This window comes from Chlorocebus sabaeus, chromosome 8, assembly GCF_047675955.1.
Source record: "Chlorocebus sabaeus isolate Y175 chromosome 8, mChlSab1.0.hap1, whole genome shotgun sequence".
NCBI lineage: Eukaryota > Metazoa > Chordata > Mammalia > Primates > Cercopithecidae > Chlorocebus > Chlorocebus sabaeus.
The window spans coordinates 42074496-42215990 of NC_132911.1; the positions used below are offsets into that span (position 1 = coordinate 42074496).

A 141495-nucleotide genomic window follows, 5' to 3' on the forward strand; every position below is an offset into this window, starting at 1 on the left:
AACAAAAACAAAAAACGCAAAGGCAGTTAAGAGTTTAGCAAAAGTAGAAGGTCAGAGGCAGAGGTGACTAAAAAACATCCAACTGCCTCAACCACCAGTGCACACTGCCACCTCTGACACCAAGGTCCCGGGGAGAGGGGAGAGATGAAAGGATAGGGGCCTTGCATTGCAAGGGGAGTGGGGAAGATGTGGAGCTTGGAGCTCATTTCATTTTTTTTTAATTATTATTTTTTGAGACAGAGTTTCACTCTTGTTGCCCAGGCTGGAGTGCAATGGCCTGATCTTGGCTCACCACAACCTCTGCCTCCTGAGTTCAAGTGAGTCTCCTTCCTCAGCCTTCTGAGTAGCTGGGATTACAGGCATGTGCCACTATGCCCGGCAAATTTTCTATTTTTAGTAGAGCCAGGGTTTCTTCATGTTGGTCAGGCTGGTCTCAAACTCCCGACCTCATGTGATCTGCCTGCCTTGGCCTCCCAAAGTGCTGGGATTACAGGCATGAGCTACCATGCCCGGCCCTTTTTTTTCTTTTTTGAGATGGACTCTCGCTCTGTCGCCCAGGCTGGAATGCAGTGGCACAATCAGTATACTACAACCTCTGCCTCCCGGGTTCAAGTAATTCTCCTGCCTCAGCCTCCCAAGTAGCTGGGATTACAGGTGCCCACCACCACGCCTGGCTAATTTTTTTGTATTTTTTAAAGTAGAGACGGGGTTTCACCATGTTGCCTAGGCTGGTCTTGAACTCCTGACCTCAGGTGATCTGCCAGTCTCGGCCTCCCAAAATGCCGGGATTATAGGCATGAGCCACTGCGCCCAGCCAGAGCCCATTTCACTTGAATCACAGAACAAGAATATCAACCAACTTCTGGGTTACCGCATTAAAAAAGTAACGCATTAATAACTAATATTCAAAGGGAGCTTCACAAGCATCAGGCTCTGCACTTTTATGTATATTATCTCCATGAGGAGTAGGTTTTATTCCCCCCTACTTCATGGAAGAGAAAACTGAGGCTCCGTGAGGGTCAATAAACTGCCTGAGTTCACAAAGCCGAGAAAAGACAGAGCCAGGATTGGAACTCACATCTCTCAAGCTCCAAAGACAATGCATAGCCCAAGGCTAAAGAGTGCTGTTTCACTCTTAGTATTGGCCAGTCTTTGTATTGGCCATTTCTCTCATTCATTTGGTAAAATTTTTATTGAGTTCCTATGATGTACCAGGTGCTGGGAATGGAGCAGTGAACAATATCTTTGATCCCATGGGTCAAAAGTAGGCGCTCAGAACCAAGGTAAGCCGAAAAGCATACCTGTTGGTTTCTTAGACATCTACATCCAGCCCATATCCTTTGTCTCGGTCACCACGGCCTGAGGTGGCAGCTGCCCTTTCATGACTTCTTCCTCTTTGGTTTGAATTTACTGGAATAAACACATGTGTGTGTAAAAGCAAAGGGAGCTCAAAAAGTGATTTCCTCCTCCAAGCTCTCTTTTCTCCAGAGAGGGTGACTCAGAGCCCCAAATCGTTGCCTTTTCTTGTTTCTGCCTAAGTTTGAGGCACAACAGCCTGGCTGGCCCTGCTCCTCTCAGTTTCTTGATTGGCCCAAGTCCAGTCACAGAGACAGCAGCTGGCCAATTTCCTTCCCTTCCTCTTCTGCAGCCAGCTCCTCATGGAGCCCAAAGGGTCTGCAGTAAGGTTCATTCTCATCCTTGTCTCCACCAGCCCACCCTCATCTCCCACCAAGGTCCCCAGAACAAGGTCCCCAGAACAAACAGGATGTGACTTCTTCATATCCTCCGACTAAACTAGTTTCTCCAACTTTTCTGGCAGAGGAGTTTTTGTTTGTTGAAGAAGCAAGTCCTGACCTGTAGAGTCCTTTCTCTGTAGGGCTGGGATAAAACAAAATCAGATGGGTCAAGAAAGAGTTGCTGAAATCGCTGAACCAGAGCTGACTGTGGGGGCTGGGGTGCTGGGGAAATCCTCCCCAACCTCTGTGGTCTGCCTTACGGCCTCTTATCTTTCAAGCTGTCTTCTTCTATGATTCAGCTCCAGGTTGTGCAGAAAACAATGATTTCTTCACTCGGAGGAGCTCAGTGTTGCTGCGCGTCATTGCCATCAGGTGAGAGAGCAGAGTCTGATCAGTGGATGACATAAAAGACTGAGTAAGAAGACAGTTAACTTTGACTTACTCTGGGAACAAGATTTCATTTTAAATTTAACAGTGCTCAGAAACCTTATCCTTATCACTAGTACTGTCAGAAGCATTTGAACCAGAGCAACTCCATCTTGAATAGGAGCTGGGTAAAATGAGGCTGAGACCTACTGGGCTGCATTCTCAGATGGTTCAGGCATTCTAAGTCACAGGATGAGATAGGAGGTCAGCACAAGATATAGGTCATAAAGACCTGCAGATAAAACAGGTTTCAGTAAAGAAGCAGGCTCTAACCCACCAAAACCAAGATGGCCACGAGAGTGACCTCTGGTTGTCCTCACTGTTATACTCCCACCAGCGCTATGACAATTTACAAATGCCATGGTAATGTCAGGAAGTTACCCTATATGGTCTAAAAAAGGGAGGCATGAATAATCCACCCCTTGTTTAGCCTATCATCAAGAAATAAACATAAAAATGGGCAACCAGCAGCCCTCGGGGGCTGCTCTGTCTGCGGAGTAGCCGTTTTGTTATTCCTTTACTTTCTTAATAAACTTGCTTTCACTTTACTGACTCACCCTGAATTCTTTCTTGCACCAGATCCAAGAACCCTCTCTTGGGGTCTGGATCAGGACCCCTTTCCTATAAGGTACTGTACTGTGGTACTAATTACTGCAGACCAAATTCGTGTGTGATTTTATATTACCTGGCCTTTGTCTGTCCTTACTTGATGGCTCTCTGTGGGTCTTAAAAACCCAGTAAGATTCTAAGTGCTTCTGATGAGATCTCATTCCATTGCTTGGATCCCCTGGGTCAGTAATGCCCTGGGCTGAGCTAGGTACTCTGGCTGGTCAGTATTTCTTGATTTCCCTATAGCACAGCTAAATAGCACAGTCAGCCTCAAAGCAGGAAGAAAAAGGGACCTTTTTCTGCTGAATCTGAAAATGTCTTTTGTAAACAGTCTGCTCATGTCTCCAGAGGAGGACAGAAAGCAGATGCAGGCAGAGATATCCAAACATGTCTTATCTGGATAGAAAATTGAGCTTAAGATAATAAATATCTTGGAATATGATAAAACCCAGAGGCCCCTTCCTGGGCCATGATTAACTGAAGAAAAAAAAGTCTAGTAATACGTGACCTTATCAGAGAGATTTATGTTCCGTTGAAAGCCAAGTTATTTTGAGCTGAGCAAAATGAGGATTCAAATTACAGGAGCGCAGAGTAAACTTTTGGCATATTAGCGGATGTCTCGGTAAGTTTCTCAGGGACAGTGTTTTTCAGAGATGACAGGATTAAAGAGAACTTTTTTATGACATGGTACTGGAAATAGACTCTCCACAGTGCCCAGCACATACAGATGCTGAATAATTTTTTTTTCTTTTTTTTTTGAGACGGAGTTTCCCTCATTGCCCAGGCTAGAGTGCAATGGCACGATCTCAGCTCACAGTAACCTCTGCTTTCTGGGTTCAAACGATTCTCCTACCTCAGCCTCCCAAGTAGCTTGGATTATAGGCACGCACCAGTATGCGATTATAGGCACGCACCAGCTAATTTTTTTTTTTTTTGTATTTTTAGTAGAGATGGGGTTTCACCATGTCAGCCAGGAAGGTCTTGATCTCCTGACCTCATGATCCACCCACCTCGGCCTCCCAAAGTGCTGGCATTACAGGTGTAAGCCACTGTGCCCGGCCTAATTTTTGTATTTTCAGTATAGACGGGGTTTCACTATGTTGGCCAGGCTAGTCTTGAACTCATGACCTCAGGTGATCTGCCTGCCTCGGCCTCCCAAAATGCTGGGATCACAGGGTTGAGTCACCGCACCCGGCCTAATTTTTTTTTTTTTTTTCCAAGATGGAGTCTAGCTCTGTTGCCCATGCTATAGTGCACTGGTGCGATCTCCACTTGCTGCAACCTCCAACTCCTGGGTTTGAGCAATTCTTCTGCCTCAGTCTCCCAAGTAGCTGGATTACAGGCACTCGCCACCACACCCAGCTAATTTTTGTATTTTTCATAGAGACAGGGTTTCACCATGTTGGCCAGGCTGGTCTCAAATTCCTGACTTCAATTGATCTGCCTACCTCAGCCTCCCAAAGTGCTGGGATTACAGGCATGAGCCACCTCACCTGGCCAATAAATATTTTATTTAAAAAATTTACTTATTAAGCAAACACTTATATTGCATTTAGACAATGCAGGCACTATTCTACTTGTGTTACAACTATTTACTCATGTTCCTGTTGCTTCCAGCCTTGAGGCTGAGCTTGCCATTTAGCTGGGAGTAATCAAGAAATGCCAGGTCAGGAGCGGTGGCTCACACCTGTAATCCCTTCACTTTCGGAGGCCAAGGTGGGAGGATTGCTTTGAGGCCAGGAGTTTGAGCCAACTCTGAGCAACATAGTGAGACCTCGTCTCAACAAAATAAAATTTAAAAATTAGCTGGTCATGGTGGCGTGTGCCTGTAATCCCAGATAGTGGGGAGGCTGAGGTGGGAGGACCCCTTGAACCCAGGAGGTCAAGGCTGCAGTGAGCATCCTGCCACTACACTCCAAAGTGGGCGATAGAGAGAGGCCCTGTCAAGAAAGAAAAAATAAAAGGAAAGGAAAGGAAGAAAGAAAGGAAAGAAAAGAAAGAAATCAAGCAGCCGGGAAGGGAAGGGGAGGGGAGGGGAAGGGAAGAGAGGGGAGGGGAAGGGAAGAGAGGGGAGGGGAGGGGAAGGGAGGAAAGGAAAGGAAAAAAGAAAGGAAGGAGAAAGAAAGAGAAAGAGAAAGAAAGGGAGAAAGGAAGGAAGGAAGGAGAAAGAAAGAGAAAGAAAGAGAGAAAGGAAGGAAGGAAAGGGAAGGGAAGGAAAGAAAAGAAAGAAACTAAGTAGCCAGGAAGGGAAGAGAAGGGAAGGGGAGGGGAGGGGAAAGGGGAGGAGGAAGGCAGGCAGGCAGGCATGCATGCAGGAAGGAAGGAAGCAAGGAAAAGAGAGAATGAGAAAGAGAAAGAAAAAGAGAAAGGAGAGGAGAGAAGAGGGGAGGGGAGGAAAGGGAAAGGAAAGGAAGGAAGGAAGAAAGGAGAAAGAAAGAGAGAGAGAGGGAGGGGGGAGAAAGAAGGGAAAGGAAGGGAAGGGTAGGGAAGGGAAGGAGAAAGGGAAGGGGAAGGGGAAGGGAGAAAGAAACTAAGTAGCCTGGAAGGGAGGGGAGGGGATGGGAGGGAGGGGAGGGGGAAGGAAGGAAAGAAGGAAGGAAGGAAGGAAGGAAGGAAGGAAGGAAGGAAGGAAGGAAGGAAGGAAAAGGAAAGGAGAGAGAGAAAGAAAAAGAAAGAAGAGGAGAGGAGAGGGGAGGGGAGGGGAGGGGAGGGGGAGGGAAAAGAAACAGAGCAGCCAGCCTGCCTAGCACAGCCCTGGACACCACTGACCCCTATGTTTGGGTTGAGATCTGTCCCTGAGTTAACTTCAACCCCAGGGCTGTCAGGCACTGCTGCTATCAATACCTCATTTGTCCCTCACAACAACTCTGGGGTGGCCTCCTTTCTATGACTTTCTATGAGCCCACCTGTCCCCCTGCTATTACAGTGAAGCAGATGAAACTGCTGATCTTTGCCACTGATGTTTTGGCTTTCCAAAAAATGTTTTCAATTTCCAAAAAATGACAATTAAATGCAATTCAACCTAATACTGCCTAAATTTTAAAAGAGGAAATAGATGCTCAGAGTGTTTAACAAACCAGCCCCAGTGCCTCAGAGGTAGTCAACAGCAGTATCTGAATTCAAAATCCAGTTTGCCTCCCTCTGAACTTAACATGCTACTTTTAACCACCCATTAAGAACCCGAGAACCAGTTGCTAGGGTTTGAGTATCAGTTCATCTACGTAGCAGCCCTGTGCCTCGGAAATAATAATAATGCAGACCAGGTACGGTGGCTCACACCTGTAATTCCAACACTTTGGGAGGTCCAGGCGGCTGGATCCCTTGAGCCCAAGAGTTCGAGACTAGCCTGGGCAACTCAGTGAGTGAGACCCCTGCCACCAGGTATGGCAGCCATGCACCTGTAGTCAGGAGAATCATTTGAGCCCAAGAGTTGGAGGCTGCAGTGAACCGTGATCACACCACTGCACTCCAGCCTGGGTGACAGAGCGAAATAATAATAATAATAATAATAATAATAATAATAATAATGCAGTATTGTCCAATTTACAGGATTGCCCTGAGGATTGAGTAAGGAAATCTAAGTTCAGAGATTTAGAACAGAGCCCTGCACTGTGTAAGCACTCTATAGATGTGAGCTATTATTATCATCTTCAGGTTCCTTTGGTAGTTTTTTCCTGCTTGAATAAAATATAGCAACACACACACACACCTCCTTTGTCCACTAATGTAATCCCACAAAACGGAGGAACTCAGCAGTGAGGACATTCTGACTCCAAGCAGAAGGAGATGAACGATGAACCTTAGGCTGTGCGCCTCGCGGTTTCCTCCTGTCACCGGGGGTGGGGCTGCAGTTTGGCTTCACACTTCCAGATCTTTTCTTGTTTTTAAGGGGGCGGGGGCTGTCACCTCTCAGGAGTCAGCTGTGATTGATCCTTCTCCACACCCAGCCAAGCACCCCCCACAGACAGGGGAGCGCCCGCAGTAGGGCGGGCGGCAAGGGCAGTTCTAGCCAACAGTCCCTAAATCATCCCAGCAGGGGCGCGGGAAATTCCACAGAGGTGAAAGCCTAGGCGGCCGGGTGAGGAAATCCCCATGCCCGGGCCCAGAAACCGCTCCAGGTGGAAGTCACTCGTCTAAAGAGAACAGGGCGTAACGGGGGTCATTTCAGGGCTGTTCTTTTAAATCGGTGAGCACAGTCTGTCTACTTTCCCTCAGTTTATTCTACAGGCCACACGCCACCCCTGCCCCCGGGAAGTCGCCCGGTTGCGGGTCCCGGGACAGGCCCACCTGGCCCGCGGCGCTCGCAGCATCCGGACCTGGTCAGCCTCGCGACCCTCGCGGCCACTTTAAGAGCGGCCGCAGCCCACGTGCTCAGTGATGTCAGAGCAGGAAGTGTTTGAGGAAGTCGCGCCGCGCTGCCCGCGTTAAGATTCCCGCATTTTAATGTTTTCAGAGGGGTATCAGAGCCCAGGGTTCGGCCGCCCCAGCCCCGCCTCCCCCGCCCCGGGGAGCCCTCCCCCTGCCCCGCGTCCCTGCCGACAGGTGAGTCCCCCTCGCGGGTGCGGCCCGGGTGCCACCTGCAGGCCCCGTCGCTCCGCTGCCTGCAAGGCCCAGAAGACCCCTCTGTGCCGCTGGAAAGTCGCAGCTTGCGGACTGGGGAGCGTTTCACTCGTGCGGATTGGAGTTCGGGAAGCCGGGAGAAACAGCCCTGGCTGGGATGGCTTCTTGGGGGTGGGTGGCTTTGAGGGAAACCTGCGATTTATGGGAACGTTGTAAAGAAACACGTGACCGAGGGGACGCTCAGAAGTAGGTTCTGTCCCTGCCACCTCGGGCAGAAGGCGGGCAGGCCCGGGCGCCCCTGGTGGAGTCAGCTGGGGATCTCCTCGCTGGGGCAAGGGCGTGGACATCGCCTCCCTCCGTGACTTTGTTCCCTGCCTGATGCCACAGCAACGGGATGGGGGAGGGTGAGAGGGACAAAAGTTTGCCACAAAGTTTGGACAAACCAAACACATTGGTTTCTTTACAAAGTAAAAAACCAGTTGTATTTTTCTTCTCTCCCATTCAAGAGCAGTGATATCTCTTGCCTTCTCCATCTCTTTGAGCTCCATTTTTTTTTCTTAATCCTAACCTTTTTTCCCCATCCCAAATTGCTTACAGAGTTAGCACGACATCAGTATGAGCTGGTCACCTTCCCTGACAACTCAGACATGTGGGGCCTGGGAAATGAAAGAGCGCCTTGGGACAGGGGGATTTGGAAATGTCATCCGATGGCACAATCAGGTAGGCCCTCTGTGCAGCTTGGGGAGGGGCGGGAAGCCAGGCTCCCTCCTCACTGCCTCCACTTTCTCTGATCCTACTGGGCCAAGGGCTCACCTTTGGCTTTGGTCATCTTGGGACAGTGAATAGGGGACTGGGAAGAGGGCTTCAGGACTTCTGAGCTGACTCCAGGTTAGTGGTCTCCAAGCTTTATTGACTATGTCACCTAAATAAACAGTTAAAAAAAAAAGTTAAGCTCTTAGTCTGTATTATATATATATATATATATATGGTTACAGTAAAATATCATGTACTAATATATACTGATATATGTTATAAAACATACAGAAATAGGAAAATTTAAAGGATGAGGATAATTAAATAGTTTAAAATATTTTAATTCCTTGATGCCAGGAGTTCAAGAACAGCCTGGGCAACATAGCAAGACCTCGTCTCTACAAAAAAGTTTTAAAAATTAGGCAGCCAGCTGGGCGTGGTGGCTTATACCTGTAATCTCAGCACTTTGGGAGGCAGAGGCAGGCGGACCACGTGGTCAGGAGATGGCGACCATCTTGGCTAACACCGTGAAACCCCATCTCTACTAAAAATACAAAGAATTAGCCAGGCTTGGTGGGATGTGCCTGTAGTCCCAGCTACTTGGGAGGCTGAGGCAGGAGAATCGCTTGAACCCAGGAGGCAGAGGTTGCAGTGAGTGGAGATTGCACTGCTGCACTCCAGCCTGGGCAACAGATTGAGACTCCATCTCAAAAAAAAAAAAAAAAAAAATTAGGCAGCCATGGTGCGTACCTGTAGTCCCACTACATTGGAGGCTGATGTGGGAGGATTTCTTGCCCAGGAGTTTGAGGCTGTAGTGAGCTATGATTGTGCCACTGTACTCTAGCCTGGGTGACAGAGGGAGACCTTGTTTCAAAACCATTTTTTAGAAATTATTTAAAATGTCGGGTACATTGGCTCACGCCTATAATCCCAGCACTTTGGGAGGCCTAGGAGGGAGGATCACTTGAGGTCAGGAGTTTGAGACCAGCCTGGCCAACATGGTGAAACCTCATCTCTACTAAAAATACAAAATTAGCTGCTGTGGTGGTACGTGCCTGTAACTTCAGCTACTCAGGAGGCTGAGGCAGGAGAATCGCTTGAACCCAGGAGGCGGAGGTTTCAGTGAGCCGAGACAGTGTCACTGCATTCCAGCCTGGGCTACAAAATGAGACCCTTTCTCAAAAAAAAAAAAGTATTTATAATATTTGCTAATTATGATGTCTTCCCAGTATTGCATGGTACAAAATAAGCAGATCCACATGAAAGTGAGAATTATTTTAATTTTGTAGAGATGGGGTCTTGCTATGTTGCCCAGGCTTGTCTCGAACTCGCGTCCTCAGGCAGTCTTCCTGCCTTTGCCTCCCAAAATGTTGGGATTACAGCCTGAGCCATGGGACATGGCCTCAGCTGAGGTTTTTTTTTTTTTATTTTTTTGTAGTGATGTTGGTCTCTCAATGTCCAGGCTAGTCTAGAACTCCTGGCCTCAAGTGATCTTCCTGCCTTGGCCTCTCAAAGTGCTGGGATTACAGCCATGAATCATTGAACCTGGCCTGTTTTTATTTTTAATTGACACATAATAATTGTACATATTTATGGGGGACGATGTGATATTTTGATACATAATGTATAATGATCAAATCAGGGTAATTGGCATATTCATCACTTGAAACACTTATCCTTTTTGTAGGAAACAGTCAACATTCTTTCTTCTGGCTATTTTGAAATATACAATAATTTTTTTTTTTTTTTCCCGGAGATGGAGTCTAGCACTGTTGCCCAGGCTGGAGTGCAGTGGTGTGATCTTGGCTCACTGCAACCTCCGCCTCTCAAGTTCAAGTGATTCTCCTGCCTCAGCCTCCTGAGTACCTGGAATTACAGGTGTGCACCACTACGCCCGGCTAATTATTGTATTTTTAGTAGAAATGGGGTTTCACCATGTTGGCCGGGCTGGTCTCGAACTCCTGATCTCAGGTGTTCCGCCCACCTCAGCTGCCCAAAGTGCTTGGAATACAAGCGTGAGCCACTGCGTCTGGCCTGAAATGTATAATAAAGTTTTATTCACTGTAGTCACCCTGTTGTTCTATAGAATACTATAACTTATTCTACCTAACTATAATTTTGTACCCATTAACCAGTCTCTCCCTATTCCCCCCCACACCCTCACCCTTTCCTGCCTCTGGTGACCACTGTTCTACTTTCTACTTCTGTGAGACCAGTTTTTTGTTGTTGTTGTTGTGTTTTTGAGATGGAGTTTTGCTCTTGTCATCCAGGCTGGAGTACAATGGCGCGATCTTGGCTCACTGCAACCTCTGCCTCCCAGGTTCAAGCGATTCTCCTGCCTCAGACTCCCGAGTAGCTGAGATTACAGGTGCCTGCCACCACACCTGGCTAATTTTTGTATTTTTAGTAGAGATGGGGTTTCACCATGTTGGCCAGGCTGGTCTTGAACTCCTGAACTTAGGTGATCCCCCCCGCCTCAGCCTCCCAAAGTATTGGGATTACAGGTATGAACCACCGTGGCTGGCTGAGATCAGTTTTTTTTTTTTTGGGGGATGGAGTCTCGCTCTGTTGCCCAAGCTGAAGTGCAGTGACACAATCTCGGCTCACTGCAAACAGCGTATCCTGGGTTCAAGTGATTCTCCAGTCTCAGCCTCCCAAGTAGCTGTGATTACAGCCGTGCACCACCACACCTGGCTAATTTTTGTGTTTTTAGTAGAGATAGGGTTTCACCATGTTGGCCAGGCTGGTCTCGAACTCCTGACTTCAGGCGATCTGCCTGCCTTGGCCTCCCAAAGTGCTGGGATTACAGGCATGAGCCACCATGCCTGGCCTTTTTTTTTTTTTTAAATTTTTAATTTCTTTGGAGATAGGGTCTCAATCTGTCATCCAGGCTGAGAGCAGTGGTGCCATCATGGGTCACTGCAGCCTTGACCTCCTGGGCTCAAATGATCCTTCTGCCTCAACCTTCTGAGTAGCTGGGACTGCAGGTATGTGTCACCATGCCTGGCTAATTTTTTGGTTTTTTTGTAGATAGGAGGTCTCTGTTGCCCAGGCTGGTCTCGAATTCCTGGACACAAGTGATCCTCCCACCTCAGCCTCTCAAAGTGCTGGTAATCCCAGGTGTCAGTCTACTGATTTTAACCAACTGAGATCTGTTTTTTATTAGCTCCCACGGATGAGTGAGAACATGTGGTATTTACCTCTCTGGGCCTGGCTTAATTCCCTTAATGTAATGCCCTCCAGGCTCATCCATGTTGCCACAGATGGCAGGACTTCATTCTTTTTTATGGCTGAATAAGAGAGTCCATTGTGTCTGTGTACCACATTTTCTTTATTCATTTGTTCATTGATGGACATTTAGGTTGATTTCATATTTTGGCCATTGTGAATAGTGCTGCAGTAAACATGAGGGTGCCAATATCTCTTTGATAAACTGATTTCCTTTCCTTTGTATAGATACCCACTAGTGGGATTGCTGGATCATATGGTAATTCTATTTATAGTTTTTCTTTTTTTTTTTTGAGACGGAGGCTGGTCTCAGGCTCTGTCACCCAGGCTGGAGTGCAGTGACATGATCTCGGCTCACTGCAACCTCTGCCTCCTGGGTTCAAGCAGTTCTGCTTCAGCCTCCAAGTAGCTGGGATTACAGGTGTGTGCCACCACACCCGGCTAATTTTTATTTTTTTAGTAGAGACAGGGTTTTGCCATTTTGGCCAGGCTGGTCTCGAACTCCTGACCTCAGGTGATCTGCCTGCCTCAGCCTCTCAACCTGTTGAAACTAAGGCGTGAGCCACTGCGCTAGCCTTATTTGTAGTTTTTCAAGGAACCGCCATACTATTTTCCATAATGGCTGTGCTAATTTACATTCCCACCGATAGTGTATAGAGTTTCCCTTTCTCCACATCCTTGCCTTCGTTTGTTCTTTTTTGTCTTTCTGATAATAGCCATTTTAACTGTGGTGAGATGACATCTCATTGTGGTTTTGATTTGCATTTGTCTGATGATTAGTGATATTGAACATTTTATCATATACTTGTTGACCATCTGTAAGTCTTTGAGAAATTCCTCTTCAAATCATTTGCCCATTTTAAAAATTGGATGATTTATTATTTTGCTGTTGAGTTGTTTGAGTTCCTTGCATATTCTTGATATTAATCCCTTGTTGGATGGATAGTTTGCAAACAATTTCTCCTATTTCATAGGTTGTCTCCACAGGTTCCATAGGTTTACTCTGTTTTTTCTTTTGCTGTGCAGAAGCTTTTTAGTTTGATGTAATCTCATTTGTCTACTTTTGCCTCTGTTAACTGTGCTTATCCATAAAATCTTTTCCCAGACCCTGAAGCACTTCCCATGTTTTCTTTTTTTTTTTTTTTTTTTTTTTTTTGAGACAGTCTCACGCTCAGCTGAGACAGGTGTGATCTCGGGTCACTGCAGCCTCCATCTCCTGGGTTCAAGCGATTCTCCTGCCTCAGCCTCCTGAGTAGCTGGGATTACAGGCAGCGCCATCATGCCTGGCTAATTTTTTTTTTTTTTTTTTTTGAGACGGAGTCTTGCTCTATCACCCGGGCTGGAGTGTAGTAGCGTGATCTTGGCTCACTCCAAGCTCCGTCTCCCGGGATCATGCCATTCTCCTGCCTCAGCCTCCCGAGTAGCTGGGACTATAGGCACCTGCCACCATGCCCGGCTAATTTTTTATGTATTTTTGGTAGAGATGGGGTTTCACCGTGTTAGGCAGGATGGTCTCGATCTCGTGACCTTGTGATCTGCCCCCCTTAGCCTCCCAAAGTGCTAGGATTACAGGCATAAGCCACCGCACCCGGCTACACCCAGCTAATTTTTCTTTTTTGTGTGTGTGACGGAGTCACAAACTGTTGCCCAGGCTGGAGTGCGTTGGCGCGATCTCGGCTCACTGCGACCTCCACCTCCCGGGTTCAAGCGATTTTCCTGCTTCAGCTTCCCAAGTAGTTGGGATTACAGGCACCTGCCACCACACCTAGCTAGTTTTTATATTTTTAGTAGACACGGGGTTTCACCATGCTGTCCAGGCTGGTCTTGAACTCCCAACCTCAGGCAATCCACCCTCCTCGGCCTCCCAAAGTGCTGGAATTACAGGCATGAGCCACTGTGCCCAGCCTAGTTTTTGTATTTTTAGTAGAGACAGGGTTTCACCATGTTGGCCATGCTGTTCTCAAACTCTTGACCTCAAGTGATCTGTCCATGTTGGCCTCCCAAAGTGTTGGGATTACAGGCATGAGCCACTAACAGGCGCCTGGCCTGTTATGTACTTTTAAAAAGCCAAAAGCCAGCTTCCTCCTCCTGCCGGCTGAACCCCATGCAGTTTGTCTGCACCTGCCTCTCTGTCATTCCTCCCCTTGGCTGCCCCTGGTTTGGGTGCTGAGCCCTCTCGTTGGACAGGCCTCCCTCTCCTCCACGTTCCTCCAGGATGAACTCTAGGCTACCTCCTCCACAAACCTGTTTGGGATGACTTTGTTCCGTGGGAACTGGTTCTCCCGGTGAGTTTCTCCAGGCCGGCTCCCGTGCCGCCCTTCCTGTCTGACGAGAGTAAGTGTCGTCAGGACCGTGCATTCCTGGTCAGCCAGGGTTGGGTCTGGCCTTGGAGTTCCTTCAGTTCTCCTGTAGCAAGTGCGTGACGTATATGTGCTAGGTGCCCCAAATCATCCACTCTGCCAGTCCACAAATATTTATCTAATGTCTATTATGTGTACAGTGGTGATTAAAGCAGACCTTTGGAGAAGGGAAAGAGCCATTAGTCAACTAATTATAAATGTAAGCTCCTAAGTATTATAAAGTGAGAGTTGGGAGAAGGACCCAGTGCACTGAGACCTTCCGTTGGGGTGGGATCAGTCAGTGTCAGAGAAGGTTCCCCAAGGAAGTGGCACTTGAACTGAGGTCCTATTAGAAGTCAGCTTGGCAGAGAAGGTGGGAGGAGAGTTCCAGGCCAAGGGAGAGGCTCCTGAGGGCCCCTGTGGAGGGCAGGTGTGGCAAGTGGGCAGGACCGAAGGCCAGTGTGGCCCGAGGGGAGGATGGGGTACAAGTGCCTGGGTGGCTGAGGGTGGACTGTGTGAGTCAGACCCTGTGGTGTTTTTTGGGCAGTTTCAGCTGAAGAGGTTTTGTTTTTATGGAGGAGCTGTGGAACGATGTTAGAGGGAGGTGCTGTGCCCATGGGAACAGATTGGGAGGGCCCAAGCAGTGGACGGCGTGCTAGGAAAAAATCAGCTCTGGGAAGAAATGCCCTGATCCATAGTGTGCAGCAGTTCTTATGGGGTAGCTACTCCCACCAGGGCTGACTTCAAGCCACCAGCAGTTTAACAGCCTGCTCCGGCCAGATTCCTGAATAGTTAACAACTAGCTCTCGGTGGCTGCTACTACAGTGTCACTGGCACCATCCCAGGGATGCAGGCAGACCAGGTCTGAATGTTTTGGAGTCGTCCAGGTGAGAGATGGAGAGGGGTGGGCAGACTTAAACGATATTTAGACCTGGTGCAGTGGCTTACGCCTGTAATCCCAGCACTTTGGGAGCAGAGGCAGGCAGATCACCTGAGGTTGGGAGTTCGAGACCAGCCTGACCAACATAGAGAAACCCTGTCTCTACTAAAAATACAAAATTAGCCAGGCGTGGTGGCGGATGCCTGTAATACCAGCTACTCAGGAGGCCGAGGCAGGAGAATTGCTTGAACCCAGGAGGCGGAGGTTGCAGTGAGCCGAGATCGTGCTACTGCACTCCAGCCTGGGCAACAAGAGTGAAACTCTGTCTAAGGAAAAAAAAAAAGAGAGAGAGAAGTATATTTAAGGGGTGGAATCAACAGGGCTTAGTGGTGGAGTAGAGGTAGAAGGGAGCAGGAGGAGCGGAGTGCCTGCAGGTCCTCAGTGGATGCCTACCCGTGAGCAGCCCAGGCCAGGAAGCTCTCTACCTTCCTTCCCCATGGGTTCTCCCTAAGTTTGGGAAATCTCTAGGGCTGCTTTGGGTGCTAAGGAGAGGTCTTTGGTCATTGTCCAAGTTCAGAAGATGAGCGTTTGTGTTCTCTGTTGGGGACCCCTCTGTTCACAGCCTCTTAAAAGAAGCAGCTGGGCTATGGTAGTGTTGGTTCCTTAACTCTCATGGTTTTACTCCACATAACAAGTGTGCACTTTCCTGACACTCCATGCACTGTATCTTGTCTGCAGAAGAGGGAAGGTTTTAGTTATCATGATAGAAATTACATGAAAAAGCCCCTAAGCATGGGTGTCCTCAGAGAAGTGGCCTGATAATCAGAAGTATCATTTACTGAGAACCTACTATGCGCCAGCATCAAACTACGTATTTATGTGCTTTCTCTCCAGCCCTCACATCTCTAAAAGGAAGTACTGTTGTCTTTGTTCCCATTTTGTAGTTGAGGAGACTGAAGCACAGTCTCTGTGACTCACCCACAGAGGCGGAGCTCGCAAGCAAAGAGGCTAGGATTGGAACCTGCGTCTGTTCGGAACCCAACCTCATGTTTTTCCATCGTGCCTGTGGCCTCTCCGTGGTGGGGACTCGGGGTGGGGCCTCAGTGTTCCTTAGGCTCTCCTTGTTCCCTACAGTCTGAACCTCTTTGAAGCAGGAAGGGGAAAACACTTCTTTATTGGTTTTTTGTTGTTTGTTTTTTGAGACAGGGTCTCCCTCTGTCACCCAGACTGGAGTGCAGTGGCTCGATCAGGGCTCACTGCAGCCTTGAACTCCTAGGCTCAAGGAGTCCTCCCACTTCAGCCTCCTAAGTAGCTGGGACTACAGGCATGAGACCCCATGCCTGGCTAATTTTTTTTTTTTTTGTAGAGATGAGGTCTTTCTATGTTGCCCAGGCTGGTCTCAAACTCCTGGGCTCAAGCAGTCCTCCTGCCTTGGCCTCCCAAAGTGCTGGGATTTCAGGCGTGAGCCACTGCGCTTGGTTGAAAAACGCTTCTTTGGAGAACAAAACACTTATAAGTCTTCTTTGTTAGACAAAGAACCCCACATTGAGTGTTTCCCAGGGAGGGAGGGCAGTTAACAAGTGAGCCCCACCAACCTGCTTCCCCTGTTCTTGTGGTTCTCCTGCCATGCGTGGGCCTCACCATTCCACACTGTGTTGGAACTCGCTAAGACCTCCAGCTCAGGGTCAGCACAAACCGCTTCCCAGTACGGTTTAGACAGGCTGACATTTTCAGTGAGACCTCTGTTAAATACAAAGGAGGAGGAGGAGGAGGTAACCAAGTGCCCCCACGTGGCAACATGGTTTGGGAGTAGGGGTGGGAACACAAGACTCAGTCACACAGACCTGGGTTCAGATCCTGGCTCTGTCAGCATCTTGGCTGTGGGTCCCCACTTTTCACATGGATGATGGGGATTCTCCAATATTGATCCCCTCATTGCTGGGTCCCCAATATGGCTGGGCAGGAGGTAGGTCAGCTGCCTTCTGGAAGCGACCCAGAGTACCTTGCGACATCGTCATGTTCTGTGTGCACTTGGCTGTGAGGAGGGCCAGGAAGTGCTGCCTGGAGCCCTGTGGAATGCTTGTTGGGGTGGAGGAGGCAGTGTGTGCCCTGGATGTTAGAAGGCAGAGTGTTAACAATCCCTTCTATGAAGCAGCACGGGCCTGAACTCGCCCCTTCAGGGGACAAGACAAAGCTCACCCCAGCTTATCTCTGTGCTTGGAAGCCTTAAAGCCTCTGCTCCATTCAGTCACTTCTCTAGGGATTTATAGAGCCTGGACCCAAGCGCTGTCGGGGATACCAGGAAAAAAGGGGCCCTGCCCTTCGTGTGCTTACTCTCTGATCACAGTGATCCAGGGAGCATTCAGGAACGCATTAAGTGAGTCTAAATCCAAGCACCGAACTGCATGGATAACAATGGCTGCTGTTTCTCCAGGGCATCATATGGCAGCCGAGCTGGGTTCCCTGTCCGCATGATCTCTCCTGAATGCTGGGGAAGGGAGGCTTCTTGGGGTGAATGGAGCTTTAGCAGGATCTGGAAAGGAGGTAGACTTTCGAGGGCCTCGCAGGAAAACAGAGGCCGACTCAAGTGGGCAGAGCAGCATCTCCACGGGGCCAGAAAAGAAAGTGAGGCTGTGGTTGTTTATTCCCGGCTCCCTGTGTTCGGATGCTGTGTTTCATTTTAGCTGACATCCCTGGAGTGAATGGACCCATCCCCATCTTATGGATAAGGACCCAGGGCTTATTCCATGGGCTCCTAACGCACCTTTACCATGTGGTGGGGGAGGGAGTTACACCTGGACCTACTTGTCTCCAGAGCCCGAGCGCCTAGCTCCCGTGGGTGAGGCGGGAGGCCTCTGTGCCCAGTGGGGGTCTGCACTATAGGGAGTAGGGTGAAGAAGTTATGGCCCTCATAGCATAGAGCAGGCGATGCCGGGGCCCAGGGTGTGTTCAGTCGACTACCTGCTGAGTCGGGTGAAACTGCAGCTGGATCCCGGACCTTTTGGCTTCCAGCTCTGGGTCCTCCTGCCCAGTGTCTCTGCCCCCAGCCTTGTGCCTCCTTTCTGAAGCACTCATCTCAGGAGGTGGGGTCTGAGAAGGAGGAGGAGGTTGTTACTAATTGTCCCCATGTCCACAGTGGCCTGGTTGGACGCTTGCCATGATAACGGCACACTGGGCTTTCTGTGCTAAGGGTCTAAACGTAGCTCTTTGCCTCTGTGAGTTTACCCTGAGTCATTGAAAGAGGTGAACTTCAGGAAGCTGGGCCAGTCCCTTTTGTTTCTCCTGTGACTGGTCTTCAGCTCGCATCTGCCAGGCACCTTTTAGTCTGAGGATGTGCTTCCCCTCTGCCTTTTTTACACCTTATGACACACATGCTTATACACAAGTTTTATGTTTTCATGCATCAAAGGCAAGGAATTGCAAACTCTGAGGACCTTCATAATCACTACATTCAATCTGGACATACAGGGGAACCTTTCTCCCTTTTCTCAAAATACAGACCAGTTTTCTGTTGTTGTTTTGTGTGTGTTTATTTTTCAAGACAGGGTGTCACTCCAGTAGCCCAGGCTGGAATGCAGCAGCACGATCACAGCTCAATGCAGGTCTCACTGTATTGTCCAGACTTGACTTCCCAGGCTCAGGAGATTCTCCCACCTCGGCCTCCCAAGTAGCTGGAACTACAGGCATCTATGACTATGCCTGGCTAGTTTTTTAAAATATTTTTAGTAGAGACAGAGTCTTGCCATGTTGCCCAGGCTGGTCTCAAACCCCTGGGCTCTAGTGATCTACCTGCCTTGGTCTCCCAAAGTGCTGGGATTATAGGCATGAGCCACCACACCCGGCCACAAAGCAGTTTTGAATTTTGTCCTTCACGAGGAGTTCACGTACCGGAAATTGGGTACTGACATGGCTCAGGCCTAGTCTGGGTTTCCACAGAACTAAGCTAAGACTCAGTAGATTCTAGGAAAAATAAAGTAAGCCATCCTTCTTACTTTATATCTGTTCGAATTCCACTGCTAGTGAAGAACAAACTCCCCGGGGTTTCGGAACCGGTGTTCGTAGCCTGCTTCTGTGCTGTTTTAATTGAATTTCGCTTTCTAGAGCAGGCATATTTTTAATAACAAAGTAATTCTGTTTGCATTTCTGTTTCAAATGAAACATTACTCATGGAAAAACTGGGAATATTTCAGAATACTTCCTAGAGGCAGATGAAGGCCACTGTGTTAGGAAAAGTGTAAGTGTGTCTATATCTACAGCAGACCTTCCTAGGCCCAGGAAGTTAGGATTTCACCTCAACTCTAGGGCGAAGCTGAGCTGTCTGTGAGTAGAAAGTTAGTTTTGGTCTCTATGCCCAGATATTTAAAGACTTGTTCAGTGTTCACATTGCTGAGTTCAGTCTTTTTAGTTTGCATTTGGATATTTAAGACCAATTTCAAGTCTTCAGTATCAAAATCTCTTCCTGATTCTGGGTTGGGCCAAGTGACAGCTGTGTATCAGGTCCAGTGTTTGTGTTGGGCAAAAGACTGCAATTATCCAATTTGTAGCTAGACAGATTACCTAAAATCACTTAATAAACTGAGTAATCTACTTTTTAAATCTGATTATCTGTCCTGTTTCATCTGTGGTAGGTAGAATAATTCCCCCCAACCCCACCAAGAAATCTGCATCCTAATCTCTGAATCTATGACTGGGTGGGGCAGCATGGCAAAAGGAAATTAAGGTTACAGATGAAATTAGGTTTCCTAATCAGCTGACCTGAGATGGGGAGATTGACCTGGCTTCCCTGGGGGTCCCAGTATAATCCCAAGGGTTCTTAAACGTGGGAGAGGGAGGTAGCAGAGGCAGTGTCAGCTGATGCATGTGAGGAAAATGGCAGGCCATGGCTGACGCCAGGATGGGCTAAGGGGCCACGAGCCGAAGAAAGTGGCGCTTCTAGAAGATGCAGAGGGAAAAGCAGGGAAACAGACTCTCCCCTAGAGCCTCTAGATGGAGCACAGCCTCACCAACATCCTAGCTCTGGCAGACGCACGTCAGGCTTCAGCAGATAGAACTGCAAGGAAATAAGGTGTATTATTTTAAGCCACCAAGTTTGTGGTAATTTGTTACGGCAGCAATAGAAAACAAGTGCACTCTTCTGTGTATTGAAGTTAAGTTGCTGCAGATTTTTTGGTATCTTGGTTTAGTCTCAGTCATTCTGAGGTAGCAAACCATGAGTTACAGTCTCTTTGGCTAAACCATTGCTTGGAATACTGTCCATGGAAATGTTGCAGGGTGGATGGAGGTGGATAGATGCTCTTGGCAACGGCATCTCACGCTGCAGCGGGGCCATCAGTCTCTGTTTGTGGAACCCTGTTTTCCCCACGTCTAAGCTCCTCTGCAAACTCCGCCTAACTGGAGGCAAGTGTCTGTAGCAGTGTCTTAGTGATGCTGTCACAGAGTAACTGAGAATGCGTAATTTATAACAATTTTATTTCTTATAGTCCTAGAGGCTAGGAAGTCCAAGATCAAGGCAGGGTGAAGGTGAAAGGGCAAGATACAAAAAGGGCCAAACTTGTCCTTTTATAACCATCAGTCCCACCTGGGGTACAGAGCCATCAAGTTTGTATCTTCATAAACTGAGAAAACAGAAATTGGCCTAACAGGGCCTCTAGGACGTCCTTCAAGTGAGCCACAGTAGAGTCTGGTACAGTTCTGAAATCTTCTCCTACTGTTGGGTACCCTGTGCTACACTGAAGGCGCGGCTCTTGCCCAGGTGTGTGTGTGGGTTGGGAGTTTTGTGCTGTAGGTACACAGGAGGTGCAGGATGTTGGTGCAGGTCAGCTTGTTTAGCGGTGGCAGGATCGGCTCTGAGGCTGGGGCTCTGGGAGCTGCTGCCTGGGGCAGCTGCTGCCCCGCAGTTGTCCTGGAGACCCCCCATGGCCAAAAGAGGTGACAGTGGTGCAGTGGTGACTCCCTTGTGGCAGCTGGAGTGCCTGAGGCCAGAGCCGCTCTCCCTGCTGCTTGTGCCACGGCCTCAGGGCCTGCCTGTCTCCGGTGTCCCCACTCATGCACCAGGGAGAAAAGGGGAGGCCGCCAGGAGCCAGTGGCTCAGTTCATGATTCGCCAGGTGCAGGAGCCACTGTTGAGGATGCTGCTGGTTACCTGGGTAGAAGTTAAAGCCCATGAAGATGGACAAGTCTATAATTTGACAAAGAGAAGAGAAAACAGCCCATTACTCTGCAGAAAGTAACTCTTTGGCATGTGCACTGAAGGAATTAGCTGTTACAGGAGTATAGTGGAGGGTGAGACCCTTTTGAGTTGGGCAGACTGTGGTGCCCATGCACCTGTGCTGGCAAGTGTAGAGGAGCAGGGCCAAGCGCCAGGGTGGGTGGTGCCATCTGGCTGCAGTGTCGTGGGAGAGCGGCTGGAAATGCAGGTGGGAGCCAATCTCTGCAGGATTTTAAACAGGAGTACTCGGATGACCTGGGTTCCCTGCTCTGTGGGGTTACCAATACCTGCTAGAGGCTTGTTTTCAAGCCTTGAAATATGGGTGTCAGTATTCCCATTTTACAGAAGAAACTGAGTCAGACCAAGTGGTTTACCCAAGGTCACATAGCTAGTAAATGGCACAGTTAGAATTTGAACTAGCCAGTATTTCGTCTACTATATTATGCTACATTATGCTTGCGTTCTGAAAGGACAAAACTCACATGAAACAATGAAGACACTCAACGTGGTGTTCACTATTAGGTTGAACCACATGCAGGTGCTATTTTTGTAGGTCAATGTGGTCAATTAGCAGTGTCCCATGGGTCAGCCTAATACAGCAGCAGCCAGGGTTCGGACAGAGAAACCTCTCTGGGCAGGAATGGTCAGCAGAGGTTTCATGGCGGGACTGGGAATGGAGCAGGGCCTTGAAGCCTCTGTAGTCTCTGGATAGATAGAAATGAGGTGGGAGAGGCTGGGTGTGGTGGCTCACATCTGTAATCTCAGCACATTGAGAGGGCAAGGCAGGCAGATCACTTGAGGTCAGGAGTTCAAGACCAGCCTCACCAACATGATGAAACCCGTGTCTAGGCCGGGCGCGGTGGCTCACGCCTGTAATCCCAGCACTTTGGGAGGCCGAGGCGGGTGGATCACGAGGTTGGGAGATCGAGACCATCCTGGCTAACACGGTGAAACCCCATCTCTACTAAAAATACAAAAAAAATTAGCCGGGCGAGGTGGCAGGCACCTGTAGTCCCAGCTACTCCGAGGCTGAGGCAGGAGAATGGCGTGAACCCGGGAGGCGGAGCTTGCAGTGAGCCGAGATCGCGCCACTGCATTCCAGCCTGGGCAACAAAGCGAGATTCCGTCTCAAAAAAAAAAAAAAAGAAAGAAAGAAAGAAACCTGTGTCTACTAAAAATACAAAAATTTGCCAGGCATGGTTGCGCATGCCTGTAATCCCAGCTACTCAGGAGGCTGAGGCACAAGAATTATTTGAACACAGGAGGTGGAGGTTGCAGTGAGCTGAGACTGTGCCAGTGCACTTCAGCCTGGGCGATAGAGCACGGCTCTATCTTGAAAAAAAGAAAAAGAAATGAGGCTGGAGCGGTTGGGTGAGAGGTGGGGTGGTAAGGAGACAGCCCGAAGGGCAGGTGCTATGTGGCTGTCGATCGGTGTGTACATGTGACCTTGGAGCACCAGGAGGTGATTGCAGGTGACACCTGAGGACTGGAGATCCCTCCCATGCAGCAGACAGGGTGGGATTTGGCCTGCATCTTGCTCTGCTGGTCCCCACTGTGCTGTTTCTGTAGGAAACAGGTGAGCAGATTGCCATCAAGCAGTGCCGGCAGGAGCTCAGCCCCAGGAATCGAGAGCGGTGGTGCCTGGAGATCCAGATCATGAGAAGGTGAGGGCCTCGCGCACCCCAAGGGAAAGCTGGAGCAGCAGCCCCTGGTGTGTCTAGAAAGGAGAGTCTTGCTGGGCGCGGTGGCTCACGCCTGTAATCCCAGCACTTTGGGAGGCTGAGGCAGGTGGATCACGAGGTAAGGAGATTGAGACCATCCTGGCTAACACAATGAAACCCCATCTCTACTAAAAATACCAAAAATTAGCCAGACTTGGTAGCGGGCGCCTGTAATCTCAGCTACTTGGGAGGCTGAGGCAGGAGAATGACGTGAACCCGGGAGGCGGAGCTTGCAGTGAGCCAGGATCACACGCCACTGCACTCCAGCATGGGCGACAGAGTGAGACTCCGTCTAATTTAAAAAAAAAAAAAAAAAAAGAGGAGAGTCTTAAATCTCTGCCCCTCCATCAGGGCGCCAGCCCGACAGTCTCCACGGTGACTCTGCTGCTTCTAAAGACGCCAGAGGAAGAGCAGCTAAAGTCCACACTGGGCCTTGTCAGGGACTTTTCATCAGTTTCATTATATTAAATAAGTTAACACAGTTATCACAGTGACTTTTCCTTTGTCAGCAAAAAAAAAGCCTTCTTTCCTCCTGTATTTCCAGTTCCAAGGTGGTACATGACCATTCTCTGCTGTCATGCTGCCGCTGACATTTATTCCTCTAGTGTGGAGACTGGGCCATCCATCTGCCCGGTGGCTGCTGACCCCCTAGCTAGTGAGGTGGACTCCGAAAGAGCCAGCGAGGAGGACACCAAGCAGGGGCTCCTCTGCCAGCCTCTTAAAAAGAGGAAGTGCCATTTGGTTACATCATGGTTCTATCTGGTTACATGAGTTCCTTCTCAGATCCCTCTCTGTGTGTCCACCTTGGGGTGATGTGTGTGGGTGAATCAACCTGCCAAAAAATAAACAGAGAAAAGAAAAAAAATACGAAAACAAAAAGAGCAGGCACCACCTTGTTTGCCTGCTTGCATGTGTGACACATCCCCGCCATGTGGAGGGCATGAAATTGGAAGGTCTTCAAAGGAGCAGTTTGGCAGCACGATGAGGACTTGGGATGTAGCACGCACAGAAAATGGAAGTTACACAGAGTGTGCCCTCAGGGTCTGAGTTCTGGTGCTGCCGGTGGGGCTGGGTGCACACCACTGACCGGGGCATTGCAGTTGGCCACCCATCGTGGGCTCTGTCTTCCTCTGTTTCGAAGCCCTGGGTTATCCTGGGCCTTTGTTGCTGAGACCTGATGGGGGTGATAGGGATGGGTCTGGGCAGGAGTCTGGCTCTGCTCTCATCGGTTTTCCTCCTTCCTAGGCTGACGCACCCCAATGTGGTGGCTGCCCGAGATGTCCCTGAGGGGATGCAGAACTTGGCGCCCAATGACTTGCCCCTGCTGGCCATGGAGTATTGCCAAGGAGGAGATCTCCGGAAGGTGAGGGTCCCGCGGCTGCCAGGCATACAGCCTGTCTGGGCATGTGGGACACCAGGAAGGGGGATGGGGAGACCTTTCACTTCTGTCATCATCAGGAAGCTTGGGGACCCCCAGCAACTCCAGCAGGGCTACTTTGCCTCTCAGATCCTCTGTTCCCTGTCCACCTGGGGCTGGTGTGTGTGTAAGTCAGAGGCACTTCCGAGAACACCAGGGAAGGGGGAAGGGCGTGCTGCACACTCTGCTGGGATTATTCCAATGACAAGGAAAACTCATCACAGGTCTGGGCGTGGGGAAGGACTGGGCAAGTTCCAAAACAAATGCTTCCTCCCTGGGCGTGTTAGGGCCACGTTAGGCCTTTGGTGCCAGCGCCACTGCTCTCCTTATTAGGAGGGATCTTATTCCAGAGATGGGACAGCACCACACATGGGGGCAGGGAGCATAGAAGAGAGGGAGTGGGGTTCATGATCAGAGAGCTGGGCCAGGACTGCAGACCTGCCCCATCCCATCCGACCCACCCAACCCACCTGACCCACCTGGACTCATCTGTGGGGCTCAGCTCTCCACCTTCTCACCACACCACCTCCTCTTCCCTAGAGTGTTCACTTCTGGTGGGTGGACGGCAGCCCCTTCTGGTCTCAGGGGCAGTTGGGTGCCCTCCTCCCCGTTGTTCCCTATGATAGTACCACATAGCCTGCTAGTACATGTTACCTCATTCGATTTCCAACAGCTCACACATGAGTGCACAGGTATGGTTCCCACATCACGGGTGGATATCACAGCCCAGAGAGGTTGGGCCTCACACAGCTGTAGCAGCAGAGCCTGGGTCCCAGTCCACACAGACCTAGCCGCAGGCCACCTCTCCGTCTCTAAGTCTGAATAAGGCCATATAACATGATAACTGGAAGCTCTGAACAAAATATTTTTTTTTTTTGAGACAGAGTCTCACTCTATTGCCCAGGCTGGAGTGCAGTGGCGTGATCTCGACTCACTGCAGCCTCTGCCTCCTGGGTCCAAGCGATTCTCCTGCCTCAGCCTCCCGAGTAGCTGGGATTATAGGTGCCTGCCCCCATGCCTGGCTAACTTTTGTATTTTTGGTAGAGGCAGGGTTTCACCACACCAGCCAGGCTGGTCTCGAACTCCTGACCTCAAATGATCACCCACCTCAGCCTCCCAAAGTGCTGGGATTGCAGGTGTGAGCCACTGCGCCCAGCCAAAAAAATTTTTATTTTAATTGAAAAGGAGGTCAGTTACTCTGAGAGTGCACCTCTTTACTTTGGAAGGGTCACAATAGTGAGGGTGGGAGCCCAGGCGTTTATTCCCTTTCAGTGGCCATTCCCAGACACACTTCAGGTGCTACTCTTACTGTTCCTCCAGGCCCTTGTGCCTCTTAAAAAAAAAACAAAAGCTTTCCACTTTGGGAAGCTGAGACAGGAGGATAGCTTGAGGCCAGGAGTTTGAGACCAGCCTGGGCAACATACCAAGGCCCTATCTCCTCAAAAAATAAAAAATGAAAAATTAGCCAGGTGTGGTAGTGTGCGCTTGTAGTCCCCACTATTTTGGAGGCTGGACTGGGAGGATGGCTTGAGCCTGGGAGGTTGAGGCTACAGGGAGCTATGATTGCGCCACTGCATGCCAGCCTAGGCGACAGAGCAAGACTCAGTCTCAAGAAAAAAGATAATCCTGTCTCAGAAGAAATAGACAGATAAATAAAATAAAAGGAAATTTTCCGTGGGCTTGGCCTGCCAGAGTGGCTCTCCCTGGAGATAGGCATGTCCTGGGAGTGGCACTCACAGCAGGATATGAACACAGCCCTTGGCATGACCCACAGTGAGAGATGGGGGAACTTGACAGCACTTTGATTTTTTCCTTATTTTTCTAACCTTTGACAGTCACCCATTACTGACTGCAGCTGTGTAGAGATAAAGCCGTGTTGCAGTCAAGTGGAGACTTCTCAGAGGGCAGCCTGGAAGTAGGTGGGATGTGGCCAGATTACAGAGGGCTCTGAAGTGAGGCAGAGGCTTTTAGACTTGGTCTTTTAGGTGGCAAAGAGCCAATGAGCCAGGGAAGAAGAGATGGAAAGTTTAACATGACTGACCTGGCGTGGGTTGCAGGATGATTGAGGGGGAGGCAGGAAGGACTCGCATCCTAAGGAACCCCTATCCTTGCTGTCACCCAGTGGGGTTAGGGGAGGACACTGTTGCCCAGTGTCTTGTTGTCTGTTGTTTCCTTTGTTCCCTCTAAAAAGTTCAAATCTATAATACATCTGTGGGCAAGGAGAGGCAGGCTTGGCCAGCACATGGGGACATGTAAGAGTCGATGTTAAAAGTATACATGTCGGCCGGGCGCGGTGGCTCAAGCCTGTAATCCCAGCACTTTGGGAGGCCGAGACGGGCGGATAACAAGGTCAGGAGATCGAGACCATCCTGGCTAACATGGTGAAACCCCGTCTCTACTAAAAATACAAAAAACTAGCCGGGTGAGGTGGCGGGCGCCTGTAGTCCCAGCTACTCGGGAGGCTGAGGCAGGAGAATGGCCTAAACCCGGGAGGCAGAGCTTGCAGTGAGCTGAGATCCGGCCACTGCACTCCAGCCTGGGCGACAGAGCGAGACTCCGTCTCAAAAAAAAAAAAAAAAAAAAAAAAGTATACATGCTAGGTACGTGAACAGACTCTTGAGGGTTTATGAACATGATGTGAGTTCCTGACGGTGAGGCTCAGCTGGGAAGCTCCTCTCTCTGCCTTCTTCGGAGGCCAGCTCCCAGCAGCACACGGAGCCTCTTGACAGTCGAGGGGGCCAGGAAGGCAGGGGATTAAGGGCCTGGGCTTGAGTTTCAGATTGACCTGGCGCCGCATTCCAGCACTGCCCTCTCACAGCTGTGCGAGCTGACGGGTATTCAACCGTGTAACCTCAGTTTCCTCCTCCAACATGGGGATTCCACCCGTACTTACTTAGTGGTGGTGGTTAGTATTAAATGAGGTCACGCAGGGAAGGCTTTGCCAAGCTAATCCGTGCAGAGCTCTTCCAGCCCCTGGCATGTAGTCAGTGCTCAGTAACCATTCCCTACTGTTACCGTCACCTACGTGGCTAGGAGATGGCAGGATGGTGGTTGGAGGGTGGTTTCCAGTGATGCCCTCCCAGCCTGGCCCGTCTCTAGGATCCTCAGGCACAGATAATTCCTATTTCCTGTGCTTAGACTTCGTCCTGCCTTGCTCAGAACTGTAGCAGCCAGTGAGAATCGAACTTTCCTCGCCTCAGGGGCCCCTTGCTGTGAGGATGTGAGAGCCCTGGGGTGGTCAGGACTGCTTCATCCTCCTCTTCTTCCTCCTCCTCCTCCGGCCAATCCCTGCTAGTCCTGCTGCCCTAGCTTCCTCAAAAGCAGGTCCCCTAAAGACTAGGGCCCAGGGTCAGCACTTCCATCACATGGGCTGGTAAGAGACACGTGTGGATTTCCGGTGGTTTGTGACCACCAGCTCTGATGCCGCTTCTCACTTTCTTGACAGTACCTGAACCAGTTTGAGAATTGCTGTGGTCTGCGGGAAGGTGCCATCCTCACCTTGCTGAGTGACATTGGTAAATCCCAGCCCCAGAAGTCAGGCCATGTCCTTCAGGGAGAGTGTGGTGCCCCATGAGTCCCTGCGGAGCACTGCAGGCAGACACTTCAATCCTTTGGTCTCTGTGGAGGGGTAATGGGAGCCTGGGGAGAGGGGACCGTGGTGGAGTAGGGAGGTCAAAAAGGAGTCAGCCAGACAGACGCTGAACTCAAATAGGTTTCCCTTCCTTCCTGATTAACTCATCAGGTGAATTATGATGTGTAGGGAATAACAGATTTCCTTTCCCATTATAAAGCTCCCCTCCCTCCTTTCCTGGAATGGCTGGCACTGGAATAGGTTGTCATTCGAATGAGTTTTGTCCCTTGGCAGTGAATTTTTCCGCTCCCACGTTGGCAGTTCTTTGCCAACGAGAGGCGTAGGAAAAACTGTCCTTGTTTAATCCCTTGGGTACTGTTGGAATCCCCAAATGAGGGCATCTGCGGCACCCTCTGAGAAGGCCAAGCTGGCCATTCGTTGAGAAGAGTGGCCTCAGCCTGCAGAGGCCAATGGAGCCTCCTAGACGCTGGCACCCACTCAGTAGGGGCCTGAGGGCTGGGTGCTGAAGGTCAGCACCTGGCCCCAGCCTGGGGAGACAGACGTCACAAGGGAGAGGGACTTGCTCAGGGTTTTTTTTTTTTTTAAATAATCTCCAAGGTTGTTGGTGCAAGTTGATAGTTGGGGACTAAGGTTTAGAGTTATCGATAATTTATCTTTGACTCTTTGCCCCCACATTTGGAGAATGATGCCATTTTCATCCCTTCCCTACCTCAACCTTTCAAAATTGTATATATTTTTTCTTTTTGTTTGCTCAAGCTTTTTTTTGAAAATTGTCAAATATATAGAAAAGTTAAAAGAGTACTACAGCGAAACTCACATACCATTCCCCTCAGTTCACCAGATGTTAACATTCTCCCTCATTTGTAAAGCTGTGTTCTCTGAGCCAGGGCCTGGAAGGGTTGATGGTCCAACACTTTGTCTTGCTAGTGTGGATCTGGTCTCTTCCTGACTGCTGCTTTTGCCAGAGGAGAAGCAAGAAGAAAAGGAAGGGGAAAAGTCAAGCAATGACATATTTAAGGTTAAGATCCAAATAGTCTGACATAGAAAATTCCCATCTTGCTTTGTGCTATGTCTTCGTCCCTTTGGATGGATTTCACATGGAGGATAAGTTGACATTACACCAGTTTTATTTGACTCGAGTGAGCACCCATTGCTGGCCCAAGGGACCCCCTGTGCATGGCCCGCATGAATCTTGTCTGTCCTCCTAGAGCATAATCCATCAGTTAGAAATTTCACTTGTTTTCTTGACTGCCTGACCCAAGGCTCACCCATCCATGTTTTGCTTGGAGGCTTACTCGATTGTATTTTTTACATCAGTGGCCAGATTCTTCATTTGTTCTCTGTCGAACTGGGTTGAAGGCAGGTTAGCAGGTTGGGGAATATTCTCTTGCTTTTCATGAGTGACTTTTATTTTGTTTCTCTTTGGTTAGAGCTTTGTCAAGTTATTAATTTTTTTTTTTTTGATATTTTTCTCTTAGATATTTTTCTTTCACTCCTTAGGCTATTGATGACTTTAGCAAGTAGTTATTACGGAAGTTTTTTTTTTGTTTTTTTTTTTTTTTTGAGACGGTGGCTCACTCTGTTGCCCAGGCTGGAGTGCAGTAGATGACCTTGGCTCACTGCAACTTCTGCCTCCCAGATCCAAGTGATTCTCCTCCGCGAGCCTCCTGAGTAGCTAGGATTACAGGTACGTGCCACCACACCTGGCTAATTGTTGTATTTTTAGTAGAGACAGGGTTTCACCATGTTGGCCAGGATGGTCTTGAACCCTTGACCTCAAGTGATCCACCCATCTCAGCCTCCCAAAGTGCTGGGATTACAGGCATGAGCCACCATGCCTGGCCAAAAGTCTTTAAATTATTGGCACAAGTGCAGGGCGCGGTGGCTCATGCCTGCAATCCCAGCACTTTGGGGGGCTGAGGCGGGTGGATCACAAGGTCAGGAGTTCAAGACCAGTCTGACCAAGATGGTGAAACCCCATCTCTACTAAAAACACAAAAATTAGCTGGGCGTGGTGACGGGCGCTTGTAATTCCAGCTACTCGGGAGGCTGAGGCAGAGAATTGCTTGAACCCAGAAGGCGGAGAGGTTGCAGTAAGCCGAGATCGAGCCATTGCACTCCAGTCTGGTGACAGAGTGAGACTCCGTCTTGGAAAAAATATATATATATTGGCACAAGTGCACATAACTCTCAGCTTCCTCACATGTTTGTTTATTCTGCAGGTGCTTTGCTGCTGATGTTCACAGAACCTCTCTGGTTACGTATTCTTTTAGTCTGAGTCCAGTTTGAATTCAGTTACCATTGACTTGTGTGGTAGCTTTTATATTATTGTATTCAAATTGTGTGTGTCTATGTATTTAAGTTACACATAAATTAGAATAATGAAAACAGGTGGGTTCTTAAGTGCTTGTGTGCTACAAGGTCTCTTTCAGATAGGTAGGTAGGTGAATATTAAATTCTGTAGGTTGCTGATTCACTGTCTTCTCTGTGACCCTGAGTTGGAAATAATTCGACTTTGAAGTACTAACTAGTACACTACAGTTAAACTTCTTAAGGGCACAAACTTCAGTCACTGCTATATCTCCAACATCTAGAATAGCAGTATATCAGCTTCTCTATAAATACTTATCAAATGAGGGCTGGGTGTGGTGGCTCATGCCTGTAATCCCAGTAATTTGGGAGGCGGAAGCGGGCTGATCGCCTGAGGTCAGGAGTTTGAGACCAGCCTGACCAACATGGAGAAACCCCGTCTCTACTAAAAATACTAAATTAGGCTGGATGCGGTGGCTCACACCTGTAATCCCAGCACTTTGGGAGGCCAAGGTGGGCGGATCATGAGGTCAGGAGTTTGAGGCCAGCCTGGCCAACATGGTGAAACCCTGTCTCTACTAAAAGTACGAAAAACAAAAACAAAAACTAAATTAGCCAGGTGTGGTGGTGCATGCCTGTAATGCCAGCCACTTGTTGGGGGCTGAGGCAGGAGAATCAGTTGAACCTGGGAGGCGGAGGTTGCAGTGAGCCAAGATGGCTCCATTGCACTCCAGCCTGGGCAATAAGAGTGAAGCTCCATCTCAAAAAAAAAAAAAAAAAATTGTCAAATGAATGAAATAAATCCTAAAGGAAATTAAAATAAGTAAGGACCTAGTTTATTTTATTATTATTATTATTTAAATCAGATGTCTACACATCATGAACAGCTCCAGGTCCAATACTAGCTCCTCTGCGTATTAGCAGTGTGACTGTGGGCACGTTACTTACACCCCTTTATTAGTGGTAAAATGGGGAGCGTTACTTACCTTGTTAGAATTGTTGTGGAATAAAATGAGGTGATATAAAGCTTCTAGCACAGTGCTCTGTTTCTGCAGAATATGCAGTCAGCAAGTGTTAGTTCCTTGCTCATTTCCTTCCTGCTCTGGATTTTGATTTTTGGCCTCCCCATTTTGGAAACCCTCAGTGCCTTCTTTAGGGCATGATCTGAGGCTGGATCCAGAGAACCACATGGGTGGGTGCCTTCTGAGACTCCCATCCTGGAAGAGGCCGGCCTTCCTCAGACCCGTTCCCGTCTCCACCACCTTTTGGGTGCAGTGCAGCCCCGGTTTTGTGGTTGAGGCTGCTGATGAGCTCGTATTTTACTTTTATCCCTGTTTGTGATTTGTGTACCAAATCCATTAAATTTCTTTTTGCAAGGATCTGGTGACTGAGCCAGAGTTCATCTAACATAGCTCTTTTGTATTTTGGAGCATTTCCTGAGCATATTTTGTTCCAGTTTGTTCCAAGTGCTGGCCCCACATTTCCTTTGTTGGAGTTGCCAGTGCTGTTCTCTGCCAGGTTGACTTAAGATAAGTGGCAGAGCCACACCCTTGACCCCTGGGTCCGGATTCATTTCCTACTCTTCTGGATTAAACTGTTGGCCCCCACTCTCTTCTGTGCCGCTAACCTCCCAGAGACACCTGCTCAGAACAGCGTCAAGATAATAGACATGGATAGGATTTTTCCACTGAATTTCAAATTGCCCAAGAAGATGCTGCAGAGTGCCTGTGAGAAATGAGCAGATGGCAGGGTGGCTCATGCCTAGAATCCCAGTACTGTGGGAGGCCGAGGCAGGTGGATAACCTGAAGTCAAGAGTTTGAGACCAGCCTGGCCAACATGGTGAAACCCCATCTCTAAAAATACAAAAATTAGCCGGGTGTGGTGGTGTGCGCCTGTAGTTCCAGCTACTCAGGAGACTGAGGCAGGAGAATCACTTGGACTCGGGAGGCAGAGGTTGCAGTGAGCTGGGATCACGCCATTGTACTCCAGCCTGGACAACAAGAGCGAGACTCTGTCTCCAAAAAAAAAAAAAAAAAAAAAAGGAACTGAGCAGCTGCCTGGTGGGCACAGAGGTGAGCCCCCTGCGTCCTGGCCAGTACTCTTCCGCCAGACCATCACTCCATGCTGATAGGAGACCTGGGACCTAGGTGGAGCAGCTGGAAATGATGTGGACTGCCACATAATGTGACCCTAAAATAGCTCAAGGAAGTTATATGTGCGTGGACTCTATTTAAACAGTCTTGCTCATTATCCTTTGGAAAACATTGGCGTGTGTTTTCTTTTGGTAACAGAGGCGCCAAATTCTGAGCACTCGAGATTATGGGGCAGGCTGCAGCACTCTCTCCTGCCTGGTGGGGTGTGACTCTGCTGGGCCCGCCTGGGCCTTACCAGATCTTAGATTGGAATCAGCCTTCCTGGATTCTGCAGGTGGCCAGTCTGCTGTGGTGACACCATCCTGTGCCCCAAGCCTTCGGGAACCCACCCCTCTGTTGCTGTCCCTGCTTCCTTCTCTGAGCCCCACCTCTGTTCCTGCTGGAGCTGCTCCTAGCAGGTGTCTAGGACTTCAGTGTTAAAGAGCAGACGGTTTCAGAGAAAACACTTGGCTTTGGGGAAGACAACTCCATTCTGGGAACTGCACATCAGGTGCACTGTCTAGCACTGTGGATCTTCTGACTGGTTCTGTTGAACGCATCCGTCTGACTGAGGTGTGGATTATAACAAAAGATGATGACCTGACCACAGATCATTTGCACAGAAAGCTTTTTGGAAAGCATAAGTAACCAGGTTAATAAATACAGTAACAGTGAAAGAGAAGACAGCCGGCCCTCAGTCATGGCTCCTCCACTTTACAGCTCTAGAGCCTTGGGTGAGGCACGGAATGTCGTGGCCACAGCGTCCCCTACTTTAGGATGAGGGGTTTGGACCTCTGAGTGCTCTCTAGGGTCCCATCTCCCTCTAACAACTCCATTTCACTGTCCAGGAATCTGGCTTTCGGAACGGTGACCCCAGGACATCTCTGACATCCCCTAGCTGGTGGCCTAACTGCTTCCCACAGGCTCTGTGTCTCATCTCCACTGCCTGCCCCTGCGTTGGCCTGTCCATCCTTCCCTCCCTGCCCCTGCGCCAGCTGGCTGCTGCTCCTCGACTTTCTGTTTGCCTTGGTGTTCTCGTGGCCTGTTTCTCACCATATTGTTCCCAGAATCTGGAATTCAACCCTGAACTCATCCTAAAGTCATATCCACGTCCGCTGGGTCTTTCTTCCAAAGTCACTTCCAGTAGAAGCCCTGGTCGTCTTCTTCAGCCAGGTCCCTCCTGCCATCCTGTCTCTTGTGTCACGGTGCCATTTTCTGCCTGCTGCCCAGGACCGAGTGTCTGTGTCGAACCTGGTCCCTCAGAGTCAGCCCCTGCTCCTGCTCATAGCCTTGCATTACGGAGGCTGCAGACCGCTGCTTCCACTGATTCAATATCAGAGCAAATCCCTGCAGCGACCTCCTCCCTGGCCTCCTTAACCCTGTGTGCTAACCTACCCTTCTGTCTTGGAAGGGCACTTCCATCACAGTCCACTCTTAGATAAAGGCCCAGCCCCTTCACTGTGCCTTTCTCCCACTCATGGCAGCCAGCCCTGGGCATGACCCACGGGACCTACCCATCAACCTGTGTGTGACCCTTGGAACCCACCTGCCAGCCTCCGGGTGTGACCCTCGGAACCCACCTGCCAACCTCCAGGTGTGACCCTCGGAACCCACCTGCCAACCTCTGTGTATGACCTGCGGAACCCACCTGCCAGCCTCTGTGTGTGACCCACAGAACCCACCCGCCAGCTTCTAGGCATGATCCTTGGAACCCACCTGCCAACCTCTGCACGTGACCCACGGAACCCACTCGCCAGCCTCTGTGCGTGATTCCAAACCCACCTGTCAGCCCCTTGCTGGCCTCGCATGCATTGCCCCTTGTGGAAGCTGTTCTCGCACCTCGCAGAGACCCTGAACCTGCCCGTCCTTTGCGCATAGCTGCAGACCTGCCCCTCTGTGGGGGCTGCCTGGCCTGGGGCCACGGGGATTCTCCTGTGGGTCCTTCTGCTGGTGTCACCTCATTTGCTCCTTTGACACTTGGCATTGCCATTACTGCTCTGTGATTTCTGTCTGTGCCTCGGCAGTGAGGGCTGACCTCTGGGTTTGGGGACCCAGTTGTCCAGACTGTGCAGGAAGTTAGGAAAAGGCTTTGATTCAGTGACAACATTTCCCATTGTGTGCAGATTGTGGACACTCAGTAGAGCCTTGTTGAATGAATTAGTGAAGTTGTCACACTTTCTCCTTGGCACCCAACATTACTGCCTTGCTGCCTCACTGATTGATGAAAGGCTATTTTAGCCAAGTACCCTAATTAGCCAGACTCAGTCTCTCTCCCTGTGTCCACAGCTGGCCTTCCAGTCTGTTTTGTTTGGGAAGCCCAGTGACATTGAAGTGGCTGGCATAGTAGGACCCAGGCAGGGGTTTTACCGAGGGAACGGACATACTGTTGCCGTTCTTACTCAGTGGTGACTTGGATTACCAGCCAGTGACCCTTCTAACCTCTATCTCAGCCTTTTGGACCATTTATCTTTCCACCTGTTCTCTATAGAATGTAGCTCTAACAAAAATGTTCTGAAGGGAACTTAGTCATCCCTCTAAACTTGTGATAAATAGAGATTCATGGACCCACTCTTATAAAACTGCTTTTTCCTTGGAGGTCTAACTGCTCTTATCTGTTCCCCAGTTTGTGGTTTGTCATCTGAAAAAAATACATAGGGCTGTTATTTGGAGCTGTGATTCATCAGTAAGACCCACAGGATTGTCATGTTCTTCAGTTGTGTGTTTGTGCCTTACTCATGAGCCAGGGAAAGGCTGGGGTGACCACTGGGGCACGGCTCCTGAGAGGGTGAGAGAAGGAGGCTGTTATCTTCCTATGGCAAGTCCGCCACGTGGACCCCCTCTGTGGAAATGCACTGTGTCATTTATCTTACTTTTTGTGTTTTTCCTGCATATACTGTACTGTGTCGTTTATTTTAGTTTTTGGATTTTTCTAGAGGCAGGGTCTTGCTCTGTTGTCCAGGCTGGAGTGCAGTGGCATGATCATGTTTCACTGCAGCCTTGAACTCCTGGGCTCCAGTGACCGACCCTCTCACCTCAGCCTCCCACATAGCTGGGATGAAGGTGGGCACCACCATGCCTAGCTAATTAAAAAAATTTTTTGTAGAGACAGGGTCTTGCTATATTGCCCAGGCTGGTCTCAAACTCTTGGCCTCAAGGGATCCTCCTACCTCGACCTCCAAAAGTGCTGGGATTACAGGCGTGAGCCACCATGCCCGGCCTCACTGTGTAGTTGTGAACAGCTTAACAGTTTGCAATGTGGTGCTTCTCACAGCTCTTCTCTGTAATGGGAACATGAGAAATAACCTGGTACACTTTTATGCTTTGTGGTGTGGCTTTCAATTTTTATAAACATGTCTTATTGCTATTTCCAGGCATTTAGATTTTTAATAGACTTCCAGATACAACAGTATTTTTCTTTATCTCAATATCTCATTTTCCATTGAATTTAAACAAAGTTAGATTCTCTGGGCTTGAGACAATTTTGATTCATTTCACTTCAGCTCTGAAGTACTGTTTTGTAAAACGTAGCACAGTGATACTGAACCAAGCGTTTTGAAAGTTTATTCTCTGCAGGGTACATTTAAGAGGACTTGCCTATCAGAATTTTTACGTTTCAGTACCAGAAACTTTGTGTATTAATACCTGTTGGATTCTTTAAATCTAGACTTTATTAAAGTTGACAGAGGTATTTGAGAATAGATGACCACCCCAAAATGAGGAATAAAGTTTGTTTTGTACAGTTGTTTAAGCATAAAAATAGACAGATATTAATAGTAGTCAGAGTATTCAGTTACCAACCTCCTGCCCCTCCTCACTGAAGATCTGGTGACAACTCTAATCCGTGTGGCATAGAGAATGGTGCCTTTGGTCTGATCTGAATGCTTCTCCTTTACACTGGGGGGTCCTGGGGACATCTCACCTGCTTCTGCCCTGGGTTTTGCCCTGAGATGTTATGCCTCCAGCTCTGGGGGCCTTGTCTTAGTCTGGGCTTGTGTACGTGCACAAATTACAATATCTTAACTTCCATACATTCTGCTTTGGAAAAAACGAACCTACACTTTTATGTATTACATCCGGATACACTTCAGCAGCCTGACATATACCAACACAGGTCTTTTGTTAACCTATCAGTTAACAGACACTTTGAGTTATCGCATGGCTTTGCTCTCTGCCAGCCAGTAGTTCATATTCAACAGCAGTGCCATCCCCGTCTCAAGGCTGTGTTACTGCAGCTAGTTTTTATACTTCATTTACTTCATTATGCTTTGCTTTGACTTTAAATAAAAACTAGTAAAACAAAAATAGAAGTGCTGATGAGAAGCATTGATCTTTAAACATTAACACAATTGAGAACAAGATGAAATAGAATTTTTTAGGCCCATGGAAAGCAGCGAGTCTTTCACCTCATCTGGACATTAATTGGACCTAAGCTAATCTACTCTGTCACTTAGGAAGGAAATGAAAAATAAGGAACAGTATGAAATGTTGGAACCACATGGTCGAAGGCTGGACTTAAAAGAGCAGATGTAAGAAGAGATCTGGCACCACAGATTGAGCATCCCTAATCCCAAAGTCCAAAATCTAAAGGGCTGTAAAATCTGAAGGTTTTTGAACACTGACATGATGCCAAAAGTGGAAACTTCCACACTTAAGTACTTAACACAAACTTTGTTCCATGCACAAAATTATTAAAACTGTTGTATAAAATTACCATCAGACTATAAAATCATTTATAAAAATTCAGTTGTTTCATATAAGGTATATAAGAAACAAATGAATTTTGTGTTTAAGCTTGGGTTCATTAGGAATATGCCAGTATTCCAAAATCAAAAAAAAAAAAACAAAACAAAAAAAACCCCGAAAAACCGAAAAATTCCAAGTATTTTGGATAAGAGATACTCACCATATATAGCTTAATGTTCTGAGCTGGAACTCTGTTAATAAGGTGGAAGTCAGTTGTTCAGCTCTCAGTTTGACTCTTAAATATGTTTTCAGGAAATGTTCAGCTTAAAGCGTGTGCAGAGTGTGTTTGCTCATTCAGTTTCTGTGGAAGGCTTTTCCGCTGCCCTGCACAGAGGCCCACGCCCATGACAGCAGACAGGATCGCTGCCCGGGCCTCAGGGGTCTTCCCCTCCCCGGTTTGCCCTTAGAGACAGAGAGACAGAGAGAGGGAGAATGGTGGTGGCAGCGGCGGGATAGAGAGGGCTCATCGTTAAACCTCTCAGTGTTAGTGGTTTTGACTTTTTAAGTTTTAAACAAGAAACAGATCATACCATTAACTATCCCTCTGAGTCAGAAAATACAAACCCAAGAGTTGCCTGTTCTAATGTGGCACTACCATAATTTGTTCTACCATTTCCTAATGACTTTCTGTTTGTTTCTAATTATTTCATTCAAGATATGCAGTAAGTATCCTTGGGCTACCAGTGCAAGTGAAGCAACTTTTCATATAATTGTCACCATTTGTATCTCTTCTTCTGTGCGTTCTCACCACTTGACGTTCTTTGCCCATTTTTCTTTCTTTTTTTTTTTAGATGGAGTCTTACTCTGTCACCCAGGCTGGAGTGCAGTGGCCATGATCTCGGCTCACTGCAACCTCTGCCTCCTGGGTTCAAGCAATTCTCTTGCCTCAGCCTCCTGAGTAGCTGGGATTACAGGGGCCTGCCACCCCACCCAGCTAATTTTTTTTGTATTTTTATCAGATACAGGATCTCACCATGTTGGCCAAGCTGGTCTTGAACACCTGACCTCAGGTGATTCGCTCGTCTTGGCCTCCCAAAGTGTTGGGATTACAGGCATGAGCCACCGCACCCAGCCCCATTTTTCTTCTGAGTTGCTCTCTTACTGATTTGTAAGTGCTTTTTATCTATTAGGTATCTTTACTCTTTGGCATATGAGTTGTGGATATTGTTTCTCCACCTCTCTTGTCTTTTGGCTTTGCTTATAATATCTTTTACATAAACTTTGAAAACCTTTTAATGTTATTTGCACTGTTCTATTTATACCATATGGCTTTCCTGCATACACTGCTCTTTTTGCTACATGTATCCTATGGTGTTTTAGAGTTTTTGTTGCTAATGTGAATGGGATATTTTTTCTTTTCCAGTGCAACTGGATATAGCTAACATAGAGAAAAGCTATTGACTTGTCGGTTTCCAGACAACTGGCTAAATTTTTTCTGGTGTTTAGTCTGTTGAGCTCTCTAGGCTACAGTCATAGCATCTCCAAATAAAAATAATTTTATCTCATTTCAATACTATTTATTTCATTTCTTTCTTTTATAGTGCAGTGAGCTAGGATGTCTGTCAAAGTTATTCTCCCTCTCTTGAGGGTAAAATCATGTCCTTCTTGCCGTCTGAGCTGCAGGCTGTTCCTTCCTTGTGTGGCATCATCATGTTGCCTCCTCACAGCAGAAGCTCTTGGTATCAAATGCCTCCATAGCCAGTGTTGTGCAGTCTGCTTTCTTCCAACTAGATTCTGAGCTCTTTAAAGTTGGGGATCACGCCCCTTATTTTATATCCTTCATAGAACCTCCCAGAGAACTGGGCACATAGTAAATCTGTGTTGGGCTGTCTGTATGTGTGGGAGGTGTCCCTGTTCTCCTCTTCTGCCTCCCTGCTGTTCCTGGAAGCCGGTTCTGACCTCTTGGGACTGTCAATCATATGACCATAGGATTCTGTCCCCAAGGGCCCTTCCTCCTTGCCTACCCTATAGAATTTAGATTTTTTTTTTTTTTTTTTTTTTTTTTTTGAGACGGAGTCTCGCTCTGTCGCCCAGGCTGGAGTGCGGTGGCGCAATCTCCACTCACTGCAAGCTCTACCTCCCGGGTTCACGCCATTCTCCTGCCTCAGCCTCCCGTGTGGCTGGGACTATAGACGCCCGCTACCGCGCCCGGCTAATTTTTGTATTTTTAGTAGAGACGGGGTTTCACCGTGTTAGTCAGGATGGTCTCGATCTCCTGACCTCCTGATCCGCCCATCTCAGCCTCCCAAAGTGCTGGGATTACAGACGTGAGCCACCGCGCCCGGCCAGAATTTAGATTTTTGAGCCCCTAGACCAAAGACGCTTCCCTTCTCAAAACTTTATTGGCGTCAGCATCACCTGGAGAGTTTGTTAACACAGATGGTGGGGTCATCCCCTGAGACTCGAATCCAGAGGTCTCAGGTGGGGCCCGAGAATTTCACATTTTGAACAAGCGTGTTTGCTGCTGGTCCAGGTAGTATAGTTTGAGAAGCACTGCTCTAGGCTGCAGTTGGTGACCTCATGGATGCAAGGCAAAGAGTGCTTTGCTCAAGTAAGCCAGATTCCGATGTTAAGCCTCATATAGCAGGGCCCCTGCCCTCCACCGTGAGGTGTTGCGCTACAAGTCAGAGTATGTTTCAGGGGCACGCAGCATTTATCTTTTGCAGGAGAGGCGATTCTGTCATGAAAAGCATTTTTTAGGCTTAAGAAAAACTCACTCCTCATCCCGCCTTCCTCAGCCTCTGCACTTAGATACCTTCATGAAAACAGAATCATCCATCGGGATCTAAAGCCAGAAAACATTGTCCTGCAGCAAGGAGAACAGAGGGTGAGTGACGCTCCTGGGACTTGGAAAGCCTCAGGTGGGCGCGCCGGGAAGTGGCCTGGGAGGAAAGGAGCACACTCTGCATATTTGTGTGTATTTGCATTTCCTTGCCTGTACTTTGATTCTCTGGGAATGCTGTTTGATTTGAAACAAAATTCAGCAAAAAAGTTGTTGCAGATTGAGGCAAGTTTGAATGGATTACATTGTTAGTTGCTCAAGTTGCAGGAATCTGATAAGGAAAATAATGTTTGCCTTCCTACCTCCACCCCTAGCCTCTGGGACTAGCGCTTCTTGGAAATCGACTTCTTGTTTTCCATCTTCCTTAAGAGCCTCGCCTCTCAATGCTATATGGAAACCAGTGATCAGTTGGTTGTGTATGTGGCTGGGAAGAGGCACTGGGATTGGCGTCTGCTGCCGAGCCTGGTCCAGCCTATAGTTTCCCCAGAGCTCTTTGTGGCCTCCTCAGTGACTACCTGGCTCGGACCTGGTGTTGACTGCCCCTCGAGCTTGACATTGCGGTTTTTACCCACTCTATGTGTTCAGCTGGGGTGGTGAGCACAGGCTCAGCTGAGTGGAATGCCGTGACTGAGTTCTTAGATCACCTAATCCCTTCCCATACAGCTGCCCTCAGCACCTAGGCCTGGTCTGTGACTACCACAGGGCTTGCCCTTGTTCCAGTTCACACTCACTCCTGTCAGTGGTGCTCAGATTTGAGAACTGAGGGTATTTACTGAGAAGAGGCTGGCGCGGTCCTTCCTGTTTCAAGTCTGGGTTTAGCCGTCTTGAGGGCTGGTGCCTGTTCTGTTCATTCAGCTTCCCTCTGATGATGCGTGGCAGAGTGTGGGAGGACATGTGCCCAGCATTTTTACAATATGCCTCTTCTTTTGCCCTGAATCTACCATGTCGAGGACATTCTTTTGTGTATCTGGCAGCTCCTTGGGAGTTTGGGATCTAATAGTACCTGGGAATTCAGAAATACCTCTGCTCTAATACCAGGCAGTCAGATTCCTTGTAGAAGGACATTGTGTTCTTGTAACCCTCAGATTTCTCCTTCCTTTTGTTTTAGTTAATACACAAAATTATTGACCTAGGATATGCCAAGGAGCTGGATCAGGGCAGTCTTTGCACGTCATTCGTGGGGACCCTGCAGTACCTGGTAAGAAGTGGGCTTTGCCTGTTTGCCTGTCGGCTCCTCCCTGCTTCTGCATTTGTGGGGCTCCTCTCCCACCTTACTCCCAGCACCTGAGTCCCACCTGCTCTCTGAATGTTTTGGAGATGCATAAGGTCACACCCATAACCTGGTCGAGTCAGCATTTTTTGCCACCAGATGCCCTGTGGAGGGATGTGGTCATCTTCTCTGATGTCCAGAGGGCTCTGCTCATGTACCTTGCACCATCTCCTAGCCTCTCTGTGCTCCAGCGTCTTCTCTGAAAGGAAAGGGTTTTAACAGATCCATGCTGGTCTCGAGTGGTCCTCCCACCTCAGCCTCCTGAGTAGCTAAGACTACAGGCAGGAGTCACTAAGTCTGGCTGAGACCACAGTTTCTATGAGGTATCTCAGGGGCCACTGAGGAGGGATCAGAGCTCTGAGCTCCCCACTCTTTGTTTACATTATTTGGTCTGAATATTAGGTTTCTGTTTGAGTCACTAATTCAAGAATATTGTGTCAGGCACTGTGCTCAGGGCTGGTGGTGCAATGGGGAAAAAAGAGAAGCCCTTTTCTGCCTTCAGACCTTAGAGTTTAGCAGGAAAGCAGGCATTACTGTGATGCTTACCAGATAACTAAGAAATTACAGTTGCGGTGAATGTTACAAAGCAAGAGTGCAGGGTGTTGCGAAATTATGTATTGGGTGGCCTCAGCCTGGTCTGGGACTTTGAAGGGTGAGGAGGTGAAAAGGGCTGGAGGTGGGGGACAGGAGGGGGAATTCCATGCAAAGGGATCACATACAGGAAGACCTGAAGGTGTGGCTGGAACCGAGCACAAAAGGAAAAGAGAGTCTTGAGTTGAAGCTGAGAGCGAGGTAGGGCACAGATTATGAAGGGCCTTCAGGGCTGGGCTAAGTTCTAGACTTTATCTTAAAACCTCTGCAGAGATTGATAGGTTTTAAGTGGGAGAAAGAGCAACTCTTTGGAAAGCCCACTCCTGATACTGTGTAGAAAAGGAATCACACCAAACAGGAGTGAATAGCGGGCGAGGTAGGGGCAGTGAAGAGGCAGAAGACAGTTAGATTCCAGGAGGGCTTAGCACAGCTCCCCAGCAAGACCTGTCTTAGGTTGCTTGCTGATGGCAGTAGCCTCCACAGTTGGGATTGACTTAAGGAGTCTGCAGCTTTCAGAGCAGGACTCGCAGGGGGCAGTGATTCAGGTGCCTGTGTTCATATGACGTGTGATTTGGTAGGTCCTTCTGGAGTCCTCCTCAGCTCAGCAGCAGTTGAGCAAGGGGGACCCCATGCTCTAAGCAGGAGCTGAGTCAAGTCATGTACTCACATGAGCTAAAACATCTGTCCTTAACCAGACATAGAGGTTGACCTACCCATCCCGGAATGTCTTCTCTTGGTTTGGTCTTCCAGGCCCTTCCTTAAGCTTCATATTTCCAACCAGACCATGCACCACCCTGTCTCTGTGCTTTTGCTTGCCCTGGTCCTTTCTGTCTCCACCCACCTGCTGAGCCCAGTCTGCACCCCCAGCACGCCTGTGCTGCGTTCCCTTCCTCGGTCACCCCAGCTGTCTCTGCCTCAGCAGCAGCCATGCATCACATTTTCCTTGCCTGTTTCTAAATATCCTGGCCTTTTCTGCAACCACATGGTACCTGGTTCAGGGGTTCAGCCAGCACTTAATGTGTGTATTTGGTGTAGACAGCCTGGCATCATTTTCCTTTAACATTTGTAGCCTCTCTTCCCATGTCTACACAGCGCCCACGACTGCATCCTGCCTTAAGCTAATTTTCAACAAGCGCCTGAAATGCTGCAACTCTCTCTTTTTTTTTTTTTCCTTTTTTCTTTCTTTCACTCTTTTTTTTTTTTTTTTTTTTTTTTTTGAGATGGAGGCTCACTCTGTTGCCCAGGCTGGAGTGCAGTGGCATGGTCTCGGCTCACTGGAACCTCCACTTCCCAGGTTCAAGCAATTCTTGTGCCTCAGCCTCCTGAGTAGCTGGGACTAAAGGTGCATGCCACCATGCCCAGCTAATTTTTGTATTTTTAGTAGAGATGGGGTTTCACCATGTTGGCCAGGCTGATCTCAAACTCCTGACCTCAAGTAATCTGCCTGGCTCCGCCTCCCAAAGTGCTGGAATTACAGGTGTGAGCCACTGCGCCTGGCCTGCAACTCTCATTTTTAAAGGGGAGAAGTTAAAGCCCAGTGAGGGGGGTGTGATGTACTCTGGCCCTGAATCTTTAGCCCCTCCATCAGGACTTACTGGAGTGAGTGGGGCATAGAAAGGTCTTCGAAATGGTAGCATGACATGCCCACTAAACATGCCTGGAGTGCCCTCCTCACCCTGCAAGCATGTGCCAGTGCCCCCTGGGATGGAGCCAGGAAAGCCTGGGGTGAAAGCAGTTGGCTGGCCGCCCCCTCCTGCCATGGTCCCCCATGAGAGGAGCAGCTCAGGTGTGCCCCCTCATGTCGCTGCAGGCCCCAGAGCTGCTGGAGCAGCAGAAGTACACAGTGACCGTCGACTACTGGAGCTTTGGCACGCTGGCCTTCGAGTGCATCACGGGCTTCCGGCCCTTCCTCCCCAACTGGCAGCCCGTGCAGTGGTGAGTGGGGCCTGGGCACCTGGATGGAGGAGGGAGCCCGTCTGCTCCTTTCTCTTCACGTACCCTGTTTCCCTGGCGCCCCATCACCGGGCCTGGGAGATCTGTGTTGTGTCTCTTCCGAGAGGAAGGCCTGTCAGGATCTAGCACGAGTAAGGGGGTGGTCTGTGCTCCAAGGACCTGTTAATAGATACAGAGTAGCTATTAAGTCTTCATGTGGATTCTGAGCCTTCACATCTTTAAATACAATGCTGTGTCAATGTCATCTGCTCTGGGTTCAGAAGTAAGACTATTGTGTGAAAATGTGCACTTACACTGAGAATGCTGTGTGTTAGTAAACAGAAGTGAAACACATGTATGCATGACAAGTCAGGAGGAAATATGTGGAAAATTGTTGACAAATTTTACTACAACCTCAATATAAATTTTTGTTTTAAAGTGTAAGAACGTGACCGGGTACAGTAATCCCGGCACTTTGGGAGGCCGAAGCAGGTGGATCACTTGAGACCAGGAGTTCCATACTAGCCTGGCCAACATGGTGAAACCTCATCTCTACTAAAAACTCTAGCCGGGTGTGGTGGCTGGCGCCTGTAATCCCAGCTACTCGAAAGGCTGAGGTGGGAGAATTGCTTAAACCCAGGAGGCAGAGGTCGCACCACTGCAGTCCAGCCTGGCCAACAGAGTGAGACTCTGTCTCAAAACAAAGATTAAAAAAAAAAAAAAAAAAGTACTGAGCATAAAGCATAAGAATGTAGCTGAAATTGTGAACTTAATAAATTACACAAAAATTTTTCTAATAAATTGAAGGATACAATGAAGATTTGTAGAATTACTCTGTATTCTTTAGCTTTTGTTTTACTGATTAAAGAAATAATGCATTGTTCAGGATATGTTTATATAAAAGTTAATTATTACCAACAAAAATGGTATGTGAGGTAATGCATATGGTAATTAGCTCAATATAGTCATTCCACAATGTGTACATCATGTTGTACATGATAAATATAGACCATTTTTATTTGTCAGTTTAAATAAAGAACTGGGGGCAGAAAAGAAGAGAAAAAAGTTAATTATTACTGAAAGGCATAATTTAAAAATGAATATTCCCCCAAATCAGTTAGATTTCATTTAGGATTTTTCCTTGAGAGGCCACACACTAGTTTAAATGATGATACTGCTGCTCAAAATTTACTTATTTCAAGTTTTAATTTTTTTGGAACCATAGTAAGTTCACGTTGCTCAAATTTCCAGAATAAGGGAGTATGCAGTGAAAAGTCATACCAGCCTCCCAGGCACTCATATCCCTCCCCACAGGCACCTGCTGTCTTCCAAGAACGTTTTCATATCTTCCAGGGTTTTCATATCTTCCTGGGATGTTTGCTACGTGTTCCAGTAAATTGGCATATTTTTGTTTATTTGTACATTGATATTTCCCCTCTTTTTTACCCCAGTGGTAGCATTATCTGAACACGGTCCTGCACATGCTTTCAAGCTTTTCACACCATAAGAATTTCTTTTTGAGTCAATTTATCTGCAACACAAAAAATTATTCTTTTGAACTTAAATAGTACTGCACAGTTTAATTACCCCTTAATTTTTGCCAGATTAACTTTGCTTCATTTTTGTGTTTTGTAAAATATGGAAACAGTAAAAAAGCAGGAATCAACTGTCATCCCATAATTGGAAAACAATCACTATGAACAGTTTTGTGTCTCCAGGCTCTTCAGTGTTATATTTTTGTACTTTTTAAACAAACAAAAATAGGTTACTATAATATCCTTATACAACCTGCCTTTCAAACTAGATGTCGAAAATGCTTTATGTTTCTCCGTATTATTTGTGATGTCTGTTATTTCATTGGATGGCTGTGCTGTGGTTCATTTAACTTATCCCCCGTGGTTGGAAGCACGTTGATAATTTTTATTTCTTAAAATAACATTAAGAATAACATCCTTGTAGGGAAATTCTTGCACACAGTTGTTTCCCTAGGATAATACCTAGAAAGGGAAATAACAGATTAAAGACTTTGCACGTTGTAAAGGTTTTTGATACATGTTAGTTAGCAAACTGCTCACCAGGAAGGTCATATAAATACACGTCTCCACCTGAAGTGTGGACACTGCCCCTTTCACCACATCCTTGCCAATGCTGGCTATTGTCACCTTCTGGAAGTAATGAAAACAAAACATGAATGTTTTCAGAGGACAAGTGTGTACATCATGAGAATATTTATTTATAGGAATAAAAAGGGCCAGGCATGGTGGCTCACACCTGTAATCCCAGCAGTTTGAGAGGCTGAGGCAGGCGGATCACCTGAGGTCAGAAGTTTGAGACCAGCCTGGCCAACATAATGAAACCCCATCTCTACTAAAAATACAAAAATTAGCTGGGCGTGGTGGCACACGCCTATAATCCCAGCTACTTGGGAGGCTGAAACAGGAGAATTGCTAGAACCCAGGAGGCGGGGGTTGTGGTGAGCCAAGATCGCACTGCTGCACTCTGGTCTGGTCAACAGAGCAAGACTCCGTGGTCTTACCAAAAAAAAAAAAAAAAAGAAAGAAAGAAAGAAAAAAAAGAATAAAGTGTATCCTTTGAAATCAATTCCAGAAAAGTGGTCTTAGGTGATGGCAGTCTGTTCAATTCCACGTTTACCTCCCAGTGAGGGAGGTCCCTGCCCTGAGTTTGGAGAAATGGCAAAGTTTGCCCCACTGTGGTGACTTATTTTAAAACAGGCATTGCTCCTTTAGCTACATAGGTTCTGGAATATTGAGGAATTTGTTCATTAATTTATAGTCACACTTTATAGTGTACGCATTATAAAAATCGCTTTAAATTACATGTACATCTATAGTTTTTGTTTTTGTTTTTGTTTTTGTTTTTGAGACAAAATCTCACTCTGTTGCCCAGGCTGGAGTGTAGTGGCATGATCTGGGCTCACTGCACATCTATAGTGGTTTTAACTAAAGGAATTATTGCATTTCTTCTGGTCACTTGTTGAGCATTTCTCTTATTTATGACAAGATGAGTTAAAATCCATTAGAACTAGAAGAGCAGGTGCTTTTTGAAAATACATTCCTAATGGCCCAGCATCCTCGTAGGAAATCTGTTGTCTGCAGAGCCATCTTCCTAGAGCTTCTTTTATCAGTGCTGGAGGGCCAGGTGGCCAGTTTCAAGTAGATTTTTCTGAAACCCAATAAGGAGCTGTTTTGTGGACTAATCTAGTTTTTAATGCTTTGGGCAACTTTTAAAAAATTTCACTATCTTGTCTCAGATGGCAGGTAAATAGTGATTTCCAGACAAATGCAATTTGGGCTTTACGATTCTATTATAAAGCCACTTTGAAATACATTTTAGGACAAGCCCAAGCAATAAGCATCTTATTTTGGGTCCTTTTTAAATTTCCCATCAACAACTTAAGTTTTCTAGCAGAGGCTTATTCCACACTTAGATAATTGGAAAGTCTTGGAGCCCCCGACCTACAGCTGTCAGTTTCAGCCCAAGCGGTAAAGCACCAGCCTCTGCCATGCTCCGGCTCTTCTAGCTTTCCAGTGTGCTCCTGATAGGCTGGTTCACCACTTGCCAATGAAAATTGTTTGGAGCAAAGCATTTTTTATTTGAATTTCCCAGATGTTTTGAGAATAGTTGGACATTCAGACAGAATAGAAAGAACACCAGACATTGGGTTTGAGCCCCTGATTCTGCTACTCTGTTGCATGACCTTGGACAAATCATTTGATCATCATTTCCTTTGGTCCAAATTGGGGGACTAAAAATAATGTCTGCCACATGGGCCTGTCATGGCCTTAAGTGAATAAATGATCTGTGTCAGAATACTTGGTTATCTATGAAGTATTATTCAGACTACTCTTCTTATTACCAAGATTTGAAGCCAGTTACATGTAGATTATTTTTATTGGCCAGGCACTGTGGCTTACCCCTATAATCCTAACACTCTGGGAGGCCAAAGTGGGTGGATTGCTTGAGTCCAGGAGTTTCAGACTAGCCTAGGCAACATGGCGAAACCCCATCTCTACAAAAAATACAGAAATTAACTGGGTGTGGTGGTGCACACCTGTAGTCCCAGCTATTTAGGAGGCTGAGGAGGGATGATTGCTTGAGCCTACAAGGTTGAGGCTGCAGTAAGCTGTGATTGTGCCACTGCATTCCAGCATGGGTGACAGAAAAAAAAATTATTTTTACCTTCAAATACTACTTCAGATACCCCAAGAAGTTCCCTAAGTTGGGAAATGTATAAGTTCATTTATCCTTAGAAACAGTATTTAGCTGTGTACATTTAGAGGGAAGTATCTATGTGTGTGCGTAGGTTTTGCATATTTTATGTAAATGTTGTATGCATACTGTAATCTAGGTTTGGAAGTCCCAGTTTTAACCTCTGTCAAAATACAAGAGTGTGTAGTAGATGAAACAAAAGATAGAGCAAATGAGAAGGAAAAACCAAGGATGAGATAAGGAGGCAATAGTACTGTCTGCAGAACTCTGGGCACAAGATAGTCAGTGACTCTGCTAAAGGTTGCTTTTCAAAAACTCATTCAGGCAGTCCTGACCAGTCTTAAACTCTCAAAGAATCCGCCTGACTCAATGTGAATGAAAAGATTGGGGCTATAAATCTCCTGTATAGCTGTAAACTGATATTATAAATGTAAAGTGGCTCTTGAGTGCTAAGTGTCATAGGGATGTGTATAACTGTATATTTCATTGACATCCCAGTCAACAATTGACTGCATAGATGACAGTGGTCTCATTAGATTATAATACTGTATTTTTGCTGTACCTTTTCTGGGTTTAGATATGTTTAGATACACGAATATTTATCATTGTGTTACCCTGGCCTACAGTATTCAGTACCGGAGCATGCTGTACAGGTTTGTAGCCTAGGAGCAATAGGAAGTACTATATAGCCTAGGTGTGTAGTAGGCTAAACCATCTAGGTTTGTGTTCGGTTCACACAAGGACTAAATCACCTAATGATGAATTTCTTAGAATGTGTCCCTGTCATAGCAACGTGTGACTGCACCTAACAAGATTCATATTTGCAGGCATTCGAAAGTCCGGCAGAAGAGTGAGGTGGATATTGTTGTCAGCGAAGACTTGAATGGAACTGTGAAGTTTTCAAGCTCTTTACCCTACCCCAATAATCTTAACAGGTAAGGCACAGCAGCATTACATGAATACATATTTTTCTTCCCTTTTTTAGAAATACAAGTCTGGACTGGGCGTGGTGGCTCACACTTGTAATCCTAACACTTTGGGAGGCCGAGGTGGGTGGATCACCTGAGGTCAGGAGTTCAAGACCAGCCTGGCCAACATGGTGAAAACCCATCTCTACTAAAAATGCAAAAATTAGGAGTGGTGGCACGCGCCTGTAATCCCAGCTACTCAGGAGGCTGAGGCAGGAGAATCACTTGAACCCGGGAGGCAAAGGTTGCAGTGAGCTGAGATTGCACCATTGCACTCCAGCCTGGGTGACAGAGTGAGACTCCATCTCAAAAAAAAAAAAAAAAAGAAATTCAAGTCTGAAGTGACATCTGATAACTTTTAAACAGGTTATCAGAATATCGTCCTGTGAGTAAGAAATTGACATAGTCCTTCTTAATCTTAAATCTAGAATGGGTTTCCTTCCCTCATCTCCCTAGAAATCATCTCTTATTCTAAGTTCACATAACAATTTATCTGTGCCTCTTATTACCCTTAATAGCCTCTACCTTGTATCACATTTGGTTTTGCATAGGGTTTGTCTCTGATTCAACAGCAGTCCTTTTAAGGGCAGGGAATTATACCTTATTTCTCTTTCCACCCCTCATGTGGCCCAATTCTGTGTCACAGTCAACAAATAAATCTTTGTCATTTGAATGGCATTACAATCCAGTCTCAGAGCCAGAATCTAAACAATTAATAATATTGTGTAATTGTACAGAATTGGGTAACAGTGCAAAAGAAAGCTACGAGGCAGTCACACATAATTGAGTGGCATGGATAATGATTACCATATTTAAAGGGTGGAAGAGAAGATTGGATGGACTAGTGCTATAAGGAATGACATGGGATAAGCTAGAACTTTTTGGAAGGGTCTAGACAGATGTGCAGGACGTGGACAGATGAAGAGGAAGGAGGAAGGAAATTCTCAGGGGAAAGATTAAAGTGAGCAAGGCACGTTTGGGAGGTGGTGGGTAGCTGTCTTGGCCTCAGGAAAGGGTTTGAGTGCTCACAGGATGCAGGCTCTGCAGGGCCAGGGGAAGGAGCTTGGAGTTTGTCATGTGAACCACTACATCTGGCAGCGTGGGATCTAGATTCTGTAGGGGTCACCTGAGCTAGGATGTGCCTATAAAGTGTATTTTAAAAACCTCATGGGTCATTCTTTTTCTTTCTTTTTTTTTTTTTTTTTGCAGACAGTCTCCCTCTGTCACCCAGGGTAGGGTGCAGTGTGGCACAATCTCGGCTCACTGCAACCTTTGCCTCCCAGGTTCAACTGATTCTCCTGCCTCAGCCTCCTGAGTAGCTGGGATTACAGGCACGCACCACCATGCCCGGCTGATTTTTGTATTTTTAGTCGAGATGGGGTTTCACCATGTTGGCCAGGCTGGTCTCAAACTCCTGACCTCAAGTGATCCACCTGCCTTGGCCTCCCAAAGTGCTGGGATTACAGGCATGAGCCACTGGGCCTGGCCTTCATGGGTCATTCTTATGCAGCCATTTGGAGGTCAGGAATCTCTGATTTCAGTGTATTTTAGAATTGAGGAGAGAGGTGTGAACACCTGAATAATTGATTGGAAATGTCTATACTGTTTCTGATAAACCCATTTTCATTTTCGATCACCATCTGTTGGCTGCCGTCTGTGCATATACTGGGAGACACACACTGCAGCCCAACATTGGCTGGAAGTGTCTCCTCACACACTCTGCTCCTCTCCACAGCGTCCTGGCTGAGCGACTGGAGAAGTGGCTGCAACTGATGCTGATGTGGCATCCCCGACAGAGGGGCACAGATCCCACGTATGGGCCCAATGGCTGCTTCAAGGCCCTGGATGACATCTTAAACTTAAAGGTGAGCATGGAGCCAAGTTAGCCCTGAGGCAAAAGCTGGGGTCCCCAGCGGAGCATGCACTTCTTAGGATAGAGCAGGGGATGGGGCCAGCTGACCTAGTGAGAAAATTTAGGCTCCTGCATCAGTCTTTCTGCATAAGTAAAGAAAGGACAGTTGTGCTACTTGACATTGGCTATGAGGTCATAGCCACAGACAGGATTATGAAAGACGAAAATATGCGAAACATGGCACCTGACCTCCCTCCGTCAAGCCAGGCCGTTGCTTTGTGTGGTTGGGAAATGTTGGGAGTAGCAGAGAGATGACCTAGGCAAATAGATGCGCATCTCCTTGAAGAAATTAGTTTTCCAGTAACATCTGGGTTGTGTTGCAGCTGGTTCATATCTTGAACATGGTCACAGGCACCATCCACACCTACCCTGTGACAGAGGACGAGAGTCTGCAGAGCTTGAAGGCCAGAATCCAGCAGGACACGGGCATCCCAGAGGAGGACCAGGAGCTGCTGCAGGAAGCGGGCCTGGCGTTGATTCCCGATAAACCTGCCACTCAGTGTATTTCAGATGGCAAGGTAAGCCCTGGCTTCGTACACACCACCCTGTTTCCCTTGGCTGTGCCTCTTGGGAAACTCAACACACCTTCAGATTTCACTTCCGCTTTGTCATGTAGTCTGTTTATCATACAGTGTGGATACCTGCCTGGTGTTTAAGTTGGAGTATGGTGTCCTTTGTGTGGCCTGATAGGAAACACAAATCTCCTTGCTGGACTTGTTACTTCCAGACCCTCCAAGACCGTTCTCTTGCCTTTATTGCAAAAAATGATGCGGTAGCACTCGAATCGCTCAAGTTGCCAGCTTGGCCCTCTTCCAAGTATACTTTAAAAAAAAAAAAAAAAAGATGCTGCACTGTCTTGAGTCAACTGAAACTATTTATGATGGCCTCTGTGTACAGAACTGTGAAACTATTTATGATGGCCTCTGTGTTAGGCACCTGTGTTAACTATAGCTGTGTAAGACATGGCCTCTGCTCAAAAAGAGCTTCTCACCTGACTTGTGGAGATAAAGTTATCATATGAGAAATAATCATTGCATAGGGAAGTATATAGTGAATTTCTGAACTTCACTGGGATGACAGTAAAATAGAATGTAATAAGTTTGTAAATAAGGAGTGTGTTCCAACAGTAAGTGTAGGCTGGAAACGTTGGGAGAAAGACTTCATGTATGCTTCGTACTTGCTGGCTGAAGATGATGCTCTTGCCAAACAGTGGGGAAAGCTCTGGAACCTCTTCATTATTAGTTAGAAAAGAGAGGATTGGATCCACAAGATTCATTTTGTTCTTGTCCCTTTGCAGTTAAATGAGGGCCGCACATTGGACATGGATCTTGTTTTTCTCTTTGACAACAGTAAAATCACCTATGAGACTCAGATCTCCCCACGGCCCCAACCTGAAAGTGTCAGCTGTATCCGTAAGAATTTGTTTTGTTTTGTTTTTCTAAATAATCAGTTATAATATGTGGGACAAGGCAGGGGAGGGAGACTGGACTAAGGAAGGGGGAGCCACATGAAGGAAATTAGTATCGCCAGTCCTCAGGGCAGCCTTCCTTATTTAGGACCTGCAAAGAGTAGCCAGGCAAGAGACAGTACAGGAAACCATTAGTGAATTTCAACCTTCTAGGCTGGGCATGGTGGCTCACGCCTGTAATCCCAGGACTTTGGGAGGCTGAGGCAGGAGGATCGCTTGAGCCCAGGAGTTCAAGACCAGCCTGGGTAATATAGTAAGATCTCATCTCTACAAAAAATTTAGAAATTAGCCAGATGTTGTGGTGCATGCCTGTAGTCCAGCTATTCAGGAGGCTGAGGCAGAAGGATCACTTGAGCCTGAGAATTCAAGGCTGCAGTGAGTCATGATCACTCCCACTGCATGCCAGCCTGGGTGACAAGAGTGAGACCTTGTCTCTTAAAAAAAAAAAAAAAAAAAAAAAAATTTCTGTTGAAAATATGTGACCCTATATACATATGTGTCCAAATGGTTCATAAAGTGTTTCTTCAAATCAACAGCTACTTATTGACCACTGGTACATGCTGTTGGTACAAATACATGTATGTGACAGTAACCAGGCAGAACACCCTCCAAAGTTACATGATGCTATAGTAGGTATAAAACGTGAAAGTGCCAGCAGTGTTGAAGGCAGGATGTGGTTAATTGTAGGAGAGTTATTGTGGTTATTTTTTGACAATTGCCTCTGTCTTTGTCTCCAGTTCAAGAGCCCAAGAGGAACCTCGCCTTCTTCCAGCTGAGGAAGGTGTGGGGCCAGGTCTGGCACAGCATCCAGACCCTAAAGGAGGATTGCAACCGGCTGCAGCAGGGACAGCGAGCCGCCATGTAGTGTGCCAGGCTTTTTTTTAAAAACTTAATTTATTTAAGATTGCTTGGTGGCTTTGGCCACAGGGAGGTGGCTGAGGCAGCGACCCAGAAGCAACTGTTAATGAGCAACAAAAGGGAGACACTGGTTTGGACAGACGGGAAGCAGTTGGGTGGGCTGGACTGAGGCAGGCCCCTTTAGACCTGATGAGGTGAGTGTGGTCGGCCCAGGGCAAGGAGTATGGAACTGAGGCTGGGCTGGCCGAGCTGTGGATGGATTGGGAACCCAGAGGAGCTCACTGCCATGTGGATTAGCAAAACTCCCCTGACTGTGCTGCTGGGGACTTACGGACTCTTTCCCCAGTGTGACTCGTTTGCCAACATTATTGGCCTTTTGTGTCTTCCTTTGCCTGATGCCAAGTTTGGTGCAGAACCTCAGGCATTGCTGAGGGCGAGGAAATTGTGCTTGGGTTATAAGTGGCTGCTATAATAATAGTGATGATGATGACAATTATAGCAGGGACCTCCCTTGACATTTGAGGGGGTTTTGTTATTGTGCAGGAAATGGAATTTGGATCCCAGAGATGCTCCTAGACTCTGTTCCTTGTGGTCCCTGCAGGATGAATCTCCTCCGGAACAACAGCTGCCTCTCCAAGATGAAGAATTCCATGGCTTCCATGTCTCAGCAGCTCAAAGCCAAGTTGGATTTCTTCAAAACCAGCATCCAGATTGACCTGGAGAAGTACAGCGAGCAAACTGAGTTTGGGATCAGTGAGTGTGCAATTTGCAATGAGTTTAAAGACACCATTTTTTTTTTCTTTTTCTAAGGTTTCTTTTGTCCTATTATAATTGAGTTGCTTATTTCTGTTTCAGTTTTGTGGTGTTTTTATTTTGTTTTGTTTTGTTTTTCCTTCTCAATTTTTTTTTTCAGCATCAGATAAACTGCTGCTGGCCTGGAGGGAAATGGAGCAGGCCGTGGAGCTCTGTGGGCGGGTAGGAGACTCATTTGGGGTTTCTAAACTTACCGAGGGGGTGAGGTTTTGCTCCTACTTTTCACTTTCTCATCAAACACTGGGTCGATCTCTATCAAAAATCAGGTGTTCCTCACCATGCTTTGAACTTGACTGGACCAGCTGGAAAGAGGCTAAGAGTAGCCAGTAAAGGGAGCCCCTCTGTGGCCAAATGCAAGAGCTGCGTGAATGGATGGCGATGGTCCAGATTTAAATAAGAAGCAAGTGTTAGGTTCCCTTGGGGAAAAGCCGAGACCATTTCCTGTTAGGAAGGGCATTGGATGGATGATCAACACGCCCTCTTGTTGAAGGTTTTTGACTAATTTTGTTGGGACGCTAAATCCATAGGAAATAAAAGGTCCAGGCAGAAAGTCTCAGGACAACGTGAATCAGATGTCACCAAAAAACGTTAATTATGAAGGCAAAGGAAATACGTGTGACTAAATGAACGTCACATGAACTGAAGATTGAAGTCAGGCTCTGGGGCTTTTTCCTGGACGAATCCTCTGTTTTCCCCTGTGTGCTTGGGCAAGGATCTTCCCCTGTGTCTCAGTATCGCTTTTTATCAATCAGTACTGATGGGGTGTATGTGTGTTTCATGGTGAATATTAACCATAGAAGGGGTGAGTGCTCCTCCCCATCTTGAGACTCATAATCTATGAAATAAAGCAGTCTGGGCCTCCCTGCCCAGTAGCATCGGGATAGACAGATGAAGAGAAGAGAAAGTGATGTGCCTTGGGCATCTTCTGTGTGCCAGGCACCATGCCAGAGGCCTTAAGTACTTCATCGTACTTCACTCTTCAAATAGACCTGTTAGAAGCCTATTTTATGCAAAAGGAAACTGCAGCTGGGGGTAAGTAACTTGCCAAGGGGTCACATAGCTAGAAAGTGGTGGACCCTAGATGCAAGCGCAACCATTCTGACCCCACAGTCCACATTCCTTTGAGCCAGTCCATTGAGAGTCCTCAGGCAATGTGGAGGGTCCCCGGGTCTCGCTCCTCCTCAGATCTTGCATCTCAGCATGCTCCTACCACATCAGTTGACATTAGCACAGCTTTTCCATTAGGAGAACGAAGTGAAACTCCTGGTAGAACGGATGATGGCTCTGCAGACGGACATCGTGGACTTACAGAGGAGCCCCATGGGCCGGAAGCAGGGGGGAACATTGGACGACCTGTGAGTACTGACTGGGGGGCCCCTCTGTGCCTAGCACATACAGATAACCCTGGAGCTTCGGTGTGTGTGTCCAGGGCACCCTCAGTGGCTATGTGGGACCATTCTCTAGAGCATGCTCCCCTGTGGGGTCACCTCCAGCAAATCATCACTGAGCCTCAGTTTCCAAATCTGTTCAGCGGCAAGAAAAGCAGTCTTACCTCACGAAGTTGTAAGGATGAATTCAGGTAACGCATTTGAGACGGAGGCCATAATCTGTAAAGGCTCTAAAATGCAAGCAGCCTCTACCCCTGTATCAGACTCTCCTGATTTGTCCCACCCACCCTGACCCAGGCATAGCTCAGAACAGAAAGTAAGATAGAGAAGGAAGAACCTGACAAGGGGGAATTCGGACCTGGAAACCGTTCGTTTGAGTCTTTGTCAGGTATTTGGCATTGACTCCAGGAGGGGAGGAGGGGTCTAGGCAGATCACTCTTACCTGAAGGAGATCACATGTGCTCCTGGCGTGCAGATGGAGGGAACCGGGCAGGCCGGGTTAGCCTCTTGAGGGCTGTGTCACCGTGAGCTCAGCAGTGTTCCCTGATTCTCTTACTAGGATTCTTAGGACGGGAGCTCCAAATGTCAGAACTTTGATTCTGTCTTTTCTCTAATCAACCCTTTATTCTCCTCTAGTTCTTTTATTTGTATTTGTATTATTTAAGAGACAGGGTCTTGCCCTGTTGCCCAGGCAGGAATGCAGTGGCACAATCATAGCTCACTGCAGCCTTGACCTCCCAGGCTCATGCAGTCCTCCCACCTCAGCCTCCCAGGTAACTGGGACTACAGGCGCATGCCACCGTGCTCAGCTAATTTAAAAATATATATATATTTTTGGCTGGGCACAGTGGCTCACACCTGTAATCTCAGCACTTTGGGAGGCCAACGTAAGAAGATTGCTTGTGAGCCGAGAAGTTCGAGACCAGCCTGGGCAATGTGGTGAAACTCTATCTCTACCCAAAAAATATAAAAATTAGCCGTATTTGACCTCAAATCTAGACAGAACTTCTTTGTATATTTTAGAGAGGAGCAAGCAAGGGAGCTGTACAGGAGACTAAGGGAAAAGCCTCGAGGTAAGTGGGGTTCTGTGTCTGCCTTGGGCTTCTCCTTATCTCATTTATGGGGCATCACCACTCTCTGCTGGCTTCCTTGAGGAACTATGCTACCCTCCCCTCTCCAGACCAGCGAACTGAGGGTGACAGTCAGGAAATGGTACGGCTGCTGCTTCAGGCAATTCAGAGCTTCGAGAAGAAAGTGCGAGTGATCTATACACAGCTCAGGTATGAGCCGCGACCTTCCTACTCTGGAGGAAGGACTGGGAGATGCAGGCTGGGTGTGAGGCCACCTTCCTCCCTCCTCTCTGATTCACTGGACCTCATGAAGAGACTTTCTGCAGCTGCTGACTGGATGCACAGCTGCCATGGGTTCTGTTTTCTCCAGCCCAAATGCCATTAGTTTGTCATGTTTATTCTTTGCAGTAAAACTGTGGTTTGCAAGCAGAAGGCGCTGGAACTGTTGCCCAAGGTGGAAGAGGTGGTGAGCTTAATGAATGAGGATGAGAAGACTGTTGTCCGGCTGCAGGAGAAGCGGCAGAAGGAGCTCTGGAATCTCCTGAAGATTGCTTGTGTGAGTGAGTGCTGTGGCCCCAGGCCCTTGGCCCATCAGCCTCCTGTGCCTTTCTGCCTCTGTGTACTGCCGCCATTCCACACGGGACGCCATAGAGCCACCAGCAGTCCACTCGGCTGCTGCTCAGGTTTCACTTCGCTGTTATTTGACTTGGTGTGAGCAGGGAGGTCAGAGGAAGGGCCTGTGCTAATCATTTTCATTCATCTGTGTATTACTTTCCTATGGCTACTGTAAAGATTAGCACAAACCGAGGGGCTAAAACAACAGAAATTTGGGCTAGGCACGGTGACTCATGCCTGTAACCCCAGCAATTTGGGGAGGCCAAAGTGGGAGGATTGCTTGAGCCCAGGAGTTCAAGGCTGCAGTGAGCTGTGATTATGCCACTGCCCTCCAACCTAGGCAACAGAGCTGTCTCTACTAAAAACAAAAACAAATGTGTTATCTGAGCTCTAGAGCCCAGAAGTCCCATGTGAGCAGGGTTGAGCTCCCTCTGAGGGCTCTTGGGGAGGGACCGTCCTTGCTTCTTCCAGCTCCCGGTGGCTCCAGGTGTTCTTTGGTGTGTGACTCCAGTCTCTGTTTCTGTCTTCGTGTGACCCCTGTGTCCCTTATCTGGGTGACTCTTACAAGAACACTTGTCATTGGATTTGGGTCCCACCCAAATAGCCCAGAGTGATGTCATCTCAGGATCTCTAAGGACATTTTCTCCAAGTACTATCACACTCACCTGCTCCAGGAGTTGGGATGTGGGTATATCCTTCTTAGGGCCACCAATTCAGCCCCCATCATGCACAGCAGTGCAACTTGGTTGACCATCATCTGTGTCTGCGCAGCCCTCAGTGCCATAAGCCAGGCTTTCTGTGCACACCATCTTAACGTAGCTGTGAGTCCACGGAATGCCACACAGTGGGGAAATGGGAAACAAAACAGCCAAGAACTAAGACGGGCAGACCTGGCCGTGTCATGGGAGCCAGAGCTGCTGGGAGTGCAAGCCCCATTGTGAAAGGCTGCAGAGAAGGTGACATGAATGGAAGAGTGATTTAGGCATCAGTTGCCTTTAAGAGCAAAGGGAAGGAGACAGGGAGATCATTGCTCATGGTGGAAGCAGGAGGTAGTGCATTAGGAGATTCTCATTGTCAAAGGCAGAGGGGACAATCCACACACAGTGCAGAGAACAGAGGGGCTGTGGTCACGTGCCAGAGCACTGGGCATGCCTTGGGAGTGGGAGTGACACATCCTCCTGTAAGAAGAGAGGAAAGGGAGAAAGCAGGATGACAAGGTAGAGAGGATCTGAAGAGGAGAGGGAGGTGCAGGTGTGCACAGGTGATAGCCCGATGTGCCATCTATATCCATTGAGCATTTATTGAGTGCTAACTGTATGCCCAGCAAGACACACAGGTGAGAAGGCATGGCACCTGTTCCAAGGAGGGCCTGATCCTTTGAGGGGCACAGATAGAGGCAGGAGTAAGAGCCGTTCAGGGCAGGAAGGGCTAGGAAGCAGCTCCAGGAGGCATGAGCTGCAGTTTCCATGCACAGGGGGAGCTCTAGTTTGTCTTAGAGGAGAGGGAGCAACAAGAAGGTTCACAAGGAGCTGTTCCAGCTGAAGAGTGAGGCTGTTCCAGGACAGAGACGTTGCTTTATCAAAGGCAGAGAGCCTGGGGAGTCAGTGTGTTCCGAGTGGGGACAGGCTGGTGTGTGTGGGGAAGGCTACGATGGAGGATGAAGCTGCTAAGGTAGGCAAGGGTGAGCTTACGTGGGCCACACTTTGCTTTCTTTTTTTTTTTTTTTTTTTTTTTGAGACAACGTCTTGTTCTGTCTCCCATGCTGAAGTGCAGCTGTGCAATCTCAATTCACTGCAACCTCCACCTCTCAGGTTCAAGTGATTCTCCTGCCTCAGCCTCCCAAGTAGCTGGGACTATAGGCTCATCCCACCACACCTGGCTAATTTTTGTATTTTTAGTAGAGATGGGGTTTCACCGTGTTGGCCAGGCTGGTCTCGAACTCCTGGCCTCAAGAGATCCACCTGCCTTGGCCTCCCAAAGTGCTGGGATTAATGGCATGAGCTACTGCGCCTGGCCCATGTCCATTTTCAAAGCACACAGGACACATCGCAGTATCTGTCTTTTCCCTTGATATTAAAGGAATTGAGTGTGGGGATATGATCACATCTGGGATTTGGGGAAGTCCCTCTTCAGGCAGCTGGAGAATCTGAGCCCTTGGCCATCCTTAGCACTGAGAAGGGCCCCTCAGCAGGGCTGGAGTTGAGCTGCCCCTGTGCAGCACAGCACGGGGCGGGGCAGGAGCTGGGGCAGGGCCTGGCAGGGAGGGAGCCAGGCAGCGCAGGAGCCATCCCCTGCCGCACTTTCGGTCAAGGGCAGAAGCACAGGAGTCAATGCTGGGCCTCTCCCAGGCACGGTCAGCAGGGAAGGTGCAGCAGGAGGACCAGGAATGGAGGCTTGGGCGCTTGCATGGCTCCTTGACTTGTGGGCCTTGAGGTTTCGCTAGAGGGGAGGATGTGGAGCCAGGAGGGTTCCACGGCCTGAGGGACATGTGAAGGGATGAAGGACTGCAGGCCGCAGTGAGTGCCAGGAGCAGGGGTTGGGGGACTACACAGGTGGGTTGGGGACCATGCAGGGCAGAGATCAGTGGAGGGGTGACCTGAAGGTTGGCCGGCGGTCGTGGGCTGTGAGCTGAGGAGGCTCAGGTAGCTGGAACAGGAGCCCCTCCTTGACCCTTTGGGCTGGGAGGAGCAGTGGCTGCAGCCCCTTCGGCATCAGTGCATCCTGGTTTCTTCTCAGCCAGGTCATAGAGGATATGAGCCACAGGAACTCCCATAGCCTTTGTGTGTGTGTCTGTCTTCTACCTGGAAGAGTAAAAATACTTTCCTGTTCTTTTCTTGTAAACGTTCATTAAGGGGCCGGATGCAGTGGATCATGAATCCTAGAACTTTGGGAGGCTGAGGCAGATCACCTGAGGTCAGGAGTTTGAGACCAGCCTGGTCAATATGGTGAAACACTGTCTCTACTAAAAATACAAAAATTAGCTAGGTGTAGTGGCACATGCCTGTAGTCCCAGCTACTTGGGAGGCTGAGGCAGGAGAATTGCTTGAACCCAGGAGGTGGAGGTTACAGTGAGCCAAGATCGCTCATTGCACTCCACCTGGGTGACAGAGCGATACTCTCAATCATTATCAATCAATCAAGCAATAAAGCCGATGAAAATTTAAAAACCTGCAATAAATGTAGGCACCCAGGTCTCCTTAAATTTAGAATCCTTTCCTCAAAAGTCCCCCTGTTGATACAGAAACACTTTTGAAGTCAGATGTGAAGCACCAGCTGCCCCCCAGGTAGGGGTGCCGACTGGTAGGCTGTAGGGTTAGCTCTGGCATCTGGCAGTCAGTTGTCTCCTGAGAAAATACTGTGGTGGGAATGCAAAATGTGATTCGTCACTTGGCTCCTAATTTCTTTTGATTTTGTCCCCTAGAGCAAGGTCCGTGGTCCTGTCAGTGGAAGCCCGGATAGCATGAATGCCTCTCGACTTAGCCAGCCTGGGCAGCTGATGTCTCAGCCCTCCACGGCTTCCAACAGCTTACCCGAACCAGCCAAGAAGAGGTAGGTCCCCGTTAGCAGCGCCAAGTGTGACCGTCGAGGGCACGTCAGGAGATTGGGGATGGAGGCGTTTGTTACTGGTATATATCTGTCCAATGATATCAGTACCTCTCTGGATGTTTGTTGCATCTGCTAGGTCCTGTGGGGACAAAAGTGTTACATGTTTTGCTCTCATAGTCCCTTGAAACTTACTAACTAGTTTCTTTGTCCAAGGCTTGGATGACTAACTGCTTAATGAGAACATTGGAAATGCTGGTCGGGCACGTGCTGCTACCTTTTATCCATAGGAAGCCACATTCCCTTCAGGGAGGTCCACTTCATCTCCCCTGAGCCATCTGCCCCCACTCACCCTACCACTCCCTTGAGTTGCTGAGTCACCACCCTCCTTCTGGTGCCACTGACCTTTCCGTTCTTCCCGTCCTCTGCCTCCTCTTGCCTGAACCATGGCGGCAGGGCTTTCTCCCTCCTGCCTCCTGCCTCCTGCCTTTCTGCTGCCAAGCCCTGTGTGGTTGAATTAATCTTCACAAAATACCACTCTGACCAAGGTATTCCTTGGTCAGCCATGAATAACAGCTTCCCCCTCCGTTATAGACGCTCAGGTCTGAGCTTTCTTCAGGTCTCATCTGGGCCAGTAGCACAGTATCAAATTCTCAGGTCCTGCCAGAGACCTCACTTGGGAGCTCAGGGTTGGGGCCCAGCAGTCTGTGTCTAGCAGCCCTCCGCCCATTCTCCAGCACACTGCAGGCCACCTCTGTTCCCATGGTCATCTCTTCCTGTGGTTTGTTTTGTTTGACACTTTCTGTGTGCAGGGCTCTATGGGTTTCTGCAGGAACTAATCTCTAGGCATGGGAAACACTGATGATTGCCTGGGGCAGGGGAGGAGGATGGGAGTGACTGATAATGCAAGGTTTCTTCTGAGGATGAAGAAAACATTCTGAAACTAGACATGGTGATGGTTGCACAACTCTGTAATATGCGAAAACCCTCGAATTGTACACTTTAAATGGGTGAGCTTTATGGTATGTAAATTATATCTCAATACAGTCTGCTTTGAAGAATCTTCTTCTTGTCCTTGGGGACTTTGTAGCCTATTTTGATATTTATGTGACCTTGGATACTTAATTTTCTCTTGGCCGTATGGCACATTCTTATAATCCTAGCACTTTGGGAGGCCAAGGCAGGAGGTTTGCAGGAGTTTGAGGCAAGCCTGGGTAACATAGTGAGACTGTTTCTCTTTTTTTTTTTGAGACGGAGTTTCGCTCTTGTTGCCCAGGCTGGAGTGCAATGGCGCGATCTCAGCTCACCTCAAACTCAGCCTCCTGGGTTCACGCGATTCTCCTGCCTCAGCCTCCTGAGTAGCTGGCATTACAGGCATGAGCCACCAGGCCTTGCTAAATTTGTGTTTTTATTAGAGACAGAGTTTCTCTAGCCTGTTGGTCTGGCTGGTCTTAAACTCCCGACCTCAGGTGATCCGTCCGCCTCAGTCTCCCAAAGTGCTGGGATTACAGGCATGAGCCACCGCATCTGGCCCTTTTTTTTTGTTAAATAAAAAGTACTTCCCCAACCTCTCATGAGCTCCTGGAGTATAGTAGCTAGGCCAGGAGCCTCTTCCATTCCCTTCTGGGGCAGGCACTGAGCCTTTAGCCTAGCTAGAGGCCCTGTAGCTGAGGTTTGGCAAAAATGTACTCTGAGCTCCTGCCATCAGATTGTCACATTTTGCAGAGTGAGAGGAGTTCCGGGGCACCGTCTTCCCTTATGTGGCTTATTCCCTTCAATGATGTCCTCAAAGCTCTAGAAAGGTAGACCTGGGTATATAGGATGTCTCTTGTCTCCCCACAGCATAGAGCTGAGGTTAGAAAAAGATGTTTTATTACATGCTGCTCTTTCTCAATGTGGCCCAATCCTCAGAGGAAACATGGGTTTCTTATTATAGAAAAGAGAGAGATCAGATTAGATGAAACCAAATCCCAGAACTGCTTTTCAACAGATTCCAAGGAACTATGGAACCCTGATAAATTGGTTGGCCCTTTTTTTTTTTTTTGTCTACTTCAGAAATTGGAAAACAGGTGATTTGGAGAATATCTTTAGATTTTGGCAGTTTGAGAATTAAATTCAGCTATCTAGTAAGTCAGAAAGCAGAAAGAGCTCTTTTTACTTCTGACTTTTTATGGAGATCTGTTTGCCTTTTTGGCAGTAATGCTCATGTGTGGAAAGTGCATAACAAGATGAAAGTATTAGTCAATGGGTTGGTGTTTTAAGACACTCAGGATCAAAATAATTGTTACTTCATTTAAAAAGTATTATCAAAACTCTTTAGCATATTTTAAAATAGCAGTGTTAGCTCTGATAACTAATAATGATCGCTTTCTAATAATTTGATCATTTTCTTTAGTGAAGAACTGGTGGCCGAAGCACATAACCTGTGCACCCTGCTAGAAAATGCCATACAGGACACCGTGAGGGAGCAAGACCAGAGTTTCACGGTAACAGCCTGTGTGAGCCCCCTGCGATTCCATGTCCTTTCATTCTATAGCAAAAGAGAAAAGAAAATGGAAATGCAATCTGGCATTATCCCCAACCTCAGTGTTTGTTTGTTTGTTTGTTTGTTTATGACAGGGTCTTTCCCCATCACCCAGGCTGGAGTGCAGTGGCATGATCTTGGCTCACTGCAACCTCCGCTTCCCGGGTTCAAGTGATTCTCATGCCTCAGCCTCCTGAGTAGCTGGGACTATAGGCATGCATCACCACACCCAGCTGATTTTTTCAGTGTATATTTATAATTTTCCAGTACACATTTTTTATTATTCATAATAATAGTGATGACTAACAATTATTGAAGGCTTACAACTACATATATGCATTATCTTATTTAATCCTTGCAACACTTAATTCTTATGATGAGGAGGAAGGTAGCATTATTCCCAGAAGCCTGTCCCCACCTGCACCGTTGGTACTACTGCTGAGGATTTGTGTGTTGAGTGCTGGGCTGGGAGCGGGAACCAGCCATGGCCATGTCCTCAGGGCCTTGGAGCTTAGCAGTAGGTAGTACTAGTTATGAGACCACTAGTCAAGATATAGGTACATTAAGACAAAGCTTCATTGTTGAGAGAATCCTGCATCATTTGCCTAGATCTTTACATGGTCTTTACCTGCTAATCACTTGCTAACCTCCCCTAACTTTAAGCTTTTCGGAAGAATTGCAGGGGATACTACTGTGAATTGTAGCCTTTGCTGATGTAGTTCATGATGTAGCATGTCCTCCTCCAGTCTGTGGGCATTCTGTATTTCTTGCTGCTGTCTTCCTCCTGGCACAATAATGTTTTGATCAGTTCATTGCTTACTTGCATGTCCGTGGGAGGAAGAGGAAGTCTCATCAGGCCGAGTCACATGGTGAGGCTGGAAATCCATAGCTGAGATTAGCTACCCACAGTGAGCACGAGAGTGAGTGCTGTGAGCCACGGTGGTACTGACATCGCCTTTCTAATTCCCACAGTCACAGAATCTTAAGGACTCTGAGCCAATCCAAAGAAAAGATCCTGTACAGTTTGAATATGTAACTTAGCTCAAGAGTGCCCTGCAGTCACAAAACTTATTAATAAAAGGGTTTGACTTTTTAATTTGTATTTGTTTAATTAATTAATTAATTTTATGCAGCCTGGGTCTTGCTATGTTGCCCAGGCTGGTCTTGAACTCCTGGCCTCAAGCAATCTGCTCGCCTCTGGCTCCCAAAGTGCTGGGACCACAGGCATGAGCCACCATACCTAGCCAATAAAGGGGTTTCAATATATTTCTTTTTATTTTTGTTTGTTGTTTTTTTTTTTGAGATGGAGTCTCGCTCTTTCGCCCAGGCTGGAATGCAATGGTATGATCTCAGCACACTGCAACCCCTGCCTCCCAGGTTCAAGTGATTCTTCTGCCTCAGCCTCCTGAGTAGCTGGGACTATAGGAGCTTGCCACCATGCCAGGCTAATTTTTGTATTTTTAGTAGAAACAGGGTTTCACCATTTTGGCCAGGCTGGTCTCGAACTCCTGACATCATGATCTGCCCACCTTGGCCTCCCAAAGTGTTGGGATTACAGGCGTGAGCCACTGCACCCGGCCGGGTTTCAGTATATTTCTAAATTGTCCTGATTGCCTCCTGAAGAGGAACAATAACCTGAAATGTGTTGGTGGCTGTTGTATTTTTAACATGTCTGTTGACTTTCAGGCCCTAGACTGGAGCTGGTTACAGATGGAAGAAGAAGAGCACAGCTGCCTGGAGCAGGCCTCCTGATGTGGGGGAACTTGACCCCCTGACATGGGGCTGTCCATAGCAGGCCTTGTGCGGTGGGGGGACTCGACCCCCTGATATGTGGCTGCCTGGAGCAGGCCTCCTGACGTGGAGCTGCCTGGCTGCAGCTCTCACATGGCGGTTCCTGCTGCACTGATAGCCCAGCAGTCTCTGGTATCCAGATGGATCTCTCACTTCAGCAGCTGTGACTTTCACCCAGGACCCAGGGCGCAGCCTTCCGCAGGCACTGCCAGCACCTTGTCTGCACACTGGAGGTCCTCCATTACAGAGGCCCAGCGCACGATACCGGCCCCACGAGTGTTCAGGGCTACAGCCACAGCAGCTCCTTCCTCTGCCTTGAGAAAAGTGCTTGGAGTACGGTTTGCCACACATGTGACTGGACAGTGTCCAATTCAAATCTTTCAGGGCAGAGTTGGAGCAGCGCTTGGTGCCAGCCTGTCCTCTCCTGCTCTCCAATGGCCCCACTCCCTGTCCTCTCTCACTTTACAGCTTGTGTTTCTTCTGGATTCAGCTTCTCTTAAACAGACAGTTTAATTATAGTTGTGGCCTGGCCCCATCCTCACTTCCTCTTATTATTTCACTGCTGCTAAAATTGTATTTTTACCTACTGCTCTGGTGGTTGTCCTCTTTTCGGCAAAGTTGGAGTGAGTGCCAAGCTCTCCATCTGTGGTCCTTTCAGCCACAGAGAGACTCACCGTAGTAAGGGTGGGAGAGCAGCTGCCTTATTCTGAGTCCCAAAGATTACTTGGGGGTGATCGTCACAGAGGAGGGACAGAAAGGATATCTGCTGACCGCTGGCCTGCCCACACCATGCCCACGTCTCCGTTCCTGCTCAAGAATGTGTGCGTGTGGCAGTGCTGGGCTGGGGAGTCCCTGTCTCTCACAGCATCTAGCAGTATTAAATGGATTCATTTTAAAAATAGCTTCTATATTTTGTAACATGTCTCAAACACTCATACTGGGTTCCACAATCCACTGTTAGAATACCGATGGTTAGGGTTTCTGAACTACATAATGTATAGTGCCTGGATCATTACTAGTGCCATAACCCTGCTTCTTCAACATTTCACAGAACTTCTCTTTTATATAAAGACAAGAGCATAAAATGAGTTCAGATGATCACAAACAGGTGAGTTTTTTTGGAGAAGAAAGTTGGAGTAGGAGACTTTCACAAGTGGTTTCCATGGAGATAGAATGAAGCGTTCTTTGGTCAAGTAAGTTTAGGGAATGATTAATGTTTCACTTGCTTTATGGAGATTCACACTATGCACTGGGAAAGTATCTGAAAAGACTTAAAATAAAGAAACCCGCTTAACTTTGTGTAAAAACACTGTTTATCAATGTCATTTGGCTATAGAAACATTTTCTCCTGCTGATTGTGTGTGTGAAACATGTATTAACATTCCAATGAAGTAGCATTTAATAAAGCACGATTTTGGAAACCTGGTAAATGATAGTGGGAAATAACACCCAAAAGGCAAGGATGGGGTCAGATTGGGGAGGGAAAGGATGTTGGGCTAAAGGCTGTAAGCTTATGTTACAGGCCACTGAAGAATTTTGACCAGGAAAATGCCAACCAAAGCAGTCATTTTAAAAGTTTATGGCTGTTCAGTTACAGGACAAGTTGTGAAAAGAAAGAAAAATGGAAAAAAAAAAAAAGTTTATGGCTGGAACAGTATAATTGATTAAAAAGTGAAAAGCCAGGCCAGGCGCGGTGGCTCATGCCTGTATTTCCAACACTTTGGGAGGCTGAGGCAGGCAGATCACCTGAGGTCGGGAGTTCGAGACCAGCCTGACCAACATGGAGAAACCCTGTCTCTACTAAAAATACAAAATTAGCCAGGTGTGGTGGGGCACACCTGTAATCCCAGCTACTCGGGAGGCTGAGGCAGGAGAATTGCTTGAACCTGGGAGGTAGAGGTTGTGGTGAGCCGAGATCGCACCATTGCACTCCAGCCTGGGCAACAAGAGCAAAATTTTGTCTCAAAAAAAAAAAAAAAAAAAAAAAAAAAAATCCAGGAGTTAGAATGTCTGCTTCCAAAAAGATGAGATAGATACTACTTTTTCCTCTCAGTAAGTACAGCTAAACTCCTTGGTCATGTAAACAAACACAAGACTCTGAAAGGTAGATATAAGATGGAAGACTATCCCTGGACCTTGGGATCTGAGGAACGACTCTGGTAGTTATTCCGTGGCTTTTCTTTTTGTCTCAAGATTGAGTGCTGGCTTTAGGAGGCCAAGGCGGGTGGATCAGGAGGTCAGGAGTTTGAGACCAGCCTGACCAACGTGGTGAAACCCCATCTCTACTAAAAATACAAAAATTAGCCGGGTGTGGTGGCATGAAGCTATAATCCCAGCTACTCAGGAGGCTGAGGCAGGAGAATCGCTTGAACCCCAGAGGCGGAGGGTGCAGTGAGCCAAGATCATGCCACTGCACTCCAGCCTGGGTGACACAGCGAGACTATGTCTCAAAACAACAACAAAAAAAGATTGAGGGCTGGAGAAGCCGACCAATGGGCACACACAAGAAAGCCTCAAGAAAGCCTGCTCTCTCTACCTGCGTTAGTTTCCTAGACCTGCTGTAGTCAGTTACCACAACTCTGGTGGCTTAAATGACAGAAACTTATTCTCTCCCAGTTCTGGAGGCCAGAAGTCTGAAATAAAGATGTGAACAGGACCACACCTCTTCTGAAGGCTCTAGGGGGGTTCTGTCCCTGGTGGCGTCCAGCTTCTGGTGGCTTCAGGCAATCCTTGACTTGTGACTGCATCTCTGCCTTTAGGTCATATTGCTGCCGCTTTCTCTGTCACATCTCTGCTATGTATCTCTTACAATAATACTTGCCATTGGATTTAGAGCCAATTTGAAAAACCCAGGATAAGCACTTTCTCTCAAGATGTTTCATGTAATCACAGTTTGCCATATGAGGTAATACAGGCTCTGGGGATTATGATATGGACATCTTGGGGGCCACCATTCAGCCCACTACAATCCACTCTGGCACCCCAACATCCGTATTTGTCCTGCATGAAAAATACATTTATTCTGCCCAACATCTCCCAAAGTGTCAACTCATACAGCATGAACTAAGACCAAATTTGCATCTATATATTAGCTCAGAAGTCCTGCATCTCATCATCTAATCAGATGTGGGTGAGACCCCATGCATGATTCATTTTAGGATTAAATTTCTCTGGCTGTGGACCTGTGATACTACAGGTTATCAGCTTCTAAATAACTTTGGAATTTGGATAAATACATTTATTTAAGACTGATGTAATAGGCATGTGATAGATGTTCTCATTCTAAAAGGGAAAATTTGAAGGGATAAAGAAGTCACCATTCCCAACCAATTTCGATCCAGCAGAGAAAATTCTATTAGGATTCAAGGCCTGAAAATAATTCCCTAGCTTGAAGTGCCACCCACTGGGCCCACAGCAGTTCTGCAGACCTTTGTGTCTGCTCACAGCAGAACCATGGGCCTCTCTGTACCCATGGTGGCTCCATAGGCCTCTGAGTCTGTGCTCATAGTGACATCATAGGCCTGTGTCTCTGCGTCCATCACTTCTGTCTGCTTCTCTAGCCTCTGTCTCTGTGCCCCTGGCTCCGCCCTTGGAGTCATTCTTGCTTTTTCTTGAAGGATGGCATGTTTGCAGCCCAGTAGCTCTATCAATCCATTTCCTGCCTGTAGCAGTTTGGAATTCAACAGGCTTTTCTCATTTCACACTCTCTCTGTCACTTCCAGGCTAAGCTGTTTCTGCTGATGTAACATTCTCAAAAACTTGTGGGTCCCCTGTGTATGTCATGGAGTTCAATGCCATTAGACAAGAGGGTCCTCCACAAATTTTCTGGGATAATCCCATCTCTATTCCTGGCATCTATTGAGATGGTTGAGTGAGTCTAAGAGTCCCATGCTTCATCTCTTCATGCCACCATACCCGGTACATTTTTCTTATTTTTGTAAAAGAGATGGGGTCTCGCCATGTTGCCCAGTCTGGTCTTGAACTCCTGGACTTGATCCTCCTGTCTCCACCCCCTGGAGTGCTGGGATTACAGGTGGCCATGTATGACACTTCAGCAAAACTGCAATTTAAGATATTAATATTTATCGAGTACTTATGTGGAAACAAAAATTAAGTCCCTTCTCCCATGGAGCTGGCATTGCACATTGGTGGGAGTGAGCAGGAGTGCATAATGTGCAAGTCATATGTGAAAGTTTCCAGTCCTTTTTAGTGCTGTGAAGGAAACACACACACGGTGAAAACCTGGGCCTGGGCCTGGTCCAGGAACGTGACAAGGGTGTGACTGCCAGTCTGGGACCTGAGTGATGAGAAGAAGGCAGCCAGGGAAAGACCCATACAATGAGGGGACAACACTGAACAGGCACATGTATGCATGAAATAGGGACATGTGTGTGTCCTAAACGAGAAAAGTGGGAAGAAATGCAGTAGGAGAGCAGGCAGGAGATGGATCACATAAGGCCTTGTGGGCCATGAAAAGGAGCTTGGATTTTTTTTTTTTTTTTTTTTAAGACTCTCTTGTTGCCCAGACTGGAGGGCAGTAGCACGACCTCGGCTCACTGCAGCCTCCGCCTCCAGGGTTCAAACAATTCTCCTGCCTCAGCCTCCCAAGTAGCTGGAATTACAGGCGCCCACCACCATGCCTGGCTAGTTTTTGTATTTTTAGTAGAAATGGGGTTTCACCATGTTGACTAGGCTGATCTGGAACTCCTGACCTCAGGTGATCCACCTGCCTCAGCCTCCCAAAGTGCTGGAATTACAGGCACGAGCCACTGCGCCCCGCCAGGAGCTTGGATTTTATCCTAAGTGCAGTGGGATGGTGTATAAATAAATAGGGACATATTTTGATACTACATCCTGAAAAGATCACCCGTCCTCTTTGGGGAATGTTCTGTAAGACGACAAGAGCAGAAGCAGGAAGCCCACTGAGGAGGCTTTGGCAACAGTTCAGGAGGTCATGGAAGTTTGAGCTAGGGCAGTGGCAGCTGAAGGGTTGAGTGGTCATCCAGTTCAGCACATATTCCTAAGAGAACAGATAAGGTCTGCTGGCAGACGGGATGTGGGGTGTGAAAAGAGCAATTAAGAATGACTCCTATGGGTTTGGCCTGATAGCAGGGTGGATTAAAATGCTATTAACTGAGATGGGGGAAAGTTAAGGAGAAGCTGGTGGGGCAAGAGTCAGGAGTTCTTTAGGACACTTTATCTTTGAGATGCCTATAATGGACTAGGGCTATCCAGTAGACAGCCTGATGTATGAGACTGGAACTCAAGGGACAGGTCAGGACTTGAACTATGAGTTTAGGAGACTTCAAGCTAGACATGCCATTTAAACAGGTAAAACTGGACAAGGTGGAAAAACTGGTTTGAAGATTGAAGTGTGAAACCATTTCCCATAAAGGCTGGAGAGTGGAGGAGGAGCTGGGAACCATTGCTCACGTGCACACGCGTGTGCACGCACACACACACGCCCTGCTGAGGAGCAGCCAGTGAGGAAAAAGGAAACCCAGAGCATGTGGAATCTTAGAAGCCAATTGAAGCAAGTTATTTCAAGAAGAAAGTTGTGAAGCAGATCAAATGTCGGTTATTCTAAGATGACAAGGACAGATAATGGATTATTTTCCTTGGTTTCTCTGGCACTAATTTTAAAAATATAATATTTGTAAAAATGGGCTGGGTGCAGTGGCTCACGCCCGTAATCCTAGCCCTTTAGGAGGCCAAGGCGGGCGGATCACTTGAGGTCAGGAGTTTGAGACCAGCCTGGCCAACATGGTGAAACCCTATCTCTACTAAAAATACAAAAATTAGCTGGGCGCGGTGGCAGGATCCTGTAATCCCAGCTACTAGGGAGGCTGAGGCAGGAGAATAACTTGAACCGGGGAGGCAGAGGTTGCAGTGAGCCGAGATCATGCCATTGAACTCTGGCCTGCGGGACAAGAGCGAAACTCTGTCTCAAAAAAACCAAAGAAAATTGTAAAAATGATCCCACAGTTCCCTACATTTGTAACTTTTAAAATTCAGAGGTAAATACATTTTTATTTAAGGAGGAATAATTCTTCAGAGCAAAATAATCTGAATATCACCTGGAATAGAGATTGGACAGAAAAAAATGTGAACGGGAAAAACTAGGACAAGTCATAAGTAAATGACGGTGAGAATAAAGAGAATAAATGAGAGTGATCATGGCTCACTGCAGCTTAACTAATCAGATAGTTAAGAAGTTGCAGGCATAAAGTTAAAAAGCAAGTACTGAATTGAGGAAAACACAAATATTTACAAAATTTTTACAAAAGCTATCCATAAAAGGGCAAATAGTAATATATAGAAAGATCTACCAGATTAGTAACAAACTACCCCCATTAGAAAAATGAGTAAATGATATGAATAGGAAATTCAAAAAAAGAAGAATTACAGATTTCCAATAAGCATAACTTAAGATATACACTGATATTGTAAGGAAACATAATCACCACAGCCTTGCTAATCAAAGAAACTAATATTTATTGGAAAATATTGGAAAATAATGGGAATTTTTAACAGACTGGGTTAGAAGACTAGAAGTGTATGTCCCAAAATATTAATAATAGTTCAGCTGTAGGGTGAGATCACTGATTTTAATTTTCTCCTTTTATACATTTTCCAGATTTCTCTACAGCAACTACATATCATTTTGTAATAAGATTTTAATTTGTCGATGCACAAAGCAATTGCCTGGAATTGCAGTTCGATATGAACCCAGGAGTTACGCTTGTAAAATAAACTATTGCTGATGTCACATTTCCATTTCTCGAGCAGATTGTAAATTTCTCAGATGTAGGTCATCATGTTATAATGAGGGTTCCATTGCTCATGATCTAGATAAAACACTCCGTTTCTTGCAGTCTCTTCATTAATTTGGTCCCTACCGCAAAGGTAGGGGGATTAAAAATAAAATATCTTTTGACACTGGTTGGCAGGTGTACTAACACGTTGTGTGCGGGAGGACTCCTCGGCATGGTTCACGACGGGCTCCGGCAGCGCCCTGGTACTAAGGGGCTGCACTGGAGTGTGGACTGCCCGGTATCGTTAGAGAAAGTTTTGACAGTGTGACGCCAGAGTCGCCTCTGACCTCGAACAAAACGCGCCATGCATTGGGTCGCTATTACAATGCACATTTATGTGCAGGAAGCCAGCCCACTAGCGCCAAGTATTTCAGAATCAAGATCGCACTCCTGTTTTCCCTTCTAAGGAAAGGATGCCAGATAAATACTGGGAAAACGGATTTAATCTCTTAAGTCAGAACTCCAGGTCTTCCCAAAGGAAGGCCCCTGGGCTGTCATTCTGAGGTGCCTATTTCCTCCGCGCCGAGTCCGCGTCCACGAGTCCACGAACCCTCCGGGTTCCCTCTACTCACCCGCCGCGGGCGCGCCCCTCTAGCCCCGCCCCGCCTTGTCCTGCCCAGGACGCGTGACGTCACAACAAGCGTCGTGCGCCGCGCCCCCTGTCAGGGACAGCCATTGTTCCGCCGGTCGCGCCGGTCGCGCCGGAGCTGGGTTGCTCCTGCACCCTTGTCTAAGTCCTGGTACCTCCTTCAAGCTGGGAGAGGGCCCTGGTTCTGAACACTCTGGGGTTCTCGGGTGCAGGCCGCCATGAGTAAACGGAAGGCGCCGCAGGAGACTCTCAACGGGGGAATCACCGACATGCTCACGGGTTAGCACCGGGCCGGGCCCCGCTGGCTTTCTTCTTTCTTTCCAGCCCCTTCGCCTGCCTTTCTTCTCTCCCACCCCGACTGTCCAGTGGGTGGGGTTGGCTCCTTGTCTTCCGTGGGGATCTCCCTCCGGCGCCCCTGGCTGGTCGTCAGTCCTGCCGGCGACACCTGGGCCATCACTTGGGCTGCTTTTGGTCTGGCCCTTGAAGGAAATGGGTGGTCACTGTATCTTAGAGGCTGCCACATGCCCTTCCAGAAAACAGTTCTCGTTTGTTTACTTGTGGTTCTTGTTCACTCGAGCCTTCTGTTGCCTTTCAGAACTCGCAAACTTTGAGAAGAACGTGAGCCAAGCTATCCACAAGTACAATGCTTACAGGTGGGACAGTGCAGCATTCTCGGGTAGCATACGTTCTGGGATACCTTGTTTGGTGTGGCAGTTAACAGGACTGAGGGCCCAGTGGATATTTGGTCCATCTGCAAGAGCGGGAAAAAAGCAAGAATCGAGGCTGGTACTTTACTCAGTATTTCTTGAAGAATGTGGGCAGTGCTTTATAGGATCAGTTCAGATAAGTTCCCAATTCTGATTGCAGATAGCTGTAGCCTGATATGTATTTTTCTCATCATCAAACACGAATTACTAGAAATGCGGTGTAATTTTAACCATAATGAAAGACAGCGGATGAAGTCCATACTGTGAAATACGTGTAGTTCAAGGAATCACGTTTTTTCTTCTGGTTGGTCTGAAGCTGATCCTGTGGGATCCTGATCTCACCTTCATGGGATCCTGTCCTTGTTCATCTCACCAGGGACCTTGTCCTATTCATTCTTTCCACATCCACCTACTTCTACTCCTTAGCCTATATGTATGTATGTATGTATGTTTGTATGTATGTATGTATGTTTGTTTGAGACAGGGTCTCGCTGTGGCATGATCACGGCTCACTGCCGCTTCATTCTTCCAGCCTCAAGCGATCTTCCCACCTCAGCCTCCTGAGTGGCTGGGACTACAGGCGCAGGCCACCACACCCACCTTATTTCTTTTTTTTTTTTCCTTCTTTCTTTCTTTTTTTTTCAGTTTTTTTGTAGAGACTGGGTTTTGCTATGTTGCCCAGGCTGGTCTCCCAACTCCTGAGCTCAAATGGTCCACCCACCTCGGCCTCCCAGAGTGCTGAGATTCCAGGCATCAGCCTCGGTGCCAGCCCTCCTTAGCCTATAAATATGTCCAAGTCCCTCAGCTCTTAAAAGCAAAACCAAAACAATCTTAACTTCCCTCTAGCTAGTACCTTATCTCTTTTCTCACTTTACAGTGAATCTTCTTGAAAAATCTTCATTCCTTGCCTGGACTTCTTAATACCTAATCATTTACTCATTAAGAAGTTCAGTCCTTGCCTGGACCTACCACTGCTCTGAAAATCCTCTCACCTACATCTCATCTTATTGGACTCTCAATGGCATTTCTCCATAGCTCATGCTGTGAAAGTCTCGTGACTTCTGTAGTGACACTTTCTGGTCTTTCATCTCTTCTTCTGTCTTACCTTTTAATGTTTGTATAGGTTGAGCATCCCTAATCTGAAAATTTGAAATGCTCTAAAATCTGAATGATTGCTGACATGATGACACAAGTGGAAAATTCCACATCCAATCTCATGTGGTAGGTGGCAGTCAAAATGGTCAACACTTTGTTTCATGCAAAAAATTATTAAAATGATTGTATAAGATTACCTTCAGGGCATGTGTGTAAGGTGTATGAGAAATATGAATGAATTTTGTGTTTAGACTTGGACCTCACATATCCCTAAGATATCTTATTATGCATATGCAAATATTCTAAACCCTGAAAAAAATTCAAAATCTGAAACAATGCTGGTCCCAGGCATTTCAGATAAGGGATAATTAACCTGTGGTTCCAGGAAGTCTGCCTGCCCTTAGCCCTCTTTTCTTACTTCTGTAGTTTCCCTGGCAATCTTGCCATTCTTGACTTTGAAATGCCACTTATATTGGTGACTCCAAATCTGTATCACTGGACTGTTTTCCACATTTTTAGCCCTAGTCATCTGTCTTTATCCCAAGTCAGCTCCCTTCTTTCATTCCCACTCCACACAGTTCAGAGCTGATTGTGCTCCCTCCTTTCCTTACTTCTGTGACTTCCTATGTAAAGTAAAATAATTGTATTATCATCTATGCATTTGATCATTCAAAATCATAGAGATATTCAACTTTGTATTCTATTTGGAACACAGCAGGCCTCAGAAAGGAGGTGTTTAGTTTGAAGAAGCTCATCAGGGGATAAGTGAGAGGGCCAGCAGTCTAGACAAATAAAATGTGCCAAAGCATTGAGACATGAAGAGTATAATGTTTTCTAGGAGTCAGAAATTCAGTTTGCTTAAGGGGTATGGTGTGAGTGGGAAATAAGTCTGGAAAAGCAGGTGATTCCCTACCACTACTGCGTGCTTCTCCCTTTCCCAGTAGGTATTTCTCTTGATTGTGGCCAAAATATTCTTTTGAAAATAGTTATCTGATCTTGTCATTCAAATAATTAAATAATATTTTCTCTTTACCTTGATAAAACCCAAATACATCATAGCATACAAAAGGCCTTTCATCTGATTCTTCTTCCCTTTTAGACTTTGCCTCACAGTGCCAGTGACCTGGAACTACTTGCCTTTCCTGAAATGATTCCCTCCATAAACTGTTGTTGCCTGCTTCTTTACTTATAAATATGTCTTTTCAGATTCATCGTCAGTCATGTGCTTAGAAAGAAGTTCAGATCCAAATCTAAAGGGTTATTTGTGTTATAACAGAATGAAAATCCAAGGTTCCAAAGACTATCCAGTATTTATGCTTTTGACTTAGTTGTACTGTCACTTCTCATCAGCATCAACTCTGAATTACATTTTGCATTGAAATTATGGACAGAATACCATCGGCGAGCTCCCAGGATGTATCTAATCTGTCAGCAGATTAACAGGCTGGATATGTGTGCAGGTGGACAAGAATTACAGGTCACTGATTTATGCTGAACTGCAATGGGAACAGTTTTTTTTTTTTTTTTCTGTCCATAAGTTTATTGTTTTTATCTGAAAAATCCTCATAGAAAATTGTTTGGTTTAGCCCTCAGCAGCCCGCTCCTGAGCCCTGAGGAAGCTTACCTTCTTTTGAGCTATGCAATCTTTCTTCTGAGCAAGGAACATTTTGGGACGGTTCCACCTCTTCTTTTTAACTTCTTTCTTGGGCTTCTTTTCATAGACTGGATTCTCTCCTGTAGCAGCATGAGCTTTCTTTTACATCTCCTCCATCATGTCTGAAGTTATGCTATTCTTTATGTATTGAGAGAACTGTTTCTTGTAAGCATCTTTATCTTCTTCCATTAAGTAGCGCATGTAATCTGCAACATTCTGGCCTATGATGTGCTTCTGGTGTACTTCTGCATTGAATTCCTTGCTTTCAGAATCATAACCAGGGAATCATTTGGTACTGTGAGGGATAGACAAACCTCCATCCAGGTCACCAAAAACTTTATTGCCAGTGGTAATTCTCGCAACATCCAAATAGCAGGTAAAGGCACTTGGTGGACCATCAATGCTTTCCACATTGTATTCATTGCCAGTCACCTCCACTTGGCCTTCATAGATCTTGTCCAATGCCAAACCTATTGAGAAGCCTGTGGGCCAGCAGCAGGCCAGTACAATACGCTGCAGCATAATTTGTCAGGGCAACCTTCACACCATGTTTTGGCAGTTCATGTGCATATGCTGCGTAGGCTATCATATCCCCCTCTATACGGGCATAAGCAATCTGACAAATCATATCTCTGTTTGTTACATGAACTATCATCCTGTATTGGGGTGTGTTGTATTTATTTTTATCCTGTATTACCAAGCATTTCTGAGCATAGTAGTCAGTTTTACCATCTTGTCATCTTTAAATTTCATTTGGTATCTCTTAAAGTAGGCCTTATTCTTAACAACTTTAACAAACTCCATGCTGTGGAACAGAGATCTGCAGGCCCAGCAGCACTAGGGGGTGGAAAGGTGGAAACAATTTTTAAAAACTGATATAGGGGCCAGGCACGGTGGCTGATGTCTATAATCCCAACACTTTGGGAGGCCAAGGCGGGTGGGTGGCTTGAGCCCAGGAGTTCAAGACCAACCTGGGCAACATAGGAACAGCCCATCTCCATTAAAAAATAAATAAATTGATGTGGTGACATAAGGGAATACAATTTGAAACTATGAATTTTAAAATAGCTATCCAAGGGCTGGATGCTGTGGCTCATGCCTGTAATCCCAGCACTTTGGAAGACCGAAGCAGGTGGATCATTTGAGGTCAGGAGTTGGAAACCAGCCTGGCCAACATGGTGAAAACCTGTCTCTACTAAAAATACAAAATTGGCTGGGCACAATGGTTCATGCCTGTAATCCCAGCACTTTGGGAGGCCAAGGTGGGCAGATCACAAGGTGATCTTAGCAGGTGAGATTAGCAGATCGCCTGGCTAACATGGTGAAACCCTGTCTCTACTAAAAATACAAAAAATGAGGGCGCGTGGTGGCAGGCGCCTGTAGTCCCAGCTGCTCGGGAGGCTGAGGCAGGAGAATGGCGTGAACCTGGGAGGCGGAGCTTGCGGTGAGCCGAGATCGTGCCACTGCACTCCAGCCTGGGCGACAGAGCGAGACTCCGTCTCAAAAACAAGTACAAAATTAGCCAGGTGTGGAAGCACACACCTGTAATCCAGCTACTCAGGAGGCTAAGGCAGGAGAATCACTTGAACCTGGGAGGCAGAGGCTGCAGTGAGTTGAGATGGCACCACTGCACTCCAGCCTCGGCGACTCCATCTCAAAAAAAATAAAATAGGTATCCATAAGCAGATCTGGTGTCTAATAATTCAAATGTGGCACATTTTTATGAGGTAGTTATGAACAATTTCTAAAAACTGGCTATTTTAAAAAAGGGGGCCCAGTGATAATTTCTACTCCCAAAGAAAGAAAGACAGCTGGTCTCCCCATCCCTTGAGTATTATGTATACAGTTTAAATCACTTTGTTAGTCAGCACAAATCAAAACAAGTCACTTGGTTACTCAGTACAAATCATACTCTGACATATAGGGTTTAAATTCAGTTATTCTCAAATGTGGAGCTTTTCAGGATACTTTAAAAGTTAGACATAGGTCAGGCGCGGTGGCTCATGCCTGTAATCCCAGCACTTTTGGAGGCCATGGTGGACAGATCACAAGGTAAGGAGTTCGGGATGAGCCTGGCCAACATGGTGAAACCCTGTCTCTACTAAAAATACAGAAAAATTAGCCAGGCGTAGTGGCGCATGCCTGTAATCCCAGCTACTCAGGAGGCTGAGGGAGGAGAATTGCTTGAACACAGGAAGCGGAGGTTGCAGTGAGCGGAGATCACGCCACTGCACTCCAGCCTGGGCGACAGAGCGAGACTCCGTCTCAAAAAAAAAAAGTGGCCGGGAGCAGTGATTCACACCTGTAATCCTAGCACTTTGGGAGGCTAAGGCAGGTGGATCACCTGAGGTTGGAGTTCGAGACCAGCCTGGCCAACATGGAGAAACCGCGTCTCTACTAAAAATACAAAAAATTACCCGGGTGTGGTGGCAGGCGCCTATAATCCCAGCAACTCGGGAAGCTGAGGCAGGAGAATCGCTTGAGCCCAGGAGGCAGAGGTTGTGGTGAGCCGAGATCGTGCCATTGCACTCCAGCCTGGGCAACGAGCAAAACTCCGTCTCAAAAAAAAAAAAAAAAAAAAAAAAGCTAGACATATAGCAGGTGGTCTGTCAGCTCATGTGAGTTTTAAGTTTCATATGGAGATAGAAAATTAGGCCAGGCACAGTGGCTCACTCCTGTAATCCTGGCACTTTGGGAGGCCAAGGCGGGTGGATCATGAGGTCAGGAGATCGACACCATCCTGGCCAACATGGTGAAACACCATCTCCACTAAAATACAAAAAACTCCGGGTGTGGTGATGTACGCCTGTAGTCCCAGCTGCTCGAGAGGCTGAGGCAAGTTAATCACTTGAACCCGGGAGGCGGAGGTTCCAGTGAGCTAGATCACACCACTGCAATCCAGCCTGGTGACAGAGGGAGACTCCATCTCAAAAAAAACCAAAAAACAACAAAAAAAGAAAATTAGTTATCTTGGTGAAGCCATAAGCATAGATATTTGCTTGTATATATATTCCAGTTTAAGAAAAATGAAGGCCCTGCTGGATTTCTAATTGGTTTTGCTTTTTCTCTTTCCTTATAGAAAAGCAGCATCTGTTATAGCAAAATACCCATACAAAATAAAGAGTGGAGCTGAAGCTAAGAAATTGGTAAGTTTAGTTAGCATGTTGATCAAAGAGTTCACACGTGTACAAATTTGGTGGGTTTCCACCAAACCAAACTTGCCTATCTGAAGCGGCCTTGACCCACACAGGCTGATTTCACTACTCCTGATTTCTTGGAATGATATTCATGCTGTTTCATACACACTTTTTCAAGCTCAAAATGTTTTCATTTGGGGGAAGATGGGTTAAAATTTTTAAAAATATTTGTAATTACAGTTTACTTTCTCTCTGTTACAATATATACATGTACTCACATTGAATTTCAACTTGAGTGTTGGTTTTTAAAAAGGGCGACCAAGTGGCACTAGCATATCTGGTCCCCACCTATTTTTCTCTGATCCCCAGGTGTAGGAACCTATGTGAGTTAGTGACAGTGCGTGTTCCCCAGAGAGATCTTACTAATAAGCACATGATTAAGCCCCTTTTATTTTATGGCATTTAGCCCTATTCTCTGTAATTTCCATGAAGCCTTGTGTACCGTATCACAGTTTCTAGAGGGTCACATCCCTTGTTAATTTGTAATATAATACCCCTTATCTGAAATGCTTGGGAACAGAAGTATTTTGGATTTGGGATTTTTTTTTTCTTTTTGGAATATTTGTATATGGTTGAATATTCCTAACCAGAAAATCCAAAATCCAAAATACTCCAATGAGCATTTCCTTTGAGTGTCATGTCAGCACTCAAAATGCTTCAGATTTTGGACATTCTGGAATGTGGATTTTTGTATTAGGGATACTCAACCTGTAATATCACTAAGAATATCCTGACATGGTCTATCTATTGATAGTCAGATTGTTGTCTCATCTAAATCTTACTAAATGATTCAAAGTTCCTCAAATTTAAGGACCATATCTTATTCATCTTTTGTGAAAGATGTCAAATTAATATGACTTGTTTGTTTGTTTGTTTTGAGACAGAGTCTCACCCTGTTGCTCAGGCTGGAGTGCAGTGGCACGATCTTGGCTCACTGCAGCCTCCGCCTCTGGGGTTCAAGTGATTCTCCTGCCTCAGCCTCCCGAATCGCTGGGACTACAGGCATGCGCCACCACGCCCAGCTAATTTTTGTATTTTTGGTAGAGACCGGGTTTCACTATGTTGGCCAGGCTGGTCTCAAACTCCTGACCTCAGGTGATCCACTGCCTTGAGCCTCCCAAAGTGCTGGGATTACAGTTGTGAGCCACTGCGCCCAGCCTGAGATGTCTTTTGATTAGTCCAGGTCCTGATAGTTATCACCTCCTTTTGTTCTTTACCTATTAATGTTTCACAAACGTTCTCTGGAATTTGAGTATTAATATTTGATTATCTTTAACCTTCTCAGGAGATGAGCCATAATTGCCCCCCTTTTTTTTTTTATGAGACAGGATCTTGCTCTGTCACTCAGGCTGGAGTGCAGTGGTGGCATGATCACAGCTTACTGCTGCAGCCCTGATCTCCAGCCAAGCGATCCTCCCATCTTAGCCTCCTGAGTAGCTGGGACTACAGGCATGCACCACCACACTCGGATGTATCTATATCTATCTATACTTTTTAAAATTTCTTTTGTAGAGATTGGATCTTGTTATGTTGCGAGGCTAGTCTTGAACTCTTGGGCTCAAGTGATCCTCCTGCCTCAGCCTCCCAAAGTGCTGGGATTACAAGTGTGAGTCACCATGCCTGGCCCATAATTGCCATTATATTTTTACCCTTCAGAGTCATAACATTATCATAATCTTGGACATCTTGTAATTTAGTGACAAATTGTCCACATTCAACATGTGCCACATCTTAACCTTGACTTTGTTACTCAGTACAAATCATGCTCTGATATATAGGCTTTAAATCCTTGTGGCATAGACAGTTCTCAGCATCAGTATATCCTCCTTAAATAGACTAGCCAAGTGAGTTATAAATACATTAGACTTTAATTCTGAGTTTCTGTCTTGGTGAACTGACCCATTGATAGCTCAGGAACCAGTCCTGCTTCCTTTCACTTCCTCTTTTATCCCTGCAGTACTTCCTTTTTTATGTTTATTGCAAATAGCCTGCTCATTTCTTAGAGAAAAACTTCTGAAAAGCTCTGATACACTTCATCTCAAATCTGCGCTTATGGTATATTCCTAAAAAGAATACAAAGGTATCCAAAATTCCTTTTGCACAAGACTGGATGTAAAAATCTCATCATTGTTCCTTTTCACAATCATTTAAGAATCATAGAGCTACTATCTAGCCAATTTCTAGAATTACTGAGAAGTAATTATAGAAATTATTCTAGATTATCTAATCTATTACTTCTCAGTAATTCTAGAAATCTGAAATTTCCAGAGTGAGTAGTTTGCCTTTTATTCCTTAATGTTAGGTATAGAAAGTAGCTTGGGTCTAAATTGCTTGAGGTCAGTATGTTATTGAGTAAAATTATTATAGCGCTATCTGTAAAGGGAAAAATAATTACCTTTTAAAAATCTTCTGATACAGGAAATGAGCCTGAGCAGTTTCCTTTTTCTAATCTATTCTGCTTTCTAAATCTTTTGTTCATTTCTATCTGGTAATTGCTATTTTCCAAGCTTGAATATGCTTTCAGTAATTTGTGGACATTTATTAAACATTAAATAAATCAAGAATATTGATGAGTGAACTTAGGCCTAAGAGGCAGTCAGAAATAACTGGCACACCTGTTATTAAGCATGCTGAATGTTTAACTAAAAAGGACCAATACACATGAAAAAAAGTTCAATTTTACTGATACCAAAGTTGCAAATTAAGCAAGACACTATATAGTGCCCATCAAATACATGAAGTGTGGAGAAAGATGTGGAAAAAAGGACACTCATTTACTGCCCATGAAAGTGTTGGTTGTTAACAGCCTTTCCGAAGGCTGCTTTGTCAGAATGTATATATCCTTTGACCTAGCAATTCCACTTTGACATATTTTTCCTAAGGAAACTAATAGAGATGTGTAACTACTAGGATTCATTAATTCATAATTTTTGATCACCTGTATGCCAGTCACTAGGGATAAAACAATGAAAAGACAGGATCTCTGCTCTCCTAAAACTTAGATTCTAGAGAAGTGCTGCCCAATACAGCAACCATGAGCCACATTTAGCTGTTGAGTTGTTGAAATGTGGATGTTGTGACTGAAGAATAGAATTTTAAATTGTAATTAATCTAAACTTAAATTGTCATATGTGGCTAATGTACCATGTTGGAAAGTGCAGTTCCAGAGCAGTGCTTCTTAGAACGAGGTGTCTAGGCCAGCAGCATCAGCGTCCCCTGAGAACTTAGGCATATTCTTGGCCCTACCCCAGACATGGTGAATGAGAAACTCTAGGGTGGAACTCGGCATTCTGTGTTTTAACAAGCGCCCCCATGTGATGCTGATGTATGCAGAAGCTTGACAACCTCTGTTCCAAAGGAATTTTATGAATATTATACTGTCAAATAATTGGAAATAATATACATGTTTACCTGGAGGGTATTTGCTAATTAAATTATTATGCATTTATACAATGATATACTGTGCAGCCATTAAAGATACTGTTGGATTTATTTATTTATTGGTATGGAAATTTGCTCATCATGTATTAAGAACAGAGTGTGTACGTCACCCAACTAATTCTGCCTATGTTTGTAAGCAGAAAAGATGTCAAATAATATATACCAAATGTTGGGGGATGAGTTTACAGATGATTTTACTTTTCAGGGTAATGAAACTGATAAGTGAATGCTCTTCTTTATGCAACTCTGTATTTTCTAATTTTTCTATAACAAAAGTTAATTTTAAATAAGATATATTTATAATTATTTTGTCAGGGTTTCCCTCTTGTCATTCATGTAAGCATTCTGTCTTTGGGAGAATTTATTTTCACTGGGGTTCAATTTTCTGTGTCCTTTATTTCAAAACCTTATCACATGGTATTCATTTGTTTTTCATTTTCTGCTTTTTACTTTATCTTTTAATGATTTGGTAAGCATTATATTCATATGACTTTTATATTTCTAATTTTCCATGTAGCCTGGAGTAGGAACAAAAATTGCTGAAAAGATTGATGAGTTTTTAGCAACTGGAAAATTACGTAAACTGGAAAAGGTAAAATTTTAACTTGTTTACTTCATTAATTATAGTATCTGCCTTTATGGCCACTATGTAGCGTCATTGCAGGGTGACTGATGCCATTCACTCTAGTGAAACTCACAGGAAATGAGGTGAGTAGAGTTGATGGCCTTAACTATTGTATCTTTAAAATTTTGAATATTGTTTCTATAAAATGTTCACTTGTTTTATGTGGCATTTAAGCGACTGTTAATACCTATAGTAGAGTTGGCTCATCATTTTCAGTACTATTCAGAAAAGAGATTATAAACTTTTGACTAAAAGATGGTTATCTTTTAAAATTTATTTATTTATTTTTTTGAGACGGAATCTTGCTCTGTCACCCAGGCTGAAATGCAGTGGTGCGATCTTGGCTCACTGCAAGCTCCGCCTTCCGGGTTCACGCCATTCTCCTGCCTCAGCCTCCCAAGTAGCTGGGACTACAGGTGCCCGCCACCATGCCTGGCTAATTTTTTGTATTTTAGTAGAGACAGGGTTTCACCATGTCAGCCAGGATGGTCTTGAACTCCTGACCTCGTGATCCACCCGCCTTGGCCTCCCAAAGTGCTGGGATTACAGGCATGAGCCACTGCGCCTGGCCATCTTTTAAAATTTCTGTGTTTAAACTCTCCCAAGCATTTTTATGGTTTTATTTCAGCCCTATGATAGTAATTATATCACTTCTGATCTGTTATGAATAGACCTTTTAAAAGTATTGGATAACTTAGAGATAAGACATCTTCAGTTACTCTGTTATTCACCTGTTACTCCCTAGGTTACCTGTGAATAATTTTGTGTGGGTCATCCAGGCAATTGTAAATAGCTCTTCATGTCTTTTAGCAGACTAGTATGTTTCCAATAAGATCATTTAAGTTCTCAAAGCATTCTTAAATTATTGTTAGACTTTTTTCTTTTCTTAAAGATTCGGCAGGATGATACGAGTTCATCCATCAATTTCCTGACTCGAGTTAGTGGCATTGGGTAAGAACTATTTTTTAAGCAGACACAGTCATCAATTGGCTTATTTTTCTTGTTAGCCAAAGTAAATTACTTATTGTTTCTCAAAACCTGTACTTCACCACCTCTCTACCTTAGCCATACAGTTTACCCTTCCATAGCTTATGATCTGAGGCTGATTCTTCAGATAATGCCTCTACTGTAAAGGCCCCATCCAAGGCAAATGTTACCTCCTTCATGAAACCAGTTTGGTTCCCCAGCCAGAAAGAACCTCTCCTTCCTCTGAACTCCACTACCACTTGTTCCGTGTGCATCTATTTCCTGCTCCAGCTTGGCGTCTTTTGTTTCTATTTATCATGATATTTATCATAGCACCTCATGAATTTGGAACAAGCCCTCAATTTTTTTTTAAATTATTTTTTATTGAGGACAGGGTCGCTATATTGCCCATGCAGGTCTTAAACTCCTGGGCTCAAGGGATTCTTCTTCCTCAGCCTCCCAAGTAAGGCTTGGATTATAGGTGCACACCCCCTTGCCCAGCTTCAGGCATTTTTAAATGAAGGGATTATTATCTTAAAATTTGAGCTAGTACCAAGGGGGGCTTTTTTGACTCTGACTGAAGTAAAGATTAACATTGAAATATTAAGACTTTAGTGCTCTCATCTTTATGGCATGGGGCATTCCTTTAAATATAATGATTTCTTCTTTAAATGGCAGCATTTTCAGTGAAAGTTATTCTAAAACATATTACATTCTTAAACCTAGTATATTGAAAATGAGCATGACTCCTTGGGGGGCTCAAGGCCATTTTAAAACTTTCATTAGAGGAATTACAATTTTTTTTTTTTTTTTTTTTTTTAGAGATAGGGTCTTACTCTGCCATCCAGGCTGGAGTGCAGTGGTGCTATTATGGCTCACTGTAACCTTGAACTCTTGGGGTAAAGTGACTCTCCTGCCTTAGTACTCCTTTTGAGTAGCTGAGACGACAGGGTTGTGCTACCATGTGTGGCCAATTTTTGTTATTTTTTGTAGTGAAGATGTCTCCCTATGTTGCCTAGGCTGGTCTTGAATGCCTGACCTCAAGCAATCCTCCCACTTCAGCCTCCCAGAATGCTGGGATTATAGATGTGAACCACAAGGTGTTTTAGAGAGCATCTGTTATCCCTTTTTTCCAGGCAAGAGAACTGAAAGTTGAATATAGGACATGAGTAACCATGGCAGAGCCAGATTTGAACCCATATCTTCTGACTCCGAGTTCAGTTCTGTTTCTTCTATGCTGCATTGCCTTCCTAACAAACATCAGTATCAGTTTCTATATCACAATATAATGTGATGATATTTGCACAGCTTACTGAATGATATAGGTTTATTTGTCTCAAAACACTGTGGCCTCAGACTGTTGTGCTTGCATGTTTATATTTGTGTGTATCCTTTTCTTTCTGTTCGCGCTCCTGCTTTATTATGCTACAAACTGGTATGGTGAGAAGAGAGTCAGGAAATCTGAGTAATGGTCCCAATGCTAGCACCAGCTAGATTTGTGACCTTAGCAAATCGCTTCATCTTTCTAGGTTTCAGTGTTCTTCCTTATGAAATAAGAGAGAAGTTGGGTTAGTCAGTAAAGTTCCTTCTGCCCCCATCCTATAAGAGCATCTTTAGTCATTTCTGACGTTCTGATTTATTTATATGAATAAAGTGATATTTTAGAAACCTAAATCAGATTTTGTCATTGCTTTGTGTGGTGTCTTCTAATAGCTTTCCATTGCACTCAGAATAAAATCCAAACCTATCACCATGACTCGTAAAAGCACAGCAGAGTGTAACACCTGTGTACTGCTCCATAGCACCTCATACCATCACTTACATCACTCTGTGCATCCTAATTTTTCTCTTCTCTTGAACAGGCCAAGCTCATGCCAGCCTTAGGGCCCTGGCACTAATTGTTTCCTTTTCCCGAAATGTTTTTCTCTTTGATCCCCTAGATAGTTGGTTCTTTAGTCATTCAAACCTCAGCTTAGGTATCATCTCAAAGGCCTTATACCACTCAGTCTACAGTAGGACCCAGCCATTCTGTCATATCATTCTGTTTTAATTTATGCACCTGATATTTTTCTTGTTTATGTAACTATGTATTGTCTCTATCTACCCACTTACATTCTTATTCCTGCTACGTTTTCACCACCCAGAAGAGTATCCGACACATAATGGCCCTTAGTAAAGCTTAGTTCAATGAATGAACGGTTTTCAAGTGCCATCTGTACATGCGCAGTATGACAGCAGCTGCTTAGACATCTTTTTCATGTCTGAGTTCATAGTTGTCTTCCTAATGATTGACGCTTCAATAATTCAGACTTTGGATAAAGTTGAACATTACCAAAGTAGCCATGCAACATTTTAGCAGGTCTTGTTTAGCTTAATAGCAACTCTTCTTACTATTAAGACATGGTTGTTACAAGGATCCCAAGTTTCACCCATTATTGAAGTAATGTTTTTCTTTTTGTAGTCCATCTGCTGCAAGGAAGTTTGTAGATGAAGGAATTAAAACACTAGAAGGTGAGTATGACTGTAGGTCACTAATTCCAGGTTAAATATGGTCCTGAAGTACCATTAGTGCTCTAACAGACTTCAAATTGAAAAATCCATTCTCAATCAGATACAAATGATAAGATTTTCTTTTTAACTCTGTAGTAGAGTAGGTATAGGGTATAGTTTATATTACCATCATAAACATTTTTAGGTTTGTAACTAACTCAGAGAAAACTAAGAAGACCAAGAACCAGGGCCGGGCATGGTGGCTTATACCTGTAATCCCAGCACTTTGGGAGGCGGGCGAATCACTTGAGGTCAGGAGTTCAAGACCAGTATAGCCAACGTGGTGAAACCCTATCTCTACTAAAAATACAAAATTAGCCAGGCGTGGTGGCAGGCACCTGTAATCCCTGCTACTCAGGAGGCTGAGGCAGGAGAATTGCTTGAACCCAGGAGGCAGAGGTTGCAGTGAGCCAAGGTGGTGCCACTGCACTCCAGCCTGGGTTATAGAGTGAGACACCGTCTCAAAAAAAAAAAAAAAAAAAAAAAAAAGACCAAGAACCAATCTCTTGACCTAAAAGCAATGAAATAGTTATCATTTGCAGATTTTTCAAATATCTAAATTGCCTTTATTTCTTTTTCTTTTTTTTGAGATGGAGTTTTGCTCTGTCGCCAAAGCTGGAGTGTAGTGGCGTGATCTAGGCTCACTGCAAGCTCTGCCTTCCAGGTTCATGCTATTCTACCTCAGCCTCCCCAAGTAGCTGGGACTACAGGCACCTACCACCACACCCGACTAATTTTTTTTTTTTTTTTTTTGTATTTTTAGTAGAGACGGGGTTTCACTGTGTTAGCCAGGATGGTCTCGATCTGACATCGTGATCTGCCCACCTTGGCCTCCCAAAGTGCTGGGATTACAGGCGTGAGCCACTGCGCCCAGCCCCTTTTATTTCTTTAATAAAATTTTAAGCAATAAAATCTTGTATCAGATTAAAAGCTAAGTTATATATTATTGAGAAAGCTTCTGTAAGAAATTTGTAATGGTTATTAAAGAAATTTTTGCTTTGAAAAAAAAGATAAAAATAGAGCCTAACAAGTAATTATAAAATGTTTTCCTTAAATATAGTAATCCTTTACATGTATCTCTTTATACTTTTCATGGGTGTATGTACACATATGGATTCATTACAGCGTATCCTTGGCATTTGGGATTTAGTATTTGTGAGTTCAGCTGTTTGCAAGCAGTCCAGTGGTTAGGCAGGTTTTGGAGACTGACCTGGCTTTGAATCCCACCTCCACTACTTTTTTAAGAATGGATGACCTTATTGCTTCAGTTTTCACACCTACAAAATGGGTATTTGTGCTTCATACGATTAAATGCAATAATGTATGTAAAGCCCTTAGCAGAGTGCTTGGTACATAGTAAGTACTACTTAAAAATGGTAACCAACTCTTATGAGGCATGATTAGTAATATTACTAAGTTAAGAATTTGTGTGAGCCATATTGCTAGAGAATGAACTCTACATATACATCTCATAGGGGGTTTATGCTTTGCTGCTTGTGGTATAGACAGCTTATATGAGAGAAATGATTGGCTAAAGGGGTCAAGAATCTGTGGGTTTCTTGGAGGTATTGAGTTGCATCTCTTGAGAGTGTCAAGGATCTACTGTTCTGGTTTTTATATTATTTTACAATTCACAGATAAGTAATACAACTATTGATATCTATAACTATATATATATAACACACTCAGTATTTCCACTTCAGTTTTAGTCATATACCTTAGTGTATTCTGTGTGCACACAACCATAGGAAATATTAAGTTCTCTGTGTTTCATAAAGATGCTTATTTTTCTCCATTTTATATCTCCAGAGTGAATGTGTGTATTTGTGACTATAAGGGGGCTTGTAGGAATTGCTTTTTAAGCATGTTTATCTTGCTGTTTCTTTAGCAAGGCTCACAGCTGGACTCATGCCCAATAAAGGGACACCTGAATGGAACTAAATCACTTTTAGACTTAATATGGGATGTTATGACAATTTTTAAGTTAAAAAATGCAGGTACAGTAATAGTTTTCCTTTCAACAGGATTTTTTTTTTTTTTTTTTTGGAGACAGAGTCTTGCTCTGTCTGCCCAGAAGTGCAGTGGTGCAATCTCAGCTCACTGCAACCTCTGCCACCTGGGTTCAAGTGATTCTCCTGCCTCAGCCTCCTGAGTAGCTGGGATTACAGGTGCGCACCACCATGCCTGGCTAATTTTTGAAGTTTTAGTAGAGATGGGGTTTCACCATGTTGGTCAGGCTAGGCTCGAACTCCTGACATGATCCTCCCGCCTCAGCCTCCCAAAGTGCTGGGATTACAGGCATGAGCCACTGCGCCCGGCTTAACAGGATTTTTAGCACAATGACTGCACAAATCTACTACTCAGTACTAATGGAATGAAAGAGTGAAAGAAAAAATGAATAATATGAATAAACCTAGTTAATCAGAAAACATTCAGAAGTTGTTGTCACTACTGCTACTCTTAGAATAAATTAAACCATATTGGTTCTTATAAGGTTGTTTTTTGCTGTAGTCAGTAAAATTTGGTGTCATTCTGGTTTTTTGTTTGTTTGTTTGTTTTTCCTGAAATAGGGTCTCACTCTGTTGCCCAGGCTGGATTGCAGTGGTGTAGTCTCGGCTCATTGCAGCTTCCACCTCCCGGGTTCAAGTGATTCTCTTGCCTCAGCCTCCCAAGTAGCTGGGATTACGGGGGCACACCACCATGCCCAATTTTTTGCATTTTCAGTAGAGATGGGGTTTCACCATGTTGGCCAGGCTGGTCTCGAACTCCTGACCTCGTGATCCGCCCGCCTTGGCCTCCCAAAGTGCTGGGATTACAGGTGTGAGCCACCGTGCCCAGCCCTGAAGAGTCACTTTTATCTAGCTCTTCATATCTGAAATTTTTTTCTCATTGTGTTTTCAGTCATTTCAGTGTATTTGTTCCCCAGGTGGTTCTTTATAAAAAGTCATTGAGTTTAGCATTTTTCCCCTGAAAAGCATTTAAATTAACATGTCAATTTATTTATCTTTATTTATCTTCTGTACAGATCTCAGAAAAAATGAAGATAAATTGAACCATCATCAGCGAATTGGGCTGAAGTAAGATGGCAAATTTTCTTTTGACACTTGAGATGTAAAAGTAAAATTTTTATAGACATTCTTTTATATATTACAAGGACTCTTCAAACTTAGCTAAACCACAACCATTTTCCTATTCAGAAGTGCTAAGATTTGTGGACTTCTATAGAGTATCTACCTGTGTTCACACAATGCTTTCACTTTTGCTTTCTAGTTTACTTGTTTTGAGGATTTCCCTTATTCTTTCGACTTTAGCAGGGAACTTCCTCTTAAAATACCTAGGACTGAGTGTATCAGGCAGTCAGTGGGTTTTTATTTCATGCTCACATTGTACAAAGCACTGCACTAGGTTTGAGGTAAAGATATAGAGAGGTTGAGTATAACTTTTAAGGAGTTTATAGTCTACCCAAGAAGATAGGACATGAATATGAAAAACTAAATTAAAAAAAAGGACAAACCTCATACCTAAATAACCATATAGGAATAACTCCTAGGCATATTTCTATATCAGCATCAATAATTATTTTTTGTGCAGATATAGTCTGGGAACCCCCTTTCTAATTATTTACAGTTATAGTGCATAAGCACTATATATATATCTCTTCTGGCATTATATAGTGTTGTGGGTGATTCAGTTCTAATAACCTTTTGAATTTTCCTGTTGATGCTTTACCATAATATTTTAAACTTACACTACCATTCCAAAATCTTGAGCCAGTAAGAGACCTAGATGGTATGATTCTTGCTTTCCTGGCATTTCTGTAGTAAATGGAGGTCTTCTGAAGAACTGGTTTGGTGAGAATTGGCTGTGAACAGGTGCTTCATCATGCTGAAGCATATGCTTAGATGTTGTTTCACACTGAGTTTCCTAACAGCCTTATTGAGATGTAATTCATATGTCCTGTAATTCATCCATTTAAAATATACAATTCAGTGACTTTTAGTATATTCACAGAGTTGTGCAACCATCACTACAGTCAGTTTTAGGACATTTTGTTATCTCAGAAAGAACCCTGTACCTATTACTAGTCATTCCCCCATTGCCTCCCCCTACACCCACCTTAGACCTAGGCAGCTGCTCATCTACTTTCTATCTCTACGGATTTGCCTATTCTGGACACTTAATGTAAATGAAGTCATACAGTAGGTGGTCTTTTGTGACTGACTTCTTTCACTTAGCATATTGTCTGAGTTCATCCATGTTGCAGGATAGTATTTGAAAATATAATTTTGCAGGTTGTAAGAGCCATAAACCGTAACCCCTTGCCTTGTCAGTAGAGAGCAGTCTACTTTGAAATTATGCCCTAACTTAAATGTATTTATTTACTCTTGTTACATGAATAGGTAGCTTATTTACAAATAAGTTTAGATGGAGTCTTTGAAATATTACAAAGGATGACACTTAAGGATTTTGATCCAATTTAGGAATAAACCTTCCCCCATTCACCCCACCCCCAATTTTGCTGTTGTCTTCTCAGTGAATTCATTCCAGCCTTGATTTGTGAGAATGATCTGCTGGTATAGCCTGGACAATTGTTATAAAAGACAATTTAATTTTTAAGGAGATTTGTATTTTGCAAAAATCTTTTGTCTACTTATTCTGTCTTTATAGATACTTTGGGGACTTTGAAAAAAGAATTCCTCGTGAAGAGATGTTACAAATGCAAGTAAGATGTGTCAAATTATATTCTTTGATTAGAATTGAGAGTGTCACTTGTGAAAAGCCATTTTGGGAATACTGACTTAATTTTTCTTCTATTAGGATATTGTACTAAATGAAGTTAAAAAAGTGGATTCTGAATACATTGCTACAGTCTGTGGCAGTTTCAGAAGAGGTAACATACTTCCTAATGTTGGGTTATTTTTGCCCTGATACTAAAATTGCCTAATGTATGTGAAGAACTTGGATTAAAAAGATGTAATTTGTGGTACTTCATAGACTCACTAAGACCTAGTAGTATTAGTTAAGGGTATTTGTTTATAGATGGGAATATGTAACTAGGGGAAATTCATCCTGATTTTATTATAGGATGATATTTTAATGACTAGTTTTAATGACACTTATTAAATGACTTTAAGTATATTGAAATGCTAGTAATGGTAGTCTTTGGCTCTTTGGCTAGATGATAGTGAAATTGTGGGTAGTTTTGTTAATTTACCTTTCTTTTTCTTTTTTTTCTTTTTTTGAGACAGAGTCTCACTCTCTCACCAGGCTGGAGTGCAGTGGTGCCATCTTGGCTCACTGCAACCTCTGCCTCCCAGGTTCAAGTGATTCTCCTGCCTCAGCCTCCTGCGTAGCTGGGACTACAGGCGCGTGCCACCATACTCAGCTAATTTTTGTATTTTTAGTAGAAACGGGGTTTCACCATGTTGGCCAGGATGGTCTCAATCTCTTGGCCTCGTGATCTGCCCACCTCGGCCTCCCAAAGTGCTGGGTTTACAGGCGTGAGCCACCATGCCTGACTGCCCAAGTTTTCTATAATAGAGCTAAGAATAATGTTTTAGAAGTACCAGTTCAAAACCAATTCTTACAACAAGCGGGTTCATCAGAAGAGTTCTGCTTAGTATGTGAATGTGAGCAAAGAAAGAACCACACAATCCTGGTGTGTTACTGATTTAAAATTTTGAAAAACTCATACATGCTTAAAAATATTAACTTTTGGCCAGGCACAGTGGCTCACGCCTGTAATCCCAACACTATGGGAGGCTGGGGTGGGCGGGTCATGAGGTCAGGAGATCGAGACCATCCTGGCTAACACGGTGAAACCCTGTCTCTACTAAAAATACAAAAAGTTAGCCGAGCATGGTGGCGGGCACCTGTAGTCCCAGCTACTTGGGAGGCTGAGGCAGGAGAATGGCATGAACCTGGGTGGTGGAGCTTGCAGTGAGCCGAAATCAAGCCACTGCACTCCAGCCTGGGCAACAGAGCGAGACTATGTCTCAAAAAAAGTTAACTTTTAAAATTGGAGTAGAAAAACCTTATTTAAAACATTTTAGAGTATGTTAGAGTAGATAGAATAGATACGTGAACTGAATCTCTGGTCACCTATGGAATTTTGTCTAGGAAGTAGGTGATGGCCTGTCAGGAATACTCTGGGTAGCTGCTGTAAGAATCTAGAGTTGGGGAGAGAAAACTAAATCCATACTCACTGATTAGTAGAAAGAACATTGGACCGGGGTCAAAATACCTGGGGTCTGAGGCCAAATCTACCACTGTTATGTCTCTCCTGATCTTAGATTCTGTACTTGCAAAATGAGAGAACTGAAATTAACCAGTTGTTCAAGTATGTCTGCATCAGAAATACCTAGGACTTAAAAAAAAAATACATATTGTTGTACCCTCCTACAAATCTGCTAAATAAGAACCTCCTTAGGTGGGAATTGGGATTCTGTATTTTCAAAATGTAGATTTGGAGGCACAGCAAGCCACATGCTTGCTATCATGGCTATGACAATCTTTCTGGATTTATTTATTTCTATTTTATTTTTACTTTTTTGGGGTATGTTGTATGGTTATATGCTTTCACATAAAAAGGTATACACTAAGATGTCTCACTTCCACAGTCCCTGTGCACTCCTTCCTACTCCTTCCTATTAAGTCCCATTAAGAACCACTTCCCTATGGATTCTTGTAATGTTTCTTCCTGAAAATACAACTACATATTAGTATACCACCTTTATTTCTTTCTTCTCCCTTTCTTTCATAAAGTAACATAATATGTATACAGTACTATACCTTGCATTTTTCACTTACAAATATATCCTGGAGATTTTTCCATATCAATATGTACAAAACTTCCTTCTTTATTTATTTTCTGAGATAGGGTCTCTCTCTGTCACCCAGGCTGGAGTGTAGTGGTGTGATCTCGGCTCACGGCAACCTCCGCTTCCTGTGCTGAAGTGATCCTCCCACTTCAACCTCTAGAGTAGCTGGGACCACAGGCATGTGCCAACACACCCGGCTAATTTTTTTTTTTTTTGGTAGAGACCTGGTTTTACTATGTTGCCTGGGCTGGTCTCAACTCTTGGCTCAAGTGATCCACCCACCTCAGCCTCCCAAAGTGCTGATATTACAGGCATGAACCACCGTACTTGGCCCCTTATTCTTTTTTGTAGCTGCATAACATTCAGTTGTATGCATGATCCAGTCCCCTATTAATGGACCCTTGGGTTGTTTCTGTTTTTTTGCTCATACAGTTTTTTTGTTTTTGTTTTTTTAGATAAAGTGAAACGTTGTTGGTAGGCAGAGGGTGAAAGACATCCAGCTTTTAGGAGAAGGAAATGAGAAGAAGAGAAGGCGTAGAATTTCCTTTACTAAAATAGCTTCCATGGATGTCCAGTACACAGTCTAGTCTTCTTTTTCTGTTTGAGGTGGAGTCTCGCTGTGTCGCCCAGGCTGGAGTGCAGTGGTGTGATCTCAGCTCATTGCAACCTCTGCTTCCCAGGTTCAAGCAATTCTCCTGCCTCAACCTCCTGAGTAGCTGAGATTACAGGCACACACCACCATGCCTGGCAAATTTTTGTTTTTTGTTTTTTGTTTTTTTATTATACTTTAAGTTCTAGGGTACATGTGGATAACGTGCAGGTTTGTTATATATGTATACTTGTGCCATGTTGGCGTGCTGCACCCATCAACTTGTCAGCACCCATCAACTCGTCATTTACATGAGGTATAACTCCCAGTGCAGTCCCTCCCCACTCCCCCCTCCCCATGATAGGCCCTGGTGTGTGATGTTCCCCTTCCCGAGTCCAAGTGATCTCATTGTTCAGTTCCCACCTATGAGTGAGAACATGTAGTGTTTGGTTTTCTGTTCTTGCGATAGTTTGCTAAGAATGATGGTTTCCAGCTGCATCCATGTCCCTGCAAAGGACACAAACTCATCCTTTTTTATGGCTCCATAGTATTCCATGGTGTACCACATTTTCTTAATCCAGACTGTGACTGATGGACATTTGGGTTGATTCCAAGTCTTTGCTATTGTGAATAGTGCCGCAATAAACATACGTGTGCATGTGTCTTTATAGCAGCATGATTTATAATCCTTTGGGTATATACCCAGTAATGGGATGGCTGGGTCAGATGGTACTTCTAGTTCTAGGTCCTTGAGGAATCGCCATACTGTTTTCCATAATGGTTGAACTAGTTTACAATCCCACCAACAGTAAAGTGTTCCTATTTCTCCACATCCTCTCCAGCACCTGTTGTTTCCCGACTTTTTAATGATTGCCATTCTAACTGGTGTGAGATGGTATCTCATTATGGTTTTGATTTGCATTTCTCTGATGGCCAGTGATGATGAGCATTTTTTCATGTGTCTTTTGGCTGTATTAATGTCTTCTTTTGAGAAATGTCTGTTCATATCCTTTGCCCACTTTTCGATGGGGTTGTTTGTTTTTTTCTTGTAAATTTGTTTGAGTTCTTTGTAGGTTCTGGATATTAGCCCTTTGTCAGATGAGTAGATTGCAAAAATTTTCTCCCATTCTGTAGGTTGCCTGTTCACTCTGATGGTAGTTTCTTTTGCTGTGCAGAAGCTCTTTAGTTTAATTAGATCCCATTTGTCAATTTTGGCTTTTGTTGCCGTTGCTTTTGGTGTTTTAGACATGAAGTCTTTGCCCATGCCTACGTCCTGAATGGTACTACCTAGGTTTTCCTCTAGGATTTTTATGGTATTAGGTCTAACATTTAAGTCTCTAATCCATCTTGAATTAATTTTCGTATAAGAAGTAAGGAAAGGATCCAGTTTCAGCTTTCTACTTATGGCTAGCCAATTTTCCCAGCACCATTTATTAAATAGGGAATCCTTTCCCCATTTCTTGTTTCTCTCAGGTTTGTCAAAGATCAGATGGCTGTAGATGTGTGGTATTATTTCTGAGGACTCTGTTCTGTTCCATTGGTCTATATCTCTGTTTTGGTACCAGTACCATGCTGTTTTGGTTACTGTAGCCTTGTAGTATAGTTTGAAGTCAGGTAGCGTGATGCCTCCAGCTTTGTTCTTTTGACTTAGGATTTTCTTGGCAATGCGGGCTCTTTTTTGGTTCCATATGAACTTTACAGCAGTTTTTTCCAATTCTGTGAAGAAGCTCATTGGTAGCTTGATGGGGATGGCATTGAATCTATAAATTACCTTGGGCAGTATGGCCATTTTCACGATATTGATTCTTCCTATCCATGAGCATGGTATGTTCTTCCATTTGTTTGTGTCCTCTTTTATTTCACTGAGCAGTGGCTTGTAGTTCTCCTTGAAGAGGTCCTTTACATCCCTAGTAAGTTGGATTCCTAGGTATTTCATTCTCTTTGAAGCAATTGTGAATGGAAGTTCATTCCTGATTTGGCTCTGTGTTTGTCTGTTACTGGTGTATAAGAATGCTTGTGATTTTTGCACATTAATTTTGTATCCTGAGACTTTGCTGAAGTTTCTTATCAGCTTAAGGAGATTTTGGGCTGAGACAATGGGGTTTTCTAAATATACAATCATGTCATCTGCAAACAGGGACAATTTGACTTCTTCTTTTCCTAACTGAATACCCTTGATTTCTTTCTCTTGCCTGATTGCCCTAGCCAGAACTTCTAACACTATGTTGAATAGGAGTGGTGAGAGAGGGCATCCCTGTCTTGTGCCAGTTTTCAAAGGGAATTTTTCCAGTTTTTGCCCATTCAGTATGATATTGGCTGTGGGTTTGTCATAAACAGCTCTTATTATTTTGAGATACGTTCCGTCAATACCAAATTTATTGAGCGTTTTTAGCATGAGGGGCTGTTGAATTTTGTCAAAGGCCTTTTCTGCATCTATTGAGATAATCATGTGGTTTTTGTCTTTGGTTCTGTTTATATGCTGGATTACGTTTGTTGACTTTCGTATGTTGAACCAGCCTTGCATCCCAGGGATGAAGCCCACTTGATCATGGTGGATAAGCTTTTGGATGTGCTGCTGGATCTGGTTTGCCAGTATTTTATTGAGGATTTTTGCATTGATGTTCATCAGGGATATTGGTCTAAAATTCTCTTTTTTTGTTGTGTCTCTGCCAGGCTTTGGTATGAGGATGATGTTGGCCTCATAAAATGAGTTAGGGAGGATTCCGTCTTTTTCTATTGATTGGAATAGTTTCAGAAGGAATGGTACTAGCTCCTCCTTCTACCTCTGGTAGAATTCAGCTGTGAATCCAGCTGGTCCTGGACTTTTTTTCGTTAGTAGGCTATTAATTCTTGCCTCAATTTCAGAGCCTGCTATTGGTCTATTCAGGAATTCAGCTTCTTCCTGGTTTAGTCTTGGGAGAGTGTAAGTGTCCAGGAAATTATCCATTTCTTCTAGATTTTCTAGTTTATTTGCATAGAGGTGTTTATAGTATTCTCTGATGGTAGTTTGTATTTCTGTGGGGTCGGTGGTGATAACCCCTTTATCATTTTTTATTGCATCTATTTGATTCTTCTCTCTTTTCTTCTTTATTAGTCTTGCTAGCGGTCTATCAATTTTGTTGATCTTTTCCAAAAACCAACTCCTGGATTCATTGATTTTTTTGGAGGGTTTTTTGTGTCTCTATCTCCTTCAGTTCTGCTCTGATCTTAGTTATTTCTTGCCTTCTGCTAGCTTTTGAATGTGTTTGCTCTTGCTTCTCTAGTTCTTTTAATTGTGATGTTAGAGTGTCAATTTTAGATCTTTCCAGCTTTGTCTTGTGGGCATTTAGTGCTATAAATTTCCCACTACACACTGCTTTAAATGTGTCCCAGAGATTCTGGTATGTTGTATCTTTGTTCTCATTGGTTTCAAAGAACATCTTTATTTCTGCCTTCATTTCGTTATGTACCCAGTAGTCATTCAGGAGCAGGTTGTTCAGTTTCCATGTAGTTGAGCGGTTTTGATTGAGTTTCTTAGTCCTGAGTTCTAGTTCGATTGCACTGTGGTCTGAGAGACAGTTTGTTATAATTTCTGTTCTTGTACATTTGCTGAGGAGTGCTTTACTTCCAATTATGTGGTCAATTTTGGAATAAGTGTGATGTGGTGCTGAGTAGAATGTATATTCTGTTGATTTGGAGTGGAGAGTTCTGTAGATATCTATTAGGTCTGCTTGCTGCAGAGATGAGTTCAATTCCTGGATATCCTTGTTAACTTTCTGTCTCGTTGATCTGTCTAATGTTGACAGTGGGGTGTTGAAGTCTCCCATTATTGTTGTATGGGAGTCTAAGTCTCTTTGTAAGTCTTTAAGGACTTGCTTTATGAATCTGGGTGCTCCTGTATTGAGTGCATATATATTTAGGATAGTTAGCTCTTCCTGTTGAATTGATCCCTTTACCATTATGTAGTGGCCTTCTTTGTCTCTTTTGATCTTTGATGGTTTAAAGTCTGTTTTATCAGAGACTAGTATTGCAACCCCTGCTTTTTTTTGTTCTCCATTTGCTTGGTAGACCTTCCTCCATCCCTTTATTTTGAGTCTATGTATGTCTCTGCATGTGAGATGGGTCTCCTGAATACAGCAGACTGATGGGTCTTGACTCTATCCAGTTTGCCAGTCTGTGTCTTTTAATTGGAGCATTTAGTCCATTTACATTTAAGGTTAATATTGTTATGTGTGAACTTGATCCTGCCATTATGATATTAACTGGTTATTTTGCTTGTTAATTGATGCAGTTTCTTCCTAGCCTCGATGGTCTTTACATTTTGGCATGTTTTTGCAATGGCTGGTACCGGTTGTTCCTTTCCATGTTTAGTGCTTCCTTCAGGGTCTCTTGTAAGGCAGGCCTGGTGGTGACAAAATCTCTAAGCATTTGCTTATCTGTAAAGGATTTTATTTCTCCTTCACTTATGAAACTTAGTTTGGCTGGATATGAAATTCTGGGTTTAAAATTCTTTTCTTTAAGAATGTTGAATATTGGCCCCCACTCTCTTCTGGCTTGTAGAGTTTCTGCTGAGAGATCTGCTGTTAGTCTGATGGGCTTCCCTTTGTGTGTAACCCAACCTTTCTCTCTGGCTGCCCTTAAGATTTTTTCCTTCATTTCAGCTTTGGTAAATCTGGCAATTATGTGTCTTGGAGTTGCTCTTCTCGAGGAGTATCTTTGTGGCGTTCTCTGTATTTCCTGAATTTGAATGTTGGCCTGCCCTACTAGGTTGGGGAAGTTCTCCTGGATGATATCCTGAAGAGTGTTTTCCAACTTGGTTCCATTTTCCCCCTCACTTTCAGGCACCCCAATCAGACGTAGATTTGGTCTTTTTATATAATCCCATACTTCTTGCAGGCTTTGTTCATTTCTTTTTCTTCTTTTTTCTTTAGGTTTCTCTTCTCACTTCATTTCATTCATTTGATCCTCAATCGCTGATACTCTTTCTTCCAGTTGATCAAGTCCGTTACTGAAGCTTGTGCATTTGTCACGTATTTCTCGTGTCATGGTTTTCATCTCTGTCCATTCGTTTATGGCCTTCTCTGCATTAATTATTCTAGTTATCAATTCTTCCACTCTTTTTTCAAGATTTTTAGTTTCTTTGCGCTGGGTACGTAATTCCTCCTTTAGCTCTGAGAAGTTTGATGGACTGGAGCCTTCTCTCATCTTGTCAAAGTCATTCTCCGTTCAGCTTTGATCCGTTGCTGGCGATGAGCTGCATTCCTTTGCAGGGGGAGATGCGCTCTTGTTTTTTGAATTTCCATCTTTTCTGCCCTGCTTTTTCCCCCATCTTTGTGGTTTTATCTGCCTCTGGTCTTTGATGATGGTGACGTACTGATGGGGTTTTGGTGTGGGTGTCCTTCCTGTTTGTTAGTTTTCCTTCTAACAGTTAGGACCCTCAGCTGTAGGTCTGTTGGAGATTGCCTGAGGTCCACTCCAGACCCTTTTTGCCTGGGTATCAGCAGCAGAGGCTGCAGAAGATAGAATACTGCTGAACAGTGAGTGTACCTGTCTGATTCTTGCTATGGAAGCTTCCTCTCAGGGGTGTACTCCACCGTGTGAGGTGTGGGGTGTCTGTCTGCCCCTAGTGGGGGATGTCTCCCAGTTAGGCTGCTCAGGGGTCAGGAACCCACTTGAGCAGGTAGTCTGTCCGTTCTCAGATCTCAACCTCCGTGTTGGGAGATTCACTGCTCTCTTCAAAGCTGTCAGACAGAGTCGTTTGTGTCTGCAGAGGTTTCAGCTGCTTTTTTTTGTTGTTGTTGTTGTTTAGCTGTGCCCTGTCCCCAGAGGTGGAGTCTACAGAGACAGGCAGGTCTCCTTGAGCTGCTGTGAGCTCCACCCAGTTCCAGCTTCCCAGCCGCTTTGTTTATCTACTTAAGCCTCAGCAATGACGGGCGCCCCTCCCCCAGCCTCGCTGCTGCCTTGCTGGGAGATCGCAGACTGCTGTGCTAGCAATGAGGGAGGCTCTGTGGGCGTGGGACCCTCCCGGCCAGGTGTGGGATATAGTCTCCTGGTGTGCCCGTTTGCTAAGATCCTTGGTAGAGCGCAGTTGTGTGTCTCAGTTCCCCTGGCTAGGAAAAGGGATTCCCTTCCCCCTTGCGCTTCCCAGGTGAGGCGATGCCTCGCCCTGCTTCAGCTCTAGCTGGTCGGGCTGCAGCAGCTGACCAGCACTGATTGTCAGGCACTCCCTAGTGAGATAAACCCAGTACCTCAGTTGAAAATGCAGAAATCACCTGTCTTCTGTGTCACTTGCGCTGGGAGTTGGAGACTGGAGCTGTTCCTATTCGGCCATCTTGCTCCACCCCATTTTTTTTTTTTTTTTAGTAGAAATACGGTTTCACCATGTTGGCCAGACTGGTCTTGAACTCCTGACCTCAAGTGATCCGCTCACCTTGGCCTCCCAAAGTTCTGGGATTATACGTGTGAGCCGCCGTGCCCGGCCTAGCCTTCTTTATATTTAAATATTTGGTTAAGGCGCTGTGGCTCATGCTTGTAATCCCAGCACTTTGGGAAGCTGAAGTGAGAGGATCTCAAAGACACTGCAAGATCTTTAGTTACCAAAAGTATGTTTGGCCTCTATTGTACTTATCAAAATGCAAGGGAGGAGATAGATTGGATTCTTTTATGCTGTATACCAGGCACTATAGTGGATGCTTTTACATATGTTTTTATTTACACAATAGCAGATGAAGTAGTTTTTAGTAGTTTACATATAAGAAAACTGAGGTCTAGAGGAATGAAGAGTCCTCATTTGCAACACTGAAAAAAAAAGTAAAATGAACAAATTCCATCTAAGTGGAGACAGAATTTCATAGAATATAGGAAAAGAAAGGTTTAAATAGCTGCATGTAACTTGCCTGAAGCTATATGGTTGTAGAGTATAGATCGATTAATTGAGTTCAATCATAGGAATTGAAGTGAGTTTTCTTTTTTAAAAAAAAAAAAAGAGCCTTGGTCTCTCTATGTTGACTGGGTTGGTCTCGAACTGCTGGGCTCAGCGATCCTCTGGCCTCAGCCTCTCAAAGCGCTGGGATTACAGGCATGAGCCACTGTGCCCGGCCGAAATGAGTTTTCTGATTGACTTTTATAGAGTTACAGTATATTGTTTAATTTGAGATTTTTACATATAGAGTTGTTCGTAGGTGTATTTTAAAGCTATTTTAAAATATTGTTTTTATTCATTATTGAGTAGTTACTTAGGTGCATTTTTAACACATTAAATTAACTTATTGTATGCAATGTGTATCTAATGCCGATTACTGTTGTCATCACAGATTCTGCTGTCTACATCAATACACCTGAATAGTTGGACAGAAAATTGAAATCTTTTAACTAATTCTGACTATGAAGCACAGTGAAATAGAAAGTTAGGCTGTAAGAAGTAAGGCTCTTCTGTGTGTGTTATCAGCTTGGTTCCATTTGCCCAATTGATACATTTATGTGGACAATCTCATATGTGTCTTCTGTCATCACAGGTGCAGAGTCCAGTGGTGACATGGATGTTCTCCTGACCCATCCCAGCTTCACTTCGGAGTCAATCAAACAGGTGCCTCAGCGTTTATAATCAATGTGATCAGTCTTACACAACAGTGAATTTCACTTTTTAAATGATAGTTAATATTTTCAGAATAAGTTTTGTTTTTGCCTTCCTGAAAAGTCTACTGAAGAGCTCTGTACTGATTGAATTCTGCGAAAGGCAAATTTCTCGAAAGGGATACCTATTGTTCTTCCATGAGGAGCTGGGAGGACAGTCTAACATTTGAAAGAGATAACATCTAATACAATAGTTTTAGAACAACTTACTATCTGTGATAAATACGTTAGAAATACTATAATCAGGTTTTCATTAAAGGAATATTTTCTCTTGAAAAATGAAATACTGAGAAACCTTACTTCTATTAGAAAACCTGTGAAAGCAAAACATTTTTTATTTTACAACATATGCCTTTAAAAGATGAAACAGCTGACTCTTTGGTTTTTTTTCCCATGAGCCATTTCAAGAACAGTAAAACTCTTTGACTTAAGGAAACATAAATACAACTGATCATTGTTTTAACAATCATAATACCTTAAACAGTGGTTTCTAAAAATATATTTCAAAGATGAATTTTCTATTGGAAAAAGTACTTGCTCAGAACATTAAAAAACATAGAGATGGCCGGGCACGGTGGCTCACGCATGTAATCCCAACACTTTGGGAGGCCAAGATAGGCAGATCACGAGGTCAAGAGATCGAGACCATCCTGACCAACATCGTGAAACCCCGTCTCCACTAAAAATATAAAAATTAACTGGGCACAGTGGTGCATGCCTGTAGTCGCAGCTACTCGGGATGCTGAGGCAGGAGAATCACTTGAACCTGGGAGACAAAGGTTGCAGTGGGCTGAGATCATACCACTGCACTCCAGCCTGGCAACAGAGCGAGACTCTGTCTTAAAAAAAAAAAGAGAGATTTCTCCATAAATAATTAGAAAACTCATGTTAAAAATGTTTTCTTTCCGGGCTCAATTCCCTGCCAAAAAAACCGATTTCTTAGCCAGGCATGATGTTGTTCCTGGTACTCTGGATGCTGAGGTAGGAGGATCACTTGAATCCAGGAGTTCAAGGCTATAGTTTGCCATGATTGTACCTGTGAAGAGCACAATCTCCAGTCTGTGCAATATAGCAAGACTCTGTCTCTAAAGATATTGTTAAATATTTTCTTGCCATTACAAAGTAATTAGTCTTTTTCTTATTCCCTAATTATGATTCTGCAGCCAAAACTGTTACATCAGGTTGTGGAGCAGTTACAAAAGGTTCGTTTTATCACAGATACCCTGTCGAAGGGTGAGACAAAGTTCATGGTAAGTACTTGTTAAGAGTTAGCACATCTAAAAAAAAACTTGGAGACTGTTTAGTAACCATTCTGAGTGTGTGACTTCATGGTAGCTTTGAATTACTGTCAACAAAAAGAGTATCCATGAGACTTTAAAGAAAAATAATCAGCAGGATGCCTGAGTCTCATAACTACTCTCAGAATATTTTAGGAAAGAATTTTCTTTTAATTCTCCACTTATAAATAACAGGTGTCATCAGAATAGTTAATTAGGCCCGGGCATGGCAGGATAATCCCAGCTCTTTGGGAGGCCGAGGTGGGCAGATCGTGAGGTCAGGTGATCAAGACCATCCTGGCTAACATGGTGAAACCCCATCTCTACTAAAAATACAAAAAATTAGCCAGGCATAGTGGCGGGTGCCTGTAGTCCCAGCTACTCGGGAGGCTGAGGCAGGAGAATCACTTGAACCTGGGAGGCAGAGGTTGCAGTTAGCCGAGATCATACCACTGCACTCCAGCCTGGGTGACAGAGCGAGACTCTGTCTCAAAAAAAAAAAGAATAGTTAATGAGGCATAATCTGCTTTTTGAAAATATCAGTAATGACTTTGACACACATTAAGTTTTTCCCTAAAATAGCAAATGGTTCTCATCTTCTCTGACTCAGAATTCTTCAATAAGTGAAGTTAGAACTGATTGAAAAATATTAATCTATTTCAACACCAAAGAAAGAAAAGTCATCACAGTCTGTGATAGAACACTCAGGGGAAGAAACATGTTACATGGAATGGTAATGAGGGAAGTTGATTGGGGGGGAATTAAGACTTAATAATTCAAGATGAATGGCTAGTGGATTAAAAGCAGATTAATAAATGATTCTGTATACCAACAGGAAAGCAGATAGAAATCTAGAATTGAGATTCTTTTTTTTTTTTTTGAGATGGAGTTTCACTCTTATCACCCAGACTAGAGTGCAGTGGGGTAATCTCGGCTCACTGTAACCTCCGCCTCCCGGGTTCAAGCGATTCTCGTGCCTCACCCTGCCGAGTAGCTGGGATTTCAGGTGCCTGCCACCATGCCCAACTAATTTTTATATTTTTAGTAGAGACTGGGTTTCACCATGTTGTCTGGGCTGGTCTCGAACTCCTGACTTCAGGTGATCTGCCTGCTTCGGCCTCCCAAAGTGCTGGGATTACAGGCATGAGCCACCGTGCCCAGCCTAGAATTAAGATTCTTTCTTCCTCTTTTTTGAGACAGGGTCTTGGTCTGTCACCTAGGCTGTAGTGCAGTGGCGAAACATGGCTCACTGCAGCCTCAATCTCTGGGGTTCAAGCAGTCCTCCCACCTCAACCTCCTGAGTAGCTGGGACTACAGGTACACATCACCATGCCCGGCTAATTTTTGTATTTTTTGTAGAGATGGGGTTTCACCATGTTGCTCAGACTGGTCTCGAACTCCTCATCTCAAGTGATCCACCCTCCTTGCCCTCCCAGAGTACTGGGATTACATACATGAGCCACTGTGCCCGGGCCTCTTACTTCTTTCTTAAGGTGACGTTTAGTGTTCTGTCACTTATATACATCATTTGAGTCAATTTTCTCCACACCCCACTTTTCCCGGGTTATATGACTGAAAGGAAAGAGACTGTGCTTTTGGAGAGTTGACATGCTAAAATTAGTAAGCGTCTCTGCATAGATTTGACAAGAGTTTTAGCCAAAACTAGAAGATAGTTGAGAAAGATAATTAAATTGTCATGTCATTCAGAAAGTAGAGTGGTGTTTGCCAGGGCCTGGAAGGAGGGGGTAATAGGGAGTTCCTGTTTAAATGGCACAGAGTTTCAGTTGCGGAAGATGAAAACATTCTGGACATGGATGGTGGCGATGGTTGCACAACAATGTGAATGTACTTAATGCCACAGAATGGTACACTTAAAAATGGTTAAAATAGTAGTCAGGCACAGTGGCTCATGTCCATAATCCCAGTGACTTGGGAGGCTAAAGTCAGAGAATGGCTTGAGCCCAGGAGTTTGAGGGTATAGTGAGCCATGATCGCATTACTGCACTCTAGCCTGGGTGACAGAGCAAGACCCCATCTCAAAAAAGAAAAGAAAAGAAAAAAAAAAAAGATGGCAAATAGATAGTAAATTGTATGTCGTGTATGTTTAACCCACACACATATAAAAAATCATGTCATTAAGTTCAGCATGGTGATATTAGTGGGCTGTGAAAGTGTATTTTCTAAGCTGGTCACACTTCAACAACGCTTCCAAACGAACTTTGGAAAGATAAAAGTAAAGGTTCTAGTCAGTCTTTGGAAATTAAATCTCTGATTTGTTCTCTTGACTCTGTCAGGTTTTGAAGTCTTACTCTGTTCCCAAAAGTATATACATACATGAGATGGTATTAAAAATAGGGCTTGTGTATGCCCCATGAACAGCCTTTTCAAATTTAGGTGAATTTTAATTCACTCAAAATGAATGTTCATGAATCTTACATTTAAGAATATTCAGTCAGATAAAATCCTGAAAACAGTATCTGCTAGACAAGCTGGATGTTTTGCACAGTAGAAAAGTGTCTTGCTACATCTGGGCATATTCTGGGGACCTCTCTGGCTTAAATCTCTTCCTCAAGTATCATCCCTGGGAAAGTCACTAGAAATCCTTACTGGGAAGTGTGCCAACTATTTTCAGAGTTAATGACTAGGAAGGTATTTCCACACTACCATGGCAGAAGCCATTTTTTATAATCTTAATGGTGTTCTGCTGTATTCGAAGAGAAATCCAGAGGAAAAACCAACAGAAGCTATAGGAATCCAGCTAGCAAGAATACAAGGTAAAAGGGCCTAGCATGGTGACTCACACCTATAATCTCAGCACTTTGGGAGGCTGAGGCAGGTGAATCACCTGAGGTCAGGAGTTTGAGACCAGCCTGGCCAACATGACGAAACCCAGTCTCTACTAAAAATACAAAAATTAGCTGGGCGTGGTGGTGGGCGCCTGTAATCCCAGCTACTGAGGAGGCTGAGATGGAAGGATCGCTTGAACCTGGCAGGCAGTGGTTGCAGTGAGCTGAGATTGCGCCATTGCATTCCAGCCTGGGCGACAGAGCAAGACTCCCTCACCCTCCCAAAAAAAGGAAAAAGTATCATCTAGTGGGCTGGATGTAACCTGAAAAGGAAAGGTGGGTAGCCAGGTCTTTGCGATCTTGTTGATAGTGGTGGACTTGGGTTGTCCCAGTAGTTGCTCAATCAAAGAAGGAAAACCCTTTGCCTAGGAAGTGCAAGGGCAGCCAAATCCCAGTTATTGCTAGAGATGAGGCTAGTTTAGACCTCACTGTGCATGTGCCACAGGAATGAAGACTAAGGCCACTCACCCATCCTAGGATAGACCTGGGATTGTAGGAACCATGCCCTATCTTGACTTCCCAGTCTTTAAATCATACATCTGGCAGCACATCTAGCGGTATTAACAGGAAAGCATCGCCCAGACATATTTCCAGAAGAAAACAGGCTAAAACACAAGAAGACTGGGTCTGTTTATTTGTTTTTAAGTGTAGAAGATTCAGATGACAATAAGAACAAGAAACTAAGATCTTTAGGTTGCGATGTAGGAATCCATCTCGGTGGTTTTTGACAAAATTTGAATGTTATACCTGTGGTTCATAGTCCCTGGAACTTAAAAAAATACCATAGTTGAGTGTGCTGTTTTGACATTTGTAATCATTGTTAGGAAGAGAAGCACTCGAGGTCAACTTTCAAATCAATTTTAGAGACAGTTAAGAGGTGGTTTGTATCTTTCATTATAGAAGAATAGATTTGGATATAGAAGATAGAGGGTCTTATTCTGGCTCCATTACTAATACTCTGTGTGGCACTGGGAAGGTGGATTTACTTCTAAAAGGCCTGAGTTTTATCTTTAAAATTGATATTTGCCCTATGTCAGAAGACCGTTATGCAGATCAAAATTAAATAATATATGTGGAAACTTTGAAGAGTTTGTACAATTATTTGATGTACAAATAAGAATTTGCACAACTTCAGAGATACTGGATCTTCCAAGAGTTGTACAAAGAGAGCTGCACAAATATAAGATGTCATCTGTGTGGAAATGGATCAGGAGAGGAAGGTGACCTGGTAAGGATTAGATTGGGGAACAAAGGAAGGGATAGAGAGAGGATGGTGCCATGAAAGAGGACCAAAATGAGGAGAGTGAGCACTCCCAGGGCAGAAGTTGTATTCAGTCAATTCAGCAAATACGTACAAGCATTCCAGGCACTGTTCTCGAAGCTTGGGATGTATCCATGAATTTAAGTAAAACTCACATTTGAGGATTGTGGGAAGGGACTGATAGTTAACAATGAACATAATAAATATGTGAATTATATAATAGGTTAGAGTAGTAAGTGTTTTTTTGTTGTTGTTTTTTTTTTTTTTTTTGAAACGAAGTCTCGCTCTGTCGCCCAGGCTGGAGTGCAGTGGCGCGATCTCGGCTCACTGCAAGCTCCGCCCCCCCGGGTTCACGCCATTCTCCTGCCTCAGCCTCCTGAGTAGCCGGGACTACAGGCGCCCGCCACCTCGCCCGGCTAATTTTCTTGTATTTTTAGTAGAGACGGGGTTTCACCGTGTTAGCCAGGATGGTCTTGATCTCCTGACCTCGTGTTCCACCTGCCTCGGCCTCCCAAAGTGCTGGGATTACAGGCCTGAGCCACCGCGCCCGGCCGTTAAGTGCTATTTTTTAAAAAGGAAGAACAGGGTGTAGGGGAGAGGAGAGTGCAGGAGGCAGTATTAAATAGTGTGGTTGGAGGCAGCCTCATTGAGAACATGAGACTTAGGGAAAGACATAGGGAGTTAGCTAAGCAGATATCTGAGGGAAGAGATAGCCAGGCAGGAGTCCAAGCAGCAAGCCTATGGGAATGAGCGTGAGCAAGATATCCGAAGAAGCTAAGAGCTCTAGGCTTCTAAAAGGAAACTGGCTGCAAAATGATTTCAACTTAGGTAGTGAAATAAACCATTCTCATTCCATATTTTTGCAAAACCTCTTCTTGCTATCACCACTTACTAGTCTTAAAGATATGCCTCTCCATGTGTTTTTCAAGTTATCTTCAAGATACAAATTCCTTTAAGCTAATAGTAAACAAACAGTAGGAAAGCCATGGTTATTCCAGATCATCTTGTACAATCATAGTCTTTAGATAATTGAGCTGTTCTTCCTGTGAATATAGTAGCACTGAGAAGAAAAAGAAAGTTTCCTCTGCATTTAACTATTGGTTTTATGTAAGGTGAGTGTCATTCAAATTTCAGTATTTTGTGCAAGTTTGGCCTTGGGTGATTTTCTGTGAAATATCTGCAGTAAGAATTCAAGGGACAATAGGAGATACCATGGCTACTGTGAGGAAATGAAAGAGGCTTTATTTCAGACACTCAGTATGAAGCTCCCCAAATGAAATGCCAAACAAAGCTAATCCACTCAATCTAATACAGAATTTACAGTAAAACAGAGAAATTCTTTAACATTAGCACTTCAGAAAAAGTGCAGGAAATAAAATTAGCCTCGAGGAAAGGAACAAAGCCATGAGATAAAATCCTATTACTGATGTGACAAACAGCAACATCATTCCCTGTGGCATCTAGACATCCGCATCCGCAAGGTAATACCTCCTGGTAATTCCAGGTGGAAATGACTTCTGATCCACTTGAAGGTGGAAGTTGAGTTGGAACTTGTTAGTTCCTAAGAAGGTAGGTATTTTGAAGGTAAACATGTTTCATTAATCTTTCTTCCATAGGAACAGCTCAAGAATTAGTTTAGATTTTAATTTTTCTATTTTGCTGAGTGAAAAAGTATGGCTTTTAGTGGCATGTGTTAACTTGACCACTCTTGGGGACCAGAAGCTTGTCACTTGTGTATTTTTCTTAGAATGTAGCATTTGATACTTTTAATTGGAAATTTGGTGGTGCTTATAGCTTGTTTTACATATGTATGGGTTACTGACCAGTCCAGATTTTTTGTCCATTTTTCTGGAAAGGGAAAAGATAAAACAGACTTGAATAACTTTTGTTTGGAAACTGTAGAAGTATAATGAAAACTTAACCTGTGGAGAAGGAAGAAAGTGATCCTCTCATTTTCTGATCTCATATTTTTATTATTTTCCGTGTCTTTCTCCCTTCTAGTATCTGAGAGATTTCTTCAATTTCAAACTCTTTTACTTCTGCTACCTATCATTTTAAATTTTGATTTAAACCTTTCCCTGAGAGTTTTCTGTAGTATTCTGTCCTTGCTTCATGGATAGACTATCTTCCGTTATCTGAGACTATTACTGGTAGCTTTTTTGTTTGTTTTCTTCTTCCTGCATAATCGTTTCTTCCACCTTGCTCTCTTCTGTTTATTTCGATGTCTGTGTTTTGTGTTCAGTGTTTTCTTTGATTAGTTTCTTGTTTAGAATCATGCAAAGGCCAAATCCTCGTAATGAGAATCCTCATTTGCGGTTTCGTGTAGTTCTCTAATTATCATGAAGTGTAATAGAAAGGTGGGATAGTGTATCACTCACAGAAGCTGCTAAAAGTACTCAGAATTCTAGAGCTGCTAATGTTAAAAACAAAAATGACCTTGTGTTTTGCTTGATTAAAATTAAGCCTTAAGTTTAGAACATCTTTAAACTTGGTTTAAAATATTCATTTTAGGGTGTTTGCCAGCTTCCCAGTAAAAATGATGAAAAAGAATATCCACACAGAAGAATTGATATCAGGTATTGTTCAGACTTTGTTGCTGACCTGTTAACTTTTCCAAACTTGTCTCGTTTTCTCCTTGCCTTTTTGTATCTTGGAGTTGACATTCATATCTAGAGCCTCTTTTTACTCCTGAGAGCCATATGTTCTTGCCAAATGCAATGTTTAGCTCCAAAGTATATGAAGAATAATGACTGTCTACAGACTCTGATTTATTTTCTCCAGATTTGCACCTCACCGTGATGCCTTCCACAGCTCAAAGGTCGTTTCCTGCCTGGGCTAAGTTAGTTGTATTAAGTGATAATGCGATTTCATTTCTCCACACCTCTTTCAGAACAAAGTTCACAGAAACGTAAACAAATTACAAGGTTGGGGTGATTTGAGCAGTCTACCTCATGATAGTCTTCTCTTCAATTTATTAGACCACTTAGGCTTATCTTAGGTATTTTGTTCCTTATTGATTTTAGGAGTCCTATATTTGCTAAACTTGAAATGCATGGTAAAAAAAATGTATCTACTGTCCATTTTTTTTAGGTTGATACCCAAAGATCAGTATTACTGTGGTGTTCTCTATTTCACTGGGAGTGATATTTTCAATAAGAATATGAGGGCTCATGCCCTAGAAAAGGGTTTCACAATCAATGAGTACACCATCCGTCCCTTGGGAGTCACTGGTGAGTGTCCATGTGTGTATTAGAGATCATCTCTCATCTCGAGAGAAGGTAATTTTCAAAGATACTTTGGTTTAGCAAACCTTCTAATAACTATGCCAGTTAGTGTAGTTTCTTTGTATTTTTAGTCCTTCAGGCAACAAGAAAGGATGTAATGCATAACTTGCTCCTAGGCCCTCAGTTGAAGGCCATCAAGACAAGCGTTATTTCTAGCTTTGTTAAAATGGATTAAGTCCTTGCATGCTCAGTAAAACATCTTACTCATCTAAAAGGGTTTTTGTTTTTTGCTGTTGTTTAATGTACCTCCAAGACCCCTGAAAAACTTAAGTATCATTGTTTTCATTGCCACATACTTTGCTTTTAGTGCCACAGTATCTTTGGCCCCATGCTTTTAAAGTTTAAAGAATAAGGATTGCTGAATCTATGCTTAATGGGTCCTGTTAACATTTCACAGTATACTATGTGGTTTACCGTTCTCTACTAGGAGAATGAATTTTTGTCATTTTGTCCTCAAAGTATAAAATAAGGCTTTCATCCCTGGTAGACTAGGGCAGTACTTCTCACAATTCAGTATGCATACCAGCAACATGGGGGCCTCACTAAATTCAGATTCTAACTCCTTGGGCTTGCAGTGGGGCTCAGGATTCTGCATTTCTAGTAAGCTTCTAGATCAGAGGTTTCCAATCTTATAGCTTCCCTGGGCCACATTGGAAGAAGAATAATTGTCTTGGGCCACACATAAAATACACTAATACTTATGACAGCTGATGAGCTTTAAAGAAAAAAATCACAAAAACATCTCATCGTGTTTTAAGAAAGTTTACAAATTTGTGTTGGGCCACATTCAAAGCTGTGCTGGGTCGCATGCGGCCCACAGGCCATAGGTTGGATAAGCTTGTTCTAGATGCCAGTGCTGCTAGTCCAAGAACCGAGTTGCAAAGGAACTCACTAGAGTATTTTATATAATACATACTGGCTCCAGCAGAGAGGACAATCAAGAGTGAGGATGACTTGAGTGACCCTAGCTGGGATCCCCAGGTTCCCTTTGTGGCACTGGTGACTCACAAGACGAAGCTCCAGCACAGGCTCCTGGGAGACAATAGAGGTGGTCAGTGTCTTTTTTTATTTTTTGAAACGGAGTTTTGCTCTTGTTGCCCAGGCTGGAGTGCAATGGCACATTCTCGGCTCACTGCAACCTCTGCCTCCTGGGTTCAAGCGATTCTCCTGCCTCAGCCTCCCGAGTAGCTGGGACTACAGGCATGCGCCACCACACCTGGCTAATTTTGTATTTTTAGTAGAGACGGGGTTTCTCCATGTTGGTCAGGCTGGTCTTAAACTCCTGACCTCAGGTGATCCACCCGCCTTGACCTCCCAAAGTGCTGGGATTACAGGTGTGAGCTACCACGTCTGCCAGTGTCTTTCTTTTTTAGTGACTTGGTTACCATTTTCCTTTTTCTTCTGAAAGCAAATCCCACACAGCTTTTAATTTTGAACCCTCTATAACTAAACTATAAAACTGGTTCTTACAATAAGTTTTTTCTCTCTGTACTTGTAGGAGTTGCTGGAGAACCCCTGCCGGTGGATAGTGAGAAAGACATCTTTGATTACATCCAGTGGAAATACCGAGAACCCAAGGACCGGAGCGAATGAGGCCTGTATCCTCCCTGGCAGACACAGTACAATAGGAGTCTTAATTTATTTCTTAACCTTTGCTATGTAAGGGTCTTTAGTGTTTTTAAATGATTGTTTCTTCTTCATGCTTTCGCTTGCAGTGTAGTCAATAAAACCTTGTGTACTGTTATTGGATAATGATGTTCTTATTTTCTTAGCAAATATGTTTAGTTTAAATTTTCATATTATGTTCATGATCATACTTTACTATGGGTTTGGTAGAGAGAAATATGAGATGATAGCAGATCTTTAATGGGAGTTTTTATTTTCTCATATTCTGCTCTAGGCTATAAACCACATTACCCCTACTTACTGATCACAAATTAGTTAATTAAGGTACACCCAGAGACTAGCCTCTGGAAGATTGTTCAGTATTTTCTAGAAACTAGGGGGGCCGGGCACGATGGTTCATGCCTGTAATCCCAGTACTTCGGGAGGCTGGGGCAGGTTGATGGCCTGAGGTCAGCACATGGTGAAACCCTGTCTCTACCAAAAATACAAAAATTAGCTGGGGGTGATGGCAGGTGCCTGTAATCCCAGCTACTTAGGAGGCCGAGGTGGGAAAATTGCTTGAACCTGGGAGGCGGAGGTTGCAGTGAGCCAAGATCATACCACTATACTGTAGTCTGGGCAACAGAGTGAGACTCCATCTCAAAAAAATAAACTAGAGACCTTCATAAATTTAATTTTTTGTTGTGCCCATATTTGATTGTATCAGTCCATTCTTACATTGCTCTAAAAGAATACTGGAGAGTGGGTAGTTTATGAAGGAAAAAGGTTTAATTGGCTCATGGTTCTGCAGATTGTATAGGAAGCATGGCACTGGTATCTGCTAAGCTTGTTGGGAGGCCTCAGGAAGGTTTTACTCCTGGTGGGAGATGAAGTGGCAGCAGGCACTTCACATGGCGAAAGCAGGAGCGAGAGAGAGAGAGAGGAGGTGCCACACTCTTAAAGAACCTGATCTTGTGTCAACTAACAGAACTCACTTATCACCAAGGGGATGGTGCTGAGCCATTCATGAGGAGTCCGCCCTCATTGTCCAGTCACCAGGCCCCACCTCCAGTACTGGAGGTCACATTTCAGCCAGGAGATACGGAAGGGACAAATGTCCAAACCATATCATTGAATCTTGTAATATATACTTATAACCTGAATAGAAAAACAGGTGTATGGTTTATCTCTTAAATGAAATCTGTAGCACTTGCTTGAAATCCACTAGAAAGAGCTCCCCTAAGCACAACCACTTCTACTATGCACAAAATACAGCCTTTTAAATTCCAAACAAAAATTTCACTTTTTTGCCCGAGTCTTCCTCTGGGCTTTTAAGTGCAAGTGGTCAAAATGTATAAATAAAAACACTCCTTGAAAGCCCTGCCTTTCAAATATTAAAATTATATAAATATAAAATAGACAAAGTTATCAAATGGTAAGTAAAGCTACTGAAAACATGTGAAAATGCTTTATAACTTGCAAAGGACTATACAAATATAAGATATCTTTTGAAACTTCTTTATTAACCAAATTATTTTGTAGTGAAATGCCATTTCCCTTCTAAGAAATGAATGGAAATAAACAATAGAGTTTTTAAGGAAAAATATAGTATTTGCTGTGATAATTTTCCCTGGTAAGATGTAAGAATTAACTTACTTTTAACTTTAGATGCTATCATTTTTACCCCCTAGGATACTGTCAGGCACCAGCCCTTTACCAGAAATTGCTTACAGATGTATTTGGAGAGAGAGATGTGACTCGGTTATAGTATATGTATTTCAAAACATCACGCTGTACACTGTAAATATATACAATTTCAATTCTTTGTTGTTGTTGTTGTTTTGAGACGGAGTCTCGCACTGTTGCCTGGGCTGGAGTGCAATGGTGCGATCTCGGCTCATTGCAACCTCGGTCTCCTGGGTTCAAGCGATTGTCCTGCCTCAACTTCCAAGTAGCTGGGATTACAGGCGCCTGCCACCATGCCCAGCTAATTTTTTGTATTTTTTAGCAGAGACAAGGTTTTACTGTGTTGGCCAGTCTGGTCTCGAACTCCTGACCTCGTGATCCACCCGCCTCAGCCTCCCAAAGTGTTGGGATTACAGGCGTGAGCCACTGCGCTGGGCCTCAATTCTTGAAGATTTGAATTAATTGAGTCCCTAGATTAGAAATAAATTTTTTTTGTTACAGAGTCCCATCAGTTTTCTGGAAAACCGGACAAAAAGCTAAAGCTAGTTTCATTCATCACAAGGTCGCCAACTCTTAGTTCTCTAGTTTCAGGCTATTTCACTTGCTACAAGATTTGATTTTAAGAGAGATTTGTATGGAAGCATTTTAAAGTTAATGTCCAAGATTGACCTCAAATGCAATGTAGATTCTTCTTTATTTTGAAATATTTATAGCTTTTCTATTTTTTGGCATACTCGTAACCGTGCATGCTGCCGATTGCTGGTCAGTTGGCTTCGACACAGTAGTCCAGGGCCACAGTCGCAACGCTGGAAGATTTCTGGAGCTTGAGCAGTGTCTTTATGCCCTCTCCTGGAGCAGACCTGTCCCTCCAAAAGGACTGGCTTACAAATTTTCGTCCAAAAATGACGAGCACAGCAAAGTCCAGGGCCACAGTCAAAAGTTCTCAGACAACTCTCTCCCTCTTGTCCTGTAACAAGGTTAATGTGGGCTTTAGTGATAAATAAGGAAAGTGGCCTGCTGGGGGTTTGCTACTGGGATAAGGGAATGGGACCTACGACTGACAGACACAAAGTAAAAATAGACACAGCACGCGGGTCTCACAGAGCTAGGTCTTACGCTAAAAGCGGTAATGCAATGGCGACTCCACCCCTACCCATCGGAATTGTTGTTACTGGCTGCAGACTACCTTAGGGTACTCTGTATGTGACCCCCACAGCTTCTTATAGAAAGAGATTACAAACAGCACATGCTCCCTAAGTGTTTCTGGGATGGAGAAGAATAAAATCAATCTCACCCTATCCTTAAGAGGCTGGGAGGAGAAAATGCATTTCTGAAATAAAATGTGCTCAGAATGCTGTTCTTACCCTTCCTGCCTTGTGATTTCTTAATACTTGGCTTCCTCTTGGGTTGGTTTTCCTGGACTGGGTGCCCAGTTGTTACTTCTGCATGTGTGCCATCTTGCTCATCAAGCTGCCTTTCCAATTTTGGGGTTGCGTCTTCCATCGTAGTACAAACATCTGAGGGACAACCAGGTGTAACTAGAATTACTAACTTCAAGGGGGAGAACCACAGACACACTAATTATCCTACTGTTGCATAGTTTAGTAGCACCTCTGCCTTCAGTTTATATATAACTTTCTAGATTTCTGGGACATGCACTAAATATTTACATGCTCACATATGGCAGAGAAAGTAGCTAAGTGGAAGTTGGATTCCATTAAAGGTAGTTAATGGTATCCAAGTAGAAATGGAAGTATTTGAATGATTCCAACTTGAGTCTTTCCTTTAAAATCATTATCTCCAAGTCATTGGCAAGAGCTGTTGCCAGGAAATAAATTATTTTGTTTCATGAAGAAAAGGCAGGCCAGGCCTGGTGGCTTATGCCTGTAATCCCAGCACTTTGGGAGGCCGAGGTAGGTGGATCGCCTGAGGTCAGGAGGTCGAGACTAGCCTGACCAACATGGTGAAACCCTGTCTCTACTAAAACTACAAAAATTAGCTGGGTGTGGTAGTGCACGCCTGTAATCCCAGTTACTCCACAGAGACTGAGGCAAGAGAACCGCCTGAACCCGGGAGGCCAAGGCTGCAGTGAGCTGAGATCATGCCATTGCACTCCAGCCTGGAAACTCCATCTCCGAAAAAAAAAAAAAAAAAGGAAAAGAAAAGGCAGCTGCCTAAACTTACTTCAAGCATGAATCTAGGAAGCACCATTAGAGAGTATCTACCCTGGAATGTTCTAGTCTATGGGGCTTAGACACTACCTTTGGTTTAAAAACCACTGTTGGTGTTATGGTCGCTCACCATTCATGCAGAGTGTCCCAGGGCAGCACATGGCATCTCGCTGGCACCTCCTCCGCAACCCACGACATGTAGCACAGAACGGCTTCTCATCATGGGACTGGAGGCAGAACGTTCTGGTATTGCAGTCCATGTCAGACAGGCACTGTGAGCCCTGTGGAGGGAATCTGTTGTCACAAGGCTAGGAAACCCAACACAATGGAAGGCAGGAGGTGGAGGGAGCCAAAGGACAGTGGCACTGTGACAAACCCCAGGCAGCATCTTATTTTCCAGTGGAAATGGTTTCCTGCCACAAAGGGAAGCTCAGGTCACCTGGGGAGAGACCCAGGCCCTGCAAAGGCTATTTGAGTTTGAAAAATTGTCTTAACTCAGAATTTAGTTTTCCTGTGCTCTTTGTGAAAATGGAAAAAAATGTTTTCCTATGTCTGTCTTAATAGGTGATTATGAGATTTTCAATATATCTTAACTCTAGAAGCTGGCTGCAGTTTAATTAAATATACTATTGATGTTTTTGGCATTCTTGTTTGATTTTTCACTCTAGTGAATCACATTTAGCTTGCAGACCCTCCCTAAGTGAACTGTCCTTTGATTTTCAATGATGCCTCATTGACATAGAGAAAGAGATAGCGAAGATCAATTGTTCTCATCCACAGTTGATACTTTTAATGTTGGTATAGTATATATGATATATGTAATAATAGATAGGATATATAATAACATATACACATATTTATATGTGCGATCCCTAAAACAACTCTCTGTGTGAAGTTAGACGGTGACAAGGCAATGCATCATGGTCCTCTGTTTAAATTCTCATTCCCATGTTTGCTGGCTTTGTGAGCTTGGGTAAACTCTTCAAAATCTCTGAGTCTTATTTCCTCATCTGGAATTAGGGGGTGTTTCATCTATCTCAAATTGTGAGGAAGGAGTACATGAGGTATCACATGTAAAAGAGCTGGCACATGGTAGAGCTTCCAAAGTGTTCGTTTATTCCCTGATTTATAGACAAACTTATGGCCAAATGATGTGAAAAGCCACTGTGTTTATTTCATACATTCATGCTAAGGCCACTGATCCTACCAGGGTGCCCTCCCAAATCCAAAACCAATTCAATTTACCTGCTAGATAAGACATTTCACACATGAATCAAAATGACTTACTAAAGCCCAAACAGAACACCCCGACTGTCAGCAGCCCCGTACCTCAACCCCTCCCTAGCAGCCTTACCTTCCGGGCCCCAAGCAGGTCGGCAGAGCTCCTGATGTTGTTGAAGTCCAGGACCAGAGCTCCCAGGGGAGAGCAGAGCCAGCTCAGTCCCAGCAGGACGGCCGCCGCCATCCTTCAATCCCTGGGTTCCTGGAGGGTCTCAGCACTGTGCGTCACCGAAGCGAGGCTGCTGTCCACCCAGAGCAGAGCTTCCACTAAGCTGGCAACTCAGTATGTCGTCTGTTTGTCACTGCTTTTTCTGAAAGAGAAGCAAACCTTAGTCTGAGTAAGGTGCGTGAAATCGGCTGAGCAAAGTCTGACCAGCAGGTTCCTCCTGAAACTATTTATAACCAGATGTGCCCCCTCCCCGTTCTGTTCCTTCCTCCTGCCCCACACAAGCTTCAACAAATCCCTTCAAATCTGTTTGATCAATCGTTCAAAACAAGGACTCAATAGAAGGAGAGAAGAGGCAGGGCCACGCGGCTTCTCCTCCAGGGGTTGAATCCCTCTTAATTATTGCATATCAAAGATAGTTCAAAGGGCCACGGCAGAGCAGGATGTCTGTATCAAAGGCAAACTGATAATCACCTGCATTTCCTACCTTCAGTAATCCTTTGGGGGTAGGGAGGGAGTCTGTCCTAAGATCTGTTTTCACAGCTAATTGTGCTCAAAGAAAGGATGAATCATACTGGCCAATATGCTATAGAGGATGCCAAAAACTAATGAGGTACAAAATACACTGAGAAGCTGTAAACTGGGCTTCAGATAGTGAAGACAGATAGAAAAAGAGAAAACGCCCCCTGATTAGCTCTGGCATCCAGATGTAACAGCACCTGTTCTGACTAAATGCCATTTGGGAAATTACTTTCCTTTAAATGAAAATTGAACTGTTTGAAGTTAAGGTTCTTAGGAAAATAATGTAATTTATGAAAGTCCCATTTTTCAGTGGTGGGGACAATGATAGAAAGCCCATTTTACACAATTCAGTAGGAAGCTTTGGGTCCATTTTATCAGCAATATATTTAATTTGCATTGTATTATGTATCGCTTCTCGGCCTTTTGGCTAAGATCAGCTGCACTGCATTATGTAAAACTCACTTAAGCAAAATGAGGATCCAAGTCTCTGGCTGATTTCAGATGAAATTTCATGTATTTCCAATTTTCCTAATACGAATTTTTTAAAACTTCTGCTTCATCCCTTTCCTGTCTGGATTTTTTTTTTTTTTTTTTTCCATTTGGACTATTAGAGAAGTCAGGTAATTTAGACATGTGCTTATCACTGTCATAAATACTTTAAGAGTAGAACAATCTAGATCTGTGTCAAAAAATCATTTTTTTCTTCATTGTTTCATTGCTCTTAGCATAGAGTCATCTGAAAGTGCATTTTTTTCTATGCCATAAATGATAATCTTATTATTTACTACGTTTTCCTGCAGAACAACCTAACATCAGTTCATTACCATGAATCTCTGCATGAGAACATCAGTTCATTACCATGAATCTCTGCATGAGAACATCAGTTCATTACCATGAATCTCTGCATTCTGTGCATGAGAACATTCTCAATTTTGAGTGACGCAGCGCCATTCTGAAGGTGATGCAGGTGATTCAAGCCTTCCCACTACTTGGCTCTTGTCCTTGGGTTGGTGTTGCTTGTCTACCTCTCATATGGAAGTTACTTATTTTAATCCCTTAAACTGACAACATCAAACACCCTTTGATAGTGTGATAACCCTGGTGACTAGGGGTGTTACAGAATTTATTTTGAAGTTGGACAATTATGACCAAGGATAAAGGAGAGAGCCCCAGGGTTCTGTCTCTGCTGGGTTTCTCTGCTTCCTGCTGCCTCACTGTAAGGGAATTTCAGGTTACCAAAAGCCCCTGGCAATATACACAGGCGAAAAGAACCGATGGGAACTCCTGTAACACGGCACAAACAGCCACTGAGCACTTAGCAGGAGCAGAGCCTCAGATTAGATGTCGGGAATAAAATGTGAAACTCCAATGGCCTGGCACAGTGGCTCACACCTGTAATCTCAGCACTTTGGGAGGCCAAGGTGGGAAGATCTCCTGAACTGGGGAGTTCAAGACCAGCCTGGGCAACGTATTGAGATTCTGTCTCCACAAAAAAAAAAAAAAAAAAAAAAATAGGTCAGGCGCGGTGGCTGACGCCTGTAATCTCAGCACTTTGGGAGGCCGAGGTGGGTGGATCACCTGAGGTCAGGAGTTCGAGACCAGCCTGGCCAATACAGTGAAACCCTGTCTCTACCAAAAATATAAAAACTAGCTGGGCGTGGTGGTGGGCGCCTGTAGTCCCAGCTACTCGGGAGGCTGAGGCAGGAGAATTGTTTGAACCCAGGAGACGGAGGTTGCAGTGAGCCAACATGGTGCCACTGCACTTCAGCCTCGGCGACAGAGTGAGACTCCATCCCCCCACAAAAAAATTAGCCAGGCATAGTGGTGTTCACCTGTAGTTTCAGCGACTCAGGAAGCTGAGGTGGGAGGATCATTTAAGCCCAGGAGATTGAGGCTGCAGTGAGGTGCAGTGAGCTATAATTGCACCACTACACTCCACCCTCTCTCTCTATATGTATATATATATTCTGCACTCCACCCTCTCTCTATATATATATTCTCTCTCTCTCTAAAGAGAGAGAGAGAGATCCAGAGAGAGAAAGATTCAGACAGAAAACTTGTATGTATGGATGACTGGGCCTGGGTGAGAGAGACAGCAAGTGTGAGGTCCAGACAGAAGACATGTATGTATGGATGATTTCAATATATTATAATTGATTTCAATATTTTATGTCAAGCACTAAAATAAAGGTATAATGTAAGGGTAGAGGACTTATATAAATACAGAGGAAGGCATGATTGAGACTTTCTAGAGAAATAAAGGAATGTGTTTACAGATGAGGTAATATTTGAGCTGAATTTTGTGGTTGCATAGGAGCTTCCTAGGTTGGGAAGTTGGAGATGTCCTCACCTGGGCTCAGAGGGTGAGGTGTGTGCGAGGGTGAGGAGGTGCACTCAGGTGCTAGTGAGAGATTCTGTGGCTGCGGCAGATGATGGAAGGACGAGATGGAGCAAGATGCAGACCCTGATATGCTGTGCTAAGAAAATCGGATTCTATTCTCTGCACGATGTAAAGTCATTGGAGATATTTCAGACTGAGAATGGCATGGTCCGCTGGGTGCAGTGGCTCATGCTTGTACCCAGCACTTTGTGAGGAGGATAAGGCAAGAGGACCACTTGAGGCCAGGGAGCAGGGAGCACTTGAGGCAGGGAGCCCGAACAACAAAGCAAGACCTTGTCTCCACAAAAAATAAAAAACATCAGCTGGGCATGCCAGCATGTGCCTGGAGTCTCTGTTACTTGGGAGGCTGAGGTGGGAGGATCACTTGAAACCAGGAGTTCAAGACCAGCCTGGGCAACATAACAAGACTCCATCTCTACGAAAAATACAAAAATTACCCTGGTGTGGTGGCACGTGTCTGTAGTCCTAGCTATTCAGGAGGCTGAGGTAAGAGGATTGCTTGAGCCTAGGAGTTCAAGGCTGCATGATCATATCACTGCACTCAAGCCTGGGTGACAAAGCGAGACCCTGTTCTCCTACCAAAAAGAAGGAAGGAAGGAAGGAAGGAGAAGAGAAGAGACAGGAGAAAGAAGGAAGGAAGAAAGGGAAGAAAGGGAAGAAAGAAAGAGAAAGAAAGAAAGAAAGAAAGAAAGAAAGAAAGAAAGAAAGAAAGAAAGAAAGAAAGAGAAAGAAAGAAAGAAAGAAAAGGAAGGAAGGAGAGAGGAAAGAAGGAAGGAAGGAGAGAGAGGAAAGAAGGAAGGAAGGATGAAAGGAAGGAAAGAAGGAAAAAAATGAAAGGAAGAAAAATGAAAGGAAAGAAGAGAGAGAAAGGAAGGAGAAAGAAAAAGAGAAAGAAGAAAAAGTGAGAGAAAGGGAGGTAGGAAGGAAAAAAGAAAGAAAGGGAGGAAGGAAGGAAAAAATAAAGGAAGAATAAAGAAAGGAAGGAAGGAGAGAGAAAGGAAGGAGAAAGAAAGAGAAAAAGAGAAACAAAGTGAGAGAAAGAAAGGAAGAAAGAAAGAGAGAAGGAAAGAAAGAGAAAGAAAGAAAGAGAAAGAGAGAAAGAGAGAAAGAGAGAGAAAGAAAGAAAAAGAAAGAAAGAAAGAAAAAGAAAGAAAGAAAGAAAGAAAGAAAGAAAGAAAGAAAGAAAGAAAGAAAGAAAGAAAGAAAGAAAGAAAAGAGACACTGGTGTTATCTAATTTGCTTTCAGGGCACAATGCTGGTGGCAGTGTGGTGCTTAGGTTGCACTGGGAGAGAGGGGAGGCTGGGGGCCACTTAGGACTCAGTTATCATTGCCCCGATGACGATGAAGGGTCCAATTTGAGGCAGTGCACAGTGACAATGGGAACCAAGCAAAGGATGGGAGTCTGAAGTTCAAGCTGCATCACTGGATGTGGGAGTGGGGAGTTGGGATGATCCTGCCCTCTCCGATTTGGTGCACTGGGTGGGTAGAGGTGGGCCTAGAGACAGAGAATTCAGAATGAAAATCAGGTTGGGGGAGCAGGATAACAAGGTGCCTTGAGAAAAGCTGTCCGCACAATCAACCGTTTGCAGGATATCTACTGTGGAGATATAAGAGTAGCCACTGTGTCTTTCAGGAACCATGCTCTCCGTTTTGCCTGTGAGAGACAGAGGAGAGGAGCGGGTGCAGGCACCAGGTGCCAGAGGGTCACCAACAGGGGCTGAACAACGCTGAAAAGCGACCCCCTGTCTGTCTATGTCTGTCCGTCTCTGTCTCTGTCTCAGCACTGAGAGAATGTGGGCTTTGGGGCCGGGTCTGACTCCATCACTAGCTGGGCCTCCCCTCCGCTGTCTGCCCTGCTCTGTGCATACACCAGTTTGTCACAGCGCTTCTAAAACCCCACTGTAATCACCTACTTCTATGTCTCTGCAACTAGACCATAAACTCGAGCGGGGCGCGGTGGCTCATGCCTGTAATCCCAGCACTTTGGGAGCCTGCGGAGGGTGGATCACTTGAGGTCAGGAGTTCAAGTCCAGCCTGGCCAACATGGTTGAAACTGCATCCCTACTAAAATACAAAAATTAGCTGGGCGTGGTGGCACACACCTGTAATCCCAGCTACTCAGGAGGCTGAGGCAGAAGAATTGCTTGAACCCAGGAGGAAGAGTCTGCAATGAGCCAAGACTGGACTACTGCACTCCGGCCTGGGCGATAGAGCAAGACTCCATCTTAAAACAAACAAACAAACAAACAAAAAACACAACAAAAAACCCTCTAAACAAATGCCTCTCATCCATTTTCCAGGCCAGAACTTTCCATCTTCCATAGACTTTAGTGCCTAGCATCTACCATGGCCCTACCTTGGCAGGCTGTCAATGGATATGTGTTCGACACAACTCATCAAAGAAAAATCTCCGTTAATCTGAGGCCTCGTTTTGCAATAACACTGGGATTTCGGTCTCTAAAAAGCCAGAGCAATTTTGGAGGAAAGTAGGTATGTGAAGTATTTTCTGGAAAATGACTTTCGGTAAATTTTCAGATTTCCCAAGGCTGCTTGCCTGCTACTAATCAGCACACTGTCCCTCAGCAAGAATGCTAACAACTGAAGTGAGATGCCCCTGTGGCAGCGTCTACTGCCAGGAGCCTGCATCTCCATTATTTGGGGATTAGAGGTGATGGGACAGTGGGGAGAGGATGGCAGGGAGAAGTAAGTGGGGAGACGAAAACTTCAAAAATGTTTCTGTTTAAAGGGCATCCTTTCTGCTTTTAGGCCAGGCCACAAGCTTCATGGCACAGGCCACAGCAGCAACGACCTCGCAGAACCCACTCCACAAGCCTTCCTGAGTGGCACCTGGAGCCATGGCTGTCTTTTGAAAAGCGACACCACAAGACACTTCTTTAGCCACAGAACAAAGGAAGCCGTCATGCAAAGTTCTGGCCAAGGCGCTGCCATATTGATGCCCCCTGGCAAGGATTATGGGTTAACTGAAAATCTCAGGCTGATGCTTCAAGTTTTGCAGTGAGCACCTGGCCCATGGGGACACTAAAATCGAGTAATACTGACTAAGCTTAGAGCAAATGAAATTTCTCAAAAAGAAATTTCCAGAGGTTCCAGTTTCCACACTAATTCCACTCTTTGGATAAAAATTGCAGACTTGTGTTTGAGACCTGCCACCTGTGTCCTCCTGCACGACAGCTGCTGTGGTTCATGTCAAAGGCTGGGTATCCGATTGTTTATACTCACCCAGGAACGGAAAGTTTTATTTGTTATGCCTCCTGTGTCAAAACCAGTTTGATTTCCATAAATTTTGCTTTCCTTAAAATAAAATCAAAGTAACGGAAGCAAGCAGGTCTTTGGCAGAATCTCACAGGAAATGTTCCATAAAATAAAAGATGAGAAGGGGCATGTTGATGGGGCAGGCAGACAACCACAGGATGTGATCACAGAGATGACAGAAACGTTGCCATTTGGTTCCCTGAGGTCAGAAGGGAAGGCCAGCCCTCCACAAGGCTGGGGAGTGAAGGGCAGCACCCAGGGACAGCACAGGGGGGATGCCAGGGTGACTGGTGCCAGCCACTTTTGCAGACTGTGTGGCCTGTGGCAGGTCATGTCATGCTCAGCCTCAGTTCCTTCTGGTCTTGAGGGCCTTTTACACTCCAGTGTTCTGGGAGATTGGGCTGGCATCTGCCATGGCCCCCAAGTTGCTCAGCTCCAGGAGGCACCTTTGGACCATGTTCCATGCACATGGCCCATGACTTTGGAGCTGTGCAATGTGCTGGTGCAGGGAACCTCCCTTTCCACAGCAACAGCCTTGGAGTTGTCCTGACTCCACATCAGGCATCTGGCTGGGAATAGCACCAGGCTCCCTGGACTCTCCTTCCTCAAAGATAGGCTCTGCCATTGTTTTGTTTTAAAATAAAATCAGGTTGGCCAGGCAAGGTGGCTCACACCTGTAATCCAACACTTTGCGAGTCCGAGGCGGGCAGATCACTTGAGGTCAGGAGTTCGAGACCAGACTGGCCAACATGGCGAAACCCCATCTCTACTAAAAATACAAAAATTAGCCAGGCATGGTGGTGCACACCTGTAACCCCTGCTACTCAGGAGGCTGAGGCAGAAGAATCACTTGAACCTGGGAGGAGGAGGTTGCAGTGAACCAAGATCACGCCACTGCCCTCCAGCCTGGGGAACAAAGCAAGACTCTGTCTCAAAAAAGAAAAAAAAAAAATCATTAAGTTGTGTCCATTTGTGCCTTCCTAGGTCCTAAGTGCCTCACCCTTCCTGCCCTGTTCCTGGGCACTATCCCGCTTTCCTTCCTCTGTGCCACGCTGTGGCTGACATGTTCATGGGACACAAAACATGGGTGGGGGGTCTGCCATCTTTGGATCTGGGCCCTAAGATGCAGACCAAACTGGGTATCATTCTTCAATTCTTTATTTTTAGGGACAGGGTCTCATTTTGCCACCCGGGCTGGAGTGCAGTGGTGCAAGCACAGCTCACTGGTAGCCTCAAACTCCTGGGCTCAGCTCCCTGAGTAGCTGGGACTACAGGCGCATGCCACTACAACAGCTAATTTTTGTATTTTTTGTAGAGATGGGGTCTTGCTATGTTGCCCAGGCTGGTCTTGAACTCTTGGGCTCAAGCAATCCTCTCACCTTGGCCTCCCAAAGTGTTGGGATTACAGGCATGAGCCACAGTGCACAGCTATGTCTGATTCTTTTCCTTAGATGTAAGTTGTGAATTCTGTTGCATTAGGAAACCCAGTCTTTTTAGGTGTTGAGGTGTATCTGGCTCAACGGGTGTGATCTTGGCCCCTCTGTCCCAGGCTCCTCCCTTGAGTGTTGTCCAGGCCTTCCCAGGACTTTGGCCAAAGAAAGCTGCCTGCAGTTGAAGCTTCCCTCTAGGGGGGCCTTACCCAGCCAGGAGTTTCCCTTTGGGCATCTCCATGTTAAAAATGAAGACACCGAGACTGGGAGGGACCAGTAACCTGCCACAGGTCCATAACCAGGGGGCTGCAGACCTGGGATCTGAACATAAGAATTCTTGTTTCAAAGCTCATTCTTCCTCTGTGCCCACTACACTCACTCACTGACGTCTATTTCCAAACACCACGTTGATGGAAACAACATAAAATCACAAGGAACACTGCCTGGGCTATTTTCCAATTACGACTCTGGGTGTATGTCACCTCCTTCTTAGTCAAACTGTCTCTGATTAAATGGGAGGCTAGAGCTTCACTAGGAAGTGACTGAGACTAAATGACTTGTAGGTGGTGTCATCAGGGCTGTAACGTAGTTGTGTGTGGTACAGTGACAACATTAGTTTCTCCATAAAACAACTTAGTAATTACTTGCTGCCCTTCTGACATTCAAATTAGACTTGTGGCCAGGCACTCTAATTCCAGCACTTTGGGAGGACAAGGCAGGAGGACTGCTTGAGCCCAGTAGTTTAAGACCAGTCTGGGTAACATATTGAGACCCCATTTCTATAAAAAATAGAAAAATTAGCCTGGCGTGGTGGTTCACACCTATAGTCCCAGCTACTCGGGAGGCTGAGGCGGGAAGATCGCTTGATTCTGGGAGGTTGAAGCTGCAGTGAGCCAAGATGGCACTGCTGCACTCCAGCCTAGGCAACAGAGTGACACCCCATCTCAAAAAAAGAGAAAAAAATCTAAAAACAAAACAAATTAGATTCTTTGGTAGAAAGTCCTCAGACACAGCTTTGATCCTAATTCATAGCTGTGTTCATAACCTCATGAAGATCTTGGGTAAGGCACTGGGGACCCACGGGGAGTGGGAGGGGTGGTTGTCACCTTGGCGCCTCCACACACAACCCCCGCCCCTCCCCCGCCCCCCGCCCCCCCACCCGCCCCTCCCCCGCCCCCACAGGGCTGGCTTCTCTTTTACCTTGTCTCCTTGCTCCCCCTTGTGGCAAAGAGTGAGGTGCACATTCAGAAGGCCCAGCACAAAGTCCAGGCTCGTGATTCCAGGAGCATTTCCCAATTCCTGGTGGAAATTCCCCATGGGATAGCACTGTCCTTCTCATACATCTAGGTACTTCCCCATCTTATGCAAGTGAGCCTCACTTTTTCAATTATAAAAGAAATGCATCCCCAAATCTTAGAAATGTTGGAAAATACAGAAAAGTATGAAGAAGAAAATTAAAATCAGATACCTAGAAATTTTGGTAAAATTTTCCCAATTTTTTTCTATGCAGTCATGTATACATATGTACATTCAGCATTTATTTATTTAATATGCAATATAATTAATCTACCGTCAGCTCCAAAACTAGCCATTACTAATGCCTACATCTGCTCATGTGTGCCTCTTCTTCCCAATCCCTCTGTCTGCCTCCCTATTGGAGGTATACACTGAGATTGTTGTTTTTAGAGACGAGGTCTCACTATGTTGCCTGGGCTGGAATGCAGTGGCCATTCACAGGCAGGATCAGAGTGCACTACAGCCTGGAACTTCTGGGCTCAAGTGATCCTCCCGCCTCAGCCTCCCAAGTAGCTGGGGATACAGGTGTGTACCACTGTACCCAACTTGATGTTTATGTTTATTGCTCCCTTGCTTCTTAAAGTAAAATTACAACACACACACACACACACACACAATTGGGATTACACTGTACATACACTTTTGTTCCCTCCTTTTTCTTTTTTCACTAAGCCTTTCTTCAAGATCATCAAGTATTATCAGAACCCTTGGCTATACCAGAATATGGATGTATTATATGGATATATTATACAGAATATGGATGTATTATATGGCTGTATTATAGTCAGAACATGGATGTATTATAGTTCATTTAATGTCCTGTAGATGTTGGCCATTTGGGTTGTCTTTTGATTTTGTTTTGTTTTTGTTTTGAGATAGTGTCTCACTGTGTCACCCAGGCTGGAGTGCAGTGGCACCATCTCAGCTCACCGTAGCCTCAACCTCCCGGTCTCAAGCAATCCTCCCAGCACCTCCTGAGTAGCTGGGAACACAGGCGTGTGCCACCATGCTCAGCTAATTTTTTATTTTTTATAAACATGGGGGTCTTGCTATGTTTTTCAAGCAGATCTTCAACTCCTGGCCTCAAGTGATCTTCCTGCCTCAACTTCCTAAGGTGCTGGGATTACAGGCATGAGCCACCATGCCAGACCAGCCCTTTTTCTTTAAAGAAATGGAATTGAATTACACAGCTGGCTTCAGAATCTTATCATATCCTACACTCATGGTAACTGAGCTATGAAATCTTTACAGAAGAGCTTCTGTTCCCAGCTGGTTTTTCAATCTCTGAGAATAAAACTATACTAACCTTCCAAGATTTTTATCTGAACAAGGCCACAGGGGAAGACCAGCAGGTTACCTTGGCGCAGTGGGTGACCTGTGCTGGGAGCCTGCTCCCTTGGGGACGGCATCTCCCTGGGACTCTGCACTCGGACGCTGTGGGTGTCTCCCTGGATGGCAGCTCTGAGCACTGTCATCATGCCCTGGACACGAAAGGCTCTTAGCAAACATTCCTTAAAGGAAGGCATTGAGAGTCCCTTCCTAGCTCTAAAATTCTGATTCTATTGATTTGACAGGAGAATGCCATGGTATTTGTATCAGGATTTGGACCAAGAAAGCCCTTTCCACACTTCCCAAGAGTTTAGATCGCAGTGTGAGTGGGGAATGAGAATGTGAGAACCAGTGCATTATTTGGCTGTAGTTCTGAGGCGGTGAAGGCCAGTCTTTTTTTTCCTCTCTCTCTTTTTTTTTTTGAGACAGAGTTTCATTCTTGTTTCCCAGACTGGAGTGCAATGGTGCAATGGCACGATCTCTGCTCAGGGCAATTGCCACCTCCTGGGTTCAAGCGATTCTCCTGACTCAACCTCCTGAGTAGCTGGGATTACAGATGCTTGCCACCATGCCAGCTAAATTTTTTTTTTTTTTTTTTTTTTTTTTGTATTTTTAGTAGAGACAGGGTTTCACCATGTTGGCCAGGCTGGTCTCAAACTCCTGAGCTCAGGTGATCCACCCGCCTCAGCCTCCCAAAGTGTTGGGATTACAGGCGTGAGCCACTGCGCCTGGCCAATGAAGGCCAGTCTTGATAAGGACATTAAGTGTGAATCTAGACCCAGCTAACTAGACAGGACTAGAGGGACAGGAAGCAAAGGAGGGATCCTTCCTGCAGCGGCTGACTTCCTTCACGGTCTTCTCATCACCTTGTTGCTTCAGGTCTTTCTGGATTACCTGGGACTGGTGGTGTTGGGTCCTTTCAGAAGAAAACCTTCAGATAACAGAATGTTGTGAAATTTCCATTAAAAACTTTTTTTTTTAACAGATAAGGGTCTTGGTCTGTCACTCAGGCTGGGGTACAGTGTATGATCATAGTTCACTGTAGCCTTGGCCTTCCAGGCTCAAGTCATCCATCCTCCCACCTCTGCCTGCTCAGTAGTCACGACTACAGAAGGCCACCATAACCCTCAGCTAATTAAAAATGATGTTTTTAGAGATGGGGTCTCACTATGTTGCTCAGCCTACACTTCTACTCCTGGCCTTACAGCATAGGCTGAAGTTGTGGCTCTAATATTCATATGTATATGAAAAATGTGAGTTTTGCCTGTATAGCTTTTAAACTCCTTTCTTTTCTTTCTTCTTTTTGTTTTGTTCTGTTTTGTTTGAGAGGGAGTTTTGCTCTGTAGCCCAGGCTAGGGTGAAGTGGGGCAATCTCAGCTCACTGCAACCTCCACCTCCCAGGTGCAAGCAATTCTCCTGCCTCAGTCTCCTGAGTAGCTGGGACTATAGGCATGTGCCACCACACCCGGCTAATTTTTGTATTTTTAGTAGAGATGGGTTTTCACCATATTGGCCAGGCTGGTCTCGAACTTATCTCAGGTGATCCACCCGCCTGAGCCTCCTAAAGCACTAGGATTATAGGTGTGAACCACCGCATGTGGTCTACACTCCTTTCTTTTCTTTTCTTTTCTTTTTTTATTTAATTATTTATTTTTGAGACGGAGTCTCACTCTGTTGTCAGGCTGGAGTGCACTGACATGATCTTGGCTCAGTGCAACCACTGCCTCCTGGGTTCAAGCGATTCTCCTGCCTCAGCCTCCCGAGCAGCTGGGACTACAGGTGCCCGCCACCACGCCCAGCTAATTTTTGTATTTTTAGTAGAGATGGGGTTTCACCATGTTGACCAGAATGGTCTCAACCTCTTGGCCTCGTGTTCTGACCACCTTGGCCTCCCAAAGTGCTGGGATTACAGGCGTGAGCCAGTGCGCCCAACCAACTCCTTTATTTTCATGTGTTATTTACTGATGAACATTTTCCATATGCCAGGTAAATTATGTGCTGTGGATACATTATTTGTTTTTGGAGATGGTGCCTCCCTCTGTCGGCCAGGCTATAGTGCAGTGGTGCAATCACAGCTCACAGCAGCCTTGACCTCCCTGGGCTCAAGTGATCATCCCACCTCAGCCTCCCAAGTAGCTGGGACTACAGGCACAGGCCACCCATGCCCGGCTAATTTTTGTATTTTTTGTAGAGATGGGGTTCAACATATTGCCTAGGCTTGTCTCAAACTCCTGGGCTCAAGCGATCCACTGCCTCAGTCTTCCAAACTGCTAGGATTACAGGAGTGAGCCGTGGCACCCGGCCTGGAAACATTATTTAATATCCACTACAATCCTCTGAGTAGATATTAAGTTAGTTCTATTTCACAGATGTGGAAACTGAGGCAGAGAGAGATGAATGCTTGCCTAAGACCACAGAGTTGGCAGAGCTGAGACACAAATTCAGCTCTTTGGACTCCTAAGCTCACTTTATTTCCGCTTCTAGGTTATACTACTTTGCTTATGACATTGACCATATTTGGCCTCATTCAGCAGATATTTGTCCAAGTCTTACATTATGAGTCTCTTGGGGACATGTGTCTTATCTCTTATCAACTTCAAATACCTTTCACACAGCGGGCAAATCTGATATTTGATTCAAGCAGCAACTTGGTATTGTGTACTGTGGAGCATCACAGAGTTTGTGCGGGCCTATTTCTTTTATTTCAAAAATACTTAAAACTCAGTCGAAATTTTCAAGAATAGTGCAATGAACACACATACGTTCCACCTCGATTGTTAACATTTTTTCATATTTGTTTTTTCTTTTTTCTGGACCATTTGAGGGTTAGTTGCAGATACATGTTATTTCACTTCTAAATACTTCAGCATGCATCTCCTAAAATCAAGGCCATTTCTGCATAACCAAGGTACACTAACTTTAGGATTTTTTTATTTTTTAGAAGGAGTCTCACCCTATCACTCAGGTTGGAGTGCAATGGCACAATCTTGGCTCACTGCAACGTCCACCTCCTGGGTTCAAGTGATTCTCCTGCTTCAGCCTCCCCAGTAGCTGGGATTACAGGCACCCACCACCATGCCCAGCTAATTTTCTGTATTTTTACTAGAGATGGAGTTTCACCATATTGGCTAGGCTGGTCTGGAACTCCTGACCTCAAGTGATCCGCCCCCCTCGACCTCCCAGAGTGCTAGGATTACAGGCGTGAGCCACTGCACCCAGGGCCCCCTCAGAAAATTTTACATTGTTGCAATGATAATCTACTCTCTATTCAAATTTCCCCGATTGTCCCAATAACTCCTCAGTAGCTGGGTTTGTTTGGTTTTTATTCAGGGTCTAATTTAGGATCACACATTGCTTTTAGTGTCACGTGTTTGGCTTCCTTTAATCTAGAGCAGTTCACTAGCCTTTTTCTTAATCTTTCAAGAAACTGACATTTTTGAAGACTGGCAGTTGTCTTGCAGGTCTCTCAGTTTGGATTTGCCTGATTGTTTCGTCGTGAACAGAGGCAAATTACACTCTGTGCCTCACACCGAGGGCATATGTCAGTCCCTACCATCCCCCGTTTGATCAGTCTCTCTGATGTGAAGGTAGCCTTTTCTCTTTAATGAGTAATCTATGGGGGTGATACTTTGAAACCATATGAACATCCTCAACGGTCCATTGATCATTTCAGCCTGAATCAATTATTATTATGGTGGTTCCAAGATGATGATTTTCTGTATCTATCATCTATTCTACCTTTATTAGTTGGTCTTCTCCTCTACGGAAGAGCTTTTTCTCCTCCACATCCTCTCCCCTTGGAATTATCATCTCTCACTACTTGTGGGATCTTGAATCAATCACTTACTCCCTTGGGACCTATGTATTCTCATCCTTAAGAGATGACCTAAGAGTGACACTCTTGAAGCCTGGTCAGTATGAAATGAAATTCCCATAAGGGGCTGGGCGTGGGCTCAGGCCTGTGATCCCCGCACTCTGCGAGGCGCAGGAGGGCGGATCACTTATGCCGTGGACTTCGAGACCAGCCTGGGAAACGGGGAGATTCCCGTCTTTACAAAAAAAAAAAAAAAAAGTAAACTAGCCGGAAGTAGTGGCGCTCGCCTGTGGACCCTTCTACTCAGGAGGCTGAGGCAGGAGAATGGCTTGACCCCAGGAGGTCGAGGCGCCAGTGAGCCAAGATCGTGCCACTACACTCCGGCCTGCGTCATGCCTCAACCACGGATCGGGCACACAGTCGCCTTTTCGCGGCCGCGCCCATGGCAATAGTAACTAGCAACCTCGCGCATTCTCGCGAGAATGAGTCCCCTCGCGGTCACAGGTGCGGTCCCCGGCCTCTTGCGCCTCCAGTTAACCCCACTGTGCACACCGGACCCTCCTGCGCATGCGCGCCGCGGAGCCGGACAGTTGGTGGTGCTGGCTCTGCCCGGCTGTTCGTCTCCGCGCCTTGCTCCGTAGCGCGCGACCGTGGCTCAACACGCCGGCGCACTGGCGCTCCGGTGGAGGCGCGGCGCGCAGGCGCAGCTGGGGGTGCGAGGCCGCGCAGGCGCGGACGGCGTTGATTTGAAGACCTTCAGCGTTGCCCGGGCAGAGCGGAGACAGGCCCTCGGGGTGGAGGTGAGGAGAGCCGAGGCCGCGTGGGCTCCAGGCCCGGAGAGCGGTGGGCCGCGGCCGAGCAGAGTGCCAGGCGGGAGGCGGCCCTAACGGAGGCTCTGTGGGCAGGGAGCAGGCTACCGGGGCGCGGGCCGGGCGGGGCGCGGGGGACCGGGGCCGCTGGCTCCCGCCGGGACCCGCCCCGGGCCACCTCAGGCGATGGAGCCGCAGCACGGCGGGGCAAGTGGCCTCCGGGCGCGGGCCGCGACCTCCCCCGCCGGCGTGTGGACCGCACTTTCCTCCCAGGGGTCAGCTAGAAAGGAGATCGGTTCTAGGGAAGTTGAATCCTCGAACCCCACACCCGTCCCCCTCCCGCCCCTGCCCTCCGGAATTGCTGTGGAGCATCAGGCCAGTCCTCCTCTCCTTACGGCCGACGGAGGGTGCCCTGCGTGCAATTCAAAACGGAGAGGCGAGGAACGAAACGGGCTCTGTACTGGCTGTCAAGTTAGTGGCTTTGTAAACCAGTAGCACCCGGCTAACGCTTCTCCCCGTCTGCGTCTCCTGCAGCCTCTGTGCAGTGTGCACATCTATGGGCAGGTGCATTCTGTAGAGCTGGTGGAGACGTGTGGTTGTAGCTTTACTCTCGAGGAACATGAAGTTTCTGTTGTTCTCGATTTTTGCTTGATCATACTAGCAGTGCATTTCCCATCAGAGTCATAGGCCGGAAAAAGTCAGCTTGAACTAGGCAGAATTGAGGTCAGTTAGTAAACTAAACCAGCTACGTGACTTTTGCATAGTATCTGGTACTGGTTTTGAAAAACAACAATATGCTGAAATATTTTAAATAGTCCCTAGACGTATATATGGTGCTTCTAAACACTTAAGTGTATCTTTTCTCGGCAGTATGAAAAACCAGACTGTAAAGCTTTAACATTTCTATTTCAATATATACTGCCTGCATTTCTATACTTACCTCCCAAATTACAGACTTCTGGCAAAATTTCAACAAATATCAACATCCGTTGTAATCATAAAGAGTAATATCAAATTGCAATTGGGATAATATAAAAAGGCTAGAATTGATCACTTTAGTACAAAGGATTGAATTGTAAAATAATCGTTCCGTAAGTGAATTATGAAACCTTGTAGCTTAGAGCAAAGTTTTACTATGGAATGAGTCAGTATGTTTATAGTACCCATTGCTCTTTAATTTTTTTTCCTTTTTAGTTTTTTGTACTAGTCTCTTTATATCATAGTGTCTGTCATATTTGATAGGTTTATGTTAAGGAACAAAATTTAAATGCATTTCCATTTAAGTGCATCATATCTATATGTTTGGTATGATGGGGTAGGCAGAAGCTTAGCAGAAGTCTAGATTAAGAGCTGGGCTATATATAAATAAATATGAGCTTAAATATGTAGATCATTCAGGCATCGCAATTGCAAGGGCTAGCTGATACTCTGGATTTTTCTGACTATGGGCTAATGGCACTGCTAGAGGTGGCTCTGTAACTGCTTAGACATAGCTTTTGAGTCTGCGAGAGGAATACAGAAGAACCTGCTGCAGGAAGATTTCCCGTGACACAAAGAGGGCAAAGGAATGAGATATTCAGCAGTGTTGATAGCTCTCAGAATTTGATGTGAGGGTCATATTACCAGTAGCAAAGCTGGGCAAATTTTTAGTAGGCAAGATGAAAACTCAAGGCACCTGAGGTTTTTGAAGGCTTTAACTTCAGAGTTTACTACACTTTTGGTAAGCAGGTTGCTGCAGGTAGAATCTATCATATTTCTGGTTAATGGGTAAAATTATGGCACTTTTAAGAGCTTTGAGAGAAAATATATTCTAGATGAATACACTTCAATTCATATGGTAAATTCTTATTTTAAGAACTGAATTTCAGAGGAGAAAAATGTTAACCCTGAGGATTTTGATTGCATCTTTTAACAGTTACTTCACAAATTTTCATTGTTGTCTTATACAGGTCTTTGGTTTCATAAGAGCCTGAGAGAGATTTTTCTAAGGTAAATTTTGCATATATTTTTAAAAGAAGTCCAGTTTAACATAGCCTCTTTTTCATCCTGTAAGAACTTACTTTTCTTTGAAATGCAATCAGAAAGATGACCTCTGAATCTCACGGGAAAACTGTTTTATTCTCAGTATTCTGGAAAGCTCTATTTTTTAAGGAGCAGATTGCCATCTCATACCTTTGATTGCGTTAAAGCATCAGTGATACAAAGGAAGAGAACACTGTATACTTCTTCTCATAGGATGAAACAGCAGAACTGTGGGTGAATAAATACTAAATGGTTATTTTTATTCCTTTGCCCTGTTTTTCTTTATAAGATATGTGTAACACACCAACTTACTGTGACCTAGGAAAGGCTGCTAAGGATGTCTTCAACAAAGGATATGGTAAGTATGCTATTGTAACTTTACAATTTGGGGTAGAAGTTAGTGTTGAATGCCTACTGTGTGTAAATACTGTGCTAGTAAAATAAGGGTAAGTCAGCATTAATCCACTTCATAAGATTTAAGGGGATAACTATTAACAGGCTATTAGACCTCCTTCTTTAGAGGTAGAACCCCTTTCAAGCATTAAAAGCAATTATATACATATACAGATGCATATATATGTCCATATTTAATGTTACCTGTAATGTAGAATAATATATATAACATTTATGTCTTCTTTGTCTAGCCCTGGGGACAATTAAAGTAGGGGTAATACTTTTCCTCCCTCCAAACAATGGCATTGTTTTTATGAAAGTGACAACATAACTTTTGACTTATTTGAAGTAATGTGTATTGTGATCCTAAATGTTATTTTTTAGGTTTTAAAATTTAACCTAAATTTTTGTGCTGTACATATTTGATTTTTTCTTATTAACTAGTAATGTTAGCTGTATATTTTGAGCAATATATACAGCAGCACACTATTTTCAGCAATTTTGATTCTTGGAATAGTGCATATTCCTTTCATTTATTTTTTTTCTTTAACTTACATTTTAAAAGTATATCTTTATTCATTTTAAGGGCTTGAAAATTATACTGAATTTATTTGTTTATAATTCAGTTTCTTGAGGAACTCTCACCTAATGAAATTTTTCATATGAATGCATTTTTCATATGAAAGGTACTATAGGCTATTTCATAATTTCTGAGTTGCAAAAACTGTTGTGAATGTCACATTTTGTACATTACTGTGTTTTTGTGTGTGCGTGTATAGGCTTTGGCATGGTCAAGATAGACCTGAAAACCAAGTCTTGTAGTGGAGTGGTGAGTATCTAATATATTTTTAATGGATGTAACATAATTAACTTAAAGGAATCTGTGTAAAATCATGACAGTCTAGTTACTTGAACCAGCACCATGCTGTCTTACCCACAGCTTTGTCCTCTCAGATTCCAAACAGCATTCTTAGCCAATTAAAATAAACAACCAAGTTGAATTCTTGAAGAGACCTTTTGTGTTTCTCAGAGTATACTACAGCTTTCACTCAGAAAATGTAGAATATTTTTTTTTTGACATGGGTCAAGAAATGTCAAAAAATATATACTTTCATGAATATGTATATGGGCACCAAAAACCTTACTTCTATGATAATGGATTCATGGAAATTTTATTAAGCTTTTACAAAAACAAATTAACTTTACTTTGCCCTTTATGATTAGTAGAAACAAAATATATAAATAAAATGTATTTCTGCATGTATGCAAGTACATTATTCTACAGTTTTTAACTGATGTTTATAAAGTATTTTTTTATTGGAAGTAAAGACTATAGTAAAGGCTATGTTGGCATATTTTCAAAGTATCATTAACAATAGCTTTTGACTGGGCATGGTGGCTCACACCTGTAATCCCAGCACTTTGGGAGGCCTGGGATTACAGGTGGGCGGGTCATGAGGTTAGGAGTTCGAGACCAGCCTGGCCAACATAGCAAAGCCCCGTCTCTACTAAAAATACAAAAATTAGCTGGGTGTGGTGGCACGCGCATAGTCCCAGCTACTCGGGAGGCTGAGGCGGGAGAATCGTTTGAACCTAGGAGGCGGAGGTTGCAGTGAGCCGAGACCAAGCCATTGCACTCCAGCTTGGGTGACAGAGTGAGACTTCGTCTTAAAAAAAAAAAAAAAAGGGGCCAGGCGTGGTGGCTCACACCTGTAATCTCTGCACTTTGGGAGGTCGAGGTGGGCGAATCACGAGGTCAGGAGATCGAGACCATCCTGCCTAACATGGTGAAATGCTGTCTCTACTGAAAATACAAAAAATTAGCCAGACGTAGTGGTGGGCACCTATAGTCCCGACTACTTGGGAGGCTGAGGCAGGAGAATGGCGTGAACCCAGGAGGCGGAGCTTGCAGCGAGCAGAGATCGTGCCACTGCACTCCAGCCTGGGCGACAACGCGAGACTCCGTCTCCAAAACAAACAAACAAACAAAATTGGTTTTATTCAGTAAATTTCAGCTAGTAGGTTAAGTTTTGATTCATCTTACTCTGATTTCTTCTCATTGGCTGCATCGTTTTTGGTATTTATCCATTCAAACCCATGCAGATTTTATTTCTGGATGTATAATTAGAAGGACAAAGGCATGTGGAATTCTAATGATACTGCATATAATTATGGTTCGTGACCATCATTCTTTCCCTGGGTTTCTCTAGAGTAAATAAATATATATGCACCTCCCTTACCAAGATGGGCACGCTGTGTATATAGTTCTGTTAAAATAGAAGAATCATACTCACTTTGTGTAGGTTCCAGAATTTGCTCATTAGGTTTGTGTTGCAAAAATTATCAACTAAAATTTTATCTCCCTTTCATGCTGCTGTTGTGTGGTAATATTCATTCAGATGGTAAGAAAAAAAAGCTTATTTGTATGCTTGTTTTTATGGCTGCTTTTGGTTTCTGGTATTGATTTAGGATAAATTTCAATCATTGTTCCAAATTTCTTAGATTGTGTCTTGATGTTTTTCTCATATGCCATCTACTTCACAGTAACATTTTTGTTTGTTTTGTTGCTTACTAAGCATTTAATGTAGAGCTATATGCATGTTATATGCATGTTACAAATGTGTTTTGCACTTGTTTGAACAAATTGTGAAATTAGCCACAAACTGAATTGTGAATCATGAGCCTGGAACTCAACTTAGAACAATTCTAGCCTTTGTTTTTGAGATTTGTACCTGTGGCATTTTAGATTTGTGACAGACCTTCAAACTAAGAATTGATGCTGACAAGGGAGAAATGTAGACCTACCCCTCTACCTTAATTTTGTCCATAAGGTTTTTCTAACACCAAAATTAAGATTTGCATTTGTTATACTTGTCAAGTTTGTGAAAAGTAAATGTAAAAAATAAAACACTAGATAGTTGGATCTACTAAAAGAAAAATGATTGTCACATTAAAATAATTATGTGAACAGGTAAACATGATTAACACGTTATCATTTTCTTACTAAGGCCTTCCCCTAAATGTGCAGCATGATACTCTCTTTGAAACCATTCTGTGTGGTGTTGATAAACAGATCATAGCTTCCCAGTTGTCGCATCTGCCTGTAGAACTAAGGGGGCAGGGTATTTGTTAAGGAGAGGATTCATGTTGCAGGCAGTGAAAAAGACTGGTCAGGGTTGGCAGCATCTCATTACTGTTGGCAGGATTTCAGAAATGCTCCCTAAAACAGGACCAATCAGAATGTTTTTTCTTGACAGTTCATAGATTGTCAGTGACAGGTGCTGACTGCTTTCTGCAGAAGGAGGTCTATTTCTAATTGCTTATTGTCATATGACTTAAAGGACACTGAACTAGGGCAAAGGATGTATTTTAAATCATTCATAGTAACTGTTTGATAGAAAGCACTCTTAAAGGTAGACAGGATAGAAAGGGGGAAAGAAGGATAAATTATAGCTTTCCACTTTATTTTGAAAAATGGGTAGTACTTTCAAATATTGAAATTGTCTAAGCAGAAGTTTTGCGGTTTTGCACACAAAAGCATTAAAGTTTTCACAGCAGTGTGACTGTACTTAATGCCACTTCACTGTACACTTAAAACATTATTAAAATGGTAAAATTTATGTTAAATGTATTTACCACAATAAAATAATACATATTTTTTTAAAGGAAGTAGTAAAGTGTTGACCCTATTAAAAAGGAGGAGGGCAGTATTTTGGAATTTTTAAGGACCTTGAAATTAACTGATAGTTTGAAACATATAGCAGAGAACTGATCATCTTTTTTTAGGTCATGAAAGTAAAATGTTTAAGATACAATATTTTTGGTCTTTTTAGTAAAGGCATTTGTTTTCAGTAAAGATACCTCTTTTTTAAAGGAGAGAATTTAGGATTTCCATTTAGTAAGAGAGTATATGGAAAAAGAAATATCAGTAAGAGAAGTAGAATAATGGAAAGATCTGAAACCGGTATTAAGACAGGTCTCACTCTGTTTCCCAGGCTAGGGTGAAGTGGCATGATCTCGGCTCACTGCAACCTCTGCCTCCTGGACTCAGGCTGGGACTATAGTCGTGTGCCATCATGCCTGGCTAATTTTTTGTATCTTTTGTAGAGATGGGGTTTCGCCATGTTGCACAGGCTGATCTCGAGCTCCTGGACTCAAGGGATCCACTTGCCTTGGCCTCCTAACATGCTGGGATTACAGGCGTGAGCCACTGCGCCTGGCGGAACTGGTTAAAATATTTAGGGACTGGAAAAGCAAGGGGAAAGGAGGAAAGAAGTTGCTCTAGAGTAGGGCTGTGGCAAACAGTAAATGGTATTGTTTCTGATGCATTGAACACTGCCTTCCAAAGTGAGTATTTTCTCTTTGATGAGCTAATTTTAAAGTAATTATTTTTTCTTGCTTACCAGGAATTTTCTACTTCTGGTCATGCTTACACTGATACAGGGAAAGCATCAGGCAACCTAGAAACCAAATATAAGGTCTGTAACTATGGACTTACCTTCACCCAAAAATGGAACACGGACAATACTCTAGGGACAGAAATCTCTTGGGAGAATAAGGTAAGAGAAAGCATTAGAAGTTATTCATAGGTTCAATTTATCTTGTAGACTGAATGGTGAACATACCCCAAATATAATCAAAAGAGATCTTACAACCTATCTAGTAGCCATATTTTTTCTCTGCATGTGGCCTTTTTTGATGTCTTATGTTTCTAGAAAATAAGGCTTTGTTTGTGACTACTCTGATTATTACATTACATCTTTGTTCTGACTGGTTCTGTGTTACACAGCTGAGCTTCTCTTGGGTAGAACAAACTATTTGCGGAAATTTGGTTTAGTTTTGTAATTGTTGTAAAATTGGCTTGACAGAAAAATTCTTCTAAAATGTTCTCATGTTTTCAAGGAGAAAATCTATTAGATATTTGTCAAGTGCCTACTATGTACAGGGCACTGTTTTTGATATAGATGCCATGTATACATAATGTACATGCAAAACTGAGCAAAATGACTTAGCTTGCTTGTTAAATGTCAGGTTATCTCATTGCCACTCTTTCAAGAAGGTATCAAGATGATTTTGTTGTATGAGAATTCTGTTTGGTTTTGAACTGTATTTTATGTAACTTGTTAAAATAGGATTTGCCCCATTTTTTGGTGAGAGAACCATGATGAAGGCTGGGGTGAGGGAACAGGAGGATGGAGAGCTCACTTATTACATAATTTAATATTTTGCTTTCTTGAATGACTTCTTTTTTTTGTTAAAGAACTTAGAGGAGACTTTAGAATGGGTTTCTTCAGTTGGATAAATGATTGAAAATTACTAATTATTTATTTTAAATCTTTGTTTTTCAGTTGGCTGAAGGGTTGAAACTGACTCTTGATACCATATTTGTACCGAACACAGGGTAATTGTTCAAATCCTATTTCCTGAAATGTTTTTGGAGCCTGAAGGGGTAGAGAACTTTAGAATAAGAAGATATAGTGCAAAAAGTTCAGAGGCAGGAAGAACTTAGAAGGTTGCTATAAGGAATATTGGAGACCTTGTATATGTGGTACAGATAAAGGAAGATCCCTCCCCCCCAAGGCAGGATGAACAATTTGAAAACTGAATAGATGAACAAAAATGTATAAATCTATTTCAGAGAGACACATAGTAGAAAAAATTTAGGAGCTAGGAGAGTCTTGAGACCATAGATGAATCTTAAGCAATTCTGAAGTTTGATGGACGTGGTATTCTGCTGAAAAAGTTAATTCCTTTTGGCTGGGCGCGGTGGCTCACGCCTGTAATCCCAGCACTTTGGGAGGCCAAGACAGGCGGATCACGAGGTCAAGAGATCGAGACCATCCTGGCTATCAAGGTGAAACTAAATATCTACTAAAAAATACAAAAGCTTAGCCAGGAGTGGTGGTGGGCACCTGTAGTCCCAGCTACTCAGGAGGCTGAGGCAGGAGAATGGTGTGAACCCGAGAGGCGGAGTTTGCAGGGAGCTGAGATCGCGCCACTATACTCCAGCTTGGGTGACAGAGCGAGACTCCATCTCAAAAAAAAAAAAAAAAAAAAAAAATTCCTTTTTTTTTTTTCCTGATGGTGCTGAAAAGTTAATTTCTTAAGAGGGTGATCTCCTGGCTCTCAAATGCTATAATGATTAGTTCTGCTGCCTACTTGATTTCTTAGCCTCTGTAAATCCCCCAACGTCTTGGCCTCAATTTCCTCATGTGAAAAAAGGGGGATTGTGTCATTTCCTATCTGCCTAATGTGGGTCTATGCTATCTGAAGGACGGAGGTGCTAGGTGAATGCAAAGTGACATTTGTCTCAGCCGTAACAACAGGTGTGTTCTTTCTGTCACACACCTCAGTTATCTTTCGGACAAATATTATTTTCTTTTTTTTTTTTTTGAGATGGAGTCTTGCTGTGTCACCCTAGCTGGAGTTCAGTGGCGCTGTCTCAGCTCACTGCAACCTCTGCCTCCTGGGTTCAAGCAATTCTCCTGCCTCAGCCTCCCAAGTAGCTGGAACTACAGGCACGCACCACCACACCCTGCTAATTTTTGTATTTTTAGTAGAGACAGAGTTTTACCATGTTGGCCAGGATGGTCTCGATCTCTTGACCTTGTGATCCACCCATCTCAGCCTCCCAAAGTGCTGGGAATACAGGTGTTAGCCACCACGCCTGGCCTAATTTCATTTTTTTGATATCATCCTTCATAAAAGCACACTTCTCTCCATGATAGGTTAATAATGTGTATTGGGGGTTAACTCTTTGTGGCATTTGGCATTTGGAAACATTTAAAGAGATTTGGCTTCTCATATGTCTGTATATGTACATCTTCAGATTATTAATTTGGCAGTGAAGTATCTCATTCATTCTTGGTTTTTTTTTTTTTTTTTTTTTTTTTTTTGAGATGGAGTGTTGCTCTGTCACCAGGCTGGAGTACAGTGGCATGATCCTGGCTTACTGCAACCTCTGCCTTCCACGTTCAAGTGGTTCTCCTGCCTCAGCCTCCTGAGTAACTGGCACTACAGGCATGTGCTACCACACCCAGCTAATTTTTGTATTTTTAGTAGAGATGGGGTTTCACCATGTTGGCCAGAATGGTCTCAATCTGACCTCGTCATCTGCCCACCTCGACCTCCCAAAGTGCTGGGATTACAGATGGGAGCCACCGCGCCCAGCCTCTTATTCATTCTTGTACTTTTGTTCATGCCTTTACGAAATAAATCATGAAGTATCCTGTCATTTGAACTTATAATGAGTAATAGGTCTAATCCTAACAAAATTATATTTGTAGAACTAGGTCATTTGAAATGTTTTTAATATATATGTGGCATGTCGCAAAATAATATTTACATTGGAAGATGAGAGAGAGGATCTTACTCCAAAAATTCTTAGACAATAGTAAAAACTCATGTTGTTTTCATCATTTTTGTTTGTTTGTTGGTTTGTTGCAGAAAGAAGAGTGGGAAATTGAAGGCTTCCTATAAACGGGATTGTTTTAGTGTTGGCAGTAATGTTGATATAGATTTTTCTGGACCAACCATCTATGGCTGGGCTGTGTTGGCCT

The 141495-nt window shown here is 44.7% G+C and overlaps 4 protein-coding genes and 1 pseudogene across 9 annotated transcripts in view; 3 read left to right on the forward strand and 2 right to left on the reverse strand.

Annotated features, from left to right (window-relative positions):
• The first annotated feature begins 7144 nt into the window (after positions 1-7144).
• Positions 7145-65830, forward strand: IKBKB (inhibitor of nuclear factor kappa B kinase subunit beta). Of its 3 annotated transcripts, none has more exons than XM_007962323.3 (22): positions 7145-7313; positions 7929-8051; positions 22308-22402; positions 23705-23822; positions 27322-27391; positions 39393-39481; positions 40545-40634; positions 43108-43232; positions 48287-48394; positions 50163-50292; positions 50663-50857; positions 51637-51751; positions 52545-52668; positions 53267-53418; positions 53579-53640; positions 54724-54833; positions 55890-55939; positions 56047-56146; positions 56345-56492; positions 59973-60100; positions 62490-62580; positions 64305-65830. In XM_007962323.3, exons 2-22 carry the CDS (start codon positions 7947-7949, stop codon positions 64368-64370), a joined length of 2271 nt encoding a protein of 756 aa, XP_007960514.1. In that variant the 5' UTR covers positions 7145-7313; positions 7929-7946; the 3' UTR covers positions 64371-65830. The 3 variants fall into 3 exon arrangements, with proteins under 3 accessions (XP_007960514.1, XP_007960517.1, XP_037839461.2); XM_037983533.2 differs by lacking the exon at positions 7145-7313 and adding an exon at positions 9841-9962 and having other exon boundaries at positions 7943-8051; XM_007962326.3 differs by lacking the exon at positions 22308-22402.
• A 6033-nt stretch (positions 65831-71863) lies between these two features.
• On the forward strand, positions 71864-111481 carry POLB (DNA polymerase beta). 3 transcript variants are annotated; one of them, XM_007962328.3, is made up of 14 exons: positions 71868-72092; positions 72409-72466; positions 78349-78415; positions 82425-82499; positions 83425-83483; positions 85960-86009; positions 89074-89125; positions 90717-90771; positions 90867-90939; positions 100952-101022; positions 102233-102319; positions 108965-109029; positions 109544-109683; positions 111236-111481. In XM_007962328.3, exons 1-14 carry the CDS (start codon positions 72032-72034, stop codon positions 111328-111330), a joined length of 1008 nt encoding a protein of 335 aa, XP_007960519.2. In that variant the 5' UTR covers positions 71868-72031; the 3' UTR covers positions 111331-111481. The 3 variants fall into 3 exon arrangements, with proteins under 3 accessions (XP_072874156.1, XP_007960520.2, XP_007960519.2); XM_007962329.3 differs by lacking the exon at positions 102233-102319 and having other exon boundaries at positions 71867-72092; XM_073018055.1 differs by lacking the exons at positions 108965-109029; positions 109544-109683; positions 111236-111481 and adding an exon at positions 104064-108109 and having other exon boundaries at positions 71864-72092.
• Positions 75100-76487, reverse strand: LOC103215688 (large ribosomal subunit protein uL18 pseudogene; annotated as a pseudogene).
• A 1363-nt stretch (positions 111482-112844) lies between the features above and the next one.
• Positions 112845-117358, reverse strand: DKK4 (dickkopf WNT signaling pathway inhibitor 4). The gene is made up of 5 exons (XM_007962332.3): positions 117134-117358; positions 116554-116791; positions 115330-115480; positions 114393-114545; positions 112845-113995 (listed from the first exon to the last, which is right to left on the reverse strand). Exons 2-5 carry the CDS (start codon positions 116662-116664, stop codon positions 113736-113738), a joined length of 675 nt encoding a protein of 224 aa, XP_007960523.3. The 5' UTR covers positions 116665-116791; positions 117134-117358; the 3' UTR covers positions 112845-113735.
• Positions 117359-131300: 13942 nt separating this feature from the next.
• VDAC3 (voltage dependent anion channel 3) overlaps positions 131301-141495 on the forward strand; it is a 14181-nt gene continuing 3986 nt past the window's right edge. The window contains exons 1-7 of one of the 2 annotated variants that reach the window (XM_007962335.3): positions 131301-131512; positions 133471-133510; positions 133833-133901; positions 134716-134765; positions 138343-138495; positions 139285-139337; positions 141383-141495. The exon at positions 141383-141495 is cut by the window's right edge and continues 115 nt beyond it. In XM_007962335.3, coding sequence (XP_007960526.1) covers positions 133835-133901; positions 134716-134765; positions 138343-138495; positions 139285-139337; positions 141383-141495 — 436 coding nt within the window. In that variant the 5' untranslated portion in view covers positions 131301-131512; positions 133471-133510; positions 133833-133834. The remainder of the gene's footprint in view (positions 131513-133470; positions 133511-133832; positions 133902-134715; positions 134766-138342; positions 138496-139284; positions 139338-141382) is intronic. The other variant, XM_073018056.1, reaches the window with a different exon arrangement.

Excerpts from the sequence above, each read along its gene's own strand:
- IKBKB (XM_007962323.3), top strand. The coding sequence starts at position 7,947 with ATGAGCTGGTCACCTTCCCTGACAACTCAGACATGTGGGGCCTGGGAA. Across the intron at positions 53,641-54,723 it reads CCGTGGAGCTCTGTGGGCGG|GAGAACGAAGTGAAACTCCT; the intron begins GTAGGAGACTCA and ends CTTTTCCATTAG. Across the intron at positions 60,101-62,489 it reads CCCGAACCAGCCAAGAAGAG|TGAAGAACTGGTGGCCGAAG; the intron begins GTAGGTCCCCGT and ends CATTTTCTTTAG.
- POLB (XM_007962328.3), top strand. The coding sequence starts at position 72,032 with ATGAGTAAACGGAAGGCGCCGCAGGAGACTCTCAACGGGGGAATCACC. Across the intron at positions 72,093-72,408 it reads AATCACCGACATGCTCACGG|AACTCGCAAACTTTGAGAAG; the intron begins GTTAGCACCGGG and ends GTTGCCTTTCAG. Across the intron at positions 101,023-102,232 it reads CTTCGGAGTCAATCAAACAG|CCAAAACTGTTACATCAGGT; the intron begins GTGCCTCAGCGT and ends ATGATTCTGCAG.
- DKK4 (XM_007962332.3), bottom strand. The coding sequence starts at position 116,664 with ATGGCGGCGGCCGTCCTGCTGGGACTGAGCTGGCTCTGCTCTCCCCTG. Across the intron at positions 115,481-116,553 it reads ACCTGCTTGGGGCCCGGAAG|GGCTCACAGTGCCTGTCTGA; the intron begins GTAAGGCTGCTA and ends TTCCCTCCACAG. Across the intron at positions 113,996-114,392 it reads GAAATCACAAGGCAGGAAGG|GACAAGAGGGAGAGAGTTGT; the intron begins GTAAGAACAGCA and ends ACCTTGTTACAG.